Genomic DNA, 109,226 nt, shown 5'->3' with positions numbered 1-109,226 from the left:
GTTATCTTAGGCTGCAGATTTCAGAGAACCTTACTTGTAGAATAATGTTCTGCTTGGTGTAATTGTGCGGCATCTTGAGGTACAAACAAGATTGAAAATTATAACCCTGTCAAGAGGAAAATGTTCTTCTATGCTCCAACCTATGAGTTTGAATGAATGAAATACAGAGTATTTCTAAGAAACAAGAATTTGCTGCTGTATATTTTCACCAAATGATTGATTACTAAGCGGACAAGGTCTACTAAGTTCCTCAAAAGACCATAACGTGCATACTGTATATGTTTTACCAATAAACAACTTCACAATGAGTTGGATTTTTCTAATTGTTATGTCCAACGACATAGTCTTATATTTTGCAGTCACACGATATAGCACTGTAATTTAAACTGCACTGAAATGCTGTAAGCTAACTAATCTCTTACTTCTCTGGACCAGCAACTACTAGTCTTGCAAGCCCAATTGCTGCTGACAAGGAATTTGGACCTAAGATATACCAGTGAAATTTTAATGTGATTGTTACCTATTCAATTATTAATTAGATCCAACTAATTTCAATAGTTCATACAATGTTGCACTTTGACATTCTAGAGATTGGCAAGTTCATTGAAAAGATAGAAACAATTAACTGCTTAAGGTGGTAATAACTGATGATATTCTACATATTCTCAGTAATGGCAGATATCCCACATTGTTAGAAACAGAGGATTGATGATTTAGCCAACAGAGAAGATAAACAGTGCTTGTCCAACAGTTTGTTACAGCATCAAATTCTGGTCGGAGTTAAGCTATAGCCTAGGTCAGCATGGACATAATAATATAATTGTCATTCAATCACATACAATCTTTCCATGGTCAATATCTTTTCAGCATCTAAAGAACAAAAAGTAGTTTCAATTTGGGAAAAGAACAATGTAAATAGCAACATTCTGATAAAAGAGTCTGGATTACAACTTCCAAATCCATATGTTTAAGGTGACCGACAGTTCAAGTGCAGAAGTGTTCATAGCTAGAGTGAAGATTGAGTCAAAAAGCATCTGCTTTGGTCCAACTACCTGATTTATGTGGATGCAGAATTGTCCAGCTCTTGGTATGAACTTATTTTGATGTACTAAGATTTCTTACTTATTATCAGATAGTTTCCAAGTGAGCCCCAGAACGCAACTACTGCATTCAGAATAAAACATGTAAAACATTAACCAGAAATTAGTATCTGACGTTTTGCAATGTTAGATAATCCTTGTTAGGTAGGACCGTATACACTATTTAGCCCTTAAAAGAAGGAAAGTGTCTGTTTATTAGTTTGAACACAATCCATCAATACACTTCTATATTACCTTCTTTTTCTGTTTCTCATAGAGTACCACAATTTGGCAAACAAAAGAATCCTTATCTATTAGTTAAACCATCGACAAAAATCTATCCAAGCATATAGTACTTGCCATTGAATTAAATAAATGGATTCTTCAGCATTAAAAATGCAAATAAAAAAATATTCTAAGGTAGCAAACAGGTCATCTAGTACAAGTATACAACAATAACGTGAGATATAAGATCTATTCTGCAGTAGGTCAGTTCTAAATTTTATGGAAGACTGATTCCCTAGCAGCTTTGAAGCCAACTATTCCATATGTAATCAGTTATGTTCAGTCAACATTTTGATTACAACAACTCATCCAATTATCTGATCGTCCCTGATGACATTCTAATACGGAAAACTTACAATAAGGAACACCGAAACAATGAGTTACAAACATAATTAGCACTTGTTTAGTATTGGTGCTACAGGATGACATCGTTCCACAATCAACTTGCTAAGTCCTTCTTTGCTATATCACCCCATAGTGTTTATTCTTAAAAGGGGGTGCAGTTTTAATTACCAAGCCTTGAATAGTATTATCAGAGAGAAGTATAATGATACTCTTTAGGATGGCATTCTTGCATTGGATCATTACAAATTTTTATTTGAATAGTTACAGAAGATAACTTATGGTTTCAGGATTCGGGTATCACAATTGAAACTCAAGCAAGAAATATATTAAGGGTCTTAACACTTAAGTAGGTGGTCTTAACTCTTAAGTAGGTGTCCAGGAAACTATATAGCGGCCAAAAGAAAGACCAACATAACTCAAGAACATTCAAATTTGGGTGGAACCAACAAAAAAGAAGTCCTGTGGTGAAGAAATACGTCATTATTTTGTATCCAACTTGATAACAAATTTACACATCCCATATGTTTCAACTTCGTGAAGAAGTTAAACATCTCTTCTGACAGTCTGTGATACTTTATGATCAAAAAAATTTAACATGCAAGGAGCTACAGGAAGCAAGACTGAGTTAAACATATTAATCTTTCGGTTTCCAATCATAATTTCTTTCACTTTCACTAAATTTGTTCTATAAGGGATGAAATTAGGCGAAAAACTTCATGGCAGTTTCAAATGTAAAACAACAGAAGTATCGACTAATTCTAGTATAGTACCCAAAAGAGTCTAACCTCTCTTCTGGTGACCAATTCTGATGGCTAATATTCTTTTTCTTCTTTCTTTTCAAACTATGAGCAGAAAAAATCTCAGCGCTTTCATTGTTCAATCAATACATAATTTAAGGGACAGAGAAGGATATAGCTCACATTTCACCATACTGCAATTTATACCTACTCATTTTTATTTTCAATTCTTTTGCGCGCTGTTGCTTCTAGGATACCACAAGAGAAACTTGCGTTCCTCCCCGAAGTCCATGGACGTTTCTGGCTGGAATCCGACGTCCGGTTCTGTCCTAAGAGATGGAAAAAGGAATCAACGAAGCCCAAAATGGCCCAAGAGGCCCAATTTGATTCCTTCTATGGGTGGAGTGGACTGGGCGACGGATAAAATGTTGAGTAATATTTTTTACTTGGATCAAAAATATTTCTTTCATCCTTTGTTCTCTATGAGATGGATAGCTATATTTACAGAAGCATATGTTTGCCAGTATCATGAAAGAGGTGCAATGTTGGCATATTCACAGAATCTTCTTAATGGCATGTGTAATGTTCTTATTTCTGCTGTTCAAATTTAGGAAGAAATATGGACCTATACTGATACAGCCCTCATAGAAGCCTACGAAAAGAATGACCAGGCAATTCTTTCTCGCAGTTCAGATTTTGGGCGAGGTGGATCATCTGCGGTTACTGGCTATGATGATCATCATGAATGGTACAAAGTGATGGGTTGCTAATATTGGTGTTTCACGAGCAGTTCTTCCCAAAAGCAGGGAGGTTGTACAAATGACAGACAGACTGATCATGAGAAAAGTTCATGGCTCATGATGCTGTTCTCTTGAGATCAACCTGAGAAAACTAAAAATCTTTCGGTATTGATAGTCATATGAGGTACTTTTCATCTGAATGTTGTAACTACTGGAATTTCCAGGAGATGTGCCAAGATATAATGGCTAGTTAACGGTTTCTCAAGCATTTTGAGACAAGAGTCTTCATAAACCCGTTTTGTCATCAGATCCTGACATACCAATTGAAGAATCAGACACAGGTGCAGAGGTACTCATCCTTGCAAGTTTTACTGTCTGTGCTATCATCCAGATTCTTAAGACTTTAATGCCATGGCGCTGTAAGGCCTTGTCTGATTCATGAGATTCACTTTTCTTAGATGTTGTGGAAACTGGAGGAGAACTATACAGCAATATCCCAAAATTTAAGTTGGTTGATATGCTTCTGGCTATAAATTGGTAGAAGATCTACTGAGAATGCAATAAAAGAATAATCCATAGAGTAGCTGTTATTGTCACAAAATTTTGAAATTGATCAATCTTAATTTTCTCTACATTCTAATGTACCGTTTCTTTTGCTGATCTCAATGATGTTGTTGGTGTATTATCAGTACTAATTGGGTTTTAGTCAAACTGTAATCTACTGTTCTCAAGCTAGAAAATAAACATGAAAAGATGAACACGGTAACTAAGGAGCCATTAGGAACTTCTTTTCAACCTCCATGGTTTCCAATCGAAGAAAAAACAAATCTTGTAGCTCTCAGTGTATATATCAAATAACAATAATTGCTGGGAGCTAAAAGAACAAAGGAAGGTATGAATCTAAGCAACAGAAACAGTTCCCCTTCCTCAAAAAAATTTGATCTACGGTCAGAACGGAAGGTATGTACGTATCTGAGATCAGCATCTCTCAGCTATCTACGTTCACATCGATCTGACTTCATCGACGCATCGATGGCCATGGTAGCCACAGCCTTAGCCCAAGCCACCAACTCCTTCTTCATCCTTTGCTCATCTCTCCAAATCAAAGGGTCTATAGGAAGTTCTTCAACCACACCGAAGAAGAAAGTCTTCGTCTCAGACACTCCGACGCATGCCTTGGCTTCGTCGGCGACGTTGACCGACATGGCTTGAGCTCCCAAGGCCATCTGTGAACTCGTAGTCTGAACTGAATTAGATCTTTGTGTCCTTAGGGTGAACTAGAACCAATGAACCAATGATAGGATTATATATAGGAGGACATTAACACGAGGAACACAGAAGCACAAGAAACACGTGCGCTTTTAAAATTATTTCCTTACGCTGATGCGAAAGCAACCGCGTTGACAATAGAGAAGGATTGTTCACCTTATTCCAATTTCCATCACTATAATTCTGCACCTTTATCTCAATAAGATTAACCATAACAATAGAAGTAAAAAAAAAACGAGAGTCATAACAAGAATATCATAAAATAATCCATGATCGTGATAAAATATATCTAAGATGCTACTATAATAGAGGCAATAATGCATGAGATGATAAACCATGTGCTGAATTTAATATACAATAAATGCAAACACGGGAAGAATACCCTTGCGAAGGGTATGATGTAATATGTGAATTTATTGGATTATTTATTGTTAGTTGACGGTGGATAAGTGGACCGATCTTGAGGTCGTGTGAACGTACGGCTCCTGTGGGAGCCACAACAAGGAGTAACTAGCTATTTCGACCCCACAAATTAAGCCAGAATTGTTGCCGACTTCTATTTTTCAGTTCCAGATATAGACTATTCTAAGTCTGTCTTAATTTTTTTATACATTTAATTTACTTCGAGACTTTAATATAACGCTAAGTGGGTATAAAAGATGATGATCCAGTTACGAGGCATGTAAAATAAATATTTTGAAGGACTAATTTAATTAGAAGCTAAAGTTTCTAACCAAACTACGCCTTCGTGAATATTTAAATACCTAAATAGATTTTATACTCAAACTTGGACATGTCAACTGCCGGCTCATTGGTTTAGAAGAAAACCGCTAACAAAGTTAGCATTTTATATTAAATATAAATTATTAATATAGGCAAGTCGATCAGCTGCACACTTACTTATTTTTAATTTGTGTTTGTTTTATGTTTGAGATAAAGTGCTAGCAAATTTAGATGTTAATGATTTTATGCTGAGTCGATAAGCTCCTAGTAAAGGTGTCGAGAAGAGACCTATTTATATATTAATGATATAGATGCCTAGTTTAGTCAAAAACTCACTCTTAGGGACGTTAGCCTTATTTTGCAACCTTAATTGCATTGTGTATATCGGAAGAATATATATTGGTATATTAGTTTCGATAAATATAAAAGAATACCAAGATACAAAAATAGCTCTTATGTTCATATTTGCTCAATATAGATTTATATATGATTCAAAGCAAAATTGATCATATATATATATATATATGTATATAAAGCGAGTGCAGGCCCCTGGCATATGCATTATTTTCTTTTCTTCCCACCTCTTCTTCTTTTCCTTACTTTCTCCCTCAGTTGCCAATCTCCTCTTCCCCTTTCCACGAAACGGAGTAACATCGGAGCTTGCCATCGTTGTGGAGGTGTGAGTTTTCCCATATCTCGTGTAGTTACCTTTGATAAATATTTTCAGATTAATAGATGACTACGAGTTCGTATAAGAGCCGGTGAAAAGTTGCTTATGGTCTCTTTTATTTATTTTATTATTGTAAATAAGTTAGATGGATTGTAATCCTACACGAGCATTTATTCTGTTGTGATATATAGATATGTATTTTGGGACTTATTGTAGCCTATGGTATTTTTAGTTTTTATTATTGTATTATCTGTGGAAATGTGAGGTTTTTATTTTGTTATTTTATAGAAACTTTGATCAACAGGTCACGTGGAAACCATATGAATTTCACTCACCTGAAATGCACGTATATTTTGTGGCAAGTGTTTTAGTTAAATAATCGAGTCAATTCTTTTTGGAAACATATTACAGTAAATTCAAATCCAGCGCATATAAATTTACCATAGAAAATCTAATAAATATCAAATCACAGTGTTTACAGTAAAAAGTAAATTTATAACTTCCGTAGTAAATCATCAACCAATAAGACCCAACTAATAATTAAGCTACAATGATTACTTTACACACAGATATGTTCGTAAAACCGGAACACAATGTGATATACAAGTGCCATTTTAAATCATCCTATTGAATGTCTAAGGAAATCGAGTTACAATTTCATCAGGTATTCATATAAACTTCAATACTACTCGGCGAACTTTTCTCGAATGGACGAAGCAACTTCTTTAGCCCATAGGATCAATCTTGCCTTCGTCTCCTCTTCATCATCTCTTCCACTACCGTTGGAATTCCCACCTTCTTGATCACCATTCCTAGACCCAACCAACTTACTCTGTAGCAAGAGATGTTGCGGGTAAACGCCTTCATCTTCCTCTAAGTCTACGCGATACTCGGCGTAGTCGGTACCCACCATGGCCAAGGCTTCTAACGAAGCACTCATCCTCGATCTATCTTCTTCTTTGTCACAGAGCTTGTATATGTGCATGCAAACTTTAATTTGGATGTGGCTATGGACGTAGTTCTTTACGTTAGGTTGGTATTTATAGGGTAAGCTAATTGTTTGACTTCAATCATCTTCTTCGGTCAGTTCCACGTTCCAACTAGAGATCACGGGTGGTGTGTGCTATAAACACGAAAGTTTACCAAGATTCAGAAGGTATAACTCTCCAAACTATCTTGATCATGATCATAGTACAATTTATACATGCATGACCAAAAATATAGAAAGAAGACAACCACTTTGACCCGAAGGCTTGCAACCGTCCAGCTTAATTAACATTACCTTTTACTATTAATGACCACATGTGGGGGTAACGATCACATGATCCCAGTGCAGGAAAATGGAAAGAGAGAAAAAGTTGAATTCTTCTATAATTAACGATTTACTCGTGTGATGTCATGGTGGAGGTCAGGATGGAAGCATTGAAATTAATTAGATAAAATAACTTGCAAAGCTTGCATGCATACATGGGTAGACATCATCAAATGATACAAAAATGCTTCTACGTTATGTATTACATAATATTGAACACATTTCTGCACTTGGACAAGAAGATGGTAAACTAATGTAGAGTATAGCATTATTCGGTTTGAATCGGGCTCAGGTCAAGCTGAACTCTAAGTCTGACTAATTTTGGTATACCTAAGCTGGACTAGTCAAAGAATAAACCCAAACCCGTCCTGTATAATGATACTTATACCCAAGATCGACCCATTCACTCATCAAATAATTAGGTCCTTGATGGATCTTTCTCTCCTTCCAACTCCATAACTAGTTTAGGATTCCTTGCTCATAGTCATAGGTATTTTGTGCTCCTTGCACGAGCAACTCCTGGGTAATGTGACGACAACTTTGAATCCACAACTGAGGTGCTCCGTGGGGCTCTTCTGGTGGCTCATGATCATAGCCTCAGCAATTTAGTAGTCAAGTATGATCTAACTACTCTAATTCAATTTCCCAACTACTCAATTGCCACTCCATACAAGTGCAAACCTATTTTTGGAAGACATTTTCTTTTGTGTCTCTTTTGAATATTTCCACCTCCTCTTAACTTTCAGGAGGCTAACCAAGCCACAAATTAGATAGCCAATCAAGGAATATGTTAGGATTATTTAGGTTTATTGTCCCCACGGATACTCAAAAGTATCAGTTTTGGTAATTGATGTATTTTTGTGCTCTTTAAGATAATTTAAATTGTTTTTTTTACTAAAAGAAAAAAAATCAAAATTATAATATATATGCATATTATGGTACTAATTAAATCATTGGAATTATAGTTAAATCTAAGATCGTCCCAATTATATATAACATCTTATAATTTAAACCTGGGTCGGTCCAATGAAATAAAATTTCTCAAACCCGGGTTGACCTCGTGCTATTCATATAAACAATTTAAGATGAGCCTTATCACAGGCCAATTTGGGCTGCCAGTCGAGTGTGTCCTAATGGCTAATGCACATATCCAAGTAGGTCCCGCCCTCTGGCGCTGACAGGAGAAGAAAAGCCCGCGCCTTTTTGGCCTTTCTGAATACAATTGAAAAGCGGAAATGGCGGCAGCTCCGCAAAGAGTGTGCTGCCCTTTGTTTGGCGGTTCGACCGACTTGGCGGACCGCAACGGCGCTTCTCGGTTGTAGCGGGTCGGGTAGGTGCGGGTCTACCCGGTTTAGTTATTAAAAGAAGAAAAAAAAAAATCATCACTTTCCCCAAATCAAGCCCTTCGTCTCGAGCCCTCTTCTCTCTCGAGCTCTCTCGGTCTCTCCTGTCTCCGGCGCACGGTGAAGGCAAGATCTCTCTCCCTCTCCTCCCCCGCCCCCCCCCCCCCCCCCTTTCTCTCTCTCCTTCGAGTCTCGACACCCCCACCGGCGGCCACCGCCTCGGCTTCCTTTGAAAGCATTATGACAACTGTTTTGTAGAAAAGTTTAATTCTTTACTGTTGAATTTTGCAATAGTGGCTATCTTGGGTTATGGGTATGTTTTTGCTTGGAGTATATTAGGGGATATGAATAAAAAATGTGGTTCTTTTGATGCTTCGAGGTTTGTTTTCTCTAATTGGGAGGTGAAAATTAAGAGGCATAAGCCTTTCTTATTACAGAAGACATATCATATAGTAGTTATATGGTAATGAAGGTATTAGTGTTTCTGTTAAGGAGCTGCAGTGGACCAATGTAGCCTATGGTCAACAAGTTATATGTCAGCTGGGAGTCTGGGTCAATGCAGTGAATCGTCCACATACCAGGAGGAAAGGAGTTCAACCTGCGGCATTAGAGAAGAATGAGCTTATCAGACTGATTCAGGGGTAATCCAAAGATTCTGATACAACCTACAACCAAACACAGAATCTTTTGAGCAATAATTCAAATGTCACAGAAGACAAAAATAACTGAACTCCAAAATCAGGCAATACAACAGATGCAGGTGATCAGCTAATACAGACAACCAATCACTCCTTATTAGTCAATTCTGGATTGGGCAGTTTTTTACATGCTGGATACTGCATTAAGAGACCAAAGTACCATTCAAATTTGCTGCATTCAATGCTGTTGTTTATGTTCATTTGTTCACTCTTCACTTTCTGACTCACTTTCTTAGTTAACATTCTTTCAAACAAATAAAGGCCTTGTCCATGCAACGGAGTTGCAAGATGGAAAGTCCTTCTAGCAGCTCATACTGATATTATTTGCCTCAATTAAAGCACTACTGGTGAAGATAAAAGGAAATTTGACTTACCTTTTAAAAACAGGTTGATTTTTTACTTTTTAGCACGAAGATGACTCCTTGTACATGAACATAAGATGGCAAGCAATGATGATTACTCACAAATTGATGTGTCCTTACAGGTTTGGAGTTCAGCTCTGTTGTTTTCTTCTTATAGTTAAATTGTTTATATATATGTAAGGGATGTCTGGTAATGCATTTTCTCTGCAGGAAAAAGATAAGCTGGTTGCAGAAGTAATCCGCTACATACTTTTCAAGACGCATCAAAGTTCTGGGTGCCCTATAAAGAGGGAAGAATTGACACAAATTGTAACTAGGAATTACCGTCAACGGGCTCTTCCAGGGCTTGTAATAAATGAGGCTGGAGAGAAGCTCTCTAGCATTTTCGGGTATGAGATGAAAGAGCTTCAGCGCTCTCGTCCTTCATCCCACAGGTCGACTCGTTCTTCTCTGCAAAGTAGGTCACTATTCCATATTCTGAAGAGTTGGTTTTCATGATTGAGGTAGATCTTATGTTAGATGTAATAGCTTTTCGAGGAGGTATTATATGCTTCTATTAGATCAAATCAATGATTGGAATTCATAAATGCTTGATAAAGAACATGAAGTGTGCTGAGATGGGGTTGTCATCTACTGATGCTGTTGTGTAACTTGTGTTTCCTTCTGTATAACAAAGCTTCTTCTTTGCATAGTTAACAATCTAAGTGCCTTCAGGTACTGTAGAGTCAAAATCATACATCATCGTGAGTCAGCTACCTTCTGATGTTTATAGCGAATATGTTGAGGATAAAGAAATCTCCCATATGACTGGGTTTGCTTTTGTTGTAATCAGCATCATGCATCTTGCAGGAGGGAAAATATCTGAAGGTTTGTCCACTCAGTTGTTGAATACTAGTTAGCGGAACAAACAGTTAACTGTTGCCTAAATTTGTTTGAACTACAGAGAACTTGTGGCATCAACTAAGACGTGTGGGATTAATTGAGACTGATGAAAACCACCCACTCTTTGGTAACAGTAAACAAACATTGGAGTTACTTGTGCAGCAAAGGTAAGTGCTTGTCTGACTATGCAATGCTTCAATTATTTCCTTGGCCTTATGAATCTTTTGTTCATGTTGTGTTTCATGTAGGTACTTACAAAAGGAGAAAGTTGCTGGTCCAGAAGGTCACACTGTGATGTATGAGCTTGCTGAGAGAGCATTGGATCAGTCCATCAGTGGGAAATTAAAAGATTACATTTCACAGGTATAGAAGTGTGAACCATTCACATTGTGTATTAACAGAAGTAACAATCTCCTAATGTCAGAAGAAAGTTGACATGTTAACTGGTAGAAATATTATGGAACTAGTTAGTTTAGCACAGCTAACTGATCCTGATATAGGACTATAACTTAGTTCAAAGGTACTCATCAAACCAATATTATACTATTTAAGGAAAACTTTCACTTTCTAAGTTAGTCATTAAACTGATATTATACCCTTAAGGAAAACTTTCACTTCCAAAGTTAGTCATCAAACTTATATTATACCCGTAAGGGAAACTTTCTGCAGGTATATTTTGATGGACAATTTGTTACAGTACCCAAAAAGAGTTATCACTATTTGACAATTGCTTTAATGTTTTTATAAAGTATACATGGTCCACACTTCAATTATTTTCACTAACTCTTCTTATAAATTTTATTGTCTTAGCAGATTGTCAGTAAAGATACTACGGCAGAAGCAGATTGATATTTATTGAAGGGTAAGTTAATATTTGTTACCATCAGATAATAACATTTTTTATGCTTATCCTGAAGAAACTCTTTTCTTGTTTGCAATGTAGGTAACAATACATTTTGAGTCTTCATATGTTGATCAAGTGATCATGTACAGCTAGCTAGCTATACTCTCTATTTCAATAGCTTGTTCATTTTTGTATTGTCACAAAGCTGCTGATAAAAAATACAATGTAGTCTAAAGCTGGAAATGTTTTTTTTATCTTTTGGTAGAACTAAAGCAGGAAATGTTACTCAGACGAGATCTTCCACATACTTGACAATAGCTAAATCATTTGATTTCTGATGTTAATTCCACCCTTCAAATTCTCAACCTTCTCCAGAATTATATCAGCAGCATTTCTCAAGAGTTCTTTGAGATAATTGTATGTCAAAAGTTGTGGGGCTAGTTGAAAGTTATTCTCATGAGGCGATTCAAAAGTTACAAGTTAACTGTGACAAAATTTAATCCAGAGCTAGTTATGTCTTCCTTAAAGAAGGTTAATGCAGATGAAATTTGTAGGAAAGACTGGAAACAATTGGCTATTGAACCGTCTTCCTGCACGGTGGTTGCTACAATAATCATTGCAGCACATCGCAAGAAAAACTGAGGAACCATCCACTATACAACAGCGTTGGAAAGGAATTGCTTCGTATCTTCCTTCCCTCGAATAGTCTGTCCCTTCCAGAGCTTGGCTCTCCAATGAATACCGATGCCAGTGACTTGGACGATTCATCACTCCTTCCTGCAAATTACTTCTTTTGCATGAATTTAACATTTTGGATCCCAACTTTGCTTGCTCAATATAGGGCTGCAAATAATCCCCAAGTCCATCAAGCTCGCAAATCGAATATGCCTCCTCCAAGCCCACATGACACATGCATGAAGTTTTGGAAGAAAGAAAGCGAGCACTCTGAGCAACACAAAAGAACTAGCAAGTGCCAGATATGTGTCTTGGTGAAGCAATTTCTCTGGCGACCTTGCCCATGAGAATGGGCAATTTTCCTGCTCAGTGTCTTCCTTGACCTCAGGGGCATTTGACAATTCTACGGACTGCTCAGTGGATAGTGCATCCAACGATCCAGGATTAACCCCTCCAAATTGCACCATAACAGAATGTCAGATCCGAGAACGACTTCAGAAATGAGAGATTATTTGATAATTATATTTCAACTTTTCAGAACTTCAGTGAAGATCATGAATAGATGGCCCTACACTAATGGGTGACCAGAGTATATTTATGTTTTCTCAAAAAAATATGAAATCAATCATCAAAAAGATATAAAAGATCTAACATCAGGTATTCTACTTATGTATGTCTTAATCTTCAGATTCTTCTAATTGATTGGAAAGCTCAATTTTATCAAATCTTAGTCTACAGACAAACTCAATTTACCTGTAATGTCGTTGTAGAAAGCAACTAGGGAATTGACGTTTCGTGATCCATGATACCTTACTCGCATTGTAGAGTTCAAGAGAAAAAGGGTCGGAAATCCATGAACTCCATACCTGGAGAGTATGCTGCAATTTTCAAATTTCAGTCATTTGGCATGCATACAAATGTACAACTTCAACTTAGGTGTATATTTAGGTACCTTGGCCTGATAACAGATTCTTCAAAAGCAAAATGACGTATCATTGGAAACAAAGAAGACAACGTCTGAAAATTTGGTCTACATATATTAGAGAAAGGACACCAGGAAGCATAAAAGAGTAAAGCAGTATACTCCTCCATATTCTGGTGGACGAGATTCAGCGACTTCTGCAGTGTAACCTCATCTCCCTAAAACACAATATGTCAAAATTTAGACAAAGAAACAAGTATGAGATAGAAAACAAAAGGATGGGCAAAAGATCACTCGGACTGGACAAAATTTATACATTCCATAAGACTATTAGACAAGCAGCACTAAATAAAAGGTCTGGGGACTACTGGTTAACCCAGTTAACTGGTAGTTGCCACCATTCACATGTGTTGGGCCCATAAATAAACAGTGAGAGACTGATGAATAACAAGACCCATCTTACTATACATGTTGAGCAATATACAACCACTCACTGTTGAATTGTAATGCCCACTTCTTTGAGTGGATGGACAACTGCCGATATGAAAACCAAAGAGTAAACAGAAACCGCATCACAAAAAAATTCGTGTCAAAAGAGAATACCAACAGCAGCACAGTTTCATACCCAGCTAGTAAAAATTTTTGGTCCAAGCAGTTATAGAGACTGGCAAAACCAAATTTTTTACCTTAAGAGAGGGACAAAATTCAAGACAAACAAAATGAAATAATAAAATAAAGATTAAATAGAGAAAATGAGAAGATTATTCTGTAACAATACACTAATCATTTTTCTGGAAGTTGTGATCAAATTCTTCCATAGCAATAATGCTACATTCAATAGTTCCTCACTTCACGAAAGCATTTTTTTTCTATCAATAACAAAGTCAATTTGAAATGAGTCAATACAACTGAATGAATAGCATGAGCAAAACAGTCATTAAACAATAAATAGGTCTAATAGTAAGGATGCACTAACTAATTTATTGAAACACCCAGACATATAGACAATGCATCAAAAAAAATCCTGAAAACTCTGAAATTCAATTCAAGAGATAGTTACCTAATTGTAAATCTTAAAATGAAACAAATTTGTCTCATATCATTTCATTGCCCATTGTTACCATCAATCACAACCGGGACAAGGTGGCCAAGAAGATCTGAGAAACTAAAGGAGGACCAACTGCAAAACACCATGAGCATACCTCCTCAAATTGGTCAATTTTCTCCAAGACTTTCATCAGATATGTATATTGCTTTCTTGGGCCACTTGCTCACTTAATCTGTGCATGGGTAGCAAAATCCCTTCCACTGATAAAATGGGAACTATAACAAGCCACTAGTCCCAAGACTTTTGGATGAGGTAATCTTTTCATCAAGATGTAGAATTCAAATAGAAAGTTACAATCTAAGTGAATTATCTACATCACCTAATAGAAAATATTCCAACTCCATTACTACAGAGGTTGATGGAAGTACCTTCCAATCGATTAAATATTATTTCTCAAGCCAGATAATTAATCTAATGGGCATGAAGACTCCAGAAGGAAAAGTGGTTAAACCTGAAAAGGAAGTCACAAAATTACACTTTGTTGCCGATGGGGAAGTACCTTCAAAACCAGAACAATCTAATATCGCACGTAATAGTCCTTGACAAGGATAAAGAATCCATAGACAGACAAGAGGGTTGCCTGCTCAAAGAAGTACAATCTTCAATATAGTATTGCACAATACAGTCCTTGAAAAGGATAAAGAATCCATAGACAGACACGAGGGTAGTCTGCTCAAAGAAGTACAATCTTCAATCTAATATTGCACATAATAGTCCTTGACGAGGATAAAGAATTCATAGACAGACATGACGGTTGCCTGATCAAAGAGGTACAATCTTCTTGAAGACAAATATCTAGTTATTCAAAAAAGAAGTTCCACCCGAGCGGTACCTTGCGAACTATCCTAATATGACTATTGTCATATAAATCTACGTCGCACTGCCGTAAGTCAAGTAATTTTCCCTACCAAGTTTTCAAAAGAACCATCAAGTACATTATACTATTTCTTTATGCAGCACGAAAGCAATAATTACTCCACATGAGGTGAAATTTACTCAGCAAATTACTCAGTGCTCACCAGGAAACCTGCCGAATTCACTCCTATAAAACACCACAGCATCCTCCTAACCTTTTTCTTGACTAATATCTTCCCTCTCCTCCACCATAAGAAAGCATATCTTCGGCGCACTTGGTAACCGACAAAGCTAGTCTTTTTAAGATAAAATCTAAACCCACTTAAGTTATATTAAAAATATGGACTTTGTGGAGCAATCATACGGCACCAATAGAGAATCACCAGAAAACTACATCTAATTTATCAAATTTTTGTTAAACAATAGTATCTAACAAAACCTAGAGGAAGTAGGTACTCACTTCCACGACGCCGATGGGATCGTCATCGAGCATCGGCGAATCCAAAGCCGAGCAAGACGCAGGGCGCCCCAAGACCGATTCCGCGGTCGACACTCTAGGACAGACCACCGGCAAGGCGGCGGCGGTCCCCATCTCACCGGCAGCAAGAAGGAGGAGGAGCGCCGCCGACCAAGCCCTCGCCGCCATGATCCTAATGAGAGGAGGGGGACACAGCAAGGCCAGTACGGGAGAAGGAGAGGAAACCCTAGGTCGAGGGCTTCGAGGAGATGAGGAGCCGGATAGCAGGAGAGCAACCCCGCGCATTTTAGCGGTGCTCGTCCATAGCCGACCAAGCTGATCCAATAAATGTCTCCGTTTCTCGCTTCATTTTTCTTATTTTTTTCTCTATTGAGGGCGATAATAACATGGGATAGAGGGCGGTTTTATCTACCGGAAAGGATCAGAACCGTCTAATTAGGATCAGACAGCTCTATCATGGGAGATCAGTGTGGTTGAAGATGGAGACTCGAAGTGTACAACTAAGTACTCGATTTTATAGTCCATAAAAGGAGTTGACTTGTCACGGATAAATGCTAGAAAAGTCAACCAAGGTAAGGTGCACTTAATTGGGAACAACCACCGAAGTGAATGGAAGATTTCAAAGTTTAATTAGTATAAAAAAAGGAATATATGAAATTTAAAGCGGAACTTAACTTCTTATCGGGTTAATATTTCTCAATCCGACGTTCCATGCAATATGAAATGCATTGACCATTACAAAGGTAAGGTACACAAGATCTCGATCCTATCGAACTGAGTATGTTAGATACTGTCCATCGGATTTCAAGATGCAAATATATTCCATAGATGAGCGTAGCTGAGATAATAGTGTTAGAGATGATAACGAGTGTATAGATAGAAATAATAACTACGATATGATTAGACAACTTCAACTGAAATAAAAAGGAAAGAAAAAGAAAACCTAGAAAGATACTCCAGAAATTCTAGTGTATAAGAAATGCAGAAAGGAAGGAACCAACATGGTCTTAATGTCATACGACATTTTAGAGATAGGAGAGAAGTTATAAACGATCGATCTGTGAAACAGGAGTCAGCATAGGGTCTAGGAGCAGCCACTCAACAAAAAGAATGCATCAACTATCAGTGAAACATATCAAAAGTTCTTATAATTGGTTGCAGGTCAACGTTCATGACTGACCAATTAAACAGATGAGCCATTGTTTAGTATATTGAGCTGACCGGAGATCTTTTCCTTACATGCAGGACAAATGAAGCCTAAACTATCAGATTGTTGTTCAGCAGTAGCACCATCATGGCTGAATTCTGCGCTGCACCAAACACAAACAGATGTGAGTTCACACCCATTGAGCATCTTTGGTGTGGATATCTCCCATGCTAGCTGAACAGTGGGGCAACTCCTATTTCCCAATGCATTTGTTGGCTCAGCTGCAGCTATTGATCCTTCACTGGTCAGGCTAGCAAATTCAAAAGAGCTAGCTGGACCCAAACTCAGCTCTTCAAAACCAGGCAGGTTATGGTGCTTCTGGCCAACACATCCAACTTCATCATCAAACTGTTTAGACGATCTTAATTCAGGCCAATAGATATTTCCCATAAAAATGAAAATACGGTAATCATTGCTTGTAACAGAAATAAATATACTAGAAATAAGACAGAAGGTTGTCAAACATTACGCAATACTTCAGCACATACACAGAATAACACATTTAATTTGGCTACAACTTAGCTTAGACAATTAAAATTTTAACAAGTTATAAATTTGACAACAGTTACATCAAATTGACAGAAAAATAATTACTAATAGAGTTATCAATATCATTATTGTTTATAAATACAGGTACAACATTAAATCAAGAATAAATTAGGAAAAAAGTTATTAGCATATACAATAGTGGTGGTTGATGTGGCAATAGAACAAGAACATGAAAAGGAAATATAAAACATGACATAATAGAAATATATAACATGAGGGAATGAAAAGAAGAAAGGAAGGACCTTTCTTGACCGATAAAATGTAAGCTCTTGCTCGTAGAAAGGATAAAGCTTAGGATGGGAGCAAGTCTGATCAATTTCTTCATCTTGATGTATCAGGACTACTTGTATCTAAAAAGCTTCCACAAAAAAGTGAACTTCCTAAGATTCAGATATATTATATTATGAGCTATCCTTTTATGATAAAAAGAGATCAAACGATTGATATACTTAAGGTTATAATAGAAATACTAAATACCTAAGTGCTATAACCGGTTCAACAGGTAATTACTTATTTCTAAATTATCAATTTAATAAATCTTTTTTGCATGTATATCTTTCTAAAAATATCTTATTTACATATATAAACCCTTCCAAAGTTGATATTTATATGTATACCCTTCTAAAGTTGATTATTTATATGTATACCCTTCTAAAATATCTTATTTACATATATACCATTCTTAAAATATCTAATTTGTATATATATACCCTTCTAAGTCCGCAACTATTTAACAAGTTCTTTTGCATGTAGACCCTAAAAAAAAACTATTTACATACATATATTTAAAGTTTTATATTTATATGCATACCCTTCACGTTATTTTTTTATAATTATATTATCTTAATTTTTAATCAAATAAAGACATATACCCTTAAGTGAGAATAATGTATATATATCAAAATAAGAGTATTAAATATCTTTTTAAAGTTTAATTAAATTTAATTTCTTTGATTATTCTTTAATTACTTACATATATCTCTCATTAGTTTAAGAGTGATTTAAACTAAAGTTAATAATAGACAGATAATCAAATTTAAATTGAAATTTATCTCCCATAAAGGTAAATCAAATTTCAATTGTCTAGTATAAGTAGGGGAGAAAACAGGTTGGATTAACTCCGAACCTGACCCACTATTCACCTAATTCGGATTGGATTCGAATAAAAAATTTCTATCGAATTCGGATACGAATAAATTTTTTGAAAAAAAACTCGGATACAGATTCGGATTTGGGTCGGATATAATTTTCGAATTCGGATACGGATATCGGATATCCGTTTACCCGCATATTTTTTTAAATGATTTACAATTTTTAGTTTGCTTATTTAGATAGTGAGTATTGATATTGTTACTAATAATGTGTTATATATTATTTGTAGATATTAATTTATCTAATTTTTTATATATTTAACATACAAAAAAATTATTTTTTGTGAAACTCTTAATATTTTCGTGTTAAATATGTCTAAGTAAAATATCATAATTCGTTTAAAATTCAATCAACATCCATTTAAGATCCGATCATTTATCCGAAAATTATTCATATCCGTTTAGTTAGGATATAGTTTTAAATTTTGTTATCTGTCTAATATCCGAATCTAAATTCCTATCCAAACTAAAAATATGGATCTGGATGTGGGTTGAGCACTATCCGATCTGTATATGATCCGTTTTCACCTCTAAGTATTAGTGATATCTCTTATAATCAAGGCCTAATCAATCTCATTTAATGTCTAGGAGAGAGAAATCTTAATATAAAAAAAGAACATGTAATGCAGGAGTTAGGCACACGTAATCTAATTTTCTTAAATATCAATATATCTTTCTTTTTACATAATGTGGTATTGAAACCGGTAACGGAAAACCAGTATTCAATATGTAAACTAGATAAATTAGGATTGTAAATTTTAGAAGGGTAGTAAGTATTTGTCTTATATTATATATTAGTAAAACAGAAAAGGGAAATGCTTTCCAAATCTGCATTATGACGTTATCAAAGACAAAAAGTGCTGAAATAAGAAGTCAAAATATAAGCCAAATTAATTCAAAGTGCTACTCATTTGGTTAATCTTAGCATGAAAACCAACATTTTCTATGTGTAACTTTATGTAGAACTGAAGGCGTAATACAGATATACATTTCTATGTAGATGTGACTTTAGCCCTCATTTGCTTCAAGACTTTTTCTTTATTGTCGATTAGTGAACACTATTCTAAATTATAAATTAAACATCATTATCCCTACTCTAGATTAGCAACACTATTCATCCAATTAAATCTTATATTACATATAAATTCAATTACAATTTTATCTTTGATTCTATTAAAATCATTTCAAAAATTATTTATCTTCCCTCCTACCACCCACCTATCTCATTTTTTACTCAAGTATTCATTGCATACTTACAAATAGATGTTAATACGCATATATTGCATTTTTAAAGAATGTTAAATTACATATATAAAGAATGAAATATAAAGTCATTGCATAAATAAAGAATGTTAACATATAGCCATTGCATGCATAGGAAACAGTAATGCATATATGATTGCGTGCATTATAGACATAGAAAATGATAATGCATTATACTACAATATTTATTTTATGGTGCTTTAGTCCATCATTCCCATTAATCTACTTTATGTTACATCAACAATATTTTCATAAAGTCATAAAAAACAAAAGCAAAAGTTTTCTTTTTCTCAACCTTATGTCACATCAAAAGGTAATTATTAAATTACTATTCTAATTTATAACCAAACATTAGAATATCACTCTAGATTAGAGGTACAATTTTGAGCATAAAAATCTAGAATAGCTACTCTAGATTTTTCCCTTAATCGCAATTCGCAAGCCAAACGAGGCTTTAGATGATCTCTGAAATAGCACTATCAGCTTATCTAGTATTAATCTGGACAATTGCAAGTGATAACAATGTTCGATCAATACCATTGTCTTATCTAGTACTCTGATTAGGAATTTAAGACATATGCAAGTACCTATATCGTTGTATGTCCCTACAGATCATGGATACTGCTAACATCGTGTAAAGATACTTAACAATAAATTATTATATGCAAACAAATAGTCATTTGATTAGAACAAAGAAATGGATGGTGAATTAATAATAATTGAACCTTTCAATAGATTTCAGGTCCATCAAAGGAACACGGGAGTTATTTAAATTTCATTACTGTGCTTGATAAATAGTGGTAACAGGCATCTTATGAAGGTTTTGCAGCAGATCTTTTTTACAACTATGATAAATAATGTTATTTGAAGCACGAAATTCTCCCAAATTACCTGATTGCTCATCACGTCAACCATTGGAATACCATTAGCTGTCCGCATCCATGATGGTAAACCATCACTATTAACCTGCAGAGATATTCTCAAATCATTAACCCCACAAGTGACACCTGCAGCAACTGGTTCACATACAATATTGCTGCTATCAAAACTATTTTCTGGCATAGCAACAGTTTTTCCCAATTCTTCCAGCTTAGAGTCTTTCATACCAATATCAAACAAGCAATCTGCATTTGGTTCTATACCATCTGTATGTCCATTAACAAAGGGAGTAATGCAGTTGGCCGCATCCAGCCCATCAATTGCAAGGCCCTCTGGAGCTGAACTTTTCTCAGACTGGGAATGGCAATGTGTGAAATCAGCTTTTGACTCACTGATAGATGTATCCAATTGAACAAGAATGTTTTCTGCCATAGTGCTAGTAAAAACATCATCGGCATGTGCCTCACTTTCATAACAATATCTATTACCTGATAGATCCATCACATGACTCCCCATGGTGACAGTCTGCTCCTTATCATACTCTTCAAAATCTGAAACCATGGGAGAGGAAGGTATATCTATCTCACTATGAGCTTTAAAGGTAACAGAATCAATGCATGAATCAGGTTTAAGAACCATGGACGTGTTAGAATCGCCAAAATCTTCAGACTTACAGCAAGTCCTGTTAGTTCCACCAATATGATCAAGAAATTTGGCCCTCAAGTTAGACTGACCAGTTTCAGTCACAGATTGACATGTTTCACTGATTACATCTCTAAGAGGAAAAAACAAGGTATCTGAGAAGGGATTTGGTCGAACATCCTCCATATTGCTACCCTTATCAACCTCTTCAGATTTAGAATCAGCCACAGAGTCATTGACTCGTCCATCATGAGATGTCATATCCTTAACATTGCTATCTTCGATAACATCGACACATTCACTACAAGTCATATCACAATCATTAAGCTGGTTGTCAGCAGATTTGTCCACTGGGCCTACTTGAGTAGCATCAGCAGAGGATTTATTTGCCATGTTATTGACATCAGAAAAGGGTGAATATATGGTTTCCGTGCGACCATTAGACTTTTTATCTATTACACTGTTATTTGCACACCCATTAGATTTGTTATCTATTACACTGCTGGCCTGAAAATTCTCTTTGGAGCTTTTATCAATCAAATCACATCCATTATCATGCTCAGATTTGCTCGAGTAGCCGTCATTGATAACCAGAAGCACGTCTTTGGACTTAGACTCAGTTGTATCATGACCTTTATTCTCAGCAAACAATTTGCTCGTGCAAGCGACTTCTGAAATTTGAATATTGTGAAGTTGATTTGTAGATTTTACAGAACAAATTTTCTCATTTTGTTCAGGTAAGGCAGCCATTGGTTGAAAGCCACATGGGACTGCAGCTACGGGAGATGGGTTGTTATAGATCCTTCCTGCAGAAATCTCAGCCGGCAATGCTTCAGCACTCAAACCTTGGTATCTTACATGTGCCCCAATATGGCCATTGTATCGATGTCTCTCATCAAAAGTCTTATGGCAAAACTGACATTCATATTTTCCATCTTTTACAATGACACCATCCCCTATTGACTTGCCAATTCTTCGCCTCTTAGCATTCTTCTGGTGAAATGACAATTGGTGTTGCAAATATGTATCCTTATCACCAAAGGATTGATTACATTTGCTGCAGTCTAGAGTATTTCTTAGTACTTCGGTTGCCTGCTGCTTCTCACCCCCATATAACACTATTTGCTTATCATGATTGTGTGATACAGAGGATACAGGAGTGCAGGAAGATACATGGTGGCTCTCCTTTGTTGCATCATTTTTCTGGTAAAAACCTGCAGGCTGTCACATATCCTATAAATCAGACTAGGTAAAGGTGCAGTAGCCTAACTAAATAGGATAGTCTCTTAAACTTACAAATCCAGCTGTTAACTTATCAGCTGTTGTTCCATCATTTTGAACAGAAATTGGCGTTGCAGCATTTGGACCAACAAGAGAAAAAATATACGAAGATATTTCTTTGCAGCTGACAAATTGATGTCCATTTGGGCTGGAGAATACGGATAGGCAGTAATAGGGAATTACAAGCAGCACTTTACATTAGAATGTGACAAATGTTTGCAAATCGGATCCTATGAACATTACAATTGTTATAACAGATAAACAAAAGATGTGAGCGCATAACTGCTTATTATTCAAAAACTAATGACATACAGAAATTAACTCTAGCAACTTTCCACTCAACCACAAAAGGTAATGAGCTTATGTGAACCCAGACAAATACTCATCATCTTCTGCTTCTGCTAAAATTTACTTAAGAAAGATTCTTTGGCCATTGGATTGTGAAATTTGAACACATCCAAAAGGACATGAGGAGTTTCTTTTTCTTTGCTTTTTTCCTACCAAAATTGCACCATATCAAACAATATTTAGGTTTAATATCTATGTTGAAGGGTCTCCACCATCCAAGCATGTACAGGACAGTAAAAGAAATTTCCTTTTCCCTGTTGTTTATTGGATATGTGGACATAAATCCATGAAAATTTTAAAATCCAGACCTACTAAGTTTAAGACTTCCCCAATGGTCATAGTAAAATTTATTTATAACCTAAGAATGATAGAGAGGGTTGGTTTAGGACTGTACTAACATAATTGGGTTGTAGACCTGTAAGAGTTAATCTGCTGCGAATACAGGATTGAAGTTTCAAAATTGCTGATTGTGATTTATGATCTCTCAAGTGAAAAAAGAAAAGAAAACTTACTAGTGGCGCCATAGAATGGTTAATATCACATAACTTATTGATACTTTAACTCGTAAAAGAAGTATTTTAAGAGTGTAATGTAATCTACACTAGTCAACTTACGAACTGGTAAAATTTTATAGAGGTACATTGCTTCATGGGAGGGTTGAAGACAAACCTCACATATCGCCTACAATTCACCCAAGTCACTCCCTCCTTCCTCTTCAACCCGAGCAGCAGCTTCCAACCCCTTGGTAAGTGATCCCCAAACCCGGAAGCTTCAACAATCTTCCTCCTCCTCCTCCGGCTTCCCCACTGCCCATCCAAAGCATTCAGGAACCCGAGGAGCTCCTCCTCAGATTTCAACCCCTCCGTCATCCTCCTCAGCTCCCCCGCAAACGGATCCACCTTCTCCCCCAACGCGACCAAATCCACCTCCATTCCGCGAGCATTCAACATCTCCCGATCCCGATCGGCGAAAACAACCAACGGTTTCGCCTCCTCCTTTCCGGTGTTGGAATCGCCATCAAGGGTTAGGGTTTGGGGAGGATCGACGGAGACCGAGGGGTCCTCGCGGGCAAAGAGCTTGCGGAGGTGGAAAACGATCTGGTCGTTCTCGCGGCGGTCGTTGTCGTCCGAACCGGTTGCTTCGGAGGCGGGGGCAGAGGTGGTGGCGGCGGCGGAGGAGGAGGAGGAGGGGTTTCGAGGGGCAAGCCGGAGGCGGGAGTAGGTCTGCTTGCGGCTGCCGGCGCTCTCGTTGAAGACGGAACGGTCGATCTTGGGGACGACAACATCGTCGCAACGGCGGAGGTCGAAGGCGTTGGGGCAGGAGAGGGAGAGCGTGTTGAGCTCGGCTTGAGAGAGAAGGCGGAGGTCAATCACCGGAAGTAGCTCCCTCGCCATGAGAGATTCGGAAGAGAGGAGAAAGAGAGGGATGTGGCTTTGAACCGTCCAACGCTTCTGGAGATTCACGTTCGCGTGGTTTCGCAACGTGGATTACGGTTTTTCACTCGCATCTTACCTGCTTATTCCTACAACGAAAATTACCCCTGTAATTTTTATATTTTCTCCTGCGATCTCTCTCCCTCTCCCTCTCCCTCTCCCTCTCCCTCCTTCCGAGAAGTTTTTATCGAAGGGAAAAAGATAGCAAGTATCGAAGTTTTTCAGATTTACTTACAATATACTACTGTGAGGTAAAAATATCTCGCTAAATAATTCCTTTCCAGCCTTGGAGATAAGAGATAAAATCCAAATTTAATAAATTCTGTATCAATATTATCTTTCTTTACAATTGTTCTTTGTTTCTTTAAAATAGGATAGAAAGAAACTATCAACAGCGAAAAATCCGACCTGCCGGATTCGAACCAGCGACCTAAGGATGGCTGGGTGCTACCAACTACAGTCCTCCGCTCTACCAACTGAGCTAAGGTCGGCGCCTTGAAATTTATTTATTCATCCAATTAATATTTACCATCGATCAAAATAATAGTTATATTTTTGATAACCTGGGTAGAATTCTATTGAATGGTACCGGAATTTATAGTTTCATTTGTCGTCCAAAAAGTAGCTTAATAAAAATAACTGGAGCGAAATATTGATATACATAAGCACACGCAAATGAGAGTAAAATACATATAACGCTTTATAAAAATGTCTTTCATATGATTCAATGATATCCGCGACCCCTGAAGTTTCGTTGATGTGGCCGTGATACTATTTGATATCGTAATAAACCAATGGAATCTATGCGTTAAAAGTTAAATAGGGAGTCTGGAAATTCTAAGTTGCAAATGATAGTAATTGATTTATTGTTTCTCTTGCGCTAAACTCACATACATGCAATCAATACATCTTTGAGTTTTGCTCATTGCTGCAGGTGATACCTAAGGTTTTGAACTCATCAAGAAGTCAGTTAGGGGATGGAGTTGCTATTGCGTAGAGCAATCTCTTGCCAATGATGAACTAAACAAAGAAACATGAGGATTTGCAAGACATTAGATGGTGCAGCTTCTACTTAGCATATTTCTGGGAGCTACTGACATTTTATTGTGCCACTAATACCTGCTCAAAATTGGTAGCAGAAATTATCATCGATCAAATCCGTCGGTCTGCTCACGGTTCATCTTAAAATAATTAGCTACTTGAGATGAGCAGTATTATAGATCAAATGTACAAACAGAAAGAGCAGGTGCTGCTACATAAGAAGAATGTGTTGAACAAAAGAATATACCCACATAACCTATAGGCCTTCATTCATATATTCTGCAGCATCATCGTTTATTCTGTGTTCTTCCTCACAAACTTAAATACTTTCATGGCTTCTTAGTATCTCTCGCCTGAATTTTAACCAGAAAAACTTTGAAAGAGTACCCTATGCTTTCTGATTCCCAACTTGCATTTGCCTAATTACATAACCCCATGGAGACCTTGCGGTTCCACGAGTACATGATTATGTTGCTGAAGAATTGATTCATCAACTTCTGTATTCAAAGTTCCTGCTCCACCTTTCCAAAGATGGAAATTTATGGTAACCATCGCCGAGGAAAAATAACAAATATCATATCCTGTGTCGACTATAATTCATGGTATCAATCATAGCTGCTTCCTGAAAAATGGTTTCTGACAGACTAGGAGCTTCTCATTGTTGTTGCTATCAATGCTCACCACTCGAGCATCCCATTTCAGCTGTGTAGTCACTGATCTGGCAGCTTCAATAAGAGAAGCAGTATCGCGAAGTATTACCCAGCCCTGCATGTGCGCCAGCACCAAAATGAGATCTTAAAAGAGAGATTCTCAAGAAGAATGATATGTCAAAACATTTAAAAATTGTTCCCTTTACAGAAGAACATATTGCACATGTTGAAAACAAGAATACAGTACGTTCTTCAAAAGACAAAAATAAGTACTTCATGATCCAGACCTTCTCAAACAATCAGTTTAATGTGTAAGGAATGAAATTTCATTCAATCACATGTAAGCATCACATTCTCCTCCATAATGAAATGAAATGTGAAAGGGTAATTGTTTTAATGAGAATGAATAGAAATTAGCAGAGGAAAAAAGATTGTTCCTCTTAAAGATCCATTCATAGCTATAAACACATTTCCCCAACGAACAAGAAAATTAACATAAAAGACTTTCTCTGAATTAAATGGCATATGCTGAATGAAAGTTATTCTTTGGTTAGAGTTCCTGTAATCTCTGCTTTATTTGCTCTCCACTGGGTCTGAAGGTATCCATTGTATACAGTTTTATCCAATCCTCATTGGTGCTAACCATAATTTTCCAGTAACAATCATCTCTTCTTTCTATAGTGGTCCAAATAAAAGTCCTAATCAGTTGTCAATTTACTATCATTCTCTTCTGCGATTTCACACTATTTTTACGCAGCTTTTATGCCTCAGTCTAATATTTGGGGAAAAAAGGATTATCTATTTAATAGGATATAGTACCTTTTTTTCTTTCTTAGAGAATTAATTAACGATGGCTTCAGACTCGCAGTTGAAATGCCAGTGTTTAGAACATATTTTTGGAATTTCTGGACTGTGGTGTGATATACGAAGTTACAGATGACTGATCATCCAACTACCTCCTAGACAAAGTTCAGATAAAATAAATTCTGCCATACCTCAGGTCGTAGAATACGATCAACTTCTAAGAACATTTCAATAGTGGAACATCTATTTTTCCGATGTCTCTCGAGTGAAAGCAACCCTTCAGCGTGCACCATATCGTACGTTCTTGGATATGTTGGAAATGCTTCACACCTAATAAATATATTTCACTTGAACAAATAAGTTCTCTTTAAACAAGGTAGTAATTAGAAGATTCAGATTTAACCATAAAGAAATCATATAGTTGATCTACCAATAGTAGTCTCAAAACAACAAGAAAATGAGAAATATGTCATAGTATTATTTTATAAAACCTATTCTAGCAATTAACCTTTGGTAAGTCCCGAAAAGAAATGGTGCACATACCAATCATGCTGAACACCAACAAAACCCCGATCAAAAATTAGAGGAAGATAGTTAGGACCACTTGTAGGCACAACATTCATCACCCACACAGATTTTCCAGCATCCAGTAAAGCAGCATTAAATCCACCAAAATGAGCATTCATGTCTAGCACATTTCTTAGCATGTTAAATGGAGGTTGAGGATCCTCATCACCAGGTCTCTTTGGGTGATCTGAGAATATAAGTGGTGAAAGAAGAGACCAATAATTCCGAACCGCTGAGTTCCAGTTTGCAGCATCCTCAGCAAAGTCCTCTGGGTGCACACCTGAGGAAGAGAAGTGTAGATCAGTACAAAATAAAGAAGCATGTGAGTACAAATTATGGCGTCATATTGAATAGTGTTAAACGCTAGTGACCACATATATAGGCTTAAAATAGGAAAGTTCATCATTGCATGGAAATGTTGATCATGGATCATGCATGTTACCGTGCATATCAAGTTCAGTTGTGTTCAATCTAGCCCGAGAAGGCCAGGGTGGATGATATTCAATGGGAATCCAGCGCTGACTTCTAGTTCCTGCTATGCAAGGATTCAGTGGTTGGTAGTATGGAGATTCAATATCATGGCTTCTACCACAGACAGCAGGCCCAGCTTTCCTGTACCAATGTAATCACAAAGATTCATTTAATAATACCATTTAATTTATATTTATGACTAAAGCACAATCGTGAGCTATCATTAATAGAATATTGGCTGGTCTGCTTACCGAGAACTGTAACATTTCCTTTTACTAGTCTTTCTCCAGACAATTGTTTCATCTTGTTGTGACAACATATCCCAACAAAGATTTTCAGCGAAATCATGAATGATTGTCCACTTCTTCTGGTTCTCTTTGTCACGCAAAAACCTATGACTATTCATAAGTGAAGTCCAGACAAAGTAACCACCAGGTCTCAAAAGTCTGTCAACTTCAACCAATAACAAACCATCTGCAACAGTGAAGTAGCTATAAGGAAACTAAAATCTAGTTAGCTACCCAGTTTGTATTTTGTAATAATAATTTACATGCATCCTACTGGCTTCCTTTGATAGAAGAGACCCCACATCAACTCAAAAACAATAGATTTGGGATTCATGTTTGGCAGTATATAAAATAATAAAACTTTTTAAAGTAAACCTAGTCTGTTAATTTTGACATACAAAATTTGATTTGCTCGTAAAATATGTTTTGCAAGAGGAAATAGCACAGATAATGAGATTACTATATTTTTTATCATGGTAAACAAAAGCTATATTAATGGAATCTCTAATTAGCAACCACGAACACTGGTTGCAAATATATTGTTTCCCTTTTCTCTTTCCATCATTGTGCAGATGAACTGACAAAACAGTCTTATCGTAGAAACAGCAATCCTTTGATGTAAACTTGCAAATGGCAAAGAATCATGTATTCATGTGCCATGCAACTTTTACATGCTTGCTGAATGCTGAGCAAGCTAAAGTGTAGTATAAGAATTGTCCACTAGCTTAATAATGCAATGGCAGAAATATGAAGTCATTTGATGCAATAGGATTCTGGTAGTTCTTACTTCACAGAAAATACACCATCACCTGACCATCTACTTTCTCCATTCCTTGTCCAGTATTGTTTTCCCTTCTTTAATAATGAATCGCAAATCTACTGAATCTGAAATATCACTTCCATATATAGATATATGTATATGTGTATACATTATACTACTTTTTTTTCTAGAGTATAAGTGAGGACAGACCCTTAGTTAAAATATCTCTGTGTATCAAGGCACTTTCCAAGTCCAAGGTTCTCTTGCCAAAAGTTTGAAGCAATTTGCGGAGGAAGTCAGGAAACATTCTCCATTGCTACTGATATGCAGAAGATTTTTACATCTGCCACAGTGCCTTCACTCCTTATGCATTTAAAGAAGAATATTAGCCTACAAACTTGAACAAGTTGTAGATTGTAATCAGATTTTCTTTTTCTTCTTCTTTTCTTTTCTTCTCTGTTCTTTTATGGCGGTTTGTTTGAACGATCATGTACTGACATGCTATTATCGATTAGACTTCTAAAAGATGGCTGAATCAAAATGGTAGAGCGAAAATGAGAAAAAAGTGGGCTGAGAAAATAAAAGGGAAACATAAAATCATGGCATTTTGATCAGCACATACCGTTCTTTTCCCACTCAACCCCACATCTAGCACAATGCAGCATATCAAAGGATAGATATGGATATGGGAGCTGTTTTGATGCAAATGAACCAATCATGGCAGGAATTCCTCTCTCTAGGGTGAGTTGAACTTGACTACCCGAGGCCTCATAATTTGCAATGCACATGGTTAATAGTTGTTTTGAGAAAAGATGTGCTCCAAAGCTACCAAACCCACATCCTATATCCAAGACAGTTCTTACCTGTAACAATAGACCAATTACTGATGCATTAATTATAATGAAGCAGATAGAGTTGCAAAATATGTGAAAAGTTTCTACCATAAACAGAATTACCACTACACTTCACATTACAATGTAAAACTGGAAACTATTCACAATTCATAAATAAGATGTCATTCGGAGTTTCCTAATCTCCCAAAGTTTAAAATCCTCTTTTTAAGCTTAAGTATCACAATTTTTTCAATAGAAAATACGGAATACTTGATGGCTTTAAATGGTTTTCTGGTCACTGTGTGAAGTAGATAATATATCAGCAAGATGAAAGACAAAATGACATTGTTCTCAGTTTAATTTGATTCAAATTAAACTCCCAGACTGACTTTGTTTTCTACCTCAATGGCAGCATTACAAGGTGCGCTATAGTATGTTTAACAAAAGCATTACATATACGTTATTGTACTCTGGGGCGCTAAACCAAGCATATGAGATTCTTTTAAATAAAGCATCTAGTGTTTCCATAGTGGTGTTCTCTTATACTTATCGGTGAAAAACAAACTTTATGCAATAAGCAAAATTTCACTCACACCAGCCTCATTGAAATTAGACTCATTCCTTAGCCCAATCATCTCTGCTATCTGATGTGAATAATCTTCTACTCCATCAACCATAAGAGAGTCAGAGCGAAAAGAGATCTGCTCTTCCTCTACCATCATCCTACAAACCAACACCCAACAAGAAACCTGTCAGCCAAAACACAGTTATATTCCAACAGCATAACAAAATTCATCCTACCTTTTGGTTAAGCTCCCAGAGGAGAACTCTTGGGCAGTGATCTTCACATTATCCTTCCAGATGAAGTCTCTCCCACTCGGCCACCTAAGTGGAATTCTGTAATTTCTTGGTGGCAGAATCAAGCAAGCATTTGCAGGATCGCGAACGCATTGGCGCTCGTACACAGCTGTGGCTTCCAGATCTACTATGTCCGGACTCTCCGAGATATTGTAGTAACATGGGACATAATGCTCATACTGCAGAGGGCAGAAATCTAGCTCCTTCGACTTTGCAATACCAAGTGAGAGCTCCCCAATATCTGAGAGATCCTCAACGAGCTGCTCCTGTAGCCGCCGGTAGCCATGGTAGATGTTGTTGCGGGAGGAGGTAGAGATGGAGATGGCCCAATAAAGCGAGCCAACGAGAGCAAGAACAGTGATTGCAGCTAGGCTCAACTTGAGGAGGAAGAATGTCAGGCTCTTCCGGCTTCTCGTGATTCCACCAAGGTTTGTGAGCTCATGCCCGTTTCCATTCTCGGAGAAATCCTTGGCCTGATAGTTTTGATCAAATGGGTCACGCCCGCCACCTCCGCAGCTGGATCTCCCTCCACCGGAGAGCCCGCGATAGAGTGGTCTTGACATTGACTTCCTTCCTGCCTGCTCCAGTGGGAATTCAGTTACAACCCAAATCAAGAATTCCTCAAACAAACACAAAAAGATCAGAGAAAGGCCATTGCTTCCTTTGTAACAGCAGAACAAGGGGATTTGTTCAAAATGGTACTCTGGTAAGAGAAGGAGGTGACAAAGGTGGGCGACTCATGCAGACCCAGAAGAATTAATAGCGCGTGAATGGCCCCATCTACCCCATGACCACATCGTAAAAGGAAGGGGCAAAAGGAGAGCCTTTTCTAATGGGAACACCTCACCCCCAGTTCAGTAAAGCACGCAGCAATGCTAATAGCCAATACTCTATAGAGATCTAGACGAAGAAGAGACCAAAACAGGAGAAACTACAAATGGGTTATGATGAGGGCGAGACGAATTACCGGAAAAACCGAGATTTCCTAGAATCGAGATCTCAGGAGCTCTCCCAGGAGGAACATTTTCGGCATCACAAGAAGAAATCTTTCCACTATTTTTATCTCAAATTGCTCCGCCACTTTCCTCTTCCTCTCCTCTTTCTCCCAGTGCCTCTCCAAACAAATCGTGGAATAGATTAGAAGAAGAAGACAGAAGAGATCGAATACGCGGTTCTCCTCACTCGCTTCCACTCTCTCTCACCCACTCACACCGTCACGAGCCTTTCCTCCATTACCCAATGGAATCCGCGTCGCAACAATAAAAGCACTATTTTTTTCTTTTTTTTTTTGGTGTGCGTAGATATATTGACAATAGCGTTAATTCCCCACTGTAATCAAGTAATATTTGATAATACGAACTCCATAAAGAATTGCCAGCTCCCAAGTCCCAAGTAGTGCAGATCTGCGGAACTACTTTAACGCTTTTTTAGGTAGCAGTCACCTTGCTACGTGAAAAAAAAAAATGCCATTTTTAATATACTTTAGTTAGAGGTCTGGTAGATTATTGTCACAGTTAATGTTGTTAATATAAGGAAATAGTATATTACTATGGAAGCTATGGAATCGTATAATTGTTTCTCCTGGTGTTGCAGGTAGAGAGATGAGGCTAAAATTTGTTAATTCCACCGTCAATTTAGGCCGAATTGAAGGAGAAGTAGACAGCTGAGGTGGTGGCCCACCGGCATAGATTACCCTCTAAAATCTCTCATTTAGCTTTTATGTGTATGTCTCTCCGAAGTCATGAATCACTTAATTGTTATATAAAATTAAATTAACAATTAAATTTTAATCCACTTAGATAATGAACGGGATAAGTTTTTTTTCATCCTTAAACTATCATATTTTTCACAATAATTCTTTAAAAATTTCTTCTTCTTTTTTTGTATACAATGATCATATGAAAATATCTTACTTTAACTTCCTCGTTATAGGGTCATTATGTATTAAAAAAAATTTAAAAATTATTATGACCAAAAAAATTTTAAAAATCACCTGTATAAAAGAGTGAAAATTAAATTATCCATAATAAATAGATTAAAACATCTTTAAAATATTTTACATACATTAATCTTAATTAAAAATATTTTTATCTCTTTTTTATCAATTAAATGATTCAAATTTGTAGTTATTCATGTTCACTAAGAATGTGTCCATACGAAAACAAAATATTAGGTTTCGAAGAGTATGCAAGCATATACAAAATTTGAAAAAGCATATAAGAAAATAACAAGTTTTGAAGGGTATACATATGAAAAAAATTAAAATAAAATATATAAATCAAGGGACTAGTAAGTTGGATCTCTTTCAGAATTACTTTTAATAATTTAATTTTTATTATATATACATATAGTTAGGAGGTGAAGCTAATTTTATTGTACCAGCTGGATGGGATGTGAAGCAAGATGATTGATATAGTACTCCATTATATATCGGAAATGCAATAGTTGTAACTTAGTACGAGATGTATAATAATTTCCATAGTGTAGTGAATTAAGTGAATGGCAAAAGATTGATGCAATCTTTGGCGAATAAATTAACTTGCACGATTTAGAATAAACCATTAGTGGCATTTAAAATATACTAGTGGAAGACTGGAAGTTGAATTTTTCTGAAAGGTATTGGTAAGTAAACGTCAATGGCCAAAATCAACTCAATGCAGACATTTGGGAAAAGTAACGGTGACTATGACTTATAAGGGGATCTAAAACCTTTGTCTATAATGTGGATGGACCGCTCTCTCACATCTCTAAGAAAGTAGGATGGAAGAGACAAAAAGAGAGGGTCAAATGAGAGTTTTATTTACGAAACGATGTGAATAATAGTCTTCACAATTAAGTCCTAAGTTCTCACACCAGCCCTCGACCATCCATCACTTGCATCAGACGGTCATTAGTCATTAGAAATTTTCTTTTCTCTTTTTTGAATAGAGAGGAAGAGAGAGAGAAAGAGAGATTATACTGTTCGCTGGCATGCAAAATAGTTCATAGTTTGCTGCGCAAAGTGCTAATTAACCGTACACAGAGCCCCGTCGACTATGGATGCTTAGAATTTGGACATCTGCCAAGCGGACAAGGAATTGCATGTCACGTAAATGGATATAAAACTGTTGATGGGAAAGATATGGGATAGATTCTATGTGGATTTCTACTGTAATTTGTCGCAAATCATGATCACCAGTACTATTACGTGGAATAATCTCGGTGGGTAATAATAATAAAAATTTGGCATGTGTATGTCCATATGGGGTCCAATGCAACTTGGGTAGCATGGATTCCAGCTAACTGGGGGTGGCATGGAAGATTAATTACTAAGATGGTGGGTATATGACTACCGACTACTAGCTTTATGCTGATACTTCTAGCATAGTTAGTATTCTATCATTATCAAATTAAATTAAGTGCTTAAATTTAAAATATATATGGGTAAGTTAAAATAAAGCCAAATAACAAAGATAAAGACTATAGTTTGCCCTATTGTTATATATTCGAACACTCTCTTATTTTGAACGGATTATAACTGAAGATCTCGGTATTGTGATACAGAGATTGATAGAATTATCAGAGTTAGAGATTTGAAAGGGCCGGCATTCGAAAGTCAACACTTGAGCTATCTAGTTCACACAAGCTTTAATAATGGAGTAGGTCTTGTTATCTATGAGTAGTCTATAATTCGCTGGGACTTGACCACATCCCATGATCCAAAAGGCGATGAAGACATCTCAACCTATTAATCAAACAAGGAACATACAAATGGCCAATGAGAGTAGATAGGAATTCTTTCAATTCCCTTTTTCTCATGCATACAACCACCATGTGAATATGTGATGTAGTCTTAGTAGTCTTATATATATATATATATATATATATATATAGAGAGAGAGAGAGAGAGAGAGAGAGAGAGAGAGAGAGAGAGAGAGAGAGAGAGAGAGAGAGCACCTATTTAATAAGGCCCACCGACAGCTGAATCTTTATGGCATTTAATAGAAACCTAGCTAGGTTAATGCTGTACTACTATATTCAACGTGACATCGTTATTACCAGAAGCTGGGTATGTTCTCTTATTCCTGGGTATCATGAATAAATAGGTAAGAAGATTACATGGATAATAATGCGACACCATCATGGGTCATTGGGTGTCGTTTGGAACGTTGGTTTGGCCAAGTATTAACTATCGAGATAATTAACGGTTGACTACTTAGAAAAGAAGCCATGAGAACATGCTGTTACAGTTGGTGTTTTGACATCTTGGTCAACTTCAACATCGGGTAGATCGCCATTAGGACGAGACTTATAAATTATTAGTCTAGCTGTGCATGCATGGTTACGTGAATTTGATGGATATATATATATATATAAACCAATGGGTATATAGGTCAACGCATCGAAATATCTTTTACCGTAATTCATGCATATGGATCATTTATCATCTTATTAACAAATCCAATGTACATAGAAAAGGAAAGCCACTAATCGGTGGGTCTTAAATAAGTCTTAATCATTTGGTTGGTCCAATACCAAATTGTAACTTAGTGGATGCATGAGTTGAAACGGGTGGGACGTCTCACAATTAGAGTCGGATAGGCTAAGACTCCCATTATTAACCATTTGCTTGGCCTGCTTCTATCTTTTATTAGATTTCGAGGTCACGTACAAATAGAGGGTCACCTCACTCAAAACGAGTAAACTTTTCAGAAAATTATATTTACCTTGTTCTCTATCTTGTCCTTGTCATGAGACCACATGTTGGTATTATAGTCAGAAAGTTATATTGTCCCTTTATTACTTTAATATTTGCAAGACGTGAAAGGTTTTTTAATTTTTTCTAGCGATGTTAAAGTAGAGTAATTTACGTATTTAATGAATGGTAATATCCTCTCGCGAACCTTAGTAATAAATACTCGTAATTTCCTGAGTTTATTCAGCTTAGTAACAATATACATAACCACTCCTAAGGCCAAATCAAAGTTACGAACTCCTACATAATTATTTCTTCTTTTTCGTGTTCTATTAGACATAAAGTAAAGTACATAGTATGCATGTTTTGGGCCTCTAAAAAAGATTGATCCTGAGGAACTGGGCCTGATTTGAAGATTGCCAGTATTTGGGCCAGAAATAATTGGGCCTGTTACAAGTTAAAGCAATATTTGAACTCTAATTCTATTTCTATGGATGCTCATCCACCAAGTCGAAACAAGCTCACAGCTGGACAAGGGGCATTATATAATTTTATAATCCGATATATTTATGCCCATATGGACAACCTAGCCTCAATTAATTTAAAATATTATTAATAGATGCCAAATTGTATAATTGGCCCATTATATAATATATATATATTTTTTCAAAAAAAGAAGAAGAAGTAAATGAGCCACTTTCCAAACTTACATAATGCATCTTGTTGGGTGTTTTCGTAAAAGAAGGTAGAGAGGTTAAGCAATTGAACTGAATTTAAGAAATTTAAATCTAATATATGAATTTGGGCTTACAAGCTTTAATTTTATTGAGTCGAACTTTAAGGAGATCCGGACACGAGGACTTTTAGACTTCGCCCCGGCTACTTCTTCGGTATTTGCGTCGACCTCAAACCCCTTCTTTTGTCATTGTTGTCCCGTGAGTAGCGTTAACTGGTTTTCAAACTGGACAAGGGCTTCGGTCGTACTAAACAATTCAATTGTCTTTGCTTGTTTTCTTCCCCCCAAAAAGTCTTTGTTGCTTTCAGCTTTCTAAAGTGGCTTTAGGAACCCAAAACATATCGTATTTGGTTAGGTTCAAAGCGAACCCAATCCCGTTTGCAATAAAAGAGCCACCGTGACCCACCTACCTACCTCACTGCTCCAGCCTCCAGCCCGACGAGGAGCAAGGCTAAATATGATGTAATAAAGCAATAAGTAAATTTATTGCAACTATTCTCGTTCGAAAAGTTAGGAGGATATCACACGACATAAAAAGTGTCGTACAGAGCTCACACTAAAAGAAAATATAAAAAAAATAATAATAAGAAAAGCTTAGAAGGATTTGGGATGACAGGTGGAATCTTTTCCACGGGGTGTGGCCGTGTGGGGGACCTTCGAAAGCGATGAGGTAGCCCATGCCTTGAGGCCCACAGCCCAAAAATTGGGGCACCTCGAGCGCGCCTATCAGCATCTGCCACGTCTTCGTGTGGCCCAGCTGCGCGTATTATTGCGTGCGAGGGAGGCAGAGCTGGATTGGGCGACGTGGTGATCGCGCATGCACATGCGCACGTGAGAACCGCAGGTTGACAGCTTGTGCTGTCACACGGCCAGGTAAACTGATGGGAATCCAAATACCTACTCAATTATATCTTACCTAGTCGCTCAGCACTCCAGACAATATAGCCCTTAACCAACAAACAATTCATCCGCCATACAAAGAGTTACAACTTACGAAAGCTCTAATGACTAGCAGCTCCATCGCTATCTTTACTATCTCCAATACGCACAACTCTGCGTTTCACCACTCTATAGCATGCATGGTAGAGAATAAATAGGAGATAAAACGTAGATAATCTTCAAACAGAGGAAACGGCAGACTAGATATGAGGCGTGTCTGAAAAATAAATGATGGGAAAAATGATTCGATCGCCAGCGAATGACAGAGAAGGGGAAGGCAACGGTTTAGACCATCGTTGACAATACATTAGAGAAAGGTGGGGAGACCACCTAGATTGAGCGAAGCCTGTTCCCTCCATCTAAAAGCCAGTTTGAACGACTAAGGGAGCGGAGAGGGGGAAAAAAATAGATAACGACAACTTTGAAGAAAGGCCAAGTAGATATATTCAAGCTGAGAAAAAGAGAAAGAAAAAGAAAAGGAAACAATCACATCCATTCCAGAACGATTTTTTTTTTTTTTTTTTTTTTTATCTCCATCTGCACAATTTAGCACTTTGATACTTTTCTTTTCGACGTTTTAAAACAAATTCGATGTATTAACCCACAATTTTACGCTGTATTTGGACTGAGCCAAATCCTAATCCTAGTAGCCATTCAACACCTTAGGCAGAAACAATCTACGGAACTATATCTACCTATCTGCCGAAGCAAACTAAAAGCATTTACTCCCCAGAAAACCCGGACTCGGTGCTGAAGTCCATTTGAACTCTCTATAAATCAAATTTGAGAAGGGTTGACTCAATATTATCCACCTAACCTAATTACGTACTCTTAACCAATTAAGAAATTGCTCTTAAGATCCACCACAAGAAAATTTGCTCTACTATATATGTTTGCCAAGTTATGCATGTGCCTCAAGCTAGCTCACCGCCATGATCGAGTAACTATTCTTCGATCTCCAGTTTCCTAATTATGTTGGGAATCTCAGTTGAGGGCATCAGGCATGCATAGTAGTTTTTTGGACTAATAAATAATATTCAATATTTACCATCTACCGATCAAAGAAGGGCTTCGAATCTACTGTTACCAACTCCCGGCTAATGGTACGGTCAACGGTGAGACTTATCCTAGCTGTAAAGAGAACGCAAGCGGTTAACGTATTGTATATTTCTTTCAGAGTGCATAACATCGCATCGTGGTGAGAGGCATGCAGCACATTACGTGGACTCTTTCTTTCTCTAGGGTCCAAATGTTTCATCTATAGCTGTCTCCACGTCCTTAACGCTGGCACAAGAAGAAGTTTAGTGTTAACTATATATTAAAAGTTAATTAGATGGCAGCACGATCAATCGTATGCCCAATTAACATGTTGTAAGGTACATGATTAGAATTAAAAAGAAATAGAATAAAAATGTATTTGATATTATAGTGCCTATAGGCCATTCACTTGATAACCTATGAATAATCTTTCATCAAGGACTAACACATGGCAATATTCTACCATGAATTAGAGGAATTAGGCCGTGCTTATAAAACAAGTGATGATGGATTACTGCTCGACCATAAAAGACCACGAAAGTTGCAATGATAGAGAACTGATTGATATAGCTGTGAGCCAACCGATCTCTCTTTCTCTAATATAAAGCTTAGGATGATTGAGAGCGTTGACAGGTTTATTCTTTTATATATGTTCTCCAAACTTATCAGCATAGCTGTGAGCCAACCGATTTCTCTTTCTCTAAAAGTTGATGATGATGGCGTATAGAGAATGTTGGTTGGTTTTATTCTTTTCTTTTTGCCTAAACTTTCCTTGCCTCTTGACATTATGCATGTTAATTACTATGCCCAGGAAATATATGTGATCTTTAGCCGTTACTTTCACGAAACTCATGCATGGCATTAGGACACGATGGCAGTGTAGTTACATAGTGGATTGGCTAGGGAACTAGTAATATATTTCCACATATTTGAAATGATCATCAGTTGCATTACTGTGATTTGTGGGCATAACCAAACCAATGTCTCTAATGTTGATATCTTAATGGTTATTTACAAAGGAAAAGGCCAAGAGGTCTTTATCCATTGGTACATTCAAGAATATATTGTGTGCACGAAAGTTATTAGCAAAGATATGTTTCAAATATTTCGGCTCCATATTTGTATGGTGCTAATTAATTAGGAAAGCGCACACCCACACACACACACACAACAGAAAATCATGCTTAATTTCTAGTGTTCAGAAACGTTGAAAAGGTTCGTCATTTGTGCATGCACTTCATCTCCATTAAAACGTATATTTTAAAAACGAGTTCCATTGAGATTAATATTAATTTGGTTACTTAGTACCATAAACATGGAATTTGACCATCATTTGCTAAGCATCTGAATTATTATATCCAATTAGTGACAGTGTTACCATGGCATAAGACCCACAGTTACATAAATACGGATATGCTTAATTAATTTCAAGGGCCCCTTGATCTTGTCACAGGCAGTTGCTTGCTAGAAAAGATACATAGTACTTAATTACAAAGAGATTTAATGGGCATGTCACAATGACCGATTAGCTTAACCAATTGTAAATATTGTAATGGCTGACACGCCAAATGGGGCCCATCCTGCTGCTTGGCCGAAAAGATAAGATGTGAACATGTTTTCCAACTGAGCAGTGATATTAATGGAGGAGTACTATTTTGTATTGTTAAAAATATAAAAAAGTATTAATCGTTAACTATCAGCTAGCTTAAGTTATAAAAAAATAGCGAGGTATAAGAGTACTGGCAGATTGATTAATCAACTAAACTATAAAACTTTCATCTACTTAATCGATATTAATGTGTTGGGCCTTATCAGTACTGCAAATGTAAATTAATTTGAAGTGAAAATAATATGAAATGACAAAACTTGGAAAGGGAATTGTGGACTTTTGGACATAAATTGGCACTATAAGAATATAGTGCAACAGATAAATTAGTCATTCACATGTATAGGATACAAAGAGGTGGTACATATGAAAAAGAAATTTTTGTAACTTGATATATTTACATTAATGAGTTAGAGAAGAGGGAGACAGGTAGGACAGAAGACAACAAGTGGGAACTGAGAGGAGAGAGAGAGGAAGAGAAAGAGAGAGAGAGCGCCAAAGAGGCTTATGCAGCTGTCATTCGATATCCAAACCTCTCATACAGCGAGGAATCCCTTTGCACCTGTCGGATCCCCTGCCAGCCTCGCTATTCCATCTCTATTTCTCTCTTTTATCTCCCTTCTCCTCTCTTCTTATTATTTCCTCTTAGCTGCCCCTCTCTCTCTCTCTTTCTCTCTCTCTCTCTCTGTTAGTTATAGATCATAATCTATAGTGGCATGGAAGAAGAAGAGGCCACCAAAGAGGAGGAAGAGAAGAAAACCCAGAAGAAGAGGAGAAGAAACCAAGATTTATAACTACCCAAATCGGATCAAATTAACCATCCGATCTCCTTTTGCGAAAGCCAAGCCAGGCCACTTCTTTTTGCTCTTCCTTTGTGTTCTTGGATAGAAGGAATAAGAGAGAGTGAGAGAGAGAGAGAGAGAGAGAGCGGATAAGTACTGTAAAGTAGTGCTTATCCTATGGCATCTTCTTCTTCCACATCTTCTACTTCCACCACGCAGTTCCGATCGAGATTTGGCGACACAACCCTAACCAAGGTGTTCGTCGGCGGCTTGGCTTGGGAGACGCCGACCGAAGAGCTACGCCGCTACTTCCAGCAGTTCGGCGAGATCCTCGAGGCCGTTATCATAACCGACAAGACCACCGGGAGATCCAAAGGCTATGGCTTTGTGAGCTCTCTCTTCCCTCCTCTCATCTTTCTTTGTTTCTTTGATCATGATCCATGAACAGGAAAGTACTATAAGGAGTCTATTACTTAATTAAATACCTACGTAGTACTACTCTTCTGTCTCTTTTTAAATTAACTCCCTTGCATTATTTTGCCGTGTCTTCTTGGCAAAGGCAACCTTGAAATCAACTAATTATATACACAAGATCAACAACAAAAGCTTGTATTCATTTTCTCTATGGAATTATTATTCTTATATATTGAGATGCATATATATATGAGCGAATGTATTATTCTATTATCCGCTAGTCCGGATAACATTTGAAGAGGGCTAAAAATGGGAATACGATCAAACAGGTGACCTTTCAGGAACCGGATTCGGCAAAGCGATCCGTGGCGGACCCCAACCCTGTGATCGACGGCAGGCGAGCAAATTGCAACATTGCTTCCCAGGGAAGACCTCGGCCTTCTCCTCCACGAGGTGAGGACAATATGACATACATAGGTGTAACAACTATATAGCAACGATTTATTGTCGTAACTAAGGCTTTTATATTGAGATACTTGACATTAGATACGATCTTCATATGGAAGCCCCATAGTTAAAAGGAAACTATGTGCCATGTCAACCCCACGGGTGGGACCCATGGCAGCTGCTGGGACGTCGTTTGCCAGCACACGAGAACCAGGTCTACATGGGGATGGGGAGCACTAAAGGCTTTAGCCAGCCTGGCCTAAGACTGGAGTTTGTCTCGCAATGCCTATAACCCTTTTAGAATTCGCCTTTGTGAGTGAAACGATCGACACTACCCTACCTAGATCTCTGCCTTCATGTCCTCCATCTCTAAACTTTGCCAACTTAAATTGTATCCCAATAGTACTGTTATAGAGTTATAGATGAGTAGACTTTTAACCTCATACTCCTTTAAACCCCCCCTCCCCCATACCCTAAATCTGTCATGCTATATGGTTTTGCTCGTTCCTTTGCAAACAGATTGACTTATTTATATATATTTGTTTCCTTTTTTTTTTTTCCCCCTCTTCCAATAGCAATGCAGTGACATGGATATGCTGATGTGTACAGGGAGGAATCAAGTTGGGTTCTTTTACCAGGGCCCACCACAGCCTACGGGACCACCATATAGCAGACTGCCAACCCAAATGCCTCCTCCACCTCCAGTAATCTACCCTACTCATTACGGGTGGGTCCCCTTTCAACTGCTAACTAGTGTTTGCTGCAATCTTCTGGGTCCACCCAAAATTTAAATGGGCCGCTGATAAGGCCCATGATATCGATGGGTGGGAGGGAATAGCACGACAATGGACACTTAAAGTGGTCCCTTCTCCATCTGCGCAATTCTGAAGCCCTTGTTTGCTTTGGAGTTAATGCCTGCTACTATGCCTTGCATTGGGATGAGATGAATCCAATACTTGTCAGTTCCCATCTGGGCCTATCATCAACTTGGCCCAACTCCAAGGGCTCTCTAGCCCATGGGCTGACTTGAACATTTTCTTATTTTACTAATGATGGGCTTCTTATCTTTGTTCCCACTTATTCTTATTCTTATTCTTATTCTTATGCTTCGGTTGTTCTGATTTTCTTTTCTATTCTTTTTTTTTTCTTTTTCAGGTATGTGACCTACCCACCTGATTATGGATACCAACAAGTAAGTGCTAGCTAATGTATTCTGAATTATTCTTTACAAGTCGAGTTCTGTCTGTGTGTAATTATTTGTTTATGCATGGATGCATGCATGAGTATTATGGTCGGATGTGTAATATTTTCTTCTTCTACATATGTATCGTCATGCAGGGATTTTACAATCCTCAAATGACTCCACAGTACTACCACCAGATGTACGGACCGACATCATCGTCGACCGTTGGTCCTCCGTCGTACAGTTACACCCATATGGGGTACACTGTGCCTAATCCAAGGGCAACTTCTCAAACACCACAGCAGGGACCACGCCCACCGTACATCCAATATCCGACGGCCCAGATGGAGGGATCCTTTGCTCCCTCATATTCGCTACCTCCCAATTTCCAGCTCCGGCTTCCACCACATGCAAGACAACAACTTAATACTACGGCAGGTAACTTCCTAATGTCTTTTCTATTATATATATATATACATTGTTATTATTAAGATTGTCTATTGTCATGATTGCTTCAGAGTCGCAACCTTCTCAGCCATCGTCTTCAGCAGGAGCAAATGTTGAGAGTCCAGAAACTTGAAGAAGACATATACATTCTTCGGCTATCATCATCATTGTATTTGATGACCTCCAAGCATGCTGGAAGATTGATCATCAATAATTGGTACTAGAGCTAAAGATCTTAAGCTGATCTTTATCATGCAAAAAGATTCATGTCCAGTGCAACTAAATTGGATGATATCTTATAACAAGTGCCTTAAATGTGCATTATTGACCCCCAACAATATTTTTTCCCCCGTTATTCCAAATCTTCATTTCTGCAAGGCATCTCCTCAATTCCTCTATTGTAACAAGTTGCTACCATGTGACAGTCTTCAAGTTGAAATTGTTCGTTCATAATTTATAAGTGCAATAATGTCAAATAATTATCACATAATGAGCAGTGGTCCCTCGTCTGGGGAAAATTATTAAAATTCCGAGGAGAAGAAGGGGGAAAGAGAGTGCATTTAGTCAGTCAATATGATGATCCAAAGACTCTAACTTCGGTTGGCGCTGGCCTGCGGGCTGAGGTTTCGGCTGGGGAGCGAGGTCGGCTGAGGCGTGGCAACATTGGAGCACAACACCTACAGCACACGAGAGTTACAAAGACAATCAACATGGCTAATAAGCTAACAAATACGGCTTTCTTAAGTATCGCAATTGCGGAGTGACTATCATGGCGCCTATTCACGGAGAGGCTATTTATGGTTGTAACGTTAGAATTATTCATTGCTCGGATCGGAGGAAGGAGATGAGCAAGACGTGGGGACTGGGGGTCTGGGGAGGAGGAAGAAGTAGGGCTGTCGAGGGAGAGAGAAGGACGTGGGGCGAAAAAGAGTGGCCGGGTTGTGTAGATTAGAGAGGCTTTGGCATCCTAGAGGGGACGGATTTGCTGTTAAATAGTTGCACTGTACTTCACGTGTTTGTCCCTTTTAGTGATATTTCTCTAATCAAACACTACTGAGGGGATTGTGATTACTGGCTCAGCTCCCTTGTTCTTTCGCATGTCAACTAGCCTGCAAGCGTCAAATATTGTAGTAACTTGCTCTGGTTTACTGTATTTTATAATCTCCAAAACAACTCGTTGATATATTTGGCTATAAAACAAATTAAAACATGCTATTCATATCAACTCTTCGCATTAAATTTACCCGCTGAAAATTGACGACATACTCTAAAAGGAAAAGACTGGAGTAGTATGTACTTAAGAAAAACTACGTACCATGTCAGCCCGGGGGGGATTGGAATTTGGAGAATTGAGTGGTGGGACCCACGACAGCGACTGAGGCTTTAGCCAGCCTGGCCGAAGACTGGAGTTTGTCTCGCAATGCCTGTAACCTTTAGAACTTGCCTGAATGAGTCTACCTTGATCGTTAAACTTTGCCAACTAATACTCTAACTAAATTGTATCCCAAAAGGATTATCGATGGCTAAACTTTTAACCTCATATTCCTTTATCCTGTTGTAATCCGTTATGCTATTTAGTTTATGGTGGTTATTGTGTGGATGATTGATGGCAACTATTTGAGCTCGCTCCTTTGCAAAAGCGATTGAATTAGCACAAATAATGCAGTAGCATATATTACCATCATAGTTATAAGTTCATATATATATATATATATCCTCTTGTAATCGTGGAGTCTCATAAATAAGCTGATATGTGCATAGAGAAATGCTTGCCGGTTCCCATCTAGGCCTTTCGCCCATAGGCTTACTTGAAATTTTGCCCACATATTAGTTTATCTTGTTCATTAATTTATGGAAGAAATAAGCTAATTCCTTTCTTTGATGGACTTAAAAGCCCGCATCTTTTCTTATTACGATGCGAAATGTATTTGGTCTTAGGACTGTCAAATTAATTGAGCCGGTTAGAGCTCAGCTTGATCAAGCTCAGTTTAGGTTGAGCGGAGCTTGATCTTAAAGTTAGGTTCGAAATTAAATTCGAGCCAATTAAGCTTGATCCAGAGCTAGCTCGGCTCAAATATATATATGTATATATATTATTGCTTATATTTTTTGAACATAATTATATTTATTACTTGAAATTTATATTTTAGTTATATTTATATTTTATAATTGAATTGAATTTTATTTTAAGTCTGATTCAAGCCTAAATCAATTTAAATTTGCTCATGCTAAAAAGAGATTTAAATTTATAAAACTTGAAATTACTAATTGAGCAGCCTATTTAAGCTCGAGCTCAGCTCGAGTTTAAAATAAATTTAAAATTAGCTCGAATCGAAATTATTGCAATTCAAGTTTCATCACATAGCTTAGCTCAAAATTAATTTCAATTGGAGCTTGATCAGCTCAGCTCGTTTACATCCCTATTTGTTCTGAGATATGTGAATGAGATATAGCAGGGCATGCCTAAGTAAAATTAGAGATTCAGGCTTCATTGAGCAATTAAAACAAAAGATGTACATATAAAGCATACATATTAGAGCAACCACATATCATTCGTTCAATGGTTCCCGGATGACATCTACGTTCAATATATATAAATTGATACTAAAGTTTAACCATCAGTGATGTTGATCTGAGATGTTATAATCCATCAGAAATTAAGTCCTTGATCAATCCCTCCAGGTTTGCACATGAAGATCCACCAGGCATTGTAGCTGCTTCTGCCATCCTTTTCCATTTCCTGGCATTCTCCCTCATCTTCTCCCCACTCTCTCCTTCCATTACTACCCTGATCAGCTCTCTAACTTGCTCCCTCTTCACGTTTTCCTCCATCTCTACACCTATTCCCCATTTCTGACAGGCATAGTAGCAGTTTGAGAATTCATCTGCAACTCTTGGCCAGCAGATCATAGGCACGCCGCCGCCAATGGCCTCCACCATCGAGTTCCAGCCGTTGTGCGTCACGAAGGCACCGACCGAGGGGTGAGAGAGCACCTCTTCTTGTGGGCACCAACCAGCTAAGAAGCTTCTATCCTTTGTAGCTTTAATGAATCCATCAGGCAACGCTGACATCCCACCATGGACTAAACCTGGTCTAATGATCCATAAAAAAGGGTGGTTGCTTTCTGCAAGCCCCCAAGCAAACTCTATCAGCTCCTGGTCTGTGATGGCTATGATGCTTCCAAAGCTTACGTAGATGACAGATGCATCTCTTTGAGTATTTAGCCATTGAACGCAATCAGGATCTTCTTTGAACATATTTAAGGACGTTTCCTTCATATTATCTTCTGCCATTTGGCTCAGTAACATTCCCAGAGGGCCTACATTGTACAATCTTGGGACCACTTCTTTAAGAGGATCCATGACCTCACTCTCAAGGTGATCAAAGGTATTCAAGATCAGCCCACGAGCACACGTAGCTTTCTGGACTGACTTCAGTTCGCCGTCTACTAAGAGATCATCGGGATCAGTTGTTCTGACAAAAGAAGAAAGGTATCTGAGTGGGATGCCTTTCATCCCCGGGATAAAGTCCACAAGGGTGTCAAGATAGCCATTCGTTAAGCAACTCTCATCTGCAAAAGAGGAGATCTAGAAGAATTAAGGAAGGATGTTTAAAAAAAAAAAAAAAGAATTGAAAGAAGAGAGCGCCTCAAAATCCACTGATTCTTTTTTCCTTTCTAAAATCTTTGATGTTGTCTAATGTTTCTATTAACCAACAAGGAAGAATTAAAGCAATGGGAGCAGAAGGCACGTACCTTTGAGTGGAATGTATCCTCTTTGCATGAGCTCACCTAAGTGAAGACAGCCATTGAAGTAGGAAGCAGATGCAGAACAGAACACCCATGAGGGGACTCCCAGATTCTCAGCAACATCCAACGCGAAGGGCGTCAAGAAGTTATATATCACGCAGGTGACAGGTGGCACGCCGTCGCCGCCTGAGGAGTCACGGAGCAGTGCCAGGAGATCGGCAAGCGGCGCAGGGCAAGACTTCTGTACCGAGAGCATTAACTCAAAGTAATACTCGGGGCTCTCGTGCTCAGATGCAGAGAGGCCATCAGGGATGGATTTGAATTGGAAGGTGTCTGATCCCTTGAGAGCATCGTCTCCTTCGGTGTTCAGTATGCGGTGCTGGTTGTAGTCTGAGTTGATGAAGGTGATGACGAAGCCCTTGGAATGGAGCAGCTTGGCCATCTTTAGCATCGGGATTACTTGGCTAGTAGCAGGGTAGGGAAAGATGACTGCGTGAGGCCGCTGCGTCGCCATAGATGACATGAAAAGGCTGCTACCTCTGTTGGTTACTCGGATGATTTGAAGAGGGTGGTTCGACCATATATATATATAGAGAGAGAGAGAGAGAGAGAGAGAGAGAGAGAGAGAGACAGATGGCTATCTGATAATGTTCCCAAGTGAATCCTCAAATTGCCTGCGGAAACATGTGGCCCTGCTACGAGATTTTCTGCCGTTACATGTAACGTCTCAAGTATCCAGCAGATTCCGACCACATTTAAATTGCTAGGATAAAGGCAAGCTGGCAAACTAGTTGTTACACCTTACAATGCAATAGCTAGCTGGCAGCCCTGAATCTCATTTATGAGGTGAGGTAATAAATACAAATTATGTTTTTGACAATTTTCCTTTATATTTATATAAGGTCATACAAAATTTTGCATGCCAGAAATTTGAGGCTGTGGCAAATTCTAATTGGTTTCCTTAAATTTGAAAAGATGAACGATACCGTTTTCACACGCGAAAAGACAAGGACAGTAAATTGGTACTCGGTCAATTCATTACCAAGCAATCCCACAGCATGATAGCAACATTTGCAAGAATCGAATTCTTACCCCCTTCTAGTCCTAACAAAGTTGGCAAGAACACACCGCAAGAGGTCTTTCACTTAGGCCCAAAGGCAAAGACATATACAAAGATATTGTATTACCAAGAGGATACACATTATACAATTTTGCAATCCCATATGACATATATACATTGATACGTACAACCTCAGTAAATCACGAAATCTTGGGAGAAGAATAAATATCTCACCTCATCTTACCGGGCGTACTAGAGGTATCAGTGCATCAAGAAAATCAGATAAATTTTTCTATCTAGCGACCAGAGAATTTTGGAGCAACAACTTTAGGTCATCGAGCCTGCAAATACTAAGTTGTTATAATCTGCCAATAAATAATACAAGATGCAATCCAGGATAAATAATGCATACCTCACTTTGCTCAAGTCAGGATAGGTTGTAATTGCATCTTTAAAATCCTACGAAAACCAAAATGGGCATTCATCCACATGCCATGATGAAACATTCCATACTGTGGCACAACTTTAATCAGCAGAACATACGCTCACCTGATTAGCAGTTGAAGATGTATAGGTTACGATGCAAGACATTCCTGCTCCTTTTGCTGCCTGTAAGAATTAATAGCAAATTCCTCTGAAGTTCAAGAGAAAGATTTTAATTTATACCATAGTATATGGTAAAAGACCTACTTGTAGCCCAATAATACTATCTTCCACCACCAGACAGTTCTTCCCTTCCACGCCAAGTTTCTAATCATGAAATTAAACTTCAGTGAAATTAGTTATTAAACTTAGTTACAAGAAAATAAGGCAGAGCCGCTCTTTTCTTTTTATTACCCTTGCAGCTGTGATATATATGGATGGATCAGGTTTCTTTTCTTTGACATCATCACCTGTAACCAGGGAAATCTATTCAAAAACCAGAAGGGCATATTATGTCATTGACAATAGGAGCCTGAATGGTTCACCTTCTAATGTGATCAAGGAAATATAAACAATAGAATTTTAAGCTGGATAAAAGATTGAAAATCTGAGATATTTAACATGGATATATGCAGATGTTGAGATTTCAAATGACAGGAAATAAAATGTGATGACCATAAGGATGATATCAGTAATATTACCGATAAGAAAACAACAATAATATATATTCAGTATTCCAATCAAGAGTAAACTTCATATTCCATGCAATGATGCGTATACTTTCTATAAAAGAAATTACTTCATGCACTAGAAAGTGTTATTTTGAAATTCTTAAAAATGAGAAAGACATTTCTCCAAAAAATAAAGCGGTTGATAATTTTGGTTTGTCTAGACAGAACATATTCCAGGACCCAATTTAATTAAGGAAGCATCAGCAGAATATCACCTGCAAGAAAGCAATCAAGACTACTGAAACGCTCCTGCAAGTATCCAAAGAAAAAGAGAGGGGAGATATCAGTACAAGCATTCGGAAGAGCAATTAATATGAAAATTCTACCTGACGAAAATAAAAAACTTACTATGCCAATAAGATTTTCAAGGCATAATATGACTGAACTTTTAGTTGCTGCAGAGCAAACAGCAAGTTTGATACCCTACATCATAACAAGAGATCCTTTTAAGACATCAAGGTCACTTCCTTTCCACATAATGGTGATACTCATAAAAAGAGACCTTAATGGGGTTCTATGCAGAGAGATGATGTTCATTCAACTATTCAAGTAAATCAATGAAACCAGAACATATACGAAATAGACCAGCATCTATGCACATAAAGGTTTATGCAGCGACATTTATTACCGCACCCTTGACTTCATCCATTAGTTGCAGAACACCAGGTCTAGGCTCCACCTAATAGCACAAAAGCTCAGTTACTGAGTTCCAATTTGAACCTCTACATGCAACAAAATCCATAACTAAAAGAGAAGCTTATCATAGGGCTTATGAAATTTATACTTACCGTTCCAGATTTAATAATGTCTTTGTATCTTTCAGTTTTCCAATCCTGTAGAAAGGTGACTTTCACTATTAAACTCTCAGCATGTTAATCGTTAATCAGTGTGGGAAAAAAAGGTCAAATTTCGAATGTCTAAAAAGCATTCCCATGGCATGCATTTACTTTTTCAGAAAGCCAGATTCTTAGATTAATGCAATTCCAGAAGTTAGTATAATATCCCATCCCATACATTTGACAGAATATTACACCAATGAAAATTTGAAATTAAGGGAGAAAATTTGATATTATGCCAATGAGATGCTAGAAACATTACACCGATAATAAAGGCTCCAATGCTAAGAGTCATAAAGTCCAGACACCAGAAAGACTTCAGACAGCCAAAGACATCATTGAGAACATGAGAGCGCGTCAAAGCTGTCAAATATATTTTTACACTATATCTAAGGTACTGTAACGCCCAACATATACAAAACAAATCATCAATTTCAATAAATAAAAAATTGTTACAAATGGATCATTTGCATGCCATCAAATTAGTTGGAGATAGCCCAACATAAATGGGCATAATTCACAAACCTAATTGAGCTTTAGGAGGATATGTCTCAAACATTAAATTGGTTGGAGATAGCCCAAAGTCTACAATCTACACAATTACAGAGGTAGAAGAGAAATTGTTAAAAGCATAAGCAAACAATACAATTTGTATGGGTCTGCTTAAACCCATATGTACGATGACAATAATTTTAATCGTATATAGAAGAAGACAAAAGTTTATTTTGCCCCATTACACCACTTTCTTGGAAAAATCCTACATTATATTCACCGTACGTTCCAAAAGGAAGATATATGTTTGTAAAACCTTAAGTTCATGCATGAAAGATTAGAACCTCAGACTAGCATTAGGTCTTTCTAATATCGTAATCTCAATGTCCTGATAAGGCCACGGAATCTTTAAAGCTATACATCTCTTCGATCGCTTCTCACACAAATAGCTTACTTGTAAAAACATTGCACCCTCGCAACTACATTATACTGATCAATGAGCTGAAACAATATAAGAGAATTCATACCCACTACTCTCCTAAGATAAATTTACCGTGACCAAAAAAACCCAGCATGAAGTTAGACAAATTAGCTTGCCTGGAGGACATCAATCAACTTCTCCCGATCCGAATCACTCGACGGAGGCGTCTCAAAAATCGAAGAAGAAGGCCAACCGTTTTCACCGAAGTACCTACCAATCGCAATTAGGTACTAACCGTCAAGAAACCGGAACCGAAATACAAAACCTCAAAAACTTGAAGAAATCAAGAAAGCCGCATAGTGAACCATCTCATCTTGGGCTTCCCGCCACCGATTCGGTTCTGGAGCTCGTCGTAGAAGTCAGAATCCCAAAGAAGCGTCTGCTGCGAAGACGGCGGACAACGGACGCCGAAGTGGGCGAAGGCATCGTTGTAGGCTTGACGGTGGAGGTGCTCTGACTCGAGGATGACGCCGTCGCAGTCGAATATTAGGGCGTGGAGAGGGGAGGAGAGGGAAGAGGAGATGGGCGGAGGAGGGGAAGAGGCGGCAGAAGCGAGGGGCGGAGGACGAGACCGCACGGGAGGGATAGGCTGGAGGCGACGGGAATAAGAGGAGGAGATAAGAGCGGGATTAGAGAATAAGGGAGGAGGGTTGAAGCGGCGATAGGCGGAGGGCGGCGAAGGGATAAGGAGGGAAGTGGATAGCATCGAAGCGGTTATCCGCTGGGTTATCTGAGTTTGGTGGTTTGAAAGGAGATGGGGAAGCGGAAGGGGGAAAAGGAGCGAACTGTTCTTACATACACAGATACTCTGATGCTACGAGTGGAAACCGGGTCGTGTATACGGATCAGATCCGTTAACAATCGGGTAAGTAAATATGATCGTACCAATAAAGTTCGGATCCGCACTGACCATAACCAGATTGGGCCGGCCCAGTTGCTATAGGCCTAATGTGGCTTCGTGCAAAGATCTCAATTGCTATTGGCCCACACTTGCTAAACAAATTGGTAGGTAAGTCATCTTTACTAAGATTGGGACCCAGTGCTACCTAAATTGGTCAAGTCAAAGCAAACAATAACCCATCAAATACTCGGACCCTAGTGCACATCTTGTACTAATATTGCCAAAACATCAAATATAGTTCACTGTTACTCATGCATCATTTCAACATTTTTAGGTCTTCTATCATTATCCAGGTATTTTGACGCATTTCTTAAGCAGCCACGCTCAACAGTGGGCTATCACTATCGTAAAGAAGTGGCATCTAATTGAATGATCATCACCTGCAGTAAATTAGTCAGAATCCTTCAAAGAAGGTAGGCAATTCCACTAGACTCGATTCCAAATTAAAACCACAAAACCCCACATCACTAGCTGCCACTAAAAATGCAGAGAGTGAGACAGACATCTCATTCAATGTAACACATGGTAACCATCACACAGAATCCCGAGATGATAAGATGCCGTAGGAGTATGAGAGGTAGAAATGCCAACAAAAGGTAAAGAGATGCCCATCAAACAGTGCCAAATAAATGAGACGCATAGGCTTCTTCACTCACCCTGATTCTATACACAATGCAGTATTAACACAATTCCAAGTAAAAAAAAATATCACAACAGTCCTGACACCGCTGAGCCAAATTAAAAGAAAAAAGAAACCAGAAACAAAAATGGGAAACATACAGCCTACTTAAACAAGAATAAAGAAAAGGAGTAGAATCATAAAGGCGAAAAAAGGACAAGAAAAACGTATGCATAACCGCCCAATTGGAATTTCAACTAAGGGTCGTAGAGATGATCACGGCACCGGCATTTCCACCCCAAAGGCTTGTAGTTGGTGTACTTATTAAAGGAGTCGTCGTAGGATTCTCGAGCTTGGACCGGCCCAGCATAGCCCGGTTCTATCCGGCCGGGAATAGTGGGCACCTGGACCGCAGTGCATGGGTTGCACTGGTTGCATCGGTTGTGGCAACTGGGTGGAGTTGAACCCAATCTAATTTTGTCCTCCATTAGCATTCCCTGTAGATTAGTATTACGACATTCATTTGTGCCATCAAAAGAAGATGAAAGAGTCAATTGGATGAGTACCTCAGGAGACGAGAGCGGAGATATAGTTCTGATGCAGCCCACTCCCTGGAGGATATTGAGGAATACTAAGCAGAGGGTGGTTGTGAGGATAAGCTCATGGCCTAATGTGACCATGTCATTTCACCATGAAAGAGAGAGGGTTGAGAGTAGAGGAGAAGAGATTTGGGTACTATGTGGAAAGGAAGCTGTATGCTTTTGATCGAGAGGTTCTATAAACTCCTCCTCAGAGGGAGGATGGAGGGGGGCATGATGAAGGAGCGGTGGCACTTATGCAAGAGAGCAACAGGAGCAGTGGAAAGGAACAACACATGGAGAGATGGGCAAATGGGAGGATACCACTCCAATATATTAGAGGACACAAGTTTCCACGATTTACCTCTCTGACCCTCTTGATAGAAATGGTTTACCTCTCTCACCCTCTTGATAGAAATGGGGTAAAGTAGCAGTAGGTATTAAGTGTTTAATGATGGGAGTTGCTACTTAACCCAACAATCACATCATTTTGGAAATCTGAGTTTGACTGACATCAATTGAACGACGTGTGAGAGAGATAGAGTGTTATATATATATGAATATCGAGAGAGAGAGAGAGAGAGAGAGAGAGAGAGAGAGAGAGAGAGAGAGAGAGAGAGAGAGAGAGGGGAGAGTATTTACTGTGGCAGAGGTAGAAAGGCTGCAATGGAGGCAGGTGGAATCATAAGAAGTCTCTCTGTTTCTTTCCCTCGCATTCGTTTGGCTCTATACACCATGGAGATTAATCAAATAGCAGAAAGTGCAGAAGAATGGCAGCCTAGAAAGAGATAGTATAGTGAAAGGACAGTAAATAGACAGGCGTCTTGGAGAGGAGGAGAAGACTACAAAAGGGTAAGAGAGAAAAAGAAGTGCAGGACAAGAAAGACAAGATAGCAGAATAGCAGATGAGCAGTTGTTCTTTTCATCACTCTCCTACCGTTCCTTTCTTTGCCTATTGGAAAATATGGACGGCCAACAAACAAAGATTTATCATTATCAATAAAAGAAATAAAAGAAGAAAAAAAAACCATCTCAAAAGTACAAGGAATGGAAGGAACTAAGAGCAGAGGTGCTTACCTTATAGTTGATAGGATACGTGGTTCAAATAATATGAAGCTAATCCTCTTTGCGTATAAAGCTTTATTATCTGTGCGGCTGTGCCATGGCCGTATTATATATGTCCTGCATCATCTTACAGTACATATATAAACTAGCATACATGCGTAAAGAGAAATTGAACTCAGAGCATAAGCTCCGGAGTACTAATGAGTTATCACCTCGGTAGTACAAAGATTCTTACCCTATTAATAGTCTGATTTATAAGATTAAAATGAAAACAGAAAAGAGAGTGGTAACAAAGAAAAAAAGAAAATAATGGGAGATACCCAAATGCAATGACATAGTCTTGATTCGATTCGATCAAGGAACGTCTGCGTCTCCCTTACTTCTTGGGTGTCGAAATGCAGAAAAATAAAAGAAAGCGTCATTAATTATGGCGATATGAAGTATCTCTTCCATCATGGGCAAGCAGTAATGGTGTCAGCAACTTGCTTGGGGCATTAATGGGAGATATATCATCAACTAGTCTCAAAGTGCGTTACACATGCATGTGCCATGTAGCATTGCCTTACCGGTGCTCATCTAAATTCAACTGATTCATATTGGTAAATGGTAATCTCTAGGTGTCGTCAAAACTAAGTTATTGCGCATGGAGTAAAACAATAACAAATTAAAAGAGAACAGCTCACCACGAGTTCACGTAAAGCCATCAATCATACAAGGATACAAGTATACGAAGAACAAAAATACAAAGATGAGCTTAAAAGAAGACAAGGCAGTACCAAATTCAATGCAGTCTAACACAGCCTTTAAAGATTGGTCAGAACCCTCAAAATTTTCCCGTTTCTTTCCTGGTTCTTTTTTCCTTCCCTGGGTGATTTAATGAGAAGGACCATAAGAATGGTCCGAATGGACAGTGGGTGGTCCAAAGATGACCAAGCTATACTTATTTGGGTGACCAGTTGCATCAATGAATTTGGTCAGAGATCTCTACGCGGACAAAGCTATAGCAAAACAGAAACAAAAGAAGTGCCATCAATCTCGGCATGCATTAATGAGCTAATACCACGTTATCTGTAGAGGGAAAGAGCCAGCCTTATACTTGGCCAGTCGTAATTCGTGACAGATTAATGAATCTTAATTGATGTGGTGACATAACGCCATAATCAAAAGGTAAATGCAATGGGTAGGAGATATGAATGCAATATGAATTATAGTATATTAATTTATTTGGATGGTGACCCTGCACTGAGGCAGATAGGTACAGATCAACCGCTAATCAATGAAATTGTTACTCTTCCAGCGTCACATACTAATCAATAATGCTAAGTCTTAAACAGCTTATCTCCCTTCCCTTCTATTTTGGAAACAATCACTGACAGCATGACAATCTGATCGTAAACTAGAAGTAGTTTCCAAAGAGAAAAGGGACCACAAACAATTTTAGCAAGCCCTGTTCGTACCAATGGCGGATGAAGTAGGTCCCTTATGGATATATCTCCAATCAAACACCGAGGGGTTTCCTGGTTCCTTGGTCTTTCGCAAGTAAATGCCTACAAAATCAAACAGTAATAGTAACATGCTCAGGGTTACCATGATCTAACCACTAAAACAACTCATGGTATATTTTGCTATCAAACCAAAAAAATAACAAATGATATTCACATCAACTCTTCACATTTAGATACCTGCTGAAAATTTATGACTTCATACTCAAAAAAAAAAAAAAACGAAGGTGCTGCGATAAGACAATGCTTTGAGTCAAATTTGAACTCTCCTTTGGCGCTTTGTTTAATTAACTATCACATCGACTAACTTGTCCCTTATTATCTCACATCCTCACCTGGATGATGTGATGTTCAACCAGTAGGTAGGTGGCCCGATAGCTGGCAGAAATTTGGGCCTGACTATGCAGTGCTCCAGAAGTGAATGAAAACGGAAGAACACTTAAAACAGAAGAATCATTGCTGATCTTACCTGTTCTTCCTAATACTCAACATCATTCATGTTTGAGACCCGGTTAAAATGTTCTCAGTTTACCAGCATTATGTTTAATTAAATGAGAAGCTCTCAGTTTAACAATACTATCAGACACATACCTTCAAGGACAATTTTGGATGTGAACCTACTTGGTGACAACCCAAAAGCTTGCCGTTACTTATACAAGGAAAACCACAAGATGCATAACAGGACACTTAAAACATCCTTTCAATCTTTCATGTGACAGAGTAACGTCTATTGGGGGGGGGGGGGGGGGGGGGGGGGAGGCAATAATGATAATATCTGAATGTCAAAATATTAGAGCCAAAAGTCCCCTCTTTTGTCCGTCAGTATAAATTAGCACTTTAACCATACAAGAAAGTATTAAGATCAATATTTCTTATAATGAAAGGAAGCATCAAATCATAGACCTGATAAAGCTTGTAAATTAAGAAATAGGAAACCAACTACTAGTGGAATGTCAGCCTTGTGCTACCTCAGAGAACTGTCTGAATGAGATGTTGCACTTCTACAACTAGCCTCTTCACAACTTCACCCGCAGGGAGAATTTCTTTGATGAGTCCGACACCTTGACCAGCATACATGACCATGCTATCTATATCACCAGTTGTTGTTGCATTTGGAACAGTACCGGCAAAGCGGCGTATCTCCCTTTGCTGAAAGTAGATTCGATTAAATAGGTGATCTTTAGAATGATCTTCGGCGATAATAATAATGCACATATTCTCTCTGAATCTGATCTTGAAGACTTGAACACATATTTTTAAATAGACATGCCAGAATGGACAAAATTAATACCGAAAGAGACATGATAAAAATTAGAGAACTTGGTCCTCCATGAAAATTTATCATATCAAGAGAAAGCTGTCAGATCCACAGAACAACAATTAATACATCAAAGCGGAGATTTTGAAATGGATGAGGTGACTAGCTGCCTCTTAATCAGAAGATCATGCAGTTAGTCTACGAGACTCCTAATTCCTTGTTAAAGAATGTCTCTCAAGCTCACTCTCCTACCAAAGCTGTTTTCCTTTGCTTTTAATGCTATGAAATATTACTAGAGATTTAAGAGGAGAAATTGATGCACAATATTCTGTGGTAAATGTAACAATAGCAAACCTATAAAAGTCAAATCACTACAACTTATAAAACCCAGCATTTACTTTTCTTACATAATAATAAGCCCCTAGGCAATTTGGATAAGTATCATGTATAGAGCAAAGAAGGAGTTCAGAAAACACAATGAACTTTAAAAAATATTAATTAAATTAAAAAAAAAAAACACTATGATTCACCCAAATTTGTTGTTGTCATATAAATTATCCACCATGAAGATTGGAGCCTAATATTTGTACTTTATACTTGAAACAGATGGGTTGCAGTTTATCAGTAGAACATAATGCCGCAACTGGTTCACGACACGTGTGACGCACATGATCGTAGCATTCGAAGATTGGATGGCTCCGATCTGTATGTCATCTTTTTTTTTTTTGACCATGCATATGTTCAGCAAAGTTGGCATACTTTCCCCATTTTTTGATGTTGCATGTAGAGCTGGATTTAAAAAGTGTATGCAGGAATATCAGTCAAGGCGATCTGTATGAAGTTCAGCTCAGAACCTCCTATTACAGAAGTTGGAAATTGAATAACCTTGGCAGTATTCTTTGGAAAACCCAACTATGCTTGCTTATCTAAATTGGTTACTTTTCTAGATAACCCGATGTATGGAAGGGGCTATAAGAAAAGGGTTCAAACATACCACTCCATGAATTATTGAATGGCCAATTACAGGCTGATTGTTTTCACTTTCTTGTTCTGGGAGATGCTTCCATTCACTAAAGAACGGTGTTTGCAAGACACGATGAGGTGCACCAGGCCACCTGGAGCGCCCAAATATATTTGTGTACTCGGTTTCATCCAGTTCAATTAATTTTTGTTTATAAAGAGGATGTGCAAAGCTTTCTGCAGTGGCAAGGAACCTGTACATCAAAGATACATTATATTGGTCAGCAAATTTAGAAATGGTTCAGGTGATCATCAGAGTTCATACAAAATTGTTGGAAGTGGTGAAGGACCTAGTTCCAAGGGAAACACCCTTAGCACCAAGTGCCAATGCAGCAAGATAGCCTCGAGCATCTACAATACCTCCAGCAGCAATGACTGGAATATCACAATCTGAGACTAGATCTACTACTCGTGGCAAAAATGCTACTAGTCCCTCCTGTAGATAAGACAGGTCAAGATCAAGAATGATGGTAAAGACATGTAACAAAACTTGCTAATTATGGATGCTTAGGTGCCCTTATACCCTTAAGCTTATAACCGAAACTTGTTATGATGCATGTTAAGTATTAGTACAGCAAATGCTCAAGAACATCAATTAGGCAAGGTTCTTATGAAACCTTATCTGACCGTATATATGAGATCTATAAGAAGGGAAAAGACACTAGGAAATAAATTAATAAAGGGACTCTTTGGCATTCAAAACATCATATTTGTCGAACGTTAGTAAAGAACTGGGAGTTACTAAACAGATTCCATTATCTGGAAGGCACTATGAGTGACAAATATCATGGGGGTCCTTTGGATCATGTTATTATGCATCATCTTGGAAACATGACATAGTGGCCCTAACCTATGAATCTTTTTTTTTTTCTATTACCATTCGTTGTAGGATTCTTGGTGTACAAGACAATTTTGATGATCTAAATATACATCATAATACTTATGGTTTATGCATATCTCCTTAGTATGATTTCTTATATGGCACTCAACTCAACTAAGATTGGTCTATATAATCCATATTATTTTTGCAAATCTCTACAATAGAATTTCTTCATGGGTTAATTACATTTTACACCTCCTATGATTTGGTTTAATTTCACAAAATCTTTATACACTTTCAACTTAAGCTGTTGTGATCTTGACTAAAGTGCAACCCTTATCTTTTCATCATATTTGATTAAATTAGAAGTTAAATTTGAATATCAAATTTTCAACACATCTAAAATAATATCGATTGAATTTTAGATACAAAAGAAATATATTTTTAATATTTGTGTCATTTAAAATTCTGTCAATATTATTTTAGATCCATTGGAAAGCCTAGTAAATCATCAACAATTCTATCTATAATAAGGATCTTCATATTTGACCTCTAGTTTGATTAAATATGATAAAAAAAATAATTATATCTTAATCAACATAAAATAGATTTAAGTGCTTAAATTAAAATGATACAGAGGTTTTATGAAATTAAGCCAAACCACGGGAAGGTATGCAATTTGTCATTTTCTTTATCATCTAAGTTCCTTAACAAAGTAATATGACACATTTTAATGCATGTATTTTTGAGTACATGATCTCAATATAGTTTAACATCTTAAGGCTGTTAACATTGCTCCATCATCATATGTCACCGGTGCAATATATATGTCATACTTATGGCAATCATCTGTCACAATTGAAATGTATATTAACTAGAACTACGTTATACCACTACGTGCTCAGTAGACATGCATAGAAATAACTTTGGGGTTGCATGACATGTTACCTGACCAATAACATGTCCCCCTGCTTCGCGACCTTGAACAATAAGTCCATCCACACCAGCTATTTTTGCCTTCTCTGCATCTCCAAAACAACCGACCTGTTCATAGAGACAAGCCGAAACTATGTTTTATTGAGAAATGCAAAACAAAGAAAAAAAGAAAGCAATAACAGTTTCTTAGACTGGGACTTCTAATAGCTGATATGGATATGTTGGTTATATTCCACCTCAAACCAAAGTTCTGAGAAAGAAAGGACGAGGCAAATTGACTTGAAGTTGGAGAAATAGGCTACGATATAATTCCAGATTTAAAGCAAGTACCGGATAATCCTTTCAAGCAGAGATATGAGAGACAGACAACAAATGTCCGTACATAGCATTTGCAATTTAGAGAGAGAAGGGTAAATCATGCAGAATGAGCACGGAGGCAGCAAAAGAAATAACTTGCATGTGAGAAAAGTACCACCAGTAGAAAATGACAATACAGATCACCAAAAGAAGATCATCTATTGTCCCAGTCGGCAAATAGTTTGCACCAAAATCTCAGGGTGTTGAAATAAGAGTAGCAAATAAAAACCATGTGTTACTCACTTGGTGCAAGACCTTCACTCCTGCACGATGAGCTTCATCTACAAGCTCTCTTGGGTATTCTCCCCAGTAAACTTGCAATATAGCAACCTTTTCTTCCAAGATAACCTTCACATTTTCTTCATGTGGAAATGGCAAAGCGATGGCAACCCCAAACGGTTTGCTTGTCAAAGTTCTTGTCCTCTGTATCAGCTTTCTCAAATAATCAGGTGATTCCTGGCAAAGATTTAGAAATGCCAATTTTTGTAAATAATTGCAACTCCAATTGTTCTAGAACAAAATAATTTGCATGAAATCGAAATATTCTATGTAAACTTTTGCTCTCGGTAAAGCAAGTAAAAGCAACCATAGGGCATCAAAATAATTTTTCAGTAGAAAAGAACTATTACATATAAGGTTTATGGCGAGCAGTACAATGAGCTAGACAAAGAGGAGATGACAAACTCTTTTACGTAACAATGCAATTCTAAAAAGTAAACCATTGGATAGTTCACTAAGCTCGAGCATCATGACAGAATACAGATGGATCAAATTTCATAGGTTTAAGCAATCCAACTTCTTAAGATTGATCAAATACTCGTAAAATTTGGTTACAAGATATACCCAACTAATCCACGAATTCAAAACTTGCATAAATTTAATATTTCTAAGAACTTAGATACATATCTATCTACAGTACCTATCCGTATTGCCCGACAGGTATTCAACTCAACAACACCAGCATCCATTAGAATCGAATTAGAAGCATTTGAGCAACCAAAGAAAGCAATCTAACACAAGAATTGGAAGAAAAACGAGCGAAACGTAATACCCAATCGGGTGCTCTAAGGAGACCGATGGCGCCGGAATTGGCAACGGCCGCGACGAGCTCGGGGCCGGAGATGTCGGGGCCGAGTGGGGCCTGCACGATGCCGTAGTCGAAGCCAAGAATCCCTCTCCAACCCATTTCTGGAGGAAGTTTGGAGGAGAGAGGAATCGAGAAGAGAGGCCAAGGAACTGGAAATGAGAGACGTAGTAAGAAAAAAAATGAGAACTCCAATGGTGCCGTCATCCGTTAGAGAAAGTCATGGGTTTGGACCGGATCTGAGACCATCTAACGGCCTAAATCATGGAAATGTGGATTGGGCTCCGGTTTGGGCCGAAGAGAACAAATGGCTGTGAATCGGACTAATCTAGATTCTCGCTCTCTCCTCCAAATAAGCATCTTTCTCAAGTTACATTATTTTAGAGCTAAGCACTCCCTAATCCAAACTTTTAGCTTAGAAGATACTGCAACATTTCATTCCAATCATGATAATTAATTTCTTTGGTCAATACTTACCTACGCCACTAAAATCCATATGTGGACACTCTAAGTTGACTGGCATGTTACTATGCTTCCGCTTAAGAAAACAAGCACAGCCGGGACACCCAAGAGATACTCCAGAAGCCTAACATAATCAACGCATGTCCTCATAAGATGACAACATTAAGACCTAACCCCTACTGCTGCTGCATTAATTATCACATAACAACAAGATACCCAGCGAAGACATTAAGGCTTGTCCGGAGTGCCACCTCCATTATTAATTGGTCATTGTCGGGTTTCTCAGAACGACAGACACTGTGAGAAGTGACGAGGGGAAGAGAGTTTTATTGTGAGGAAAAACGTGGCAGCTTGGTACAACTGTTACTTCATCTAGCATAAGCTTATTAGGTTCGTAGGTCCTAATCTTTTATTAACAAATTCTAATAAATCGAAGTTTGAGATCACAGCAAATGCTATACATAATACACCCGTAGCGGCCGGCGGTGGGCATATATATAAGTCACGAGCTGATCGTGAGGTGGATAAGTCCGTACGAGCGCGAACCTCGAGACACCGCGCCTGCTCGCACGCATCCAGCTGCCATCGGACGCTGCTCGGCTCCAACCCCTGTCCCGGTCACAGCTATCAATTACTATAGCCTCTTCAGCGTTCCTACATAAGCCACAATTTTCCAGGCTGTCTTCCCATTCTACCCTCCTAATCTTTTTATATTCCCGCCACCTAAGGGTCCTAAACTACTGATCCTCGGGAAACGGTCCTACGCTTTCACATATCCCAAACTGCCCCTTACTTTTTTAAACTTAGCTGACCTATTTCCAACAGATGAATGTCATTCTCATCACTTTCAAATCCTACTCAGCGATGGCATTTTGGTAAGAGAAATTCGTACTATGAGACAGCTGGAGCAAGAACGAACGAGGCAGAGCAAGCTGTCGACTAACTATTGCGTGGCCCAATCACGACCTCTAATGGGCCTAATTTATCCATGTGGACCAACTACGTTTTGGCTCTTTCACCACTAAATTTGTTTTAAATTAACAACTCTCTCTTATACCACCCTGTTTAACTCTCCGCTATATAAACCCACCGCTACTCCCCTTCATTCTCACAACACTGGAAACTTCTCTTCTTCTCAAAGAGCTAAGCACCTGTCCAACAAATGGCTTCTGCTCTATTCCTTTGCTTATTGGCATCAAGCCTCCTACTGCAGTGCTCCTCTGGGGCGAGGCAGCTCACCGAGGCGGCGGATGACCAGCTCCAAACGTTAACTTACCACAAGGGGGCTCTTCTCACCGGCCGCATCTCCGTAAACTTCATCTGGTACGGTAAGTTCACCGCCTCGCAACGCGCCATCATCGCCGACTTCGTTGCCTCCCTCTCTTCCCCACAGGGAGAGCCTTCCGTGGCCACGTGGTGGAAGACCACCGAGAAGTACTACGCGAAGTCGAAGGCCCGGTTTCCGACGCTCACCCTCGGTGAGCAGATCCTAGATGAGTCGTGCTCGCTCGGCAAGTCTCTGACCGACGCTCAGATAGCCAAGCTGGCGAGCCGCGGGGCCCAAAGCGACGCCGTCAACGTGGTCCTGACGGCGGAGGACGTGGCGGTCGAGGGCTTCTGCATGAGTCGGTGCGGGGCCCACGGATCGTCGGCCCGGTCCAGGTTGGGACGGTTCGCGTACATCTGGGTTGGCAACTCGGCGAGCCAGTGCCCGGGCCAGTGCGCGTGGCCGTTCCACCAGCCCACCTACGGCCCGCAGACGGCGCCGTTAGGGCCGCCTAACGGCGACGTCGGGGTTGACGGCATGGTGATCAACCTCGCAAGCATGTTGGCCGGGGCGGTGACCAACCCGTTCGGCGACGGCTACTATCAGGGACCAAAGGAGGCGCCATTAGAGACCGCGACGGCGTGCACGGGGGTGTACGGGAAGGGGGCGTACCCGGGTTACCCTGGTAATTTGAGGGTGGACACCACCACCGGGGCGAGCTATAACGCAAATGGGGCCCACGGGAGGAGGTACCTCGTGCCAGCTCTTTTCGATCCGGCGACGTCGTCTTGCTCCACCTTGGTGTAGGATTTGGCCGGGAGATTTAAAAGTTTTAGCAAGTGGCATTGGGAAGGGGATAGATAAATATGTAATTCTTTGATTCGTTCGATGGAAAATAATATCAAATTTTATGTTTCATTAGATTAAAATGATGCTCCCCGAGATCCGATAGTTTGAGTAAAATCTTTGGATTTGTGGCGTATGGTGGATGGAATCATCACTGAGACTTTGCCTTTTGCTGGTAATTTGTCTCGACGATACTCTACTGTATCCTTTTTATATAAAAGTTAACTAATATTCATATCTTCGTATTACATTCTTTACTGTTGCGAATTACACAAACCCATACCATTACCTTTTTTTTTTTTTATTGGAGTATTTACTCTCTAATGGGAAGAAATTCTATCCAAAACTCCTCAGGTTTAGAGAGTAACATATAAAGCAGATTGGTACAGGAAAGCTGAAAGGTATATCGCATTGCAGCTTAAATTTAAATTGTATCCACATCAGGTAAACACAAAAGAAGATAAAAAGGTATTTATAGGAAAGGTTATGGATCGATGAAGAATAATCCTAAGCAGGTGAGCGATTTGTTCTTAGGAGAAAATTTTCCAGAGTAAAGAGCTTAATAAGTCGTATTTAATTTGGGTGGTTGTTCTTAGATGGAATTAAAGTATAGAGTAACCTCTCTTTTTGCTAGAAGATCTGAAAGATTTGGTGATAATGCCTTTTTTTGGGGGTCTGTGTTGTGTTTGTTATTTTTTATCTGCAGTTGGATTAAAACTTTATAGTGTTGTGTGATTGAGGAGTGGCATGTTTTCTGTTCGTTCTGTTGGTGGCTTTACTAGTTAGTTTGTCTCCAACCCTGATGTGTGGTCTGATCATTCTGGTGTTCGTGTTTAGATAGCAGGGGGTTGATATACTGTGCAGATTGTATTGTGTTTTGTTTGGTTCTGAGAGTTGTGTTAGGATTTCAACAAACGATGTTGCGGTATTTTTTTCATTTCTGTAAGGAAAAGAAAAGAAGGTTATTTATATTGTCATTTTGTTTTGTGGTTGTTTAAACTCGAAGTTTGGTTTCAATTATAGGTGACGTAATCCCCTTTCTCAAAAAGAAATCCCAGTTTTATTTGAGAGCAAAGGTTGTTGTTAGGCCTAAATGGGCCGAAGAGGAGCGTTGAACTCTTATTCAGCCCAGCCATAGCCTTGGGCCTCATTGGATAGAAATAAAAAGGTTATTATTATTTAGGAAGCAGGATCAACTTCCACGTGTAGGAACGCGAAGCTCCGCCATTATCTAGATAGTAGATACTGCGGAAGGGATAGAACTTTGAGAGCTGTTTTGTTCTTATCCCAATGAGCTCGCGTGAAGAATCTTTGACAGCTGTGCAACCGCACGTGACAACTGTAGTCAGCTCTGCTTACAAGCCACCTTACCCCCGAAGGACGACTGACGTCGTTCCCAAGAAACCAAAATGCAATTGATAGCTTTTATGAGGTCCTAAACTTTCTTTCCTGGTCATTTTTAAATAATTATTCTAGAGGAAAAAGTTTGGTTATCCGTATTATAGTTAATTATATTATACATATGTGGACCACTTAATTACTAATCTAAAACCTCAACTGCCTAATTAAATCCCCAAACAGCCCATTTCATATTAGATTAAATCAGCAGCTCCCCGCTTTTGAATTCAGCGAGTATTTTTAAAAACGCTACTCATATCAAGCAAGCAGCAATAAGTGACATACAGCTGCCTTCCGAGTGAGAGTCCCTCTCTAGAAAACAAGACCAGGAAGCTGACTCGAACCCACTCTATCATTTGAGCACTCTCATTCCTCTTCCCCCCCCTTTATAAGCCCTCCTCCCACCTCACTACAATTCACCAGTTTCTCTCTTTAGCTTTTCCTCTCACTACTCTAAAATGGCTTCCTTCCTAGTTGTACTGGTGATAATACTAGTAAGTCTAGCCCACTCTTCTATGGGGTCTTCCAGAAAACTAGCATCCCTAGTCCAACCCCAACCCAATCTCCTCAAATACCACAATGGAGCTGTGCTCCAAGGAGACATCCCCATCTCCATCCTCTGGTACGGCCACTTCACCCAAACCCAGAAGTCCATCGTCTCCGACTTCCTCCTCTCCCTCACCCCCGCACGCAACGCGCCGAACCCCTCCCTCTCCCAGTGGTGGGACACCATTGAGCACCTCTACTTTACTAAGATTAGCAGCAAGCCTGGACCCAAGAAAAGTCGAATTCTATTAGCCAACCAGGTCTCCGATGGGTACTCCATGGGCAAATCGCTCACCATGGCCCAAATCTCAAACCTGGCCACTAAGGGCCGGCGCGTGAGAGGGGGGATCGCCTTGGTGTTCACGGCGGATGACGTTGCGGTTGAGGGGTTTTGCATGAGTCGGTGCGGGTCCCACTGGTCCGACCGGAAGACCGGGTCGGCGTACATCTGGGTCGGCAACTCGGCGAGCCAATGCCCCGGGCAGTGCGCGTGGCCGTTCCACCAGCCGATGTACGGCCCGCAGACGCCGCCGTTAGTGGCGCCTAACGGCGACGTCGGGGTGGACGGCATGGTGATCAACCTCGCGAGCATGATGGCCGGGGCGGTGACCAATCCGTTCGGCGACGGCTACTACCAGGGGCCGAGGGAGGCGCCATTAGAGGCAGCGACGGCGTGCACGGGGGTATATGGCAAGGGGGCGTACCCGGGGTATCCTGGTAATTTGATGGTGGACCCCACGACCGGAGCCAGCTATAACGCAAATGGGGCCCACGGGAGGAGGTATCTGGTTCCGGCTCTGTTTAATCCGGCGACGTCGACTTGCTCCACCTTGGTGTAGAAACTTGGGGTTTCTTTATATCTTTGTGATGTGGGGTTTGAAACTATATATATATATATATATATATATATATATATATATATGTACATATGTCCAGTGAGTTGTACGATAAGAATATATGTAAGTTCTAAGCTAGATCTTTTGTTGCAATAAGAATATTGTTAACCTTCACTGCTTTTTTCTCTGGATAATTTAACTCATGGATGTGCAATGATATATTTACTTATATATAAAGATTTGACTGAGAGTGTAAGAAGTTATGGGTATTTTTCCACTGATGTTAATTGATGTGAAGTTTCTCACGGTCAGAATGCGTAGCTTGCTGATGGCGAAGTGTTGGATAAACCATTAAAGAAGATGCTCTTTTCCCCCGTTTCTTTGCTCTGTTATTCATGGATGTTGACTCTATCCCTCCTCGTTCATTCATTTTGAATCACGACAAATCCTATAACACTATTATCTTTTGCTTTCAATTACTTAGTTACTACGTATCATGATCATAAAACCCTTAATTTCTGGATTGTAACGCAGATTCACCAACTTAATTTTCCCATCATTAATTCCATTTCGTACATATAGGATACGTCCAAAAGCATAAGTTGTTGCCTAATGACCCGAGAGCAGACTTAGATTGACAGCACAAGCAAAACTGGAGCTAAGTGATACATAGAAATTAGAAAAACATTCTTTACCGACAAAATTGTCAGTAAGAGAAATCTCTGAATAAAGAGAATTATGATTAAGAATAATAGCGGATATATCCCAACACAACCCACTTGCACATCAGATGACCGTGAATATATACACACAAGCAACCGCTTCTCGTCGGATCCTTTTCGCTGGTTAATATTTTGGATTATGTCCACAAAACCTCTTTTGACTGTGGTTGCCATCCTTACTATCGCTATCTTCTATCCCTCTTCCCTTTCCCTGAGATTTTTCCATCTCTATCATGAAGCTAATAAAATTATAGATGAGCTCACAAAAGCTACTCAACTCGTTGGCTGTGGTTATACTTGGGACAGGCTTTTCTAGCTCAACTCGTACAAATTTTAGTCTCTTGACGATGTGCAATTTGGAGAATTATGTAACCACAATGATTAGTTAATATAATTATTTGTTAATGTGCAACTGAAAGTAAAACTTTATATTAAAAATTTAATACAGTAAGTATGTTTTAGGAACAAAATTTTATAATATTTTTAACTAATATGAGTTGAGCTCGAGAGAGATGGGTCTATCTCAGCTCGACTAGTCATTCCGATATAAAAACGGAGCTCGTGCAAAGCTTTTTGAGGCAAAACCAAGACTAATATCTATCGAATATTGGGAATTAATACATGACATTGCCGTAGCCACTCACGATAATGCTGACCCGGTCTTTGTTTTATTTGTCAATAAAGTCGTCTGACCCCATAAAATTATATCATTTAGATCATTGGCAGGAACTTTGACTTCGCCTTCTCCTTCTTCGGCTAGAAAAGGCCCCAATTGGAAGCAGCTTAATGGCTTCTTGTTCAACTCTTTAATGCGAACTCCACTCACCGGCCCATTTCTATCTCTACCAAAAGCAGCTTCTTTTATCTTTCAAAGTTTTTCCTACAATAAAATAATGTATCAAACCTGAGAATAATATATAACAAAGAGAATGATGGTTAGTTGTGTAGTTGATGTTAGGATTGATAGGAAACGATCGACGTGACGCAGTTAAACATAAACATACTTATCAAACTTCGAACTGTTATTTTGCACATGAGTTCTAGGAGTTTGACCATAATGGTCTCTTTGGATTAAGAGTACCTTGTTGAAGCTACTGTTCCCATTTCACACAGTATGGAATCTGTGTGGCCTTTGCTTGAACACGTCAAACAGGCACAATATGTTTCATTTCAATTTCTCATTATATTTAACTCTCGGGGAAGTATATCTTTTACTCACTTTTCTGAGTCCAACCGACCATATGTTTCTTTTCTTCTTACTATTTTATTTTTATATCTGGAAGGATTACTTTAAAAAATCTAACTTATAATTAAGCGCTAGAGTCGTAGTTTATTAAAAAAAATATATATATATATATATATATAGAGGAAATAGCTCCAAAGGCCAATTATAGTCTCCTTTACATTTGAGCCACAAACCAAGCTCAAACTATAGTATCACCAATTCACCACCAACAATCTACTGACCCCATCTCTCAAGGACAGACTCGATCGACGCAACAATTTAGAAATCCGCACTTACTCCAATCGACGCCACCAAACTCGAGACACTGCCAAAGAGTCAAAGTCCACTAAGCCGACCAATCATTCATTCTATTTCGCCCACTCCTCATCCTCTTCTTTAGTCGCACTCCTCACCACTATATAAACTCTTGCTCTCTACTCCTCTTTCTCACCACTAAAACTAGAATCCAACAACGAAAGAGATGGCCACCTTTTGCACTTTGACCCCTCTCCTTACACTCTGTTTCCTATTGCTCCTCCTCATGTTCCAATCCTCCACGGCCTCGCCCAGAAAGCTAATCCTTGTCCAGCAACAACCCTTGGTCCTCCAGTATCACAACGGCCCCCTCCTCACCGGCAACTTTAGCCTCAACCTCATCTGGTACGGCCGCTTCTCCCCTTCCCAGCGCTCCATCGTGGCTGACTTCCTCCGCTCCCTCTCCCCCTCCTCAGCCGGCTTTGCCGCGCCTCCCACGGTCGCCACGTGGTGGGCCACCACTTCCCTCTATGGCCACGGCCCGGCCCATTTAACCCTTGGCTCTCAAATCCTCGACGAGTCCTACTCCCTCGGGAACCAGCTCACCTCCTCCCAGATAACCGCCATGGCAGGTCGCGCCGGTCGCCCCAGGGCCGACTCGATCGGCGTCGTGATCACCTCGTCCGACGTGGCGGTCGAGGGCTTCTGCTCGAGCCGGTGCGGGGCCCACGGTCCGGCGGCCGGCTCGGCCGGTTACGTATGGGTCGGAGACTCCTCGGCCCAGTGCCCGGGGCAGTGCGCGTGGCCGTTCCACCAGCCCATCTACGGCCCGCAGACGCCGCCGTTAGTGGCGCCCAACGGCGACGTTGGGATGGACGGCGTGGTGATCAATCTGGCGACGCTGTTGGCCGGGGCGGTGACGAATCCGAATGGGAGAGGATACTTCCAGGGGCCGGCGACGGCGCCATTGGAGGCGGTGACGGCGTGCACGGGGATGTTCGGGACGGGGGCGTATCCGGGATACCCGGGAAAAGTTCTGGTAGACCCCGCGAGTGGGGCCAGTTATAACGCGAGGGGAGTGGATGGAAGGAAGTTTCTCTTGCCCGCCATGTGGAACCCCAAAACTTCTCAGTGCACCACGCTCGTGTAGTAATATAGAAGTAGAAAGGGAAAGTTCGGTTATGAAAGTGTAGATGTCATGTGATTAGTGGTTAATATGGTTTTAATTTGCTTTTATTAATTGTAATGTTGAGATATCTATGAAGCAGCATATGGTTGTTTGTCCTTGTTAATTAATGAAGGAGGATAAAAGGATATGTTAAAATTAGTGATTAATATATTCTCTTATTTTACACAAAATAATTTGAATAAAAGATGTACACTTTGTGAGGCAATGAAGTATTCTCATATAATTACAGGAATTCCATGGTTTTGGCTAATTTGAAGAATTTATTGATGAATATATCCTAGCACACATTGGTACCTGCGAGAAATTAAAACGCTTCTTATTGAAGCCCCTCTTCTTTGAGAGGTTCTATCAATCAACACTAGCGATTTACCCTGTCTCTCTTCTTCTGATAACTTTCACTGAGAGGAGGGAAAAAACTTTTTCCGATGTTTTCTATTCCCCTTCTCTCCTTCATCCTCCCCCTCCAACTCCATCTTTCTTATCTCCTCCTTCCTCCCTCCTTATCCTTTCCCTCTTTTTTCTTCTCTATTGACTCCCTCTCTCCTCCTTGATTGTCAAGGTTGTCATTATCAAGCCATGGCTATCGCTACAGCAGTAGTCCTCTAACCTTTTTCATGTTTATCTTGTTGTTTATTATATTTTATAAGATCTCTGATAATGATTTATAGGTTTGTTGGTGTCTGATCTTCCCGTGGTCCTGATGGAGCCACAATATTCGGACCCTCTTCGTCTGTGTTCTTAGCTAGTTTTGCTAAAAAGAAATTTGAGCATGTTAAGCTTCTTGCTGTTACCTTCCTGTGATACTGCTGACGATACTCAAATATAAGTTTATTTATAGGCGTGACATCCTACCTCCTTTGCTCACAGCTGTACTTGTACACAAGTGTTTATATTTATGGTTATTTATACAATACCATATTTTTGTTGCTGTGTTATTTGTGTTCTAGTTAAAATAGAAGTTGTATTGAAGACGGTCGTCCCTTTTTTTTTTCTTCTTCCTTTTTATTCTAATTGTGTATGGAGCTGTAATCTAATGAAGAATCTTTAATTGTGGCTATCGGCTTTCCCTAACCCCAAACCCTGTCCAGTGATGTCACGCGCATCCACGCTTCTCGTGCTCTAAACCATGCACTCCACCGACTTGCTCATGTCGGCTGCCACGTCATCAGTAGTTCCCAGTCCTTCTCATCCCTTACTGCGCACGTGCTACCCTCTCACCTGCATGCATGCACTTGCAATAATTGGCAACTCTGTTGTCCTCATCTCGGTCTCTTAATTATACAAAGCCCTCGCCTTTTGACTCGAGTCCTCGGACTCCGTAGCCGCCTTCGAGATCGTCCCTTCGCCCGCCCCTCCTCACAGCTGTGTTAGTCCCCAAATCTTAATTGCAAACGTATCAACTCCATTATTTTGATCGATTTTATATCTAGTATAGTTATTATATAGACGAAGAGGACCCGTCATCTTCTCTTTAATTATGGTGGATCGACTCTCAAGTCTCTTCCATAATGTCGGCTCGTGTAGAGTTGAAGGGAGTCTATGTCTTGATCTATTCATATTTATAGAAGTTTGGTTTCTTTTTCTTTTTTTTTTTCAATATAAGGGGAGGGGGGCAGTAACTTGTAGCAGAGATAAAATCATAAAATTATCTCGTGATACTACAGTTTGATTTGATAAGAATAGTGTTAGGAAAAGCGAAAATATTCTTCGCATAAAGTACGTTTAGATCCTCTCATCGCTAGTAGCGTGGTTGTACGAGCTTCTTTAATTATTTACTCGTAGTTTTTTTCCTTTCCCTCTCTTCTCTCTTTTCGTTGTTGTTTTCCATGTTGGGAGTATAAGATTTGGCATGTACTATGCCACACGTTGAACAATTAACATGTCGTCTCGTATTGGGAGCAATTTGTCTCACTGTATGAATTCCCTCGGAATAATCCAAAGATGTCCCCCTTATCCTTGCTGTGATAATTTATCGCTTCAGATCAACTAATAAATCTGGTGTTGGAGCTGGAAGGCAATTTAACCCAGATGAGACACGCACTGTATCATGCGAGAAAATATATATATGAAAAACAATTATGTAGTGGTTTACTCTAATGTTTGTTTTTGAAACAAAGTAAATGAAATTGATAGGTTGGTGAACGTGCTATTTGACACGATTACTGACTGCTACGTTTTGGATTCATATGCACGGCTATATGTGATTGGCATTATGCTATCCGGAAAGTGATGCCCCGTTGAGGCTTCTATTTGGGAGTTGTATAGTGACGGATTTGATCTCTATATCCTTCTCATAGGATTTCATCACTAGATAGTTCCACATGTTTAGGCTCTTCACTAGTATGCACTTTCCAGTAAATAATAGCGCCTTTCACCTCTCTGAAGAAAGCAATTAGCAGGTATGCCATGCATAAAAAACTCAAAAATTTCTAAGCAAACAAGTTGGGGTTTAAGGCTGACGTTTAATTATTAGATCCACAGTCATCATTGGTTGCTGCCCTTCCCCCAGTGGAACCTTTTAAAATCATAATTAACTTAGCTTCTATTGAAAGGTCCGTTGATCAAGATCAATGGTTACAGCTGTAGCATGCATTATGTAGATGGAGATATATATATATATATATATATATATATATAGAGCGAGCGATCGAGTTGCTGCTGTCACGACTCACGTCTGCCCGATATCATCCTATAATATGATATCTATTATCTAACAATAATAATTGGCTTATGGTAAAGGTATTGATATATCCTAATAGGACATTCCAATGGGGCTAATCATGTCATTTTACCCTCTCCCGTCATTATCACACTGGCTCACTGGTTTCCTTTTCCAGTCCTTATCCATGGAATTTACCCCCTCTCCCTTGTTTCGCACGTCACATAGGCCGTATTGTTTGGTAGGCTTCGTGTTTTCGGCTATAGATCTTACGCCTCTCTTGTCCAATTCCGTTAAATGGGCCGGATCTTGTTAGGCCGGATTTTAAAGCGGATTCGGGTAGCAGATGATAATTTGAATGTTAATCAGCTGGTCATCTACCAGATAAGCTCATGAGGCTAACGAAAACCGCCATCACAGTTTAAAAGCACAATTTAGGTTAATTGCATGTCCCCGGTGCTCAAATTTCTCAAGAAACGATGGATTGCCCAATAGACATGGCATCCATTCGTGAACGTGGTCGCCACCATTATAGAGTTCACAATCCTTCTCTACTGTTATACTCCTCTGCAGTGAAACCTCGCTCGCTCTTTCGCGTCGATACACAACCTGCAGTAATTCTCTCCTACTCACCGGCAACCTCACCCTCCACCTCCTCTGGTATGGCCGCTTCTCCAATTCCCAGCGCTCCATCGTCGCCGACTTCCTCCGCTCTCTTTCCCCCCTCCCCCGACGATTTCCCCTCGCCATCCGTCGCCACATGGTGGGCCACAACCAACCTCAATGGCAAAACCCCGGCCCATGTAACCCTCGGCCCACAATTCCTTGACGAGTCTTACTCCCTCGGCAGCTCCCTCTCAGAACACGACCTCCTTCGCCTCGTCTCTCGCATCGCTCCCACCACCGACGTGGCGACGCGCAGCATCCTTACCTTTGGGTCGGGATCTCCATCTCCCAGTGCCCGGGCGAGTGCGCGTGGCTGTTCTACCAGCCCTTGTACGGTCCGAAGACCCCTCCCTTAATCCCGCCTAACGGCGATATTGGGATGGACGGAGCCGTCGCCAACCTCGCGACGCTGCTCGCCGCCACGGGGACGGGTACTTCCAGGGCTACGCCACGGCGCCGTTTGAGGCGGTGACGGCCTGCCCGGGGATATTTGGGACCGGGGCGATATATGCAATATAGTTTGTAGATAAATAAAAAACAGATATTTAATATATATTGTTTGGATGTGATCGTACTATCCTTTGTGGTAGTAATCCCTACATTATAGATATGGGATCCCAGTTTATCCTAATAATTATTTTCTTAAAGCACGTTGGCATTAGTAATATTTGTCGGAAGAGAACTTTGATCAAAATGACAATTGATATGAACTATATAATACCATCCACGTGCTCAGACGTGCATAGAAGTATCTATGGACTATGGGGTTGCATGACGTGTTACCTGACCAAATGCAAATGAAGCTAGTAGGTTTAATGCATGACAAATAAATAAAAACGTTGCATCAACTTTTGTAGCAGGAATGGTCGAAGCTATGTATAGATAAGGCTAGGAAGTTTGCTTGATTGATGTGTGGGGCTCCCCTAGGAACGACGAAATGATTTGGGGATACCCTAGCTCTAATAGGGTCTCCATTATTGACGTGGGACATTTCTAGGTCTCCCCCTGAGTTAATCTATAGAATATTCACAGATAAGAAGAAACCGGTCAGTAGGAGAAAGTTAGAGGTAAAACAGGAAACCAGACATCTCTATTAGATGATCAGTGACCCTACGAATTGAGTCCGTAGCAGAGTCAATTCAATCGTGGGCCCCAAATTAAATGGACCAAAGTTGATTCTTGAGCCATGATCCATTTATTATCCTATTTTAGTGGATCATATAGTTGCTAATATATGTTGAGATCCGCATCTATAATTTTGGGATTGTATGGCTAACATACATCCAATCGCATCATCGGGAATCAAATAGAAGTAACTCTCGATCCTATACTTGTGAATCTAAAGAAAGTATTTGTAGTTGGACGACCGGGATAAATAAAAAACTTACATTGATTCTATACAGCAACCCTGTTACCACTGCAGCTTAATTATAATAATTTTACTTAAAAGATATAACAGCAATCCTGCTACCACTGCAGCTTAAGAATGACTTGTCAATTACGAAGGAGGTAGATGACGCATGCTCCGCAGCAGAGTCTTCTCTAGAGAGGAATCAAATAATTGTGTCTTTAGATGATCGGTGACCCTACGAATTGAATCCGTGGCATAGTCAATCAAATCGTCGGCCCCAAATTAAGTTAATTTTATAGAGCCGTGATTCACTTGTTAACCTGCCGGGGGTTCACTGGGGATGCCTTCTCTTTAGTGGGTCTTATAGTTATAATATCTTCTTGAGGTTGTCAAGATTCTATATTTGGAGCAGATCAAGAAGCTAGTTCGTTAGCCTGGATGGCAATGAGCCCATGGGCTTCATATTTGTTCTTAATTCGTATATTTTGTGTCTAAATTCATTTTAATCTCGTGTATATTTTTGCACAATATATGTCTCCATACTTGTGATTAAATAGTTAGGTTTTCTGCCCAACTTAATAGACATATCATAAATTACCAAAACACTATTTTATAGTTTTTTTAAAGTAAAATAATTTGGGAGATCAATCAATCAGGTGTCTTCTTTTTTTCAAACAAAACATTGCAAAGATATTACTCAAAATAGTTGTACTATCAAACTGCCTTTTCAAGTCACCACATAGAGCTATCGTCAAGTTGAATAAAGTAGAATTAAGTTATCAAACTACTAAATAATTTATTTCATAATAATTGTTCAAGTTAAAGTTAATCATACAAACTATTTGATAGCAAGGGAGATTCAAAGATATGCCCCAAGTATGAATATCATATCATAAATTATAAGTAGTTCGTGGTACTTAGTGGGATTTTAGTCTACGGCCCATTCAGTTCTAGGCTACGGCCCGTTTAGTGGGCCCAACGAAGTGTCTCCATCTATCCTTCTTGTACCAAGGACAAGTACTACTAATTATGCTACTATTGTGGTGACAGTCCTCCAATTTCATGAGGCGAAAGTATACATTCTATTATATACTTCCTGACTGTGAGATCTCTGTTTCACGAGATAATTGTCGAATTCAATTAAATTCTTAAGTATTATTGTGTGAGAACCCGAGTTTAATATTTCTAGTTGGTCTTGACTTGTTCATACCTGGACAATTGACTCAATTTAATCGTGCACTTTATAAACGGATTTTGACTAGTTCCTGAAAAAAAAACTAGTATATATACTTAATTATTAGAAAATTACAATTTATTTTTTTGCACGATTACTTGCGAATACATTTTCACACATATGAGTGTATATATATATATATGAATGATTCTTTTACGTTTTTGCCATCGCTTGCGTCTTTAGCGGTGTCATTGTTTTCATATTCCTCTGGAAGTCCCTCTCTCTCTCTCCTCCTCTCTTTTCTTGTTACTCCTCTCTCTCTCTTGTAGATCCAGCAAGGAAACTGGTCTCATTTCCTCTTCTCTGGTACTGGGTATCTCCTAATAACTTATTTTTCTCACTTGCTTTTGAGAATTTGAAGAAAACTGGAACGATTTCTTGGATTTTTCCGACTTCTAATTTTTTTCACCTGTCTGCGACAATGATTCGTGGAGATTTCAATAATATTCTGTACACTTTCTTCTAGTAAAATTAGAGAGGATTTCTTTTTATGGTTGCGATTTGGGGCTACCTCTCCTGAGGCGGAATTAATAGTCGCGTGTGGATCTTTTTATCTCGAGATCTTTTTTTTTTCTCCTCGTTCGTTTAAGTGGTCGGTCGCAATTGATTGAAAGATGCTGTCTTTTTTATGCTAACATTTTTCCTCTCTGCACTCTTATCCTGGATTTCATGTGAGTAATGAGGAGGATCTTTTTTATTTTTTGATGAGAGAGTAATGAGTGGAGGATCGATTGAGGCTTTTGGGTGGTTTACTTGCTCCCTCTGTCTCTTCCCTTGAAGTCTTTATGCTGGGGAAATTTATGGTATTTTTGGTTTCCTGAGCTTGGTTTTCTCCATCAATACATTACTTGATTGAAAAGATTGCTCCTTTTTGGTTACCCCTTTACCCAGACCTACTACTCCCCTCCCTCCCTTCCGATTTTACTTTCCATCAATTTCTCAGTTGGGTCTTCCAGCTTTACGTCTCTACTTGTTTTGGGTGCTTCAGAGAATACTTCCATTTTTTTATTTGTCTTCCTCTATGTATTTATTTGTCTTTGGTTTAGTGAGTTCATTCAATCCAACGTTTGATCCATACGGATGGGTTTTTCGTTTTTTACATCTTAGAATTTAGTTCATTTCTTGTGTTCCATTAGATTTTCAGGGTCTTTTCTCACACTTTGATCTGTGTTTCTGGAACAACAACAGAGTTATAGGTTGATCAAATCCTCCTCTTTGCTAATCGGGAAAAGATGGGGGAGTGCAGCGAATTCAGGAGATGGGAGGAGCTAATTCCTGATGCCCTGGGTCTAATTTTTCGGAACCTTTCCCTTCAAGAGATTCTTACCGTTGTTCCCAGGGTCTGCAAGTCTTGGGGCCGCGCAGTCTCGGGGCCTTACTGTTGGCAAGAAATTGACATAGAGGAATGGAGCCAGCGGTGCAAACCGGAGCAGATGGATCGAATGCTTCAGATGCTCATCGCCCGAAGCTGCGGCTCTGTCCGCAGGCTTAGCGTCTCGGGACTGTCGAATGATTCCCTCTTTTCCTTCATTGCAGACCAGTGAGTCGAGCTTTCTTTAGTTACATTTCCTTTATAATTTTCTCTATATCACCTATATCTTGAATTGACCTTTAACTGATGTGCTTAATTGTGGTTTCAAGGATCTCACATCTCTTAGATTATAACAAAAACCGATCTTATTTCAATTTATGCATCCTGTTGTCAATGCTCCTAGTTGTTGTAAGATTAACATCTTTTGGGATCTTAAAGATATCCAACTGCAGAATTTTCATGTTTTTTGTGTATGAAAAATGAGAGTGAGCATAGGTTGCCACTTAGATCCACATGGAGAATCCAGCTTAATTGTTGAATCTTGGACTGTGCATGATGAAGTTCTCATTATGTCCAAAAATTTTATTGGTGTGCTTATAGTCTGCTCTACCTCCTTTTTATACTCCTCTTTGGGTGCTATTATTTGCTAATTAGTACAATAAATTGCTAGTGCGTTCAGTTTATTCATTTTACTGTAAGCTCAAGTTAGGAAGCAGCTCTGATAGATAAACATGATTGACATTCAGATGATATTTTTAAGTTTTAAGGAACAACTCTTGTTTTTTTGTAGTAGGGCTTCATGTGTATATTTATGTTTGGTCTGCTGAATATTATTTGTTGCAAAGGATTGTCTTAGTGTTGAAGTGAGCCAACCATCATCTCGAACACAAAAGTGGAAATGGGCCAAAGAAATATTATGAATTAAGGTGTTCTAGAGCCCTGATTGTTCTGCAGTTGTCTTTGCTGATCTTCTGTTATGACTGTTTTATCTCTGTTTGCTTTGTTTGTTGGTAGTGCTGGTGCCCTTCAAACCTTAGAGCTGCCGAGGAGTCAAATGAGCGACTCCATTATAGAGCATGTCGCACCAAGATTATCCAATATCACTTTTTTGGATTTGAGCTACTGTAAGAAGCTTGGCGCCCGTGCACTTGAGGCATTAGGAAAGAACTGTAAGTCCCTTGTCGGGCTTCGACGGACGATGCATCCGCTGGAGGTGGCAGACAAGGTCTGCCAAGACGATGAGGCCTGTGCGATTGCCTGCACGATGCCGAAGCTTCACCACCTTGAGATGGCCTACCTTCTCCTCACAACCCGAGCTGTTCTCGATATCCTTTCACAATGCAGAGATCTTGAATTCTTGGATATTCGCGGCTGTTGGGATGTGAAACTTGATGACAAGTTCTTGAAGGAGAGGTATTCTGGCCTGAAGGTATTAGGACCTCACGTCGTGGATTGCTATGAAAGGAACTTCTGGGACGAATGCTCAGATTATTCAGATTCCTCCATTTACTCGTGGGATGAGTTCATGGACGACGGGTTTAATGTCTTTGAGGGAGGAAGCGATGAAGATGGCATTTGGGATGACGGCCAAGGGCTGGAGGGTCTGGAAGTCAGGTTCTATGGTGGTGAATTGAATGATGCCGTTGCCGGTTTCGATTGGCCTCCATCTCCATGACACTTGTCTGTTCTTGAATTCAAAGAACTGTCTTCTGTCCTCTTCTATCACTACGGTTCTTCTGTTGTTTCCAAAACCTCTAGAATCTACCTCTATAACCTGTGTTGCATCTTCCTCATATCTCAGAAAAATTACAAGCGACCAGTCTGAAAGTAAACCGAGCGTTTACATCAAGCAAACCAATGCGGCGGATCTCTTATAAGAAGGGACATTTTGCGCATACAAATGTTGCATTGTCCAATAAATGTCTCAAATATATACTTGTAATCTGCTCTATTAGGGTCTCATTTGTACATCTTAAGTTTGGTTTCTCCGATCTATCCTACCTTGGATCAAAAGCATCCCCCAGATGAACAAAACCACTGCTTAATGTTCTTGCTCAGAATACAACTTCGGATGAACTATCTGTTTCTTTGGTTTTAGGGAGCATTTCATAGCGAAGTACAAAGTTCTGAGTGATGTTTTAAGTTCTTGTTCCTTGTAGGCTTCTTGTCTTATGTATATGCACTATTTCACAGTATTAATAAGAGTCTTTTTTTGGTGTTGAGATGAAGTGAAAGACGTTTCTAATGTCTAGTGACAAGACTTGAGACTGATGGACTCCGTCCTCCAATACTGTAGACCGTGCTACTTTGCCTGCAGGAGAAAACGAGTGATCCTATCAAAGATATGATGATGCATCATATCATATCCATGACAAACCATTGTATCTTTGCTAGGCTCGTGGCCTATTTCCCGAGCATCAAATCCCAGAAGGTGAAATCCTCGTGAGTTCTAATTTTGCAATAGTTTTTCTTTTAGAAGTGGAAATTTATTTAATATCTCCGTGTAGTTCGGTATTCGACCTCCAAATTTTTTATACAATATTAATTTCTTAATTTAAGCATTATTTTATTGGTTGATTTCTTCTTTTGGGTTACTTTATTAGCATTGTTTTAATGCCAAGTCCTCATCGCCCACAGAAATTGGAACTGATTGCGTGCTCCCCTAATGCCAACTACCTCCATAGTCTACTATTCTAACTATTGGTTAGCTTATTTGGGCAGAAGCACGCTGAACATGTGAAAGGGTGGGTCACATTTTGATTGTTTATATCATGGTATGTTTAATTGGTTGTTATGATGTTATATCTCTCGCTTGTACACAAAATGAGGTAAATGGTTTGCAAGCATCATTTAACCCTTTTTCTTTGCCTTCTCTCTTGTGAGTGCGAATATATATTTGATCAGATGGGCAATTGAGGTACAATAGACCACACAGATATGGGGGAAAGGGTCGTCGTGTGAAAATCTTAGAATCTGTTGGTGAGCTCTAACACTGGCCCAGATTTCTGCTGCAAGAGCCGTGCGATTTCCTAGCTTATTCTCAGTGACAACACATTGTGGATAGATCTGTGCTGTTTAAGTTATACCATCTCCTGGTCCACTACGCCTAGTTTATTTTGTATTCAGTAACCAAATATTTTTTTATATTTAATTAAATTTAGAGCTTAACTTTAACTCAAATGAGATGTCTCTCGGCGCAAAATCTAAGATAGCAGTTACAAGCTTGGAACCCTATCCCTCTCTCCTCCTCTAAGCCCTTCGGTTAGGGGAGGGGAGAGAGTTATCTCCACGCAACAGCGGTGATCTTTTCTCCCTCCCATCTCTCTGTTGTTCGCTGACACTGACTGTTTATGTTATTAAAATATAACGCCAGAAACGCAAAGAGACTTTCTTTTCTTTTTTCCAAAAATGAAGGCCTACCAACAAGCTACGCAACTTTCACTGTAGAAGCACAAGGCCACCTCATAGACCATACAAACCACTGTTAAAGATTCATGCATACACCAAACAAGTTCTGTTCCTTTGTGCTCGCTCCAAAGAATATACAAGGGTCCATACAATTTAAACAAATACAACTGTTAAATAAGTTGATATATAGCTATTAAAATATAGGGCCAGAAACACAAAGGGGCTTTTTTTTTTTCAAAAAAGAAAAGAAAAGAAAAGCAAAAGAGCCAGCAAACCACGCAACTTTCACTGTTGGAAGCACAGGGCGACATCTCATAGACCAAGCAAACCACTGTAAAAGATTCACGCGTAGGTGGACAATAGGAACTGCATGGAATTAAATTCTGTGATGACCACATAGGACTATGAGAGCAGCACGAATTTATGGGCATGATATGAATTCCTGACCTCTGTATCACTACTGTGTCACCTTAGTCATGATTGGGAAAATTACTAGTTCAGATCAAAGTTTCCTCCTGCTTGCTTTAAGAATGGCAGCAGTACAGGTGTATCTTCCCTCTGAAATCAATGTGCTGCAAGAAAGATTAATTGGTTTCTGACCAAGTCCTACTATACCGACTGCAAGGATCATGCCATCTGAATTAATGAAGAAAGATGTCGAATTAAGACCAGCCCTCCTGTTCTATGCGTTTGAAATTGTTAAACTTGGTACAGAGTCCCTCCGTGTTTATGGCGCTATATCTTTCACACAATAAGTTACCTTCAGCTAGGTAATTGCTTCTATCAATAAAAACGTTACATGTTTACCAATCTGCATATTATCATTGGAGATAAGCAGATGAATCAACCATTGCCGAGTTTTCCGGTTTTGTACTTTGAGATCGAAAAACTTCCTCATCCACAATTACAGGAGGAATATTCCATGTCCCATAAGAATGCCCAGTAGTTATTCCTCCTAAAGAGATGAAAAAATAATGAAGATCTATTTGCAAAGCATTCTAAACTAGAGAATATACATTGGTCAATGAAATGATTACAGATGTACCTTCTTTTGTAGCCTCTTCACATCTTCTCCAGTAACTAAGTGATAGATCAGGATCCAATGTCTTTGATAAGGTCTCATACTTCTCTTCAGCCTCAGTGATGCACTTGGCCTGGAAGAGAAATTATTTTATAATCTTGAAAAAAGAATCATGAAAACAGCTTGCCATCAAAAAGCTACTAAATAATATTAAGAATGTAATCTACAAGAAATAGTTACCTACGAGATTACCTCATCAGTGACTAAAATAAACTGAAAATAACCTATTCTCTATAGAGAACAGGTGCCACTCATCCAGGGGAGGGAGGGATTACAAATTTCTTAAGACTGAAGGAAGAGAAAAGCATAAAAACTATCCAATTTAGGAATATCTCATAAAGGATATTATTTTTCTCTTTCTATCTATTTTTTTTTCCAGTAGAAACATCCCTTGAATTCTTCCAGAACAGAAATTAGTTCCTCTGCAGCTTTCTAATTTTTCTCCTTGTAATGATGTTGGGACTGAAACTCCTGCGATATGCCTTTGGATCATTTTATCTTCCCTTTATCTATTGCTCAAATACCTTTCCTTTGAATGGACGATACTCAGATCATCAAAATCTTCTAGTAACTCATTATCATACTGCCCATGGATCCCAGCATTATTTAAATTTCTCAATACCCTCACACTAGTTAGCAAACCAAAACTCGTTAGTAGGAAAGATAAAATAAGGCAAATTTGAGTGAAAAAAAAGTGCAACCTTCTGCAGGAGGTACTAACAGTACAAGATCAGCAAAGAGGAAGATGCCAAGGTGAAAATGGTTATCATGGTCAGAACGATCAACAGAAGATTTGAAGATCCCAAATTAGTGAGAACACATACTGGACTGGCCTGAGAGGATGTGATTTGACTTTTTCAAAGAAGAGAGGTTCCCAAAATGTTGGAAAAACATGTGATTCTGTTCTTAAATCACCATCCTGGCGCCTGCTTAAAATGCAAGTGCAAAGCTTATTGACTCACCAACATCTTCGATGCCATTGAAGCTCCATGTACAGAAACAAACATGCGAAGTATGTTGAAGCTATTGTTGATCACGTCATCCTATGAATATACGAGTATCATAAGCAAGTTAGAAATATACTTCAGAATGCAGCTAGCCCTTGATGACATAATGCTATCAACAGAAACACACCTCATAATCATACCTGCACAAGAAACATGAACAAAGGCAATGTTATACAAAATCATAAGTTTTGTACAGTCATTACTCTTGCTGAAGTCCACCTGAACCACTATTTTGTTATTCTAATGTGATCTTATGTTAGTCAAATAAAGAAAAAAGTGCATGGAATGTACACGAGACCAATTGATGAATGTACATGAGATGTACATAGACCAATTGATGAATGTACATGAGATGTACATAGACCAATCATATATACTAGTGTACATCTAGATGAATTAACAGAAAAAACACTTCATACATAAATTGACGAAAAAGAATCACTTTAAACATGCCAAGAAGTGGTTAATCAGTCAAAAGGTTCATCCAGGTTGCAAGTTTAAAATGACAGAAATATAAAAGAACTCTGAACAGATATTAGATAAACTATTGTTTTATTTGACTGATGTAAAATAACTTTTGGGTAAATATCAAGGGAAAGAAGAATTCACTTACAAGTCATCAGATACCTCAACTAGGAATTCTGACACTGACAAGAACTCCATATGCAATTCATTGACCTACAAATTTATCAGTAGAAGTGTTACAAATGAAAATTTATGGAGGAACAAGGAATATAACATGTTGAATGTGCTCACTGACAAAATAAATATTTGAAGGCAGTTGTCATTTTGAGAATCTAAGAAAAGGGAAAACATGCCTTGGCCCTTAATTTACCAAACCTTGGGAGCGGGAGCTAGTAACCTTGGGAGTTGACATCAAGTTTAGGACCCTACTTGACTCCAAAGAGAATCCTTCGATCATGATGATGCATACCTATTATCTTGAATCAACAGATAGGAAGATAAACATTATGGAAGATTCTGTTTATTCCTTCAGTACTTCATTATCGCCAACAACTCATAGTATAAATACCTTATATTGGATAAGTAGTAGTTATAGCTTGTACTTCTACCTTTTTATGTTCTGTTCTGTTAAGGTTTAGTTGACTCCAGTTAGCAAGTTTACGTTCTTCCAGGCATTTTCTTAGCATGCTGTCAGTTTTACACCTTATATAGACTCAAATCTTTTAAGGCATTTAACTTGGGTTCTTTCAGGACAAGAAAAATCTAGATGGTCAACAAACTCTGAATTTCATGTAAGTTATCAACCAAGTAGATAGCAGGAGCTACTGGTATTAGGTAGTTCCTCTTTGTTTCATTTTCTCTCTCTTGATCTCTTCTCTTATTCCCTGTAATCTCCAGTTTGAGCTCTGAACAGCATTTGCTGCTAGGAGTGTTACACTCTTATTCACTTTTTGCCTCCTTTCCTGCCTGACAAGAATATCCTAGGATATATGAAAATTAAAACATTCGTGACAGCAGATGCAAATCATCAAACATCATGTATAGGATAAGAACTTAACTTAGTGTCAATAATATGTAAAACTTTGATCAGTAGATCAGAATTTAGTGCAAGGATCATCACTAATGTAGTTTTTTTTTTTCCTGTTTCTTTTTATAACTGAGTTTATGAAAAGCATTTACCTCGTGTCCTCTCAACTGATACAACAAAAGATTCAACACTCTATAGTCAAAGGATTTGAGATGGATTGCTCTCATCACATCTTCAATAGAAATCTGAGTAATAAATTTATGCATTAGTTTGCAACATAAACCTTTAGAACAAAAAGATCAACCATAAAAATGACAAGAGTGAGTTTATGCTTCAGTTTTCATTCGTCATCAAATTTCAATCTAGCCACTAGCAGGTCAATTCACTTTTCATACAAGGATTTGAAAAGCTGCGAGATTTACATGATCAATTGGACCATCTAAGTCTTTACAACTTGATTTCCTAAAACTAGATATATGTTACTCTAATGGAAGTTACAGGAGTAATATGCGGTTTGATTGAGCTCTGAAGCTTGAAAAATGTTAAGCAAAGTACTAGTCTTGTGTATGAATCACAACAAACACATATCATATGTAGGAGGTTCTATCTGATCTCTCTATGAGCCTTTAGATGGACCTCAAAAGTCATTTGTGGATATTATAATGCATAAAAATCTAGATTTTGTTAGAAGTAAATAAGTAATCTATCAATGTTTTGTGCCAACATTCACATGGACAACCTTGTGTAAAGGTCCATGTGCATGATATATTTCTGTCCCTCTAAATTAAGACCCGATCATCATACTTGCTGACCTATATTATTTGCCTTTGTGACTTGGAAACTAACATACATGCGTGACCATCATGGCAGAGTTTCTCATACAGATATTAACAGAATCAGAAATTGCAAAAGTTGCCAAAAGAGACCCAACAGTGGCAAAAGAATAGAGAGTTAATAGATAACCTCTATTTTACTCATTAGTGCTCGACAAAGCTTCTTTTCAAGGGCCCAATATTCAGCACCTGATTTGAGTTCAGTTCTTATTCTAAAATAACAAAATGACAGTGAGGTAAATTTTATTTTCTTGTGAGAATATATAGAGTATGGTGGAAAATGGTTAGAGGTAATGGTTGCAGACCGGCTAGTCAGTAGTCCTTGAGACTGAAGAAGGCTAATAAGAGGACCAAATGGATCAGATCCAGAAGTTTCATGGAGAAAATTTGCCCCACTTCGATCCTCAACCTGCATTAGGTGATACTCAAGAAGCCCATAAAGTTCTGAGGATTGGTAAAGAGGCACCTTAAAAATCAAAGTCTATTTGAGATATCAAGAGAGCTTACCTCATTAAACATATAACTAAGACGATCGGATGTCCTTTTTGGAGAAATAGCATCTTCTGCTGTTATATGCAGATCAATTTCATTTAAAGAGTCTAGCTATAGAGACCAAAATGAAAGACAACAGTTAAGAACTCACTCCAGATACAAGGCAAAAGGCAAACTTTTTTCAGAATATCAAAAGGTACCTGATAAATATAGCTTTCTGTAAAGGAAAGAACAGGAAGAAATTTAAAGAGACATTGCGGTTCACTTGGATCCAAACCATGAAACATAAAATATGACCTGCACTGTAATTTGACCAATGGGTACATCAGAATGACATTTTCTGTTATATATTTTCAAAGCACACTTAAATTTTTTAAAAATAAATCAGCATTATCTTGCCATAGCCAATAAATTCAACTATTTAGAATTTTTGGAACCAAAGAAACTAAAAACAAAATTGTTCATTTTTTTTTCAGGAGTTGAATTATTTCCACCAACAACTGGTCTAACTAATTTATAAATGTAACAGAGAAGATCTGCAATTGACACCAGTCTGTTATTTGATCAAAGCTGGAAGAAATTATATTGTAATGGTATGAAGTAACAAACAAACATGGACTTATGGAGTATTAAAGGCTATGCAAATTTTCTGAAGATCACCACTGTATATTTATATGCATAGTAAACTTTCAGAAAATTAATTGTCCCTTAGTTTTACCAGGCCAGGGTCTCAGTGCAGAGAATAACAGCTACTTACAAAATCCTCAAGAGTAGAATTTGCTCGTTCCATCGCATCAAATTCAATCATAGGACTGTCCTCAACTTTTGATTGCTTGAGATCTACCTTGCTTTGAGTATTAAGTGTGGAAGAAGTTTCAGGATATATATCTGGAGAATCTGCAATGCAACAGGTATACCTCTTCAGAGGAGCTCACAAAAATTAAACAAGTAGCAGGTCAATGTAGAAGGTAATATATAACTTTTCAATTTTAACAGTTCCAACAACATTAGTTGTTGTGAGTGATGCATCATGCAAATTGTTAAACAACATACCATTAGTAGTACTCTAATGACTTTACAATAGAAGGAAAAGCATGATTTATCAAACTCACATATATGTGGAAATTTCAGAGTTATGTAACAGAGCCCGAAGTATAAGTTGATAACATAATTGTGTAGTAAATTCTTATGCAGGCTGCTTGATACTATAGCTGCCAATACTCAGTACTGCTGAAAGAGAAGCGTGGATAAAGCAGAAGAAAATGCAGATAACTGCCCATGTAGAATATAAGCTTAGAGTTTGTCTCAACAATCTAACTTTAACATAATAGTCATTCAGAAAACTCATCCACAAAGAAAATAGAAAAATAAACATTTTGCCAGCTAAGAAAAATAAAGTCAAACTTCCATCGTACACTTTCAACCAGGCAGTGCAGAAAAATAATCTGGAATAGGTGAGCACAGCAGCTAATTCATAGCGCTTATCATTAAGTAGTGAGTACCTTCATCAGCGATAAATAGTTTTGCCTCTTCAAGACTTTCAACTGTAACCTATTAAACAACAAAGCCAATCATCAAAGGTGTAGAAAAAATTGTATTGTACAAGAAAATGAAACCAGATGTGGGAATACAATAATTTCACCTTCGATAGAAGCTCAGTTATCAGAAAGTACCTCTTCTCTATGCTAAGCCCGCCACATGGTTGGACCTATCCGCAATCAACTTTTTATCACATTTAAGTACTTTGTAGTAGAAATAAATTCAACATTTTTTACAATAAATATAAATAAATTAACTACTGCAGCAACCCTAAATTTGGTTCTTCAATTCTCAATCACATGTTACTGAGTAATTTTAAGAAACAAGAAGTAAAAAAAAAAAAATCGTGATTTTAAAATGAACGATGTGGCATTATTGTGCGATACAGTTCATCTTGCAAACCAGTTGTGGTGCTAACTCTTCCATTGACTAGTTGATTTGATACTGAAACAAGAAATTAGACAAACCTTACCTTGTGCATCGATAACAAAAAGATTAATGCAACAAAATCATGCATAGAAAAAGCTCTCCACTTTTACATTATTAAAAGTTAGATTTTTTTACAAGACAATGTGGAAATAGCGGCAAGATCAACTAATTAGGGAATAGAAAGATTAGGATTTTGGAGCGTAAGAGAGAAACCGAGTTACCAAGAAGAGAAGGAAGTGGGCGAGTAAGCGATCGGAGTCTTGATCGTCGGAGGAGAGACCTCGAGCTTCCATGAAGGAAAGAGTCCTCTGTACCCTCTCCAGCTTCCGAAGAGCTTCCATTGGCAGGAGACAGAGATTAATGGCGTGTCGACTCCCGAAGGTGTTCGTTTGAAGTAGAGTCGGCGTAGTTTGTCTCCTCGCTTGGGTATATTTTAAAAAAGGACCTTGTATATAATAAAAAATCCAAATGAAAAAGAAGCCCAATGCCTTTTTTTTTTATTAATTTTTTTTTTAGAGGAGTGAAAATTTAATATTATCCCATTAAATACTACTGATATTGTTAGAATTTAAACGAGGTGCCCTTTAATTAATTGATCCCTATCTCATTATTATTATTATTTTTTAAATAGAACATTGTATCCACTAAATACTTAATCATGTTTAGTTTGTGGTAAGTATTTGTCACTCGGTTGGACAAACAAAATGAAACCAGTTATCAAATCTGTTTACTTTCCCCCCAAAAGTACGACTATATGTAAATATTACAAAATCATACTACTAGGAAAACAAAGTATCAAGTTTATGTTTGGGTTAATAAAAGAGAGTAATTAACATGCTACACGATTAAGCAGAGACCCTTTCATAAGTCTACCACCATTATGGCATTAGCAAACACGAACATTTCTTGATTATTTTTAAGCTCAGTTTGAAAGAAGACATCAGGAAATGGGAGATGACAAATGATTGCGAGTGAGAAGACTGTCACTGAACTACTTGTAAGGAAAAAATGTACCGTTGTTCGCTATCATCTAGAGTTCTTATCATAAATTCAAGCACCAAACTCCTAAAGACATCCATAGGATTTACAGCCATCGTTGTCTCCAATGGTGCAAAATATATATCTGAATAAGTCTGATGATACATTTCTTTCCATCTCATGCGAAAACAAAATTGGCCTCCTGGGGCCTACATAAATGTTTTTCTTCTAAAATGGATCATATCTAGGCTCTATCGTTACCCCCAGCAACTCCACCGGGCTGACTCTTCATTTCCTTCGTCTTCCTCTTCTCTGGAACTGAACTAGCAACCCCAGTCCTGCCTTGTTCTAACATAGAATCCCGCTTTCCATCTAATACCCTCCCCGCCTTCCCAATTGCGAGGATCAGCTCAAGCTGCTTTTGCTGCTGTTCCTGTAGAAGAGTAAGGAAAAAGAAGAAACTTCATGGAGTACTTTATAATGGATCAGAAGCAATAACCTGTGAAGTGCTTACTGTTTAGTAATATTAACTGACTCAAACGTACTCTAAGTAATATCACGAAATTAAAAATTTTAAATTCAGTTCACAGGAACAAGTTTATCTCTTTACTCATTTGCACAAGTATCATTCATCATACTCTAGGAGCTTTCCAACAAACGGCAAGATTGAACAAATTCTGACATGTCATAAAGAGATGCAAAATGAATACCACGAACATGTTCTCCTCATAAGGCATTCATAAAAATGAACAAATGGCACTAGCATCACCCATATTTCTATGCTGCCTTCTTCATAGTAATCTTGCAAAGTTCAAAAGCGAATGTCATATTTCACCATATGAGCAATTGAGCAAACAAGGAAAAACACTTCAGACAGACTATATGGAGCACCATATTTTGATAGCAACACTCATTGCATAAGTATGAACTTCTGCATGCGCAATGTATGCTAATTCTTCCTTAGTTCCTTAAAGGAAGTGAAGAAGAACTTTGCTAGAAACACACAAAGTAAAGGGGCTGACAGAAATAATTAACGTATAGCATCCGCAGACTCAGCACAAAGATCATTACCTATTCACCTACATGCATTCAAAATAAGAACACAGCTTTCAATAGGACAATGGACCAAGAAAAGTTGATCATGAGTCACCTGCATTGCCAACAAAACTTTCTGAATTTCTCCAAGCTCCTTTTCAAGAATGTCTTCTTGCATAGCTAATGCTCGAGTAGCCTCTGAATTCTTTTGTGCCAGAGCAGCTGTCTGCATGCATCACAAACCAACAATGATAATGAACCCCTTACATGTGCCATAATTGTAGATGTGCAGTAAGCTTGAAGGATACAACATCTATCAATGAATACTTGTACCTCAAAGAGGATTATACCTTATGAAACTATATTGGTGCACAAGGAACCCAGAAATTGTAAATTTAAGACTATCCAGTTAGCATTATCTTACTAAATTAAATGTGCTAGCAGTTTGCAGAAAATGTTGATCATTTACCTTTTGGACGGATCTGAAGATGTAAATAGGAACTAATAGGGCAAACAGTAGAGAACACCTCAAATGAGGGGAAGAGTCATTTAATAGGCTAGCCTATGACAGGTGTTGCCATTGAGAAAAGGTATCAGCCTATCCTATAAGGAGTGAAGTGTGCCATACACAGTCCAATTCAAATAAATGGAGTAGATCCAACTTTAAAAGATGGAAAATATTGGAGATACGATTTTATCAGTGATCCAAAAGGAGCAGAAGTAGGAGAACTCGATATGCAAACTTGTTTATGTCAGATATACATCCAATATTGATAATTAGCAAATGGAACACACCTATATGCTGGGGACATCTCCGCAAAAATCAGATGGCACAAGTAAAAAGTTAAAAAAAAAAAAAATTAAACATGTTTAGGAGAAAATATAGTTCTCACGACACCCTGCGGGGACAAACATTATCATTACACAAAGTGACACCCACAGGGGCAGAATAATGTACATATCTAAAATATAATAGTCTTCCACATAAAGCCCTCACCAAGGTTGCATGAGCTTAAACTGGACCTATATGAAATGTCTTGCCTAATTCTGCTTCTGCTAAGAACTTGGTTCCAACTACCAGAGGGTCAAGGCAGGTTAATAGCAATTGTGATAATTGTCAATACTTCCATGAATCCTCTCAGAGCTATGCAACCCCACATTTTTAGCAAAAGCTTTCATGATAATGATGACAAAGAAGATTATAACATATCATATTATATGCATCAAATTTAATAACTAACTTGAAGAAAGCATATCTATTACCTAAAGTCACCAGAACAAAGTAAATATAAAATCTGGATAGCAATTAAACTTCAAGAACAAGCGGAGAAGAGACATGAGAAAAGTTAAATGTGTTAGTTGGTGAAAATGATTTTAAGTTACAAAGAAATTTGCCCCACGATAATTTAACTGGGTGTTCATAATCACGTCGTTTTTCTATACGCTCAACTTTGGGATGAGAAAGTGCCAATTTATGAGATGAGTTCAGGATAACAATGCATATAGAACTTTCAAAAAGCAATCAGAAAGATATTGTCTAATATTAAAGCACATGAAGCCATTGACCCAAGAAAACTCAAACAGGCATTACCTCAGCAATCGGCTCCTTCAAGGCTTTCCTTGTGACCCTGAACCTAATTCCAAGCTTCTCAAGTTGCCGCGACAGCACCCGGACGATAGTAGCCGAGCTTCGTAGATCCTCCTCTACCTTCTCTATCCTCTCAATCAAATCTACACTCCCACCTTTCTCATTCACCCTATAGAACCGCTGCCACTGCCTCCATCTAATCAAACTCCCAATCACCACTGCGCCTACCAAGAGATAGTATTGAAACACAAAGAATTTATTTCCAGCAGAAACGTGGAACGTTTTGGCGGCGGCCGGAAGCACCGCGCCAACGAGACAACCGATCGAATATATGGTGGGGGGCAGTATGCAAAGCAATTCCACTGCAGAAAGGAAAGAGTCCAAGCTCAGTTGGCCAGGCAAATCTCTTGCTCGACTTCCATCAATAGATTCACCTGCAAAGATCGAAACTTTTAGCTTGATTTAATCTCTTCTCATCACGAGGCCGATTGGGTTTGTGCGTTTTGTGTTACCGGACAAGTATACGCCAATTCGCCATCGAGATGCATTCTTTCCAGAAGAAAAAGCTCTTTTTTGAATGGGCGCAAAGCTGCTCTTCTTCGAGTATACAGCTGGCAAGGGGCAATTGGACAAAGGAGGGCTTCTTAGGCGACACCAAGAATTGGGGATTACATAGAATCGATGACGACGGTGGAGGGACGACGGGGTTCGAGCAGAAGCAGAGGTAATGGAAGCTGACATTTGTCCTCGAAATCTGAGGAGCTGCATACGGAATAGGAAGCTATCGATCGCCAACGTTGGTAGCAGAGGATGGCATTGGGTTGAAGGTGGCCTCGGATTGGAGCTTGAGCAATGGTTTACGGAGGATGGGGATGGTAGAAGAGACCGAAGGCGGAGGTCACGAGAGGCGAGACAGACGGGAAATAGGAAGCGTTGAGACCATGGAAAATATGGAATAGATGTGAAGGCGAAGTAGGTGCGAAACAAGAGCCCAAGTAATCGAGTAACGATGGGTCCGGATGGCACTCGAGATGATGCCTTTCTTGCGTTGAATTGGATATGTAGTCCCGAGATTGGTTTGGTTAGCGGATAAAAAGACAACGCCCACAGCGGATAACGAATTAAAGATGATTTATCTATGGATATGCTGTTACAGTTATTCCAGGTAAAAATGTTATGATATATAAGTCTTAATAAGATTTAGAGATGCTATCAAACTAGAACATTTTGGATATTTCGCATGATATGTCCTACTTATCCACCAAGCAGACAAACTAAACCAAGATCCGATGCTACTGCAAGTTCCTGCAGCCAGAACACCAGAGTGAATTCTCCCTCAAGAGTAATAGAGGAAACACCAAGATTGATAAAGGAAACCAATCATTAAAAAGCGCATTTTAAATATGTAATCCCTTCTAAAGATGTTGATTAGATTGAGTAACGCAACGCAGAATAAAAATGATACTTTTGGTGCAACGGAATCCTTCAACATCACCATTTTGTAGGGGGTTTGTCTCCGTGGTTGTGAATTTAGACAAGTTTTACAATAGATAGCGAGCTTAACCAATATCTTATTCATGGAATAAATGGAGAAAACAACAACAGTTTCTAACAACAGCACCAGATTGGCCGGTTCTACTTCTGAATTTATATTAATTATAACGTATCAAAATGATAACTTAATCAATAAGAATGCAGATGATATGTTACTGCTGTATAATGGTGGAAACAACTGCATTCACATATCATAGTCTCTTCCAAAGAAACTCATCCAAGATGAAACTTTGAGCTAGCATCATAAAAGAGAGATGTTCTCTCATTTCATGAATACCGTCATCATAAAAACAAAAATAACATCAAATTCCATTTCCATCGTAAGGAAATCCTTTCTTGGCTAGCCTTTGCCATGACTCTGCAAAGCACAACCTATTCAGCATGTCGGTATACATCCGCCTATCAGAACAGCTTTCCTTTTATATCTTGCAAAGTTTAAAGAAGGACAATTGAAAGACAATGCTGGCCTACAAACAAGATCATAATGTCGAACAAATATAGAAAAGATGCCCAACTATATAAGAACATTGTGCAGTTGGAAGTAAATTCATGAAGAAAATCACCAGTGGACTAGTTAACAACCACTCAGTAAATAATGTATGGATAAGCCATGAGAAAACTGACTAGATCTCACAGAACAAGGATGAGATATGTTTGACCAAAAAATGGTTCATGACCAACAAGTAGTTCTAAAGGAATACTACAGCAAAGTGATCAAACAGAGAAAAAACAAAGCGGAACTGCTCCAAAGCAAAAATTCTCCTGCTGGTAATTCCAACCATACAAACGAAGCATTTATCTAGACACAATTCATATACATTTTACCATAACTGTTATTTACCCCAGGCCAAACATAAGGATACCTAGAACTGCATTGACTTTATCGCATTCTCCGCGACACATCCTATAGTAGCTTGATTCAACAATAAACTATTATCAATCCTGAAAAGGCAGCCAAAAGACACTCAAGTAGGAATAACTACTGGTCTGGCAACAACACAAGCTCTTAAAACAATGTCCTGCAGGGAGACCATGTTTAAATGATATAAGATTGTCAGCAAAAGCATTGGTGTCAACCAAGCCTTTCCCATTGAAAAGAACCAACTGTTAAAGAAATCCAGATAGTGGAATACAACAAGAAATATAAGTAAATTTCTAAGGGTGAACCATAACCATTCATGAATGGTTGTAGTAAGGCAATCCCTTACATATGTTCACTCATATACTAAACCTTCTGTTCAAGAAAAAGTACTTCAAAAATCTCCTGTTTAAAGCTGTCGTAATGGTTCTTATGCAGTTTGCCTTAATGGAATATCACGAGTTTCTGCAAGAACAAAAATTAAGAGGAAGTGCTTTTAAGAAATACAAAATAAAGAGTAAACAACGCACTACTGGGTTACCAGTGCATAATACTTCCAACATTTGCCTTCCCATAACCATGCAAGTACGCAACATCACGAACAACACAAGCAAACAGATATACTGCTAACTAGAAACACTAACATCATAATATTATTGTTCAAAATTCACATGTTCTCATTAGGGCATGGGCGTGGGAAAGAAAATTACAAATTAGCCAGGAAAAAAGAAGAAGCCTAATAGGTGGGAAAATTCTGATAATTTTATCTCCACCCCGTTTTCCTTATTTCAAATAAATTAGCAAGACAAAGGATGTGAAGGGACCTGGCCATTCTTCTCACGAATCCTGGGCCTTCTTGGCCTTCTTTACTGAACCAAAAGCTCCCGCAATGGTCTCCACAAGGCACCGCTGAGCCTCGACAACCATCTCCGCCCTCTTCGTCTCCATCTCCATCCAATCGTTCTCTATCTCCCGCATCAACTCCATCCTCCTCTTCTCCATCCTCACCAACCCATCCCCAAACCCCCTCACCGCCGCCGCCAACTGCGACGCTGCTCTCCGGCGCAGCCCCAAATCCACGTTCCCATTCTCTTCTTCTTCTTCTTCTTCTTCTTCTTCTTCTCCTTGCTCCTCATAAAAGTCGCTCCTTTTCCGCGGCGGAGGATTCCTGGATGCACCAAAGAACCCCTCTCGAAGGATCCCATTGATACTCCTCGTGTTGCTCGCTATCCTCTCATCCTCGTCGTCATCATCGGCATCCTCCTCCTCGTCGGAGGAGGAGGCGGCCGCGGCCGCCTGAGGAGGGGGTCGAACGGAGATGGGGAGGGGTCCGCGCTCCATGCGATCCATACGGTCGAAGTAGGGCCAAATGGAGCGCACGGGGCGGATGCGCTCCGCGCGATAACGCTTGCGAAGCTTCTCGATCTTGTGGCGGCACTGGGTTCCGGTCTTCGATGGGGAGTCGAAGCCGCACCGGGCGGCGACTTCGGCGGCGACCTCTTCCCACTGCTGGGCCTTGAGCTGTCCGCGCTTGAGGGAGTACCACCGCTCCTCGTAGGAGTCAATTAGGCGGACGGTCTCGAGGTGGGACCAGGGCTGGCCAGGGGTGGGCTTCCGCGGCGGCGCCGGCGGCGGAGAGGGGCCGCACTCCTCGTCTCCTCCGCCGGCCATGAATTTCGGTTTGGGTTAGGGTTAGGGTTTGTAGAGGGGCATTGGGGTTATTAAAGCGGTGGTGGCGGTTGTGGTTGAGGGCGGCGGTGGGATAAGGAATTGGTGGAGTTGGCGGGGCCGGTTCGGTTTTCCTGCCTTTGGGTTTTGATTGGACCGGGTGGGGGGGTGGGGTGAGTCATAAGTGGATGGAAATTGGAAAGAAGTGGAGATTTGAAGATGGTGGTGGAGATCACGTGGGACGGAGACTACTGCGGTCAACGTACGTCGAGGCTGCCGGAGTCCAACAGTAGTCAATATGCAATACTGGGCCTTGGTGTATCTTATTATGTTTTCTCTTTTCTATCTTCTTCTTTTCTGGGTGTATGTTATGTTTGCTGTCAAAAATATTGCAACTGCTTCTCAAACAACTCCCCCATCTATGAGAATCTGAGTGGGACTTCATTGAGCTTTTTTTTTAAAGAAAACTATAAGGGAGTTGGTAGTTGTTAATGGAGGTTATGCTTAGGTGAACAATATACAACCAGCTAAAGTTATTCAACAAGAGTAATGCTTACTTTTGCCTGGCAAAGTACCTAATTATGCATAGATAGAGATGGAAGGTGATACATGAGAGGATCCTACTCATCAACTATGTTGTCAGATACTTACTCCCTGTGAGCTTGAGGTCGGCCACTATTTTTCTTTAATAAAAGAGTAATGGTGTGCCTGCCCAAAGAAATTATATAGGATACCTCCAGGCCTATTTGGAAATGCATCACTCCTTAATTATGGTTAAGAAAAATGATATACTTAACCTTAATTGGGCTTTTTTGGATCTCCCATGGGCCATGGAGGTGCAATAGGCCAGTCTATGTAGCTCAAACTTTGAGCCTTTCAGGTTACCTGCATAGGCCTGGACTTTACCACTCGGAGTCCGAACTGGACCAAAATGATTTATTCTTACAGGCCAAGCTCAGGCCTATTGACATATTATATAATAATTTGATAGAGGACTTATATCCCATAAGGTTGGTTCTCCATATTAAATAAATGTCTTTAGACCATGTCAGATCGTGGAAGTATCAAGAGAAGTTCCTTAGAGTTTGTGAAGTAGAAATATGATACAGATATCCATACGGATATGGATATAGCCTATGGACTGGTTATACTCCCAGTCTCTAAAGGCGCTTTACTTTTACAGTCGAATATCGCAAGTGGCTCAGAAGAGAGCGACGCAAGACTGACTCCATATATCATCAGTGGGTCCACACAAGATCTGTCATATACTGCCACGTCAAATATTTACGCCTCAACTGACCAAAAATTACGTTACGTAATAGTTAATAGCGGCGTAATCGAGCCTAACATAATGGAGCCTAGCTCGGAATAATTCCGAACCTAGATTTATAATTTAAGTTTGATTAAAATTATTTAAAATTTAAGTTAATTTTTAGTTTGAACCTAAAAACCATTTAATAAATAATTTTAAATCTTAATTGATTCAAACTTTAATTATTTCGAGTCTAATTTTTAGTTGGATCAAACTTGAATTAAATTAAGCTTAAATTAAGCTTACAATAAGAAATTAAGTTTGGTCAGTTTATTTTTAAGATTAAGTTTGATCAAAGCTTATTGAGCCAAATTGCAGCAGGCTCAATTATTTTGATAGTACTACGGATGACTACCGAGTTTGCATCTTGGAAAAAAAAAAAGCCATTCGTTCAACACTATCGTATTATATACCTTTCTTACATTGTTCTCACTTTACAAATTCAACAACCCCCCAACACTTCCTCCACCAACCCCGGCGCTGTTTTCCAACTATATATCGCTAACCTTCTCCTTCCCTGGATTTCCCAGGGCTTAGAACTTAGAAGGATCCTCTTCTCGCTCCCTATCCCGTGAAGGACATAAAATACTTCCCGAAATGGCCCTATCAACCGGCTCCTCCCTTTCCGCCCCCAAATCCCTCCTCCCCTCCTCTTCCTCTTCTGGCGGTGGCGCTGCCGCATTCCCCTCCTTCCTCTGCCCCATCGGGCGGCGCCGGTCCATCTCCGCCGTCCACGCGGCGGATCCAGCCAAGAACCCGGCCTTCGCTAAAACCCCTCGCCGGTGGTCCGTCGACAGCTGGCAGTCGAAAAAGGCGCTGCAGCTGCCGGAGTACCCGAACAAGGAGGATCTCTCCTCCGTGCTCCGCACGATCGAGAGCTTCCCGCCTATCGTCTTCGCTGGCGAGGCTCGGCATCTCGAGGAGCGCCTCGCCGACGCAGCCGTCGGCCGCGCCTTCCTCCTCCAGGGCGGCGACTGCGCCGAGAGCTTCAAAGAGTTCAACGCCAATAACATCCGTGACACCTTCCGTATTCTCCTCCAGATGGGTGCCGTCCTCATGTTCGGCGGCCAGATGCCCGTCGTCAAGGTAACAAAAGCCCAAGATCTCGTGCTGATTTTAGATCTCCGTCGTCCGATCTATAACCCTTCGAATTCAGGTTGGACGCATGGCGGGGCAGTTCGCGAAGCCGAGATCAGATTCGTTCGAGGAAAAGGATGGTGTGAAGCTTCCGAGCTACAGAGGCGATAATATCAATGGCGACACGTTCGACGAGAAGTCGAGGATGCCGGACCCTCAAAGGATGATAAGGGCTTACACCCAATCGGCGGCGACGCTTAATCTACTTCGCGCCTTCGCCACCGGTGGCTACGCCGCCATGCAAAGGGTAACACACTGGAACCTCGATTTCACTGAGCACAGCGAGCAGGGAGATAGGTTAGTCGTCTTAGCTCACAATTTTGTTTCCTTGGACCAAATTCTCCTCTGAAGTGATGCTGAGAAGGTATTTGTGTTAATGTGCATGAGAAGGTACCAAGAGCTAGCGCATAGAGTTGACGAGGCTCTGGGATTCATGGCAGCGGCCGGACTGACCGTAGACCACCCTATTATGACCACGACCGAGTTCTGGACCTCGCACGAGTGCCTCCTCCTCCCCTACGAGCAGGCTCTTACGCGTGAGGACTCCACTTCCGGACTCTTCTATGACTGCTCTGCTCACTTCCTTTGGGTCGGCGAGCGTACTCGCCAGCTTGATGGCGCCCATGTCGAGTTCCTCCGCGGCGTGGCCAACCCTCTCGGGATCAAGGCAAATAAACTTTTAGATCATATTTCACATCTGGAATTCTTTGAAATGATTTGGTAAAAAGTCCTTTTTTTTTAATTGATGCAGGTGAGCGACAAGATGGATCCGAAGGAGCTGGTGAAGTTGATTGAAATCTTGAACCCCCAGAACAAGCCTGGGAGGATCACCATCATCACAAGGATGGGCGCCGAGAACATGAGGGTGAAGCTGCCGCATCTGATCAGGGCGGTGCGCGGAGCCGGCCAGATCGTGACCTGGGTCAGTGATCCAATGCATGGGAACACCATTAAGGCCCCTTGCGGCCTCAAGACTCGTCCCTTCGATAGAATTCTGGTATTAATTCTAGCTCTTTTCTTTCTCATTTTTCACTTTTGCGTTGTTGAGTCGACTCAGTAAGTCATCCAGTGAAAATGGTGATTATGACACATCACCAGATCGTGACCTGCTGTGGCCTAACACACATAATATTGGTTGTTTTGTTTTGGGGACCATTGCTCTACATGGTAGTGATCAGTGAATCAGTGATGCGATTTTGCATTTATACTATGTTTAGACAACCGAGAGAATATGAAAGAATATAAAGAAGATTAAAACGAAAGAGAAAGAAAATAATTTTCTCTCTTACGGTTTAGATGTGCGAGAGAAAGGGAGAGAAAAATTAGTTTTTCTTTTCTTCACTCTTCGAGAGGAAAGGAAATTGACCATTAGAGAGACTATATATATATATTTTTCTTCTTTCCATTTCATTCTCTTCTAAAAATTTGAGAGAAAATAGCTATCTCTTATTTTCTCTTCTCTTCTTTCCTCTCTCTCTTCAATCTTCATCCATACAGTATGGTAACCTCAGCTGTGGTCTTTAAGCAAAAGGTCATAGCGTACTTCAGATATGGAGTTATGGAGAGAGACTGGTCAACTAAGTTATATTAAAATTATATCGAATGGTTGGTGGACTTTGATTTATTCTAATTTCTAAGTTTTGTTCTAGTCTAGTGGTTTAGGGTGATTGCCTGATTGGTGACTTTGTATAGTTTGGTCATAGTTGATGGCGAGTGCTAACTACCCTTTTAGGGATTTAGATTATCCATTCTATAAGTGGAAACATCCCGCAAGAGTGCACAAAATCTACCTTTAGCGGCGATACTTTTCTAGGGGGTCAAAGAATAAGTTAAAACTATATATATATATACTATTTAAAATCATAAACAAGTTTTTCCTAAATCCGTAACTAGTTGAAAACTTGAGGCTTAATTTATATTATGTCTTGCTTGTTTATTAGGCTGAGGTGAGGGCGTTCTTCGATGTCCACGAGCAAGAAGGTAGCCAACCCGGAGGAGTGCACCTGGAGATGACAGGGCAGAACGTGACGGAATGTATCGGTGGGTCGCGAACAGTCACCTTTGACGACTTAGGCTCGCGTTACCACACTCACTGTGACCCGAGGCTTAACGCCTCGCAGTCCCTTGAGCTGGCGTTCATCATCGCCGAGCGGCTCAGAAAGAAGAGGATTGCGTCGAGGCTCCTTAGCCAGAACGGCCAGCTGAGTTCGTCGCACTCCTTGGGGCTCTAAGAAAGAAGAGGATTCCCTGTTTCTTCTAATTATTAGTTATGTATTGATGAACGACATAAACTTTTTGGTTTAATCTCTAAGATTAAGATGAAAGGATGTAAGTACAACATTGTACTCTAGAGAGAAGGATATGTTGTATGTTCGTGCGCCGAGCGGCAGTTAGAAGGCTGAAAAATGCCCCGGTATTCAATAAAAACTCCTTGTCCAGTTAAGTATGAAAAAAGAAAGCATTCTTATGTTCATTAAGATATACCTGTCATCAAGATAGCGATATGGTGTTGGTGTTACTGTTTTTATTTTTATTTTGGATTGAATGTATTTTAGCGAATTATACTTTGCATGAAATTAATTTACATCCGTCTATTTCATTTTGTATTACTAAATCACTCTTATATGGCTAATAGTGAACCATTACATTCTTTATCTAATGCTGTGCCTTTTGAAAATAGTTGACTAGCTGTATTTTCGCCCTTTGTTAACATTTATAAATTAAAATATTTCTCTATCATCAAATGAATTTAAAAATGAGTTAAAATTCATCAAAAATCAAATACAGAGAAAGAAAAGAATGGTGTGTTTTTCCAAACAAAAATCTTTAGAAAGATAGCAAGCGCGGGTAATTCGGGTTCCTATGCAAAAAGAAGTGAGGTAGAACCAATAAAGATTTCTCTAATAGATTATTACAAAAAGATACTAAGGGTAATTTGATATTTAAAAATTATATTATAAGTAAAAGATTATAAAGTGATACAAAATAAAAAACAAATCATTTGCACTAAAAAGTCTAAGTCTTTAAAATATAAGATTAGACTATTATGCACATCTTTTACATAACTTGTGCACATTTTATTATAAAAATATAGGCATCTAACCCTCAATATTAAAGACCAATCTTAAAAATTTTCTTTATCTGGATGGCAGTGTTCCTATGGAGCATCTGGATTAGCAACACAACTTTTACCAAAAATTACTCCTAATCAATCTATTAACCTTTACCACCACATTAAACATATGCTTGTGTCGTGGGCAGGTCTGGGAGACGAGAAGTTGCAGAAAGATGGCAAAGACGTTGGTGTATGAGATGAAAATGACCTCTTCAGCTGGATGATAAAGTGACTGCTTTGGTTGTAGGTTGGATTGTGAGATTATATTATTTCTCACTTTTGTATACGATTATACTTTGTTTTGTTTTTTGGTTGGTGGTATATTTGTAGAGGTTATGTAATTGCTACACTGGTAGTTACTTGGATCTATTTTCGAAATGAAATATAGCAAGCTTTTATAAATAAATAAAAATGTTTTATAAATTGATTTCAACTAATTTAATTTCAGATTAACTAATTTTGAAATGATCTAAACCGCTCTTTGATCCCAATCAGACTAAGACCGTGATCCAATATAAGAATAACCTCCGCCGATCATCATCATCATCATCGCATCGCTTCAAGATGCTTCTGTCGTGTGGGGCCCCTCCATGGAGAGTAGAAAGTGGAGACCTCTCTGGAACGTTCCCGATTGTATTATCACTCCAGACGCTTCTACACACTTCTCGCCTTCCTCCCCACGAAACAACAGCATCCACCGCTATATAAAGGCCGCCTCTTGCCCGAATGGCCTACGTCGAAAGGCGATTCCGTTTTATAGCTACTCATTTGATTTGCAGTTCCCAAGTTGACAATGGCCTCGATAATCATTTCAAGGAGAGTTCCGTTCCCCAAGCTCTTGGAGAAGCTCCTCTCCTCCCCTATACGCCCCGCTTCTGCTTCCTCCGCCTTCCGCTCCTTCAATACCAACACTCAGCTCCGCGATTACGACGACGGCCGCCTTGACGAGGTCGATCGCAGCCGCAGCGACTCCGACGTGACCCGCCGCCGCGGCGAGTCTCCTTTCCCCAGCGTCTTCTCAGGTAGTCGTCATCTCATTCCATCCCGTCTGTTCTCGTGATCGATCGATTTCTACTGCCTCGCTTGCGAGATTCTAAACGTTGATTTCTTCATGCCAGATGTGTTCGATCCGTTCAACCCGACCCGGAGTCTGAGCCAGGTGCTGAATCTGATGGACCAGATGCTCGACAACCCATTCTTGACGGCGGCGAGGGGGACCGGTGGGATCCGACGAGGTTGGGAGGCGAAGGAGGACAAGGAGGCATTGTATCTGAGGGTTGACATGCCTGGGTTGGGGAAGGATCAAGTTAAGGTGTGGGCGGAGCAGAATACGCTCGTCATCAAAGGGGAGGGCGAGAAGGAGTCAGACGAGGAGGAGAGCAGAAGGAGGTACAGCAGCCGGATCGATCTGCCGCCGGACTCGTATCGAATGGACCAGATCAAGGCAGAGATGAAGAATGGCGTGCTCAAGGTTGTCCTGCCGAAGGTAAAGGAGGACGAGCGCAAGGACGTGTTCCAGGTCAAGATCGAGTGATAACTCCTTGAAGGCTGAGTCTCGATCGCTCTGTTTTTGTTATACTTTTGTTCTGTTTTTAGTTTGCTTGTCAGTGGCGACTAGAGTCATGGATTATGAATGAGTGTCAGTTTTCTGATTTAAATGTAGAGAGAATAGGGAGAAATGCGACTTTTAGTAATGGAAGCTTCTTTCGGGTAGAATTTTTATGTTAAATGAGTAGTGAAACTTTGAGAAGCTTGTGTTAATCTGGTTACGTTCCGATGTATCCAAGTGTGTTCGATTAGGAAATTTTAAGTTAAATCTTCACCGGAAAAAATGGATGCCGATTTCAGAGACTCAACATAATTTGTTCCACTGCTTAGTAAAATTGTGATTTAAATTACGGTATATTTATTGATCCACAATGGGAAAAACAACCTAGTGATACAAGTGCTTAATAGCATTCTCCCTTTCACGAGATATGGAAGGGAAGACCGGTCTATTATTTTATAATCATACCTAAACCATTTTAAAGGTTATTCATAATAGTGGCAAGTGCTTAATAGCATTCTCTCATGAAATAGGAAAAGGAACAGGGGTCTATTATGCAGACTGCATAGTGTTGGGCTCTCCCGCGACGGGCGTCGACTGCAATGGAGTTTTAGATCGGAGGCCTCTCATCATGGGCTTGACTTTCTCCGTCATCTTTACGATCACCAAAAAGATCACCCGGTAGAGTATCGCCATGCCAAATAATATGGCTAGATTAATCCACTTGGAATATGTCTCAACTTGCCAAGTCTCTCTCAAAATCTCAGCCCCAGAGATCACAGCAGGTCCTCCTGCTTGGTTGTTAGGGAAGGTCAGGCCCAAGAACTCATTCTTATAGAATCCTTGGTTGGCATACTTGTGAAACGCGATGTAGTACATTGGGTATTTCCATACTGGTTTGGGGAGGTCATTTGGCAAACGAAAGAAGCCACCATTCAGAATCATCACCCCTTGGATCCCTGCCCCTGTTATGATGCCCATGAGGAAATCCGGCACGATGCTGGCGACGATCATCATCAAGCCCTCCACCAACATCATGCACATGAACAATATCAGAGCGAAGTAGACGAAGTGATCTATGCTCTTCTGAAGGCCAACAAGGTAGTAAGCCATGGCGCCTGGTGCTACAGAGATGAGAGCCAAGTACGGAGTGGCAGAGAGCGTATTAGCGATCACAAATGCAGTCACGCCGTAATGCCCATTTAATCTCTCTCTTCCAAATATCTAGGTTAAAATAAATAAATCAATAAATAAATAAAAGTTATAATCACCATAAGAGATTTAACGCAAAAGAATAATCAATAAATTAACCTTCATGTCCTCCACAAAAGATGGGAATCCTCCAATCGCCATGAAAGTGAGGAATGCAGCTATGAACGTGAGCATGGACCCCCTAGCCTGGAAGATTTCAAGCAGTTAGATGTCAATAGCTTCAGCTTAGAACTGGCGCCATTAGTTTGCTAACCTGGATTGATCCATAACTGTGGCCAATATTGTGAAAAATAGTGCCAACACAGAGACAGAGGGCAATATAAATTGCGAACCGCAGCCAGTAGTAGCCCAAGTCTCTGTACATGTTCACGAAGGATCTTCTGGTGAGGACTACTGCCTGAGTTATGAAACTCGCCTGACCACCCTTTTTCACCAAACTTCCTCCCTGTGTGCATAACATTACCAGAAAGATGAAAGGAGAGAGGGAGAATTAGAGCAAGGACATGTACTGCAACTGAAATTGGACTAAGAAATAGATATGTGAATTACCATTCCACGTATCTCTGCTATTCGTTGGATCACTTTGCGTGAGGTGATGGAAGATTTATAAGAGTTGACAAGGATATCAATTGCTTCTGCAGTGGTCATTGGTTTAGCTCGGGGCCCTTCTTCGGCCTCCTGATTATAGGAACCATAATCGAGGGTTGAGACTTTAAACTTGTATGCTTCAATGATAATCTCTCAAAATCAATCAACAAGAGAATTAGAGATGCCATTTACCTTCTCGAAATCTTTGTTGACCGTTCTGAGGAAGTGGTCTGAAGGATTTCTCAGCGCAGGACAGGGGAACCCGTTTGAAGCAAAAAACTGTTAAAAAAATACAAGTTGGGGATAAGACACTAATGAATTATGAACCGTCTGATTACTTGTCAAAACAAAAGAAAATAAAAAAAAAACAATAAACATGGCAGGTTGAAGTACATTTCAAAGTAAGGGTGTAACCTGATCTAAAGTTATTTGATACTGAATTCTCCATTTTTACAGTCCATATAATAATTGAGAGTCGAATTCGGTGCAGGTAATTGCATCCAACTAGATTTGAATTCAGTATATCCAGAACATATCTGACTAATATATAAATTTATTACTTTTATCTTTGCAATTTTTAAAATCAATTAGAACTATAATTGAACGTGCTTGGCGCAATTTATTTCAGAGCAACTCCAATCGGACTTCAAATTCTAAATTTGGAGTCCGATTGAGCTCCAATGGAACTCTAAACCTAGCTCCAAATTTGAAGCTAGAAATAGTGAGACTCCAAATGAAAATGGAGCTCGGCTCCATTTATCATTTCAACCTTTTAAAAATACCAAAATTATCAAATAATTATTATAGTCAATAATTTTAATTTTATTTGTATCATTTATTAAATAATTTAGTTAGTTAAACTAAGTATATAATTAGTTTTACTAATCAATTTTTAATAAAAATAATATTATTGGAAAGATCTCATCGAGACCTTTAAAATGAGTCTAATATTGAATTATTTTTGAGTTAATTTATATTTTAAATTTTTTATTATTTATAAAAATAAGTATAATATTAAATTATTTTTGAGTTAATTTTAATTTTAATTTTTTTTATTATTTATAAAAATGAGTCTAATAAATTATGTGTCCTAAAATATAATTATTCAAAATTATTCACAATGTAAATATTAAAAATTAAAATACTTATTTCGATGTTTATTTTGTGTAATTTTTATGTGTTTAATTAAAAAGTTAGTAATTTAAAATTACTTCTGAAACTATTAAATATTAGTCTTATTTTAAAGATCTAGATAAGAATTTTTTAATCATATATTTTTTATTAAAAATAATAACACTAAGATGATCTATTAAATAATTTAAAATAGCTAATATAATAATATATATTATAATTATTTTAATATAATTTTTGGCTCCATATTTGGAGCCGAACATCGGAGATGCTCTCAGTGCCTAATTATTTGTGTTAATTATTAGGCGCATATTAAATTATATTTTTCAAAAAGTACTAAACAAGTTAAGATAGTTTAGATCTCGTATTTTATATACGACAACAGCCGCAGTACAGTAGTTATAATTGTCGGACCATACCATGGTACGAGATCATGAATTCTAGCACTTATGAGCACAATTTTTTTAATAAAATAATTTAAAATAGATTGCGTCTGTGTCTACTTTAATTTTCAAATGGAAAGAATCATATTCCAATTGACCAAAATCTCCGTAACGACTAAATTATCTGTCAAAGATAACTAATAACTACCTCACTGGTCTCCGAAGCCGGCCCAAAGAAGACGGTGTTCCCATAGGCAAGCAGGCAAAGGGTATGGAAGAGTTCAAAGACTTCGCTGCTAGGTTGGTGGATCGCCGCGACGACCGTCATCCTCTCTCTCTGCGCAAGCCTCGCGATCCGGCTCATGACGTGGTACGACGCGGCGCTATCGAGCCCGCTCGTCGGCTCGTCGAGGAAGAGCAACCCCGGTCGGGTCAAGATCTCCATGCAAATGCTCACCCTTCTCTTTTGGCCTCCACTAATGCCTTTCGTTATCCACCCGCCTATTCTTGTATCCATGGCCGCCACAAGTCCCATCTCTCGTATCGTCTCCTCCGCCCGCTCCTTCTTCTCCGACCTCGACATCGAGGCCGGTAGCTGGAGCTGCGCGGAGTAGTAGACTGCTTCTCGAACGGTGAGCGTCGTCATTAGTACGTCATCCTGAGTCACATAAGCCTGAAGAAAGAGTACTACTAAATCACCTAACAAGATGTTATTAATGGACTCATAGAAATTGAATGATATGTAATCAATCATACTGAGGTCCCAAACGCGAGCTTCTGTCGCCTCCCGTTGATCAAGATCTGCCCGGTTTGATGCACGTTGGACGCTAACCTTCCTGGATTAGTTGAAATTAATTTTCTATAAAATATTAGAGCGAACTTAAATTTAAGAAAAAGAATAAATAAAAGAATAGCATAGCAGTGTATGCGCACACCTGCCAAGGTGTCGAGAAGTGTCGACTTGCCACAACCGGAAGGACCCATGATGGCGAGGACCTCGCCGGGCTGCGCGAACCCGTTGAGGCCATTAAGTATCGGCACTCCGCCTCTTTTGCCGTCGAGCGCCGACACCCAGAGATCCTCCCAGGTGAGGAAGACGCTGCGATCTCTAACGCGGTTATTTCCCCCTCCATTCCCTAGCTCCATCACTTCCATCGGACCCTCTCCTCCTTGGTCGTTGTGAGGGAAACGTTGGTGGAGAGGTGGAGGTGTCAAGGATGAGTCATCACCAAATGGAAAGGAGCCATCTTTGTTTACACCATACATCTCTATGGAATCTTCGCCGTCAGCTCGAGGACGAAGAGGCCTTGGAGGGCTTGGGCTTGGTGTCCATCTCGGCACGTTTAGTTGCGGTGGAGACGCCATGGAAGAGAAGAGACCCTTTGCTGGGAAGAGCTGCCAGGAGAGAAGGAATAAATAGAATAGCTAGAATTAATAGAATCCAGATTCAATAGATGAAGGCCAAATGACTTAGAAACAATATATTCCCATTTATTAAACCAATAAAAAAGGAGAAGATTTGAATGGAATCATACATTATTCACGTTTAGATTGAATTCTTGACACGGCATTTAATCACACACGATAACAAGATATTAGCTTAGATCATCGATATGCTCAATTGAAGAAGTCCAGTGCTCGATATTGACAATTAAACGCTATGTTGGACTTTCGTAATAATTATTGTAGTTCTTACTGTCGGTTTGTTAGGCACAGGTTGTTGGTTGATAATGATCGAAAGTTGAGTTTTTTTAACTATTTTTAGTCTGCCACTAATTTCCTCGTGTGCCTAATTCACTTCTAATATAAGTCAAGGTGAAAATGATTTAAAAAGTTCCCTAAGACTTGTAAATCGGAACCAAAAATACTTATCTTTAAAAGTTGCTATTTAGTTCAACATTGTTGACGTAATAAAACTCGTATAGTTCCGTATTTAAATATTAAATTATATTATACAACACTTAAAAAACGAATTGGAAGGGAAAGCCAAAAATCCCAAGTATGCAATTAAAACTTGTTAATACAACTTAGAAGGAGATGTGAGATCATAAAATAGTAATTTAGTACTCTTTTATAGACGTTGAAAGAACAAAGCTTGAAATAATTTAGCATTTCAATCTTGTTGGGTCTTTCACATTAGCTAGGTATACATCTATAAATTAAAATTAAAATAAGTAGTAATCTTTCAGCTAATCACATATGTTAATTCCCTTTACCTATGAGAAATGGCAGTGACATAACAACATCAGCTAAATAGAGTTACTGAAAGATAAGTATTTTTATAAACTAATACATCTAGACCCCTCAACTCTAATTCTGTATTGTTTTCACATTCTAAAGGAAAAAAAGTTTACATATTTATCCCCCATTGGTCAACATTTTATTATAATTTTTTGATAGAAAATTCTTTTAAAAATTTGTCTAACTTATAGATGGATAAAACTATATTTGTCTTTCTATGTATTCTTCCATCTTTTTCTTTATTGGTGTTTATGAGAACTCCTTCAAGTATCAAATTTTAAATTAATTTTCTCTAACTCTGTTAAAATTCACTTCCAGTATATGAGGAGAAAATATGTAAGTTTTCGTAGGGATATATGCATCAATCTTTTTTTTGGAGGAGGAGGTGCAAATGATATAAAAATAATAGTTGGAGGAGTTAGAATATAAGAAACCAATTTTCTTATCCTCCCTACTGTCTGCTCAATAGACATATTAGTCTTTGCATAAAATAAGTCACCTATAATTAATAAATAGTAAAAATAAGCGCCATTGAGCTGAAAATCAAAGAAGTTATCTGTTCTTGCACTCCAAATAACACTAATTTTTCCTTTTCTTTCTTCTAGTGCACCTGTGAACCATGAAAAGAAAGAGAGGCTTGTTCAACGGTTTGTCATTCATGCCTCGCGTAAGAGAACACTAGTCCCACTTCAGTAGGAGATACCGAGTATTTCCCTTTTCTTTAAAGAAAGTTAACCGATATATAATTGATTGTTTAAAAGAAGTTTTGAGGTAATTATGTCGTGTTAAATATGTAAGATGCATAGTATGGTTACTTCTAATCGTTACAATTTGATCCACACACGCTTCGACCTTTTATTATAATATGGTCAATCTCTTCCAGTCCAGTCAAGTCAAGGCTAGAAGATGGGAAACTTCTACGAATAATATAGTTAGCAAGTAGTTGGGATTATAGACGTAAGCATTTACTAGATTCTCAACCGGCCCTAGTATGAAGCTCTGCTAGAGTTCAGACTACTTCCTTCCTTCTCCATAATTGAGTGGTTTTATAGCCCTAGTTTTTCTCCTATTCTTCTCTCCTTCACTTTCTCTCTTATCATCTCTCTTCTTTTTTTACTATCGCATTCAACCCCTTATTCTCACCATGATTTATTGTCACTGTTTTGATTCTTGTGTTATCGTCACTCATCATTGATTTTAAGCTCGATCCATTGTCGCTCCCTTGGACATTCTTTCTCCAAGCTCACCTTCAATCCCTATCAGATTTGCACCTGTTGTTGCCTTGCTGCTGCTCCAGTTGGATCAATGCTCGGACGTAACCTCCCAACTCCCATTTTCGTAACGCAAGTCTTGCTGTGACTTTCCTACCCCCCACCTTCTATTTAAAATTGGTTCGAAATCAAGAAAACCGTGAACAAGTTAATGGGGTTCGAATGACTTTAATTGCATGTTGCTAGCGTTTTAGATTTATGTGCTAGCATTCGAACGATGTCCAATCGTTCGAACGAGATGGAAACTTTAGAATTATAGAGAGTTTAGAATGGGCCACTGTTCGAAAGACGTTAAAACGGGTTATCATCGGTGCATCAATGTTTGAATAGTTTGCGGAACGTGTTTGTAGTGGTGCATGGGTGTTTAAACGTTGTCCACCCGTTCAAACAGCTCGATGGTTTCCTTCAACCTCAAGTAAGCCCTGTAAATAGATAAATTTGTTTCTAGAGTTTAATGTGAGGGTATTTTACAAGAGAGAAAAATATGAGAGACATTTGTACGAAGAGAAAACTCTATGAGAGTGCACTCATGTATTGTATTGTTATGTTCTCTATGGCATTATTCACTATTGTAACTAAGTGTGAAGTTATGTGACATGTCCATTAGTCTTATTTTTTTCACTCATGTTACGTGTCGAGCTATTTTTATTGAATGGATGAATCTCTATCAAGATGCTTTCTAAGTATTTAATTCAATCAAAGACTATAAGAAGATTGAAGCTATTATTGCATGTTAGCTGGCAAGTGGTCAGAGTCAGTTTTCTGATTCAAATGCAGAGAATGGGGAATGGTGTATGACTTTTATTAATGGAAGCTTCTCTTTATGTGA

General features: G+C 39.0%; 18 protein-coding genes, 1 non-coding gene and 1 pseudogene across 29 annotated transcripts; 9 read left to right on the top strand and 11 right to left on the bottom strand.

Moving 5' to 3' along the window:
• The first annotated feature begins 8,554 nt into the window (after positions 1-8,554).
• Positions 8,555-11,633, top strand: LOC140777105 (uncharacterized). Of its 3 annotated transcripts, XM_073121009.1 has the most exons (9): positions 8,579-8,623; positions 8,999-9,263; positions 9,589-9,685; positions 9,774-10,020; positions 10,278-10,430; positions 10,507-10,612; positions 10,694-10,808; positions 11,256-11,307; positions 11,389-11,633. In XM_073121009.1, exons 3-8 carry the CDS (start codon positions 9,641-9,643, stop codon positions 11,292-11,294), a joined length of 705 nt encoding a protein of 234 aa, XP_072977110.1. In that variant the 5' UTR covers positions 8,579-8,623; positions 8,999-9,263; positions 9,589-9,640; the 3' UTR covers positions 11,295-11,307; positions 11,389-11,633. The 3 variants fall into 3 exon arrangements, with proteins under 3 accessions (XP_072977111.1, XP_072977109.1, XP_072977110.1); XM_073121010.1 differs by lacking the exon at positions 8,999-9,263 and having other exon boundaries at positions 8,555-8,629; positions 11,259-11,307; XM_073121008.1 differs by lacking the exon at positions 8,999-9,263 and having other exon boundaries at positions 8,555-8,629.
• A 2-nt stretch (positions 11,634-11,635) lies between these two features.
• LOC140777104 (5'-adenylylsulfate reductase-like 3) lies at positions 11,636-15,751 on the bottom strand. Its single transcript, XM_073121006.1, is given in 6 exon segments — positions 11,636-12,051; positions 12,054-12,167; positions 12,170-12,415; positions 12,718-12,842; positions 12,917-13,104; positions 15,310-15,751. Coding segments are annotated over 6 exon segments (1,125 nt in total). The 5' UTR covers positions 15,613-15,751; the 3' UTR covers positions 11,636-11,902.
• Positions 15,752-16,438: 687 nt separating this feature from the next.
• On the bottom strand, positions 16,439-24,276 carry LOC140777899 (uncharacterized). 2 transcript variants are annotated; one of them, XM_073122307.1, is made up of 4 exons: positions 23,317-24,276; positions 22,315-22,447; positions 20,389-22,239; positions 16,439-16,852 (listed from the first exon to the last, which is right to left on the bottom strand). In XM_073122307.1, exons 1-4 carry the CDS (start codon positions 24,039-24,041, stop codon positions 16,511-16,513), a joined length of 3,051 nt encoding a protein of 1,016 aa, XP_072978408.1. In that variant the 5' UTR covers positions 24,042-24,276; the 3' UTR covers positions 16,439-16,510. The 2 variants fall into 2 exon arrangements, with proteins under 2 accessions (XP_072978408.1, XP_072978407.1); XM_073122306.1 differs by having other exon boundaries at positions 16,439-16,882; positions 23,317-24,275.
• Positions 24,277-24,482: 206 nt separating this feature from the next.
• On the bottom strand, positions 24,483-24,571 carry TRNAY-GUA (transfer RNA tyrosine (anticodon GUA)). Its single transcript is given in 2 exon segments — positions 24,483-24,518; positions 24,535-24,571. It is a non-coding gene; the product is annotated as a tRNA-Tyr (tRNA).
• Positions 24,572-24,915: 344 nt separating this feature from the next.
• On the bottom strand, positions 24,916-31,602 carry LOC140777103 (probable pectin methyltransferase QUA2). Its single transcript, XM_073121005.1, has 9 exons — positions 31,319-31,602; positions 30,295-30,929; positions 30,087-30,216; positions 29,283-29,523; positions 27,865-28,087; positions 27,585-27,754; positions 27,119-27,422; positions 26,767-26,905; positions 24,916-25,886 (listed from the first exon to the last, which is right to left on the bottom strand). The coding sequence occupies exons 2-9, from the start codon at positions 30,912-30,914 to the stop codon at positions 25,731-25,733; spliced, it is 1,983 nt and encodes a 660-aa protein (XP_072977106.1). The 5' UTR covers positions 30,915-30,929; positions 31,319-31,602; the 3' UTR covers positions 24,916-25,730.
• Positions 31,603-39,667: 8,065 nt separating this feature from the next.
• LOC140779680 (uncharacterized) lies at positions 39,668-42,999 on the top strand. Its single transcript, XM_073124887.1, has 6 exons — positions 39,668-40,514; positions 40,871-40,994; positions 41,598-41,715; positions 42,144-42,180; positions 42,327-42,609; positions 42,690-42,999. The coding sequence occupies exons 1-6, from the start codon at positions 40,305-40,307 to the stop codon at positions 42,749-42,751; spliced, it is 834 nt and encodes a 277-aa protein (XP_072980988.1). The 5' UTR covers positions 39,668-40,304; the 3' UTR covers positions 42,752-42,999.
• Positions 43,000-45,053: 2,054 nt separating this feature from the next.
• On the bottom strand, positions 45,054-47,388 carry LOC140777315 (7-deoxyloganetin glucosyltransferase-like). The gene is made up of 2 exons (XM_073121347.1): positions 46,374-47,388; positions 45,054-46,190 (listed from the first exon to the last, which is right to left on the bottom strand). Exons 1-2 carry the CDS (start codon positions 46,888-46,890, stop codon positions 45,259-45,261), a joined length of 1,449 nt encoding a protein of 482 aa, XP_072977448.1. The 5' UTR covers positions 46,891-47,388; the 3' UTR covers positions 45,054-45,258.
• A 145-nt stretch (positions 47,389-47,533) lies between these two features.
• LOC140777317 (haloacid dehalogenase-like hydrolase domain-containing protein At4g39970) lies at positions 47,534-51,188 on the bottom strand. Its single transcript, XM_073121351.1, has 11 exons — positions 50,696-51,188; positions 50,507-50,600; positions 49,370-49,414; positions 49,210-49,260; positions 48,930-49,004; positions 48,797-48,830; positions 48,265-48,320; positions 48,118-48,177; positions 47,977-48,036; positions 47,840-47,886; positions 47,534-47,768 (listed from the first exon to the last, which is right to left on the bottom strand). The coding sequence occupies exons 1-11, from the start codon at positions 51,094-51,096 to the stop codon at positions 47,720-47,722; spliced, it is 972 nt and encodes a 323-aa protein (XP_072977452.1). The 5' UTR covers positions 51,097-51,188; the 3' UTR covers positions 47,534-47,719.
• Positions 51,189-51,917: 729 nt separating this feature from the next.
• On the bottom strand, positions 51,918-60,820 carry LOC140777316 (uncharacterized). 5 transcript variants are annotated; one of them, XR_012106996.1, is made up of 10 exons: positions 60,498-60,807; positions 59,690-59,902; positions 59,102-59,197; positions 57,624-57,769; positions 57,308-57,527; positions 56,024-56,204; positions 54,330-55,100; positions 53,566-53,670; positions 52,477-53,440; positions 51,918-52,407 (listed from the first exon to the last, which is right to left on the bottom strand). XR_012106996.1 is itself a non-coding variant. In XM_073121349.1 (6 exons), the coding sequence occupies exons 1-6, from the start codon at positions 60,735-60,737 to the stop codon at positions 56,025-56,027; spliced, it is 1,095 nt and encodes a 364-aa protein (XP_072977450.1). In that variant the 5' UTR covers positions 60,738-60,813; the 3' UTR covers positions 55,846-56,024. The 5 variants fall into 5 exon arrangements, 2 of the variants coding, with proteins under 2 accessions (XP_072977450.1, XP_072977451.1); XR_012106995.1 differs by having other exon boundaries at positions 53,566-55,100; XR_012106997.1 differs by having other exon boundaries at positions 51,918-52,381; positions 53,566-55,100.
• Positions 60,821-62,091: 1,271 nt separating this feature from the next.
• Positions 62,092-63,353, top strand: LOC140779888 (protein PHOSPHATE-INDUCED 1 homolog). Its single transcript, XM_073125208.1, has one exon. The coding sequence runs from the start codon at positions 62,155-62,157 to the stop codon at positions 63,064-63,066; it is 912 nt and encodes a 303-aa protein (XP_072981309.1). The 5' UTR covers positions 62,092-62,154; the 3' UTR covers positions 63,067-63,353.
• Positions 63,354-64,904: 1,551 nt separating this feature from the next.
• Positions 64,905-66,059, top strand: LOC140779765 (protein PHOSPHATE-INDUCED 1-like). The gene has a single exon (XM_073125017.1). It carries the CDS (start codon positions 64,962-64,964, stop codon positions 65,886-65,888), a length of 927 nt encoding a protein of 308 aa, XP_072981118.1. The 5' UTR covers positions 64,905-64,961; the 3' UTR covers positions 65,889-66,059.
• A 2,213-nt stretch (positions 66,060-68,272) lies between these two features.
• LOC140778055 (protein EXORDIUM-like 2) lies at positions 68,273-69,379 on the top strand. The gene has a single exon (XM_073122584.1). It carries the CDS (start codon positions 68,314-68,316, stop codon positions 69,235-69,237), a length of 924 nt encoding a protein of 307 aa, XP_072978685.1. The 5' UTR covers positions 68,273-68,313; the 3' UTR covers positions 69,238-69,379.
• Positions 69,380-72,232: 2,853 nt separating this feature from the next.
• Positions 72,233-73,228, top strand: LOC140777041 (protein EXORDIUM-like 2; annotated as a pseudogene).
• A 2,132-nt stretch (positions 73,229-75,360) lies between these two features.
• Positions 75,361-78,460, top strand: LOC140778476 (F-box protein FBW2-like). 3 transcript variants are annotated; one of them, XM_073123209.1, is made up of 3 exons: positions 75,361-75,492; positions 76,375-76,726; positions 77,513-78,460. In XM_073123209.1, the coding sequence occupies exons 2-3, from the start codon at positions 76,419-76,421 to the stop codon at positions 78,171-78,173; spliced, it is 969 nt and encodes a 322-aa protein (XP_072979310.1). In that variant the 5' UTR covers positions 75,361-75,492; positions 76,375-76,418; the 3' UTR covers positions 78,174-78,460. The 3 variants fall into 3 exon arrangements, with proteins under 3 accessions (XP_072979310.1, XP_072979309.1, XP_072979311.1); XM_073123208.1 differs by having other exon boundaries at positions 75,361-75,499; XM_073123210.1 differs by lacking the exon at positions 75,361-75,492 and adding an exon at positions 75,530-75,989.
• Positions 78,461-79,954: 1,494 nt separating this feature from the next.
• LOC140779613 (uncharacterized) lies at positions 79,955-87,188 on the bottom strand. Of its 2 annotated transcripts, XR_012107375.1 has the most exons (15): positions 87,001-87,188; positions 86,454-86,519; positions 86,314-86,362; positions 85,569-85,708; positions 85,012-85,113; positions 84,827-84,922; positions 84,625-84,728; positions 84,450-84,531; positions 83,639-83,731; positions 82,608-82,672; positions 82,122-82,134; positions 81,950-82,030; positions 80,952-81,060; positions 80,354-80,861; positions 79,955-80,272 (listed from the first exon to the last, which is right to left on the bottom strand). XR_012107375.1 is itself a non-coding variant. In XM_073124774.1 (14 exons), the coding sequence occupies exons 1-14, from the start codon at positions 87,118-87,120 to the stop codon at positions 80,728-80,730; spliced, it is 1,254 nt and encodes a 417-aa protein (XP_072980875.1). In that variant the 5' UTR covers positions 87,121-87,188; the 3' UTR covers positions 79,955-80,727. The 2 variants fall into 2 exon arrangements, 1 of the variants encoding a protein (XP_072980875.1); XM_073124774.1 differs by having other exon boundaries at positions 79,955-80,861.
• Positions 87,189-87,855: 667 nt separating this feature from the next.
• LOC140779788 (uncharacterized) lies at positions 87,856-91,424 on the bottom strand. Its single transcript, XM_073125047.1, has 4 exons — positions 90,893-91,424; positions 90,384-90,814; positions 88,908-89,018; positions 87,856-88,190 (listed from the first exon to the last, which is right to left on the bottom strand). Exons 1-4 carry the CDS (start codon positions 91,146-91,148, stop codon positions 88,002-88,004), a joined length of 987 nt encoding a protein of 328 aa, XP_072981148.1. The 5' UTR covers positions 91,149-91,424; the 3' UTR covers positions 87,856-88,001.
• Positions 91,425-93,420: 1,996 nt separating this feature from the next.
• Positions 93,421-94,636, bottom strand: LOC140778053 (uncharacterized). The gene has a single exon (XM_073122582.1). It carries the CDS (start codon positions 94,462-94,464, stop codon positions 93,631-93,633), a length of 834 nt encoding a protein of 277 aa, XP_072978683.1. The 5' UTR covers positions 94,465-94,636; the 3' UTR covers positions 93,421-93,630.
• A 1,582-nt stretch (positions 94,637-96,218) lies between these two features.
• LOC140779831 (phospho-2-dehydro-3-deoxyheptonate aldolase 1, chloroplastic-like) lies at positions 96,219-99,388 on the top strand. Its single transcript, XM_073125116.1, has 5 exons — positions 96,219-96,859; positions 96,930-97,207; positions 97,301-97,577; positions 97,662-97,907; positions 98,851-99,388. The coding sequence occupies exons 1-5, from the start codon at positions 96,371-96,373 to the stop codon at positions 99,139-99,141; spliced, it is 1,581 nt and encodes a 526-aa protein (XP_072981217.1). The 5' UTR covers positions 96,219-96,370; the 3' UTR covers positions 99,142-99,388.
• A 1,362-nt stretch (positions 99,389-100,750) lies between these two features.
• On the top strand, positions 100,751-101,775 carry LOC140779388 (small heat shock protein, chloroplastic). The gene is made up of 2 exons (XM_073124421.1): positions 100,751-101,047; positions 101,144-101,775. Exons 1-2 carry the CDS (start codon positions 100,819-100,821, stop codon positions 101,557-101,559), a joined length of 645 nt encoding a protein of 214 aa, XP_072980522.1. The 5' UTR covers positions 100,751-100,818; the 3' UTR covers positions 101,560-101,775.
• Positions 101,776-101,908: 133 nt separating this feature from the next.
• LOC140779387 (ABC transporter G family member 1-like) lies at positions 101,909-106,471 on the bottom strand. The gene is made up of 9 exons (XM_073124420.1): positions 106,421-106,471; positions 105,821-106,280; positions 105,642-105,721; positions 105,094-105,558; positions 103,564-103,650; positions 103,333-103,461; positions 103,037-103,228; positions 102,883-102,969; positions 101,909-102,795 (listed from the first exon to the last, which is right to left on the bottom strand). The coding sequence occupies exons 1-9, from the start codon at positions 106,454-106,456 to the stop codon at positions 102,124-102,126; spliced, it is 2,208 nt and encodes a 735-aa protein (XP_072980521.1). The 5' UTR covers positions 106,457-106,471; the 3' UTR covers positions 101,909-102,123.
• Positions 106,472-109,226: the final 2,755 nt, after the last annotated feature.

The sequence above is a fragment of the Typha angustifolia genome, chromosome 15 (genome assembly GCF_048772165.1).
Source record: "Typha angustifolia cultivar Huaian chromosome 15, ASM4877216v1, whole genome shotgun sequence".
NCBI lineage: Eukaryota > Viridiplantae > Streptophyta > Magnoliopsida > Poales > Typhaceae > Typha > Typha angustifolia.
This window is presented reverse-complemented; position numbering and strand designations above follow the sequence as displayed.

Excerpts from the sequence above, each read along its gene's own strand:
- LOC140779831 (XM_073125116.1), top strand. The coding sequence starts at position 96,371 with ATGGCCCTATCAACCGGCTCCTCCCTTTCCGCCCCCAAATCCCTCCTC. Across the intron at positions 97,578-97,661 it reads CCAACCCTCTCGGGATCAAG|GTGAGCGACAAGATGGATCC; the intron begins GCAAATAAACTT and ends TAATTGATGCAG. Across the intron at positions 97,908-98,850 it reads GTCCCTTCGATAGAATTCTG|GCTGAGGTGAGGGCGTTCTT; the intron begins GTATTAATTCTA and ends CTTGTTTATTAG.
- LOC140778055 (XM_073122584.1), top strand. The coding sequence starts at position 68,314 with ATGGCCACCTTTTGCACTTTGACCCCTCTCCTTACACTCTGTTTCCTA.
- LOC140778053 (XM_073122582.1), bottom strand. The coding sequence starts at position 94,464 with ATGGCCGGCGGAGGAGACGAGGAGTGCGGCCCCTCTCCGCCGCCGGCG.
- LOC140779387 (XM_073124420.1), bottom strand. The coding sequence starts at position 106,456 with ATGCCGTGTCAAGAATTCAATCTAAACGTGAATAAT. Across the intron at positions 103,229-103,332 it reads TAGCAGAGATACGTGGAATG|GGAGGAAGTTTGGTGAAAAA; the intron begins GTAATTCACATA and ends TTATGCACACAG. Across the intron at positions 102,970-103,036 it reads ACAGTTATGGATCAATCCAG|GCTAGGGGGTCCATGCTCAC; the intron begins GTTAGCAAACTA and ends GAAATCTTCCAG.
- LOC140777105 (XM_073121008.1), top strand. The coding sequence starts at position 9,641 with ATGGCAAGCAATGATGATTACTCACAAATTGATGTGTCCTTACAG. Across the intron at positions 9,686-9,773 it reads AAATTGATGTGTCCTTACAG|GAAAAAGATAAGCTGGTTGC; the intron begins GTTTGGAGTTCA and ends TTTTCTCTGCAG. Across the intron at positions 10,613-10,693 it reads GAGTTACTTGTGCAGCAAAG|GTACTTACAAAAGGAGAAAG; the intron begins GTAAGTGCTTGT and ends TGTTTCATGTAG.
- LOC140779888 (XM_073125208.1), top strand. The coding sequence starts at position 62,155 with ATGGCTTCTGCTCTATTCCTTTGCTTATTGGCATCAAGCCTCCTACTG.
- LOC140777103 (XM_073121005.1), bottom strand. The coding sequence starts at position 30,914 with ATGTCAAGACCACTCTATCGCGGGCTCTCCGGTGGAGGGAGATCCAGC. Across the intron at positions 30,217-30,294 it reads TCTGGGAGCTTAACCAAAAG|GATGATGGTAGAGGAAGAGC; the intron begins GTAGGATGAATT and ends GTTGGTTTGTAG. Across the intron at positions 28,088-29,282 it reads GGTTGAGTGGGAAAAGAACG|ATGGTTTGTTATTGGTTGAA; the intron begins GTATGTGCTGAT and ends TCACTGTTGCAG.
- LOC140777316 (XM_073121349.1), bottom strand. The coding sequence starts at position 60,737 with ATGACGGCACCATTGGAGTTCTCATTTTTTTTCTTACTACGTCTCTCA. Across the intron at positions 59,903-60,497 it reads TCCTTAGAGCACCCGATTGG|GAATCACCTGATTATTTGAG; the intron begins GTATTACGTTTC and ends AATCTTTGCCAG. Across the intron at positions 59,198-59,689 it reads GAGTGAAGGTCTTGCACCAA|GTCGGTTGTTTTGGAGATGC; the intron begins GTGAGTAACACA and ends CTCTATGAACAG.
- LOC140778476 (XM_073123209.1), top strand. The coding sequence starts at position 76,419 with ATGGGGGAGTGCAGCGAATTCAGGAGATGGGAGGAGCTAATTCCTGAT. Across the intron at positions 76,727-77,512 it reads TTTTCCTTCATTGCAGACCA|TGCTGGTGCCCTTCAAACCT; the intron begins GTGAGTCGAGCT and ends GTTTGTTGGTAG.
- LOC140779765 (XM_073125017.1), top strand. The coding sequence starts at position 64,962 with ATGGCTTCCTTCCTAGTTGTACTGGTGATAATACTAGTAAGTCTAGCC.
- LOC140777315 (XM_073121347.1), bottom strand. The coding sequence starts at position 46,890 with ATGTCATCTATGGCGACGCAGCGGCCTCACGCAGTCATCTTTCCCTAC. Across the intron at positions 46,191-46,373 it reads AGGATACATTCCACTCAAAG|ATGAGAGTTGCTTAACGAAT; the intron begins GTACGTGCCTTC and ends CCTCTTTTGCAG.
- LOC140779613 (XM_073124774.1), bottom strand. The coding sequence starts at position 87,120 with ATGGAAGCTCTTCGGAAGCTGGAGAGGGTACAGAGGACTCTTTCCTTC. Across the intron at positions 85,709-86,313 it reads ACTATTTATCGCTGATGAAG|ATTCTCCAGATATATATCCT; the intron begins GTACTCACTACT and ends GTTGCATTGCAG. Across the intron at positions 84,729-84,826 it reads TTAGTTATATGTTTAATGAG|GTTGAGGATCGAAGTGGGGC; the intron begins GTAAGCTCTCTT and ends CACCTAATGCAG.
- LOC140779788 (XM_073125047.1), bottom strand. The coding sequence starts at position 91,148 with ATGCAGCTCCTCAGATTTCGAGGACAAATGTCAGCTTCCATTACCTCT. Across the intron at positions 90,815-90,892 it reads AATTGGCGTATACTTGTCCG|GTGAATCTATTGATGGAAGT; the intron begins GTAACACAAAAC and ends CGATCTTTGCAG. Across the intron at positions 88,191-88,907 it reads AAGTTTTGTTGGCAATGCAG|GAACAGCAGCAAAAGCAGCT; the intron begins GTGACTCATGAT and ends ACTCTTCTACAG.
- LOC140779680 (XM_073124887.1), top strand. The coding sequence starts at position 40,305 with ATGGCATCTTCTTCTTCCACATCTTCTACTTCCACCACGCAGTTCCGA. Across the intron at positions 40,515-40,870 it reads GATCCAAAGGCTATGGCTTT|GTGACCTTTCAGGAACCGGA; the intron begins GTGAGCTCTCTC and ends ACGATCAAACAG. Across the intron at positions 41,716-42,143 it reads ATCTACCCTACTCATTACGG|GTATGTGACCTACCCACCTG; the intron begins GTGGGTCCCCTT and ends TTTCTTTTTCAG.
- LOC140777899 (XM_073122306.1), bottom strand. The coding sequence starts at position 24,041 with ATGGCGAGGGAGCTACTTCCGGTGATTGACCTCCGCCTTCTCTCTCAA. Across the intron at positions 22,448-23,316 it reads AATTGTAGGCGATATGTGAG|CCCAAATGGACATCAATTTG; the intron begins GTTTGTCTTCAA and ends CGTATTCTCCAG. Across the intron at positions 16,883-20,388 it reads TTGACGTGATGAGCAATCAG|TTTGATGATGAAGTTGGATG; the intron begins GTAATTTGGGAG and ends TCGTCTAAACAG.
- LOC140777317 (XM_073121351.1), bottom strand. The coding sequence starts at position 51,096 with ATGCTATCCACTTCCCTCCTTATCCCTTCGCCGCCCTCCGCCTATCGC. Across the intron at positions 49,415-50,506 it reads AGTTGATTGATGTCCTCCAG|GATTGGAAAACTGAAAGATA; the intron begins GCAAGCTAATTT and ends ACCTTTCTACAG. Across the intron at positions 49,261-49,369 it reads ACATTATTAAATCTGGAACG|GTGGAGCCTAGACCTGGTGT; the intron begins GTAAGTATAAAT and ends TTGTGCTATTAG.
- LOC140779388 (XM_073124421.1), top strand. The coding sequence starts at position 100,819 with ATGGCCTCGATAATCATTTCAAGGAGAGTTCCGTTCCCCAAGCTCTTG. Across the intron at positions 101,048-101,143 it reads TTTCCCCAGCGTCTTCTCAG|ATGTGTTCGATCCGTTCAAC; the intron begins GTAGTCGTCATC and ends TCTTCATGCCAG.